Source organism: Convolutriloba macropyga, chromosome 15 (assembly GCF_964194025.1).
Source record: "Convolutriloba macropyga chromosome 15, txConMacr16.3, whole genome shotgun sequence".
In the NCBI taxonomy this organism is placed as follows: domain Eukaryota; kingdom Metazoa; phylum Xenacoelomorpha; order Acoela; family Convolutidae; genus Convolutriloba; species Convolutriloba macropyga.
This window is the reverse complement of record NC_134482.1, coordinates 22,047,171-22,191,349: the sequence shown is the minus strand read 5'-3', so window position 1 is coordinate 22,191,349 and position 144,179 is coordinate 22,047,171.

The window sequence follows — 144,179 nt, the reverse complement described above, 5'->3', positions numbered from 1 at the left end:
AACTACTAACTACTAACTCCTAACTACTAACTTCTAACTAATAACTACTAACTTCTACCTACTAACTACTAACTACTAACTACTGACTATTAACTACTAACTACTAACTAATAACTACTAACTACTAACTACTAACTAATAACTACTAACTACTAACTTTTAACTAATAATTACTAACTACAAAGTACTAACTACTAATTACTAACTACTAACTACTAACTACTAACTACTAACTACTAACTACTAACTACTAACTGCTAACTACTAACTTCTAACCACTAACTACTAACTACTAACTACTAACTACTAACTGCTAACTACTAAATACAAACTACTAACTACTAGCTACTAACCACTAACCACTAACTACTGACTACTAACTACTATCTACTAACTACTAAGTAGTAACTTCTAACCACTAAATACTAACTACTAACTACTAACTACTAACTACTAACTACTAACTACTAACTACTAACTACTAACTAATAACTACTAACTACTAACCACTAACTACTCACTACTAACTATTAACTACTAACTACTAACTATTAACTACTAACTACTAACTACTAACTACAAAGTACTAACTACTAATTACTAACTACTAACTACTAACTACTAACTACTAACTTCTAACCACTAACTAGTAACTACTAACTACTAACTACTAACTACTAACTACTAACTAATGACTACTAACTACTAACTACTAACTACTAACTACTAACTATTAACTACTAACTACTAACTACAAAGTACTAACCACTAACTACTAATTACTAACTACTAATTACTAACTACTAACTACTAACTACTAACTACTAACTACTAACTACTAACTACTAACTACTAACTTTTAACCACTAACTAGTAACTACTAACTACTAACTACTAACTAATAACTACTAACTACTAACTAATGACTACTAACTACTAACTACTAACTACTAACCACTAACTATTAACTACTAACTACTAACTACTAACTACTAACTTCTAGCCGCTAACTACTTACTACTAACTACTAACTACTAACTACTAAATACTAACTGCTAACTACTAACTACTAACTACTAACTATTAACTACTAACTACTAACAAATAACTACTAACTACTAACTACTTACTACTAACTACTAACTATTAACTACTAACTACTAACTACTAACTACTAACCACTAACTACTAACTACTAACTTCTAGCCGCTAACTACTTACTACTAACTACTAACTACTAACTACTAAATACTAACTACTAACTAATAACTACTAACTACTAACTACTAACTACTAACTACTAACTAATAACTACTAACTACTAACTACTTACTACTAACTACTAACTACTAACTTCTAGCCGCTAACTACTTACTACTAACTACTAACTACTAACTACTAACTACTAACTACTAACCACTAACTACTAACTACTAACTACTAACTACTAACTACTAACTTCTAGCCGCTAACTACTTACTACTAACTACTTACTAGTAACTACTAACTACTAACTACTAACTACTAACTATTAACTACGAACTACTAATTACTAACTACTAACTACTAACTACTAACTACTAACTACTAACTACTAACTACTAACTACTAACTACTAACTATTAACTACTAATACTAACTTCAAAGTACTAACTACTGTTTACTAACTACTAAATACTAACTACTAACTACTAACTACTAACTTCTAACCACTAACTACTAACAACTAACTACCAACTACTAACTACTAACCAATAACTACTAACTACTAACAACTAACTACTAACTACTAACCACTAACTACTAACTACTAACGACTAACTACAAATTACTAACTACTAACTACTAACTACTAACTACTAACTACTAACTACTAACTAATGACTACTAACTACTAACTACTAACTACTAACCACTAACTATTAACTACTAACTACTAACTACTAACTACTAACTACTAACTACTAACTAATAACTACTAACTACTAACTACTTACTACTAACTACTAACTACTAACTTCTAGCCGCTAACTACTTACTACTAACTACTAACTACTAACTACTAACTACTAACTACTAACCACTAACTACTAACTACTAACTATTAACTACTAATACTAACTTCAAAGTACTAACTACTGTTTACTAACTACTAAATACTAACTACTAACTACTAACTACTAACTTCTAACCACTAACTACTAACAACTAACTACCAACTACTAACTACTAACCAATAACTACTAACTACTAACAACTAACTACTAACTACTAACCACTAACTACTAACTACTAACGACTAACTACAAATTACTAACTACTAACTACTAACTACTAACTACTAACTACTAACTACCAACTAATGGCTACTAACTACTAACTACTAACTACTAACCACTAACTATTAACTACTAACTACTAACTACTAACTACTAACTAATAACTACTAACTACTAACTACTTACTACTAACTACTAACTACTAACTTCTAGCCGCTAACTACTTACTACTAACTACTAACTACTAACTACTAACTACTAACTACTAACCACTAACTACTAACTACTAACTACTAACTTCTAGCCGCTAACTACTTACTACTAACTACTTACTAGTAACTACTAACTACTAACTACTAACTACTAACTATTAACTACGAACTACTAATTACTAACTACTAACTACTAACTACTAACTTCTAGCCGCTAACTACTTACTACTAACTACTAACTACTAACTACTAACTACTAACTACTAACCACTAACTACTAACTACTAACTACTAACTTCTAGCCGCTAACTACTTACTACTAACTACTTAATAGTAACTACTAACTACTAACTACTAACTACTAACTAATAACTACTAACTACTAACTAATGACTACTAACTACTAACTACTAACTACTAACCATTAACTATTAACTACTAACTACTAACTACTAACTACTAACTTCTAGCCGCTAACTACTTACTACTAACTACTAACTACTAACTACTAAATACTAACTACTAACTACTAACTACTAACTATTAACTACTAACTACTAACAAATAACTACTAACTACTAACTACTTACTACTAACTACTAACTATTAACTACTAACTGCTAACTACTAACTACTAACCACTAACTACTAACTACTAACTTCTAGCCGCTAACTACTTACTACTAACTACTAACTACTAACTACTAAATACTAACTACTAACTAATAACTACTAACTACTAACTACTAACTACTAACTACTAACTAATAACTACTAACTACTAACTACTTACTACTAACTACTAACTACTAACTTCTAGCCGCTAACTACTTACTACTAACTACTAGCTACTAACTACTAACTACTAACTACTAACTACTAACCACTAACTACTAACTACTAACTACTAACTACTAACTACTAACTTCTAGCCGCTAACTACTTACTACTAACTACTTACTAGTAACTACTAACTACTAACTACTAACTACTAACTATTAACTACGAACTACTAATTACTAACTACTAACTACTAACTACTAACTACTAACTACTAACTACTAACTACTAACTACTAACTATTAACTACTAATACTAACTTCAAAGTACTAACTACTGTTTACTAACTACTAAATACTAACTACTAACTACTAACTACTAACTTCTAACCACTAACTACAAACAACTAACTACCAACTACTAACTACTAACCAATAACTACTAACTACTAACAACTAACTACTAACTACTAACCACTAACTACTAACTACTAACGGCTAACTACAAATTACTAACTACTAACTACTAACTACTAACTACTAACTACTAACTACTAACTAATGACTACTAACTACTAACTACTAACTACTAACCACTAACTATTAACTACTAACTACTAACTACTAACTACTTACTACTAACTACTAACTAATAACTACTAACTACTAACTACTTACTACTAACTACTAACTACTAACTTCTAGCCGCTAACTACTTACTACTAACTACTAACTACTAACTACTAACTACTAACTACTAACCACTAACTACTAACTACTAACTATTAACTACTAATACTAACTTCAAAGTACTAACTACTGTTTACTAACTACTAAATACTAACTACTAACTACTAACTACTAACTTCTAACCACTAACTACTAACAACTAACTACCAACTACTAACTACTAACCAATAACTACTAACTACTAACAACTAACTACTAACTACTAACCACTAACTACTAACTACTAACGACTAACTACAAATTACTAACTACTAACTACTAACTACTAACTACTAACTACTAACTAATGACTACTAACTACTAACTACTAACTACTAACCACTAACTATTAACTACTAACTACTAACTACTAACTACTAACTACTAACTACTAACTAATAACTACTAACTACTAACTACTTACTACTAACTACTAACTACTAACTTCTAGCCGCTAACTACTTACTACTAACTACTAACTACTAACTACTAACTACTAACTACTAACCACTAACTACTAACTACTAACTACTAACTTCTAGCCGCTAACTACTTACTACTAACTACTTACTAGTAACTACTAACTACTAACTAGTAACTACTAACTATTAACTACGAACTACTAATTACTAACTACTAACTACTAACTACTAACTTCTAGCCGCTAACTACTTACTACTAACTACTAACTACTAACTACTAACTACTAACTACTAACCACTAACTACTAACTACTAACTACTAACTACTAACTTCTAGCCGCTAACTACTTACTACTAACTACTTACTAGTAACTACTAACTACTAACTACTAACTACTAACTATTAACTACGAACTACTAATTACTAACTACTAACTACTAACTACTAACTACTAACTACTAACTACTAACTACTAACTATTAACTACTAATACTAACTTCAAAGTACTAACTACTGTTTACTAACTACTAAATACTAACTACTAACTACTAACTTCTAACCACTAACTACTAACAACTAACTACCAACTACTAACTACTAACCAATAACTACTAACTACTAACCACTAACTACTAACTACTAACTACTAACTTCTAGCCGCTAACTACTTACTACTAACTACTTACTAGTAACTACTAACTACTAACTACTAACTACTAACTATTAACTACGAACTACTAATTACTAACTACTAACTACTAACTACTAACTTCTAGCCGCTAACTACTTACTACTAACTACTAACTACTAACTACTAACTACTAACTACTAACTACTAACCACTAACTACTAACTACTAACTACTAACTTCTAGCCGCTAACTACTTACTACTAACTACTTACTAGTAACTACTAACTACTAACTACTAACTACTAACTACTAACTACTAACTTCTAGCCGCTAACTACTTACTACTAACTACTTACTAGTAACTACTAACTACTAACTACTAACTACTAACTATTAACTACGAACTACTAATTACTAACTACTAACTACTAACTACTAACTACTTACTACTAACTACGAACTACTAATTACTAACTACTAACTACTAACTACTAACTACTAACTACTAACTACTAACTACTAACTACTAACTACTAACTACTAACTACTAACTATTAACTACTAATACTAATTTCAAAGTACTAACTACTGTTTACTAACTACTAAATACTAACTACTAACTACTAACTTCTAACCACTAACTACTAACAACTAACTACCAACTACTAACTACTAACCAATAACTACTAACTACTAACAACTAACTACTAACTACTAACCACTAACTACTAACTACTAACGACTAACTACAAATTACTAACTACTAACTACTAACTACTAACTACTAACTACTAACTACTAACTAATGACTACTAACTACTAACTACTAACTACTAACCACTAACTATTAACTACTAACTACTAACTACTAACTACTAACTTCTAGCCGCTAACTACTTACTACTAACTACTAACTACTAAATACTAACTACTAACTACTAACTACTAACTACTAACTATTAACTACTAACTACTAACTAATAACTACTAACTACTAACTACTTACTACTAACTACTAACTACTAACTACTAACAACTAAATACTAACTACTAACTATTAACTACTAACTACTAACTACTAACTACTAACTACTAACTACTAACTACTAACTACTAACTACTAACTACTAACTACTAACTACTAACTACTAACTATTAACTATTAACTACTAACTAATAACTACTAACTACTAACTACTAACTACTAACTACTAACTAGTAACTACTAACTACTAACTACTAACTACTAACTACTAACTTCTAGCCGCTAACTACTTACTACTAAGTACTAGCTACTAACTACTAACTACTAACTACTAACCACTAACTACTAACTACTAACTACTAACTTCTAGCCGCTAACTACTTACTACTAACTACTAACTACTAACTACTAACTACTAACTACTAACTACTAACTACTAACTACTAACTACTAACTACTAACTACTAACTATTAACTACTAATACTAACTTCAAAAAACTAACTACTATATACTAACTACTAAATACTAACTACTAACTACTATCTACTAACTTCTAACCACTAACTACTAACAACTAACTACCAACTAATAACTACTAACCAATAACTACTAACTACTAACAACTAACTACTAACTACTAACCACTAACTACTAACTACTAACGACTAACTACTAATTACTAACTACTAACTACTAACTCCTAACTACTAACTTCTAACTAATAACTACTAACTTCTACCTACTAACTACTAACTGCTAACTGCTAACTATTAACTACTAACTACTAATTAATAACTACTAACTACTAACTACTAACTAATAAATACTAACTACTAACTTTTAACTAACAACTACTAACTTCTACCTACTAACTACTAACTACTAACTACTAACTATTAACTACTAACTACTAATTAATAACTACTAACTACCAACTACTAACTACTAACCAATAACTACTAACTACTAACAACTAACTACTAACTACTAACCACTAACTACTAACTACTAACGACTAACTACTAATTACTAACTACTAACTACTAACTCCTAACTACAAACTTCTAACTAATAACTACTAACTTCTACCTACTAACTACTAACTACTAACTACTAACTATTAACTACTAACTACTAATTAATAACTACTAACTACTAACTACTAACTACTAACTACTAACTACTAACTACTAACTACTAACTACTAACTACTAACCACTAACTACTAACTACTAACTGCTAACTACTAACTTCTAACCACTGACTACTAACTACTAACTACTAACTACTAACTACTAACTGCTAACTACTAAATACAAACTACTAACTACTAGCTACTAACCACTAACCACTAACTACTAACTACTAACTACTAACTACTAAGTAGTAACTTCTAACCACTAAATACTAACTACTAACTACTAACTGCTAACTACTAACTACTAACTATAAACTACTAACTACTAACTACTAACTACTAACTACTAACTACTAACTACTAACTACTAACTACTAACTACTAACTACTAACTACTAACTACTAACTACTAACTACTAACTACTAACTACTAACCACTAACTACTCACTACTAACTATTAACTACTAACTACTAACTACTAACTACTAACTACTAACTAATAACTACTAACTACTAACTACTAACTACTAACTACTAACTACTAACTAATGACTACTAACTACTAACTACTAACTACTAACTATTAACTACTAACTACTAACTACAAAGTACTAACTACTTATTACTAACTACTAACTACTAACTACTAACTACTAACTACTAACTACTAACTACTAACTTCTAACCACTAACTAGTAACTACTAACTACTAACTACTAACTACTAACTACTAACTAATGACTACTAACTACTAACTACTAGCTACCAACTACTAACTATTAACTACTAACTACTAACTACAAAGTACTAACCACTAACTACTAACTACTAACTACTAATTACTAACTACTAACTACTAACTACTAACTAATGACTACTAACTACTAACTACTAACTACTAACTACTAACTATTAACTACTAACTACTAACTACAAAGTACTAACCACTAACTACTAACTACTAACTACTAATTACTAACTACTAACTTCTAACCACTAACTAGTAACTACTAACTACTAACTACTAACTACTAACTAATGACTACTAACTACTAACTACTAACTACTAACTATTAACTACTAACTACTAACTACAAAGTACTAACTACTATTTACTAACTACTAACTACTAACTGCTAACTACTAACTACAAACTACTAACTACTAGCTACTAACCACTAACCACTAACTACTAACTACTAACTACTAACTGCTAACTACTAACTACTAACTACTAACTGCTAACTACTAACTTCTAACCACTAACTACTAACTACTAACTACTAACTGCTAACTACTAAATACAAACTACTAACTACTAGCTACTAACCACTAACCACTAACTACTAACTACTAACTACTAACTACTAAGTAGTAACTTCTAACCACTAAATACTAACTACTAACTATTGACTACTAACTACTAACTACTAACTACTAACTACTAACTACTAACTACTAACTACTAACTACTCACTACTAACTATTAACTACTAACTACTAACTACTAACTAATGACTACTAACTACTAACTACTAACTACTAACTACTAACTATTAACTACTAACTACTAACTACAAAGTACTAACTACTAATTACTAACTACTAACTACTAACTACTATCTACTAACTACTAAATACGAACTAATGACTACTAACTACTAACTTCTAACCACTAACTAGTAACTACTAACTACTAACTACTAACTACTAACTACTAACTACTAACTACTAACCACTAACTACTCACTACTAACTATTAACTACTAACTACTAACTACTAACTAATGACTACTAACTACTAACTACTAACTACTAACTACTAACTATTAACTACTAACTACTAACTACAAAGTACTAACTACTAATTACTAACTACTAACTACTAACTACTATCTACTAACTACTAAATACGAACTAATGACTACTAACTACTAACTTCTAACCACTAACTAGTAACTACTAACTACTAACTACTAACTACTAACTACAAATTACTAACTACTAACTACTAACTACGAACTAATGACTACTAACTACTAACTACTAACTACTAACTACTAACTATTAACTACTAACTACTAACTACAAAGTACTAACCACTAACTACTAACTACTAACTACAAATTACTAACTACTAACTACTAACTACTAACTAATGACTACTAACTACTAACTACTAACTACTAACTACTAACTATTAACTACTAACTACTAACTACAAAGTACTAACCACTAACTACTAACTACTAACTACTAATTACTAACTACTAACTTCTAACCACTAACTACTAACTACTAACTACTAACTACTAACTACTAACTAATGACTACTAACTACTAACTACTAACTACTAACTACTAACTATTAACTACTAACTACTAACTACAAAGTACTAGCTACTAATTACTAACTACTAACTACTAACTACTAACTACTAACTACTAACTACTAACTACTAACTTCTAACTACTAACTACTAACTGCTAACTACTAACTACAAACTACTAACTACTAGCTACTAACCACTAAACACTAACTACTAACTATTAACTACTAACTACTAACTACTAATTACTAACTACTAACTTCTAACCACTAACTAGTAACTACTAACTACTAACTACTAACTACTAACTACTAACTACTAACTAATGACTACTGACTACTAACTACTAACTACTAACTACTAACTATTAACTACTAACTACTAACTACAAAGTACTAACTACTAACTACTAAATACTAACTACTAACTACTAACTACTAACCACTAACTACTAACTACTAACTATTAACTACTAACTCCTAACTACTAACTACTAACTATTAACTATTAACTACTAACTACAAAGTACTATCTACTAATTACTAACTACTAACTACTAACTTCTAACCACTAACTAGTAACTACTAACTACTAACTACTAACTACTAACTACTAACTAATGACTACTAACTACTATTTACTAACTACTAACTACTAACTACTAAGTACTAACTTATAACCACTAAATACTAACTATTAACTACTAACTACAAAGTACTATCTACTAATTACTAACTACTAACTACTAACTTCTAACCGCTAACTAGTAACTACTAACTACTAACTACTAACTACTAACTACTAACTAATGACTACTAACTACTAACTACTAACTACTAACTACTAACTACTAACTACTAACTACTAACTACTAACTATTAACTATTAACTACTAACTACAAAGTACTATCTACTAATTACTAACTACTAACTACTAACTTCTAACCACTAACTAGTAACTACTAACTACTAACTACTAACTACTAACTACTAACTAATGACTACTAACTACTATTTACTAACTACTAACTACTAACTACTAAGTACTAACTTATAACCACTAAATACTAACTACTAACTACTAACTACTAACTACTAACTACTAACTACTAACTATTAACTACTAACTACTAACTACTAACTAAAAAGTACTAACTACTAACTACTAACTACTAACTACTAACTACTAACTACTAAGTAGTAACTTCTAACCACTAAATACTAACTACTAACTACTGACTACTAACTACTAACTACTAACTACTAACTACTAACTACTAACTACTAACTACTAACTACTAACCACTAACTACTCACTACTAACTATTAACTACTAACTACTAACTACTAACTAATGACTACTAACTACTAACTACTAACTACTAACTACTAACTACTAACTATTAACTACTAACTACTAACTACAAAGTACTAACTACTAATTACTAACTACTAACTACTAACTACTAACTACTAACTACTAACTTCTAACCACTAACTAGTAACTACTAACTACTAACTACTAACTACTAACTACGAACTAATGACTACTAACTACTAACTACTAACTACTAACTACTAACTATTAACTACTAACTACTAACTACAAAGTACTAACCACTAACTACTAACTACTAACTACTAATTACTAACTACTAACTACTAACAACTAACTAATGACTACTAACTACTAACTACTAACTATTAACTACTAACTACTAACTACAAAGTACTAACCACTAACTACTAACTACTAATTACTAACTACTAACTTCTAACCACTAACTAGTAACTACTAACTACTAACTACTAACTACTAACTACTAACTACTAACTACTAACTACTAACTACTAACTAATGACTACTAATTACTAACTACTAAATACTAACTACTAACTATTAACTACTGACTACTAACTACAAAGTACTGACTACTAATTACTAACTACTAACTACTAACTACTAACTACTAACTGCTAACTACTAACTACAAACTACTAACTACTAGCTACTAACCACTAAACACTAACTACTATCTATTAACTACTAACTACCAACTACTAATTACTAACTACTAACTTCTAACCACTAACTAGTAACTACTAACTACTAACTACTAACTACTAACTAATGACTAATAACTACTAACTACTAACTACTAACTACTAACTATTAACTACTAACTACTAACTACAAAGTACTAACTACTAACTACTAACTACTAACTACTAACTACTAACTACTAACCACTAACTACTAACTACTAACTATTAACTACTAACTACTAACTAATGACTACTAACTACTAACTACTAACTACTAACTACTAACTACTAACTACTAACTACTAACTATTAACTATTAACTATTAACTAATAACTACAAAGTACTATCTACTAATTACTAACTACTAACTACTAACTTCTAACCACTAACTAGTAACTACTAACTACTAACTACTAACTACTAACTACTAACTACTAACTACTAACTGCTAACTACTAACTAATGACTATTAACTACTAACTACTAACTACTAACTACTAACTACTAACTACTAACTACAAACTACTAACTACTAGCTACTAACCACTAACCACTAACTACTAACTACTAACTACTAACTACTAACTACTAACTACTAACTACTAACTACTAACTACTAACTACTAACTACTAACTACTAACTACTAACTACTAACTACTAACTACTAACTACTAACTACTAACTACTAACTACTATCTACTAACTACTAACTACTAACTACTAACCACTAACTAATAACTACTAACTACTAACTATTAACTATTAACTACTAACTACTAACTAATGACTACTAACTACTAACTACTAACTACTAACTACTAACTATTAACTACTAACTACTAATTACAAAGTACTAACTACTAATTACTAACTACTAACTACTAACTACTAACTTCTAACCACTAACTAGTAACTACTAACTACTAACTACTAACTACTAACTACTAACTACTAAGTAGTAACTTCTAACCACTAAATACTAACTACTAACTACTGACTACTAACTACTAACTACTAACTACTAACTACTAACTACTAACTACTAACTACTAACCACTAACTACTCACTACTAACTATTAACTACTAACTACTAACTACTAACTAATGACTACTAACTACTAACTACTAACTACTAACTACTAGCTACTAACTATTAACTACTAACTACGAACTAATGACTACTAACTACTAACTACTAACTACTAACTACTAACTTTTAACTACTAACTACTAACTACAAAGTACTAACCACTAACTACTAACTACTAACTACTAACTACTAACAACTAACTAATGACTACTAACTACTAACTACTAACTACTAACTATTAACTACTAACTACTAACTACAAAGTACTAACCACTAACTACTAACTACTAATTACTAACTACTAACTTCTAACCACTAACTAGTAACTACTAACTACTAACTACTAACTAGTAACTACTAACTACTAACTACTAACTACTAACTACTAACTACTAAGTAGTAACTTCTAACCACTAAATACTAACTACTAACTACTGACTACTAACTACTAACTACTAACTACTAACTACTAACTACTAACTACTAACCACTAACTACTCACTACTAACTATTAACTACTAACTACTAACTACTAACTAATGACTACTAACTACTAACTACTAACTACTAACTACTAACTACTAACTATTAACTACTAACTACAAAGTACTAACCACTAACTACTAACTACTAATTACTAACTACTAACTTCTAACCACTAACTAGTAACTACTAACTACTAACTACTAACTAGTAACTACTAACTACTAACTACTAACTACTAACTACTAACTACTAAGTAGTAACTTCTAACCACTAAATACTAACTACTAACTACTGACTACTAACTACTAACTACTAACTACTAACTACTAACTACTAACTACTAACCACTAACTACTCACTACTAACTATTAACTACTAACTACTAACTACTAACTAATGACTACTAACTACTAACTACTAACTACTAACTACTAACTACTAACTATTAACTACTAACTACGAACTAATGACTACTAACTACTAACTACTAACTACTAACTACTAACTATTAACTACTAACTACTAACTACAAAGTACTAACCACTAACTACTAACTACTAACTACTAATTACTAACTACTAACTACTAACAACTAACTAATGACTACTAACTACTAACTACTAACTACTAACTATTAACTACTAACTACTAACTACAAAGTACTAACCACTAACTACTAACTACTAATTACTAACTACTAACTTCTAACCACTAACTAGTAACTACTAACTACTAACTACTAACTACTAACTACTAACTACTAACTACTAACTACTAACTACTAACTAATGACTACTAATTACTAACTACTAAATACTAACTACTAACTATTAACTACTGACTACTAACTACAAAGTACTGACTACTAATTACTAACTACTAACTACTAACTACTAACTACTAACTACTAACTGCTAACTACTAACTACAAACTACTAACTACTAGCTACTAACCACAAAACACTAACTACTATCTATTAACTACTAACTACCAACTACTGATTACTAACTACTAACTTCTAACCACTAACTAGTAACTACTAACTACTAACTACTAACTACTAACTACTAACTAATGACTACTAACTACTAACTACTAACTACTAACTACTAACTATTAACTACTAACTACTAACTACAAAGTACTAACTACTAACTACTAACTACTAACTACTAACTACTAACTACTAACTACTAACCACTAACTACTAACTACTAACTATTAACTACTAACTACTAACTAATGACTACTAACTACTAACTACTAACTACTAACTACTAACTACTAACTACTAACTACTAACTACTAACTATTAACTATTAACTATTAACTAATAACTACAAAGTACTATCTACTAATTACTAACTACTAACTACTAACTTCTAACCACTAACTAGTAACTACTAACTACTAACTACTAACTACTAACTACTAACTACTAACTACTAACTGCTAACTACTAACTAATGACTATTAACTACTAACTACTAACTACTAACTACTAACTACTAACTACAAACTACTAACTACTAGCTACTAACCACTAACCACTAACTACTAACTACTAACTACTAACTACTAAGTACTAACTTATAACCACTAAATACTAACTACTAACTACTAACTACTAACTACTAACTACTAACTACTAACTACTAACTACTAACTACTAACTACTAACTACTAACTACTAACTACTAACTACTAACTACTAACTACTAACTACTAACTACTAACTACTAACTACTAACCACTAACTACTAACTACTAACTACTAACTATTAACTATTAACTACTAACTACTAACTAATGACTACTAACTACTAACTACTAACTACTAACTACTAACTACTAACTATTAACTACTAACTACTAATTACAAAGTACTAACTACTAATTACTAACTACTAACTACTAACTACTAACTTCTAACCACTAACTAGTAACTACTAACTACTAACTACTAACTACTAACTACTAACTACTAAGTAGTAACTTCTAACCACTAAATACTAACTACTAACTACTGACTACTAACTACTAACTACTAACTACTAACTACTAACTACTAACTACTAACTACTAACTACTAACCACTAACTACTCACTACTAACTATTAACTACTAACTACTAACTACTAACTAATGACTACTAACTACTAACTACTAACTACTAACTACTAACTACTAACTATTAACTACTAACTACCAGCTACAAAGTACTAAGTACTAATTACTAACTACTAACTACTAACTACTAACTACTAACTTCTAACCACTAACTAGTAACTACTAACTACTAACTACTAACTACTAACTACTAACTACGAACTAATGACTACTAACTACTAACTACTAACTACTAACTACTAACTATTAACTACTAACTACTAACTACAAAGTACTAACCACTAACTACTAACTACTAACTACTAATTACTAACTACTAACTACTAACTACTAACTACTAACTAATGACTACTAACTACTAACTACTAACTACTAACTACTAACTATTAACTACTAACTACTAATTACAAAGTACTAACCACTAACTACTAACTACTAACTACTAACTACTAACTACTAACTACTAACTATTAACTACTAACTACTAACTACAAAGTACTAACCACTAACTACTAACTACTAACTACTAATTACTAACTACTAACTACTAACTACTAACTACTAACTAATGACTACTAACTACTAACTACTAACTACTAACTACTAACTACTAACTATTAACTACTAACTACTAACTACAAAGTACTAACCACTAACTACTAACTACTAACTACTAATTACTAACTACTAACTTCTAACCACTAACTAGTAACTACTAACTACTAACTCCTAACTACTAACTACTAACTACTAACTAATGACTACTAACTACTAACTACTAACTACTAACTACTAACTATTAACTACTGACTACTAACTACAAAGTACTGACTACTAATTACTAACTACTAACTACTAACTACTAACTGCTAACTACTAACTACAAACTACTAACTACTAGCTACTAACCACTAAACACTAACTACTAACTATTAACTACTAACTACTAACTACTAATTACTAACTACTAACTTCTAACCACTAACTAGTCACTACTAACTACTAACTTCTAACTACTAACTACTAACTACTAATTAATGACTACTAACTACTAACTACTAACTACTAACTACTAACTATTAACTACTAACTACTAACTACAAAGTACTAACTACTAACTACTAACTACTAACTACTAACTACTAACTACTAACTACTAACCACTAACTACTAACTACTAACTATTAACTATTAACTACTAACTACTAACTAATGACTACTAACTACTAACTACTAACTACTAACTACTAACTACTAACTACTAACTATTAACTATTAACTATTAACTAATAACTACAAAGTACTATCTACTAATTACTAACTACTAACTACAAACTACTAACAACAAACTACTAACTACTAGCTACTAACCACTAAACACTAACTACTAACTATTAACTACTAACTACTAACTACTAATTACTAACTACTAACTTCTAACCACTAACTAGTCACTACTAACTACTAACTACTAACTACTAACTACTAACTAATGACTACTAACTACTAACTACTAACTACAAACTACTAACTACTAGCTACTAACCACTAACCACTAACTACTAACTACTATCTACTAACTACTAAGTACTAACTTATAACCACTAAATACTAACTACTAACTACTAACTACTAACTACTAACTACTAACTACTAACTACTAACTACTAACTACTAAATACTAACTACTAACTACTAACTACTAACTACTAACTACTAACTACTAACTACTAACTACTAACTACTAACCACTAACTACTAACTACTAACTACTAACTATTAACTATTAACTACTAACTACTAACTAATGACTACTAACTACTAACTACTAACTACTAACTACTAACTACTAACTATTAACTACTAACTACTAACTACAAAGTACTAACTACTAATTACTAACTACCAACTACTAACTACTAACTACTAACTACTAACTTCTAACCACTAACTAGTAACTACTAACTACTAACTACTAACTACTAACTATTAACTACTAACTACTAACTACAAAGTACTAACCACTAACTACTAACTACTAACTGCTAACTACTAACTACTAACCAGTAACTACTAACTACTAACTACGAACTATTAACTACTAACTACAAAGTACTAACTACTAATTACTAACTACTATCTACTAACTACTAACTACTAACTACTAACTTCTAACCACTAACTAGTAACTACTAACTACTAACTACTAACTACTAACTACTAACTACTAACTAATGACTACTAACTACTAACTACTAACTACTAACTACTCACTACTAACCATTAACTACTAACTACTAACTACTAACTATTAACTACTAACTACTAACTACAAAGTACTAACCACTAACTACTAACTACTAACTACTAATTACTAACTACTAACTACTAACAACTAACTAATGACTACTAACTACTAACTACTAACTACTAACTATTAACTACTAACTACTAACTACAAAGTACTAACCACTAACTACTAACTACTAATTACTAACTACTAACTTCTAACCACTAACTAGTAACTACTAACTACTAACTACTAACTACTAACTACTAACTACTAACTACTAACTACTAACTAATGACTACTAATTACTAACTACTAAATACTAACTACTAACTATTAACTACTGACTACTAACTACAAAGTACTGACTACTAATTACTAACTACTAACTACTAACTACTAACTACTAACTGCTAACTACTAACTACAAACTACTAACTACTAGCTACTAACCACTAAACACTAACTACTATCTATTAACTACTAACTACCAACTACTAATTACTAACTACTAACTTCTAACCACTAACTAGTAACTACTAACTACTAACTACTAACTACTAACTACTAACTAATGACTACTAACTACTAACTACTAACTACTAACTACTAACTATTAACTACTAACTACTAACTACAAAGTACTAACTACTAACTACTAACTACTAACTACTAACTACTAACTACTAACCACTAACTACTAACTACTAACTATTAACTACTAACTACTAACTAATGACTACTAACTACTAACTACTAACTACTAACTACTAACTACTAACTACTAACTACTAACTATTAACTATTAACTATTAACTAATAACTACAAAGTACTATCTACTAATTACTAACTACTAACTACTAACTTCTAACCACTAACTAGTAACTACTAACTACTAACTACTAACTACTAACTACTAACTACTAACTACTAACTGCTAACTACTAACTAATGACTATTAACTACTAACTACTAACTACTAACTACTAACTACTAACTACAAACTACTAACTACTAGCTACTAACCACTAACCACTAACTACTAACTACTAACTACTAACTACTAAGTACTAACTTATAACCACTAAATACTAACTACTAACTACTAACTACTAACTACTAACTACTAACTACTAACTACTAACTACTAACTACTAACTACTAACTACTAACTACTAACTACTAACTACTAACTACTAACTACTAACTACTAACTACTAACTACTAACTACTAACCACTAACTACTAACTACTAACTACTAACTATTAACTATTAACTACTAACTACTAACTAATGACTACTAACTACTAACTACTAACTACTAACTACTAACTACTAACTATTAACTACTAACTACTAATTACAAAGTACTAACTACTAATTACTAACTACTAACTACTAACTACTAACTTCTAACCACTAACTAGTAACTACTAACTACTAACTACTAACTACTAACTACTAAGTAGTAACTTCTAACCACTAAATACTAACTACTAACTACTGACTACTAACTACTAACTACTAACTACTAACTACTAACTACTAACTACTAACTACTAACTACTAACCACTAACTACTCACTACTAACTATTAACTACTAACTACTAACTACTAACTAATGACTACTAACTACTAACTACTAACTACTAACTACTAACTACTAACTATTAACTACTAACTACCAGCTACAAAGTACTAAGTACTAATTACTAACTACTAACTACTAACTACTAACTACTAACTTCTAACCACTAACTAGTAACTACTAACTACTAACTACTAACTACTAACTACTAACTACGAACTAATGACTACTAACTACTAACTACTAACTACTAACTACTAACTATTAACTACTAACTACTAACTACAAAGTACTAACCACTAACTACTAACTACTAACTACTAATTACTAACTACTAACTACTAACTACTAACTACTAACTAATGACTACTAACTACTAACTACCAACTACTAACTACTAACTATTAACTACTAACTACTAACTACAAAGTACTAACCACTAACTACTAACTACTAACTACTAACTACTAACTACTAACTACTAACTATTAACTACTAACTACTAACTACAAAGTACTAACCACTAACTACTAACTACTAACTACTAATTACTAACTACTAACTACTAACTACTAACTACTAACTAATGACTACTAACTACTAACTACTAACTACTAACTACTAACTACTAACTATTAACTACTAACTACTAACTACAAAGTACTAACCACTAACTACTAACTACTAACTACTAATTACTAACTACTAACTTCTAACCACTAACTAGTAACTACTAACTACTAACTCCTAACTACTAACTACTAACTACTAACTAATGACTACTAACTACTAACTACTAACTACTAACTATTAACTACTGACTACTAACTACAAAGTACTGACTACTAATTACTAACTACTAACTACTAACTACTAACTACTAACTGCTAACTACTAACTACAAACTACTAACTACTAGCTACTAACCACTAAACACTAACTACTAACTATTAACTACTAACTACTAACTACTAATTACTAAGTACTAACTTCTAACCACTAACTAGTCACTACTAACTACTAACTTCTATCTACTAACTACTAACTACTAATTAATGACTACTAACTACTAACTACTAACTACTAACTATTAACTACTAACTACTAACTACAAAGTACTAACTACTAACTACTAACTACTAACTACTAACTACTAACTACTAACTACTAACTACTAACCACTAACTACTAACTACTAACTATTAACTATTAACTACTAACTACTAACTAATGACTACTAACTACTAACTACTAACTACTAACTACTAACTACTAACTACTAACTACTAACTATTAACTATTAACTATTAACTAATAACTACAAAGTACTATCTACTAATTACTAACTACTAACTACAAACTACTAACAACAAACTACTAACTACTAGCTACTAACCACTAAACACTAACTACTAACTATTAACTACTAACTACTAACTACTAATTACTAACTACTAACTTCTAACCACTAACTAGTCACTACTAACTACTAACTACTAACTACTAACTACTAACTAATGACTACTAACTACTAACTACTAACTACAAACTACTAACTACTAGCTACTAACCACTAACCACTAACTACTAACTACTATCTACTAACTACTAAGTACTAACTTATAACCACTAAATACTAACTACTAACTACTAACTACTAACTACTAACTACTAACTACTAACTACTAACTACTAAATACTAACTACTAACTACTAACTACTAACTACTAACTACTAACTACTAACTACTAACTACTAACTACTAACCACTAACTACTAACTACTAACTACTAACTATTAACTATTAACTACTAACTACTAACTAATGACTACTAACTACTAACTACTAACTACTAACTACTAACTACTAACTATTAACTACTAACTACTAACTACAAAGCACTAACTACTAATTACTAACTACCAACTACTAACTACTAACTACTAACTACTAACTTCTAACCACTAACTAGTAACTACTAACTACTAACTACTAACTACTAACTAATGACTATTAACTACTAACTACTAACTACTAACTACTAACTATTAACTACTAACTACTAACTACAAAGTACTAACCACTAACTACTAACTACTAACTGCTAACTACTAACTACTAACCAGTAACTACTAAATACTAACTACGAACTATTAACTACTAACTACAAAGTACTAACTACTAATTACTAACTACTATCTACTAACTACTAACTACTAACTACTAACTTCTAACCACTAACTAGTAACTACTAACTACTAACTACTAACTACTAACTACTAACTAATGACTACTAACTACTAACTACTAACTACTAACTGCAAACTACTAACTAGTAGCTACTAACCACTAACCACTAACTACTAACTACAAACTACTAACTACTAACTACTAAGTACTAACTTCTAACCACTAAATACTAACTACTAACTACTAACTACTAACTACTAACTACTAACTACTAACTACTAACTACTAACTACTAACCAGTAACTACTAACTACTAACTACTAACTATTAACTACTAACTACAAAGTACTAACTACTAATTACTAACTACTATCTACTAACTACTAACTACTAACTACTAACTTCTAACCACTAACTAGTAACTACTAACTACTAACTACTAACTACTAACTACTAACTAATGACTATTAACTACTAACTACTAACTACTAACTACTAACTATTAACTACTAACTACTAACTACAAAGTACTAACCACTAACAACTAACTACTAACTGCTAACTACTAACTACTAACCAGTAACTACTAACTACTAACTACTAACTATTAACTACTAACTACAAAGTACTAACTACTAATTACTAACTACTATCTACTAACTACTAACTACTAACTACTAACTTCTAACCACTAACTAGTAACTACTAACTACAAACTACTAACTACTAACTACTAACTAATGACTACTAACTACTAACTACTAACTACTAACTACTAACTGCAAACTACTAACTAGTAGCTACTAACCACTAACCACTAACTACTAACTACAAACTACTAACTACTAACTACTAAGTACTAACTTCTAACCACTAAATACTAACTACTAACTACTAACTACTAACTACTAACTACTAACTACTAACTACTAACTACTAACCACTAACCACTAACTACTAACTACTAACTACTAACTATTACCTACTAACTACTAACTACTAACTAATGATTACTAACTACTAACTACTAACTACTAACTACAAAGTACTAACCACTAACTACTAACTACTAACTACTAACTATTACCTACTAACTACTAACTACTAACTAATGACTACTAACTACTAACTACTAACTACTAACTACTAACTATTAACTACTAACTACTAACTACAAAGTACTAACTACTAATTACTAACTACTAACTACTAACTAGTAACTACTAACTACTAACTACTAACTACTAACTACTAACTACTAACTACTAACTACTAACTAATGACTACTAACTACTAACTACTAACAACCAACTACTAACTATTAACTACTAACTACTAACTACAAAGTACTAACCACTAACTACTAACTACTAACTACTAACTATTACCTACTAACTACTAACTACTAACTAATGACTACTAACTACTAACTACTAACTACTAACTACTAACTACTAACTACTAACTACTAACTACTAACTTCTAACCTTAACTAGTAACTACTAACTACTAACTACTAACTACTAACTACTAACTGCAAACTACTAACTAGTAGCTACTAACCACTAACCACTAACTACTAACTACTAACTGCTAACTACTAACTACTAACCAGTAACTACTAACTACTAACTACTAACTATTAACTACTAACTACTAACTACAAAGTACTAACCACTAACAACTAACTACTAACTGCTAACTACTAACTACTAACCAGTAACTACTAACTACTAACTACTAACTATTAACTACTAACTACAAAGTACTAACTACTAATTACTAACTACTATCTACTAACTACTAACTACTAACTACTAACTTCTAACCACTAACTAGTAACTACTAACTACTAACTACTAACTACTAACTACTAACTACTAACTGCAAACTACTAACTAGTAGCTACTAACCACTAACCACTAACTACTAACTACTAACTGCTAACTACTAACTACTAACCAGTAACTACTAACTACTAACTACTAACTATTAACTACTAACTACAAAGTACTAACTACTAATTACTAACTACTATCTACTAACTACTAACTACTAACTACTAACTTCTAACCACTAACTAGTAACTACTAACTACTAACTACTAACTACTAACTACTAACTACTAACTAATGACTACTAACTACTAACTACTAACTACTAACTACTAACTGCAAACTACTAACAAGTAGCTACTAACCACTAACCACTAACTACTAACTACAAACTACTAACTACTAACTACTAAGTACTAACTTCTAACCACTAAATACTAACTACTAACTACTAACTACTAACTACTAACTACTAACTACTAACTACTAACTACTAACTACTATCCACTAACCACTAACTACTAACTACTAACTATTACCTACTAACTACTAACTACTAACTAATGACTACTAACTACTAACTACTAACTACTAACTACAAAGTACTAACCACTAACTACTAACTACTAACTACTAACTATTACCTACTAACTACTAACTACTAACTAATGACTACTAACTACTAACTACTAACTACTAACTACTAACTATTAACTACTAACTACTAACTACAAAGTACTAACTACTAATTACTAACTACTAACTACTAACTAGTAACTACTATCTACTAACTACTAACTACTAACTACTAACTACTAACTACTAACTACTAACTACTAACTAATGACTACTAACTACTAACTACTAACAACCAACTACTAACTACTAACTACAAAGTACTAACCACTAACTACTAACTACTAACTACTAACTATTACCTACTAACTACTAACTACTAACTACTAACTAATGACTACTAACTACTAACTACTAACTACTAACTAATGACTACTAACTACTAACTACTAACTACTAACTACTAACTACTAACTGCAAACTACTAACTAGTAGCTACTAACCACTAACCACTAACTACTAACTACAAACTACTAACTACTAACTACTAAGTACTAACTTCTAACCACTAAATACTAACTACTAACTACTAACTACTAACTACTAACTACTAACTACTAACTACTAACTACTAACTACTAACTACTAACTACTAACCAGTAACTACTAACTACTAACTACTAACTATTAACTACTATCTACAAAGTACTAACTACTAATTACTAACTACTAACTACTAACTACTAACTACTAACTACTAACTAATGACTATTAACTACTAACTACTAACTACTAACTACTAACTATTATCTACTAACTACTAACTACAAAGTACTAACCACTAACAACTAACTACTAACTGCTAACTACTAACTACTAACCAGTAACTACTAACTACTAACTACTAACTATTAACTACTAACTACAAAGTACTAACTACTAATTACTAACTACTATCTACTAACTACTAACTACTAACTACTAACTTCTAACCACTAACTAGTAACTACTAACTACTAACTACTAACCACTAACTACTAACTACTAACTGCAAACTACTAACTAGTAGCTACTAACCACTAACCACTAACTACTAACTACTAACTGCTAACTACTAACTACTAACCAGTAACTACTAACTACTAACTACTAACTATTAACTACTAACTACAAAGTACTAACTACTAATTACTAACTACTATCTACTAACTACTAACTACTAACTTCTAACCACTAACTAGTAACTACTAACTACTAACTACTAACTACTAACTACTAACTAATGACTACTAACTACTAACTACTAACTACTAACTACTAACTGCAAACTACTAACTAGTAGCTACTAACCACTAACCACTAACTACTAACTACAAACTACTAACTACTAACTACTAAGTACTAACTTCTAACCACTAAATACTAACTACTAACTACTAACTACTAACTACTAACTACTAACCACTAACCACTAACTACTAACTACTAACTACTAACTATTACCTACTAACTACTAACTACTAACTAATGACTACTAACTACTAACTACTAACTACTAACTACAAAGTACTAACCACTAACTACTAACTACTAACTACTAACTATTACCTACTAACTACTAACTACTAACTAATGACTACTAACTACTAACTACTAACTACTAACTACTAACTACTAACTACTAACTACTAACTACAAAGTACTAACTACTAATTACTAACTACTAACTACTAACTAGTAACTACTAACTACTAACTACTAACTACTAACTACTAACTACTAACTACTAACTACTAACTAATGACTACTAAGTACTAACTACTAACAACCAACTACTAACTATTAACTACTAACTACTAACTACAAAGTACTAACCACTAACTACTAACTACTAACTACTAACTATTACCTACTAACTACTAACTACTAACTAATGACTACTAACTACTAACTACTAACTACTAACTAGTAACTACTAACTACTAACTAGTAACTACTAACTACTAACTACTAACTACTAACTAATGACTACTAACTACTAACTATTAACAACCAACTACTAACTATTAACTACTAACTACTAACTACAAAGTACTAACCACTAACTACTAACTACTAACTACTAACTATTACCTACTAACTACTAACTACTAACTAATGACTACTAACTACTAACTACTAACTACTAACTACTAACTATTAACTACTAACTACTAACTACAAAGTACTAACTACTAATTACTAACTACTAACTACTAACTAGTAACTACTAACTACTAACTACTAACTACTAACTACTAACTAATGACTACTAACTACTAACTACTAACAACTAACTACTAACTATTAACTTCTAACTACTAACTACAAAGTACTAACCACTAACTACTAACTACTAACTACTAATTACTAACTACTAACTACTAACCACTAACTATTAACTACTAACGACTAACCACTAATTACTAACTACTAACTACTAACTACTAACTACCAGCTACTAACTACTAACTGCTAACTACTAACTACTAAGTACCAACTATTAACTACTAACTACTTATTACTAACAAATAAATACTAACTACTAAGTAATAACTACTAACTACAAACTACTAACTACTAGCTACTAACCACTAACCACTACCCACTAATTACTAACTACTAACTAATAACTACTAACTACTAACTACTAATTACTAACTACTAACTACTAACCACTAACTATTAACTGCTAACGACTAACTACTAATTACTAACTACTAACTACCAACTACTAACTTCTAACTACTAACTTCTAACTAATAACTACTAACTTCTAACTACTAACTACTAACTACTAACTACCAGCTACTAACTACTAACTGCTAACTACTAGCTACTAAGTACTAACTTCTAACTAATAACTACTAACTTCTAACTACTAACTACTAACTACTAACTACCAGCTACTAACTACTAACTACTAACTACTAACTACTAACTAATGACTACTAACTACTAACTACTAACAACTAACTACTAACTATTAACTACTAACTACTAACTACAAAGTACTAACCACTAACTACTAACTACTTACTACTAATTACTAACTACTAATTACTAACCACTAACTATTAACTACTAACGACTAACCACTCATTACTAACTACTAACTACTAACTACTAACTTCTAACTACTAACTTCTAACTAATAACTACTAACTTCTAACTACTAACTACTAACTACTAACTACCAGCTACTAACTACTAACTGCTAACTACTAACTACTAAGTACCAACTATTAACTACTAACTACTGATTACTAACAAATAAATACTAACTACTAAGTAATAACTACTAACTACAAACTACTAACTACTAACTACTAACCACTAACCACTACCCACTAATTACTAACTACTAACTAATAACTACTAACTACTAACTACTAATTACTAACTACTAACTACTAACCACTAACTATTAACTACTAACGACTAACTACTAATTACTAACTACTAACTACTAACTACTAACTTCTAACTACTAACTACTAACTACTAACTACCAGCTACTAACTACTAACTGCTAACTACTAACTACTAAGTACCAACTATTAACTACTAACTACTTATTACTAACAAATAAATACTAACTACTAAGTAATAACTACTAACTACAAACTACTAACTACTAACTACTAACCACTAACCACTACCCACTAATTACTAATTACTAACTAATAACTACTAACTACTAACTACTAACTACTAACCACTAACCACTACCCACTAATTACTAACTACTAATTACTAACTACTAACTACTAACTACTAACTACTAACTACAAAGTATTAACTACTAATTACTAACTACTAAAAGCCAACTACTAACTAATAACTACTAAATACTAACTAGTAACTTCTAACCACTAACTACTAACTACTAACTACTAACTACAAACTGCTTACTACTAACTAAAAACTACTAACTACAAACTACTAACTACTAACCACTAACCACTAATATCTAACTACTAACTGCTAACTATTAACTACTTACTACTAACTACTAACTATTAACCACTAACTACTAACTACAATGTACTAACTACTAATTACCAACTACTAACTACGAAATACTAACTACTAACTACTAACTACTAACTACTAACTACTAACTACTAACTACTAACTACTAACTACTAACTACTAACTACTAACTACTAACTACTAACTACTAACTACTAACTGCTAACCACTAACTATTAACTACTAACGACTAACTACTAATTACTAACTACTAACTACTAACTACTAACTTCTAACTACTAACTTCTAACTAATAACTACTAACTTCTAACTACTAACTACTAACTACTAACTACCAGCTACTAACTACTAACTGCTAACTACTAACTACTAAGTACTAACTATTAACTACTAACTACTTATTACTAACAAATAAATACTAACTACTAAGTGATAACTACTAACTACAAACTACTAACTACTAACTACTAACCACTAACCACTACCCACTAATTACTAACTACTAATTACTAACTACTAACTACTAACTACTAACTACTAACTACGAAGTACTAACTACTAATTACTAACTACTAAATGCCAACTACTAACTAATAACTACTAAATACTAACTAGTAACTTCTAACCACTAACTACTAACTACTAACTACTAACTACTAACTGCTTACTACTAACTAAAAACTACTAACTACAAACTACTAACTACTAACCACTAACCACTAACATCTAACTACTAACTGCTAACTATTAACTACTAAGTACTAACTACTAACTATTAACCACTAACTACTAACTACAATGTACTAACTAGTAATTCCCAACTACTAACTACGAAATACTAACTACTAACTACTAACTACTAACTACTAACTACTAACTACTAACTACTAACTACTAACTACTAACTACTAACTACTAACTACTAACTACTAACTACTAACTACTAACTACTAACTACTAACTACTAACTACTAACTACTAACTACTAACTACTAACTACTAACTACAAACTACTAACGACTAACTACTGACTTCTAACTACTAACTACTCACTTTTAACTACTAAATACTAACTACTAACGACTAACTACTAACTACTAACTACTAACGACTAACCGCTAACTACTAACTGCTAACTACTAACAACTAACAACTAACTACTAACTACTAACCACTAACTACTAACTACTAACGACTAACTACTAATTACTAACTACTAACTACTAACCACTAACTACTAACTATTAACTACTAACTATTAACTACTAACTACTAACTAATAACTACTAATAACTAACTATTAACTACTAACTACTAACTACAAAGTACTAACTACTAATTACTAACTACTAACTACTAACTACTAACTAGTAACTACTAACTACTAACTACTAACTACTAACTACTAACTACTAACTACTAACTACTAACCTTTAACTACTAACTACTAACTTTTAACGACTAACTACTAACTACTAACTACTAACTACTAACAACTAACAACTAACTACTAACTATTAATTACTAACTATTAACTACTAACTACTTATTAATAACAAATAAATACTAACTACTAACTAATAACTACTAACTACAAACTACTAACGACTAACTACTAATTACTAACTACTAACTACTAACTCCTAACTACTAACTTCTAAATAATAACTACTAACTTCTAACTACTAACTACTAACTACCAGCTACTAACTACTAACCGCTAACTACTAACTACTAACAATTAACTACTAACTACTTATTACTAACAAATAAATACTAACTACTAACTAATAACTACTAACTACTAACTACTAACTACTAACTTTTAACTAATAACTAATAACTACTAACGACTAACTACTAACTACTAACTACTAACTACTAACTACTAACTACTAACTACTAACTACTAACTACTAACTACTAACTACTAACAACTAACAACTGACTACTAACTACCAACCACTAACTACTAACTACTAACGACTAACTACTAACTACTAACTACTAATTACTAACTAATAACGACTAACCACTAACTACTAACTGCTAACTACTAACAACTAACAACTAACTACTAACTACTAACCACTAACTACTAACTACTAACGACTAACTACTAATTACTAACTACTAACTACTAACCACTAACTACTAACTATTAACTACTAACAATTAACTACTAACTACTAACTAATAACCACTAATAACTAACTATTAACTACTAACTACTAACTACAAAGTACTAACTACTAAATACTAACTACTAACTACTAACGACTAACTACTAACTACCAACTACTAACGACTAACCACTAACTACTAACTGCTAACTACTAACAACTAACAACTAACTACTAACTACTAACCACTAACTACTAACTACTAACGACTAACTACTAATTACTAACTACTAACTACTAACCACTAACTACTAACTATTAACTACTAACTATTAACTACTAACTACTAACTAATAACTACTAATAACTAACTATTAACTACTAACTACTAACTACAAAGTACTAACTACTAATTACTAACTACTAACTACTAACTACTAACTACTAACTACTAACTACTAACTTTTTAACTACTAACTACTTACTTCTAACGACTAACTACTAACTACTAACTACTAACTACTAACTACTAACTACTAACTATTAACTACTAACTACCTATTACTAACAAATAAATACTAACTACTAACTACAAACTACTAACGACTAACTACTAATTACTAACTACCAACTACTAACTCCTAACTACTGACTTCTAAATAATAACTACTAACTTCTAACTACTAACTACTAACCACTAACTACCAGCTACTAACTACTAACCGCTTACTACTAAATACTAACTATTAACTACTAACTACTTATTACTAACAAATAAATACTAACTACTAACAACTAACTACTAACTACTAACTACTAACTACTAACTTTTAATTAATATCTAATAACTACTAACGACTAACTACTAACTACTAACTACTAACTACTAACTACTAACTACCAACAACTAACAACTGACTACTAACTACTAACCACTAACTACTATCTAGTAACGACTAACTACTAACTACTAACTACTAACTACTAACTCCTAACTACTAACTACTAACTACTAACAACTAAATACTAACTACTAACTACTAACTACTAACTACTAACTACCAACTACTAACTACTAACTACTAACTACTAACTACTAACAACTAACAACTAACTACTAACTATTAACTACTAACTACTAACTACTTACTACTAATTACTAACTACTGACTACTAACTCCTAACTACTAACTCCTAACTACTAACTTCTAACTAATAACTAGTAACTTCTAACTACTAACTACTAAATACTAACTACCAGCTACTAACTACTAACCGCTAACTACTAACTACTAACTACTAACTATTAACTACTAACTACTTATTACTAACAAATAAATACTAACTACTTACTAATAACTACCAATTACAAACTACTAACTACTAACTACTAACCACTAAAACTAACTACTAACTACTAACTACTAATTACTAACTACAAAGTACTAACTACTAATTACCAACTACTAACTGCTAACTATTAACTACTAACTACTAACTACTAACTACTAACTACTAACTACTAACTACTAACTCTTAACTACTAACTACTAACTTTTAACTACTAACTACTAACTACTAACGACTAACTACAAACTACTAACTACTAACTACTAACAACTAACAACTAACTACTAATTACTAACTACTAACTACTAACTCCTAACTACTAACTTCTAACTAATAACTACTAACTACTAACTTCTAACTAATAACTACTACCTTCTAACTACTAACTACTAAATACTAACTACCAGCTACTAACTACTAACCGCTAACTACTAACTACTAACTACTAACTATTAACTATTAACTACTTATTACTAACAAATAAATACTAACTACCTACTAATAAATACTAATTACAAACTAGTAACTACTAACTACTAACCACTAACCACTAACTACTAACTACTAACAACTAACTACTAACTACTAACCACTAACTACTAACTACTAACGACTAACTACTAATTACTAACTACTAACTACTAACTCCTAACTACTAACTTCTAACTAATAACCACTAAATTCTAACTACTAACTACTAACTACTAACTACCAGCTACTGACTACTAACTATTAACAACTAAATACTAACTACTAACCACTAACTACTAACTACTAACGACTAACTACTAATTACTAACTACTAACTACTAACTCCTAATTACTAACTTCTAACTAATAACTACTAACTTCTAACTACTAACTACTAACTACTAACTACCAGCTACTAACTACTAACCGCTAACTACTAACTACTAACTATTAACTACTAACTACTTATTAATAACAAATAAATACTAACTACTAACTAATAACTACTAACTACAAACTACTAACTACCGACTACTAACCACTAACCACTAACTACTAACTATTAACTACTAATTACTAACTACAAAGTACTAACTACTAATTACTAACTACTAACTGCTAACTATTAACTGCTAACTACTAACTACTAACTACTAACTACTAACTACTAACTACTAACTACTAATTACTAACTACTAACTACTAACTACTAACTACTAAATACTAACTACTAACTACAAACGACTAACTACTAACTACTAACTACTAACTACTAACGACTAACTACTAACTACTAACCACTAACTATTAACAACTAACAACTAACTACTAACTACTAACGACTAACTACTAATTACTAAGTACTAACTACTAACTACTAACTACTAACTACTAACTACTAACTACTAACTACTAACTACTAACTACTAACTACTAACTACTAACTACTAACTACTAACGACTAACTACTAACTACTAACCACTATATATTAACAACTAACAACTAACTACTAACTACTAACGACTAACTACTAATTACTAAGTACTAACTACTAACTACTAACTACTAACTACTAACTACTAACTACTAACTACTAACTACTAACTACTAACTACTAACCACTAACTACTAACTACTAACTACTAACTACTAACTACTAACTACTAACTACTAACTACTAACTACTAACTACTAACTATTAACTACTAATTACTAACTACAAAGTACTAACTACTAATTACTAACTACTAACTGCTAACTATTAACTGCTAACTACTAACTACTAACTACTAACGACTAACTACTAACTACTAACCACTAACTATTAACAACTAACAACTAACTACTAACTACTAACGACTAACTACTAATTACTAAGTACTAACTACTAACTACTAACTACTAACTACTAACTACTAACTACTAACTACTAACTACTAACTACTAACTACTAACTACTAACTACTAACTACTAACGACTAACTACTAACTACTAACCACTATATATTAACAACTAACAACTAACTACTAACTACTAACGACTAACTACTAATTACTAAGTACTAACTACTAACTACTAACTACTAACTACTAACTACTAACTACTAACTACTAACTACTAACTACTAACTACTAACTACTAACTACTAACCACTAACTACTAACTACTAACTACTAACTACTAACTACTAACTACTAACTACTAACTACTAACTACTAACTACTAACTACTAACTATTAACTACTAATTACTAACTACAAAGTACTAACTACTAATTACTAACTATTAACTGCTAACTATTAACTGCTAACTACTAACTACTAACTACTAACTACTAACTACTAACTACTAATTACTAACTACTAACTACTAACTACTAACTACTAAATACTAACTACTAACTACAAACGACTAACTACTAACTACTAACTACTAACTACTAACGACTAACTACTAACTACTAACCACTAACTATTAACAACTAACAACTAACTACTAACTACTAACGACTAACTACTAATTACTAAGTACTAACTACTAACTACTAACTACTAACTACTAACTACTAACTACTAACTACTAACTACTAACTACTAACTACTAACTACTAACTACTAACTACTAACTACTAACTACTAACGACTAACTACTAACTACTAACCACTAACTATTAACAACTAACAACTAACAACTAACTACTAACGACTAACTACTAATTACTAAGTACTAACTACTAACTACTAACTACTAACTACTAACTACTAACTACTAACTACTAACTACTAACTAACTACTAACTACTAACTACTAACCACTAACTACTAACTACTAACTACTAACTACTAACTACTAACTACTAACTACTAACTACTAACTACAAATTACTAACTACTAACTACTAACTACTAACTACTAACTACTAACTACTAACTACTAACTACTAACTACTAACCACTAACTACTAACTACTAACTACTAACTACTAACTACTAACTACTAACTACTAACTACTAACTACTAACTTTTAACTACTAACTACTAACTACTAACGACTAACTACTAACTACTAACTACTAACTACTAACAACTAACAACTAACTACTAACTACTAACTACTAACAACTAACTACTAACTACTAACTACTAACTACTAACTACTAACTACTAACTACTAACTACTAACTACTAACTACTAACTACTAACTACTAACTACTAACTACTAACTACTAACTACTAACCACTAACTACTAACTACTAACCAATAACTACTAACTACTAACTACTAACTACTAACTACTAACTACTAACTACTAACTAATAACTACTAACTACTAACTTTTAACTACTAACTACTAACTACTAACGACTAACTACTAACTACTAACTACTAACTACTAACAACTAACAACTAACTACTAACTACTAACTACTAACAACTAACTACTAACTACTAACTACTAACTACTAACTAATAACTACTAACTACTAACTACTAACTACTAACTACTAACTACTAACTACTAACTACTAACTACTAACTACTAACTACTAACTACTAACTACTAACTACTAACCACTAACTACTAACTACTAACTACTAACTACTAACTATTTACTACTAACTACTAACTACTAACTACTAACTACTAACTACTAACTCCTAACTACTAACTTCTAACTAATAACTACTAACTACTAACTTCTAACTAATAACTACTAACTTCTAACTACTAACTACTAAATACTAACTACCAGCTACTAACTACTAACCGCTAACTACTAACTACTAACTATTAACTACTAACTTCTTATTACTAAAAAATAAATACTAACTACCTACTAATAAATACTAATTACAAACTACTAACTACTAACTACTAACCACTAACCACTAACTACTAACTACTAACAACTAACTATTAACTACTAACCACTAACTACTAACTACTAACGACTAACTACTAATTACTAACTACTAACTACTAACTCCTAACTACTAACTTCTAACTAATAACCACTAAATTCTAACTACTAACTACTAACTACTAACTACCAGCTAATAACTACTAACTATTAACAACTAACTACTAACTACCAACCACTAACTACTAACTACTAACGACTAACTACTAATTACTAACTACTAACTACTAACTCCTAATTACTAACTTCTAACTATTAACTACTAACTTCTAACTACTAACTACTAACTAATAACTACCAGCTACTAACTACTAACCGCTAACTACTAACTACCAACTACTAACTATTAACTACTAAATACTTATTAATAACAAATAAATACTAACTACTAACTAATAACTACTAACTACAAACTACTAACTACCGACTACTAACCACTAACCACTAACTACTAACTATTAACTACTAATTACTAACTACAAAGTACTAACTACTAATTACTAACTACTAACTGCTAACTATTAACTACTAACTACTAACTACTAACTACTAACTTCTAACTAATAACTACTAACTACTAACTTCTAACTAATAACTACTAACTTCTAACTACTAACTACTAAATACTAACTACCAGCTACTAACTACTAACCGCTAACTACTAACTACTAACTACTAACTATTAACTACTAACTACTTATTACTAAAAAATAAATACTAACTACCTACTAATAAATACTAATTACAAACTACTAACTACTAACTACTAACCACTAACCACTAACTACTAACTACTAACAACTAACTACTAACTACTAACCACTAACTACTAACTACTAACGACTAACTACTAATTACTAACTACTAACTACTAACTCCTAACTACTAACTTCTAACTAATAACCACTAAATTCTAACTACTAACTACTAACTACTAACTACCAGCTACTAACTACTAACTATTAACAACTAACTACTAACTACCAACCACTAACTACTAACTACTAACGACTAACTACTAATTACTAACTACTAACTACTAACTCCTAATTACTAACTTCTAACTAATAACTACTAACTTCTAACTACTAACTACTAACTACTAACTACTAACCGCTAACTACTAACTACCAACTACTAACTATTAACTACTAACTACTTATTAATAACAAATAAATACTAACTACTAACTAATAACTACTAACTACAAACTACTAACTACCGACTACTAACCACTAACCACTAACTACTAACTATTAACTACTAATTACTAACTACAAAGTACTAACTACTAATTACTAACTACTAACTGCTAACTATTAACTACTAACTACTAACTACTAACTACTAACTACTAATTACTAACTACTAACTACTAACTACTAAATACTAACTACTAACTACAAACGACTAACTACTAACTACTAACTACTAACTACTAACGACTAACTACTAACTACTAACCACTAACTATTAACAACTAACAACTAACTACTAACTACTAACGACTAACTACTAATTACTAAGTACTAACTACTAACTACTAACTACTAACTACTAACTACTAACTACTAACTACTAACTACTAACTACTAACTACTAACTACTAACTACTAACTACTAACTACTAACTACTAACTACTAACTACTAATTACTAACTAATAACTACTAACTACTAACTACTAACGACTAACTACTAACTACTAACCACTAACTATTAACAACTAACAACTAACTACTAACTACTAACGACTAACTACTAATTACTAAGTAATAACTACTAACTACTAACTACTAACTACTAACTACTAACTACTAACTACTAACTACTAACTACTAACTACTAACTACTAACTTCTAACTACTAACTACTAACTACTAACTACTAACTACTAACTACTAACTACTAACTACTAGCTACTAACTACTAACTACTAACTACTAACTACTAACTACTAACTAATAACTACTAACTACTAACTACTAACTACTAACTACTAACTACTAACTACTAACTACTAACTACTAACTACTAACTACTAACTACTAACTACTAACTACTAACCACTAACTACTAACTACTAACTACTAACTACTAACTACTAACTACTAACTACTAACTACTAACTTTTAACTACTAACTACTAACTACTAACGACTAACTACTAACTACTAACTACTAACTACTAACAACTAACAACTAACTACTAACTACTAACTACTAACAACTAACTACTAACTACTAACTACTAACTACTAACTACTAACTACTAACTACTAACTACTAACTACTAACTACTAACTACTAACTACTAACTACTAACTACTAACTACTAACTACTAACTACTAACTACTAACTACTAACTACTAACTACTAAATACTAACTACTAACTACAAACGACTAACTACTAACTACTAACTACTAACTACTAACGACTAACTACTAACTACTAACCACTAACTGTTAACAACTAACAACTAACTACTAACTACTAACGACTAACTACTAATTACTAAGTACTAACTACTAACTACTAACTACTAACTACGAACTACTAACTACTAACTACTAACTACTAACTACTAACTACTAACTACTAACTACTAACTACTAACTACTAACTACTAACTACTAACTACTAACTACTAATTACTAACTAATAACTACTAACTACTAACTACTAACGACTAACTACTAACTACTAACCACTAACTATTAACAACTAACAACTAACTACTAACTACTAACGACTAACTACTAATTACTAAGTAATAACTACTAACTACTAACTACTAACTACTAACTACTAACTACTAACTACTAACTACTAACTTCTAACTACTAACTACTAACTACTAACTACTAACTACTAACTACTAACTACTAACTACTAGCTACTAACTACTAACTACTAACTACTAACTACTAACTACTAACTACTAACTAATAACTACTAACTACTAACTACTAACTACTAACTACTAACTACTAACTACTAACTACTAACTACTAACTACTAACTACTAACTACTAACTACTAACTACTAACCACTAACTACTAACTACTAACTACTAACTACTAACTACTAACTACTAACTACTAACTACTAACTACTAACTTTTAACTACTAACTACTAACTACTAACGACTAACTACTAACTACTAACTACTAACTACTAACAACTAACAACTAACTACTAACTACTAACTACTAACAACTAACTACTAACTACTAACTACTAACTACTAACTACTAACTACTAACTACTAACTACTAACTACTAACTACTAACTACTAACTACTAACTACTAACTACTAACCACTAACTACTAACTACTAACTACTAACTACTAACTACTAACTACTAACTACTAACTACTAACTACTAACTACTAACTACTAACTACTAACTACTAACTACTAACTACTAACTACTAACTACTAACTACTAACTACTAACTTTTAACTACTAACTACTAACTACTAACGACTAACTACTAACTACTAACTACTAACTACTAACAACTAACAAATAACTACTAACTACTAACTACTAACTATTAACTACTAACTACTTATTACTAACTAATAATAACTAACTACTAACTAATAACTACTAACTACAAACTACTAACGACTAACTACTAATTACTAACTACTAACTACTAACAACTAACAACTAACTACTAACTACTAACTACTAACTATTAACTACTAACTACTTCTTACTAACTAATAAATACTAACTACTAACTACTAACTACTAACTACTAACTACTAACTACTAACTTCTAACTACTAACTACTAACTACTAACTACTAACTACTAACTACTAACTACTAACTACTAGCTACTAACTACTAACTACTAACTACTAACTACTAACTACTAACTACTAACTAATAACTACTAACTACTAACTACTAACTACTAACTACTAACTACTAACTACTAACTACTAACTACTAACTACTAACTACTAACTACTAACTACTAACTACTAACTACTAACCACTAACTACTAACTACTAACTACTAACTACTAACTACTAACTACTAACTACTAACTACTAACTACTAACTTTTAACTACTAACTACTAACTACTAACGACTAACTACTAACTACTAACTACTAACTACTAACAACTAACAACTAACTACTAACTACTAACTACTAACAACTAACTACTAACTACTAACTACTAACTACTAACTACTAACTACTAACTACTAACTACTAACTACTAACTACTAACTACTAACTACTAACTACTAACTACTAACCACTAACTACTAACTACTAACTACTAACTACTAACTACTAACTACTAACTACTAACTACTAACTACTAACTACTAACTACTAACTACTAACTACTAACTACTAACTACTAACTACTAACTACTAACTACTAACTTTTAACTACTAACTACTAACTACTAACGACTAACTACTAACTACTAACTACTAACTACTAACAACTAACAAATAACTACTAACTACTAACTACTAACTATTAACTACTAACTACTTATTACTAACTAATAATAACTAACTACTAACTAATAACTACTAACTACAAACTACTAACGACTAACTACTAATTACTAACTACTAACTACTAACAACTAACAACTAACTACTAACTACTAACTACTAACTATTAACTACTAACTACTTCTTACTAACTAATAAATACTAACTACTAACTAATAACTACTAACTACAAACTACTAACGACTAACTACTAATTACTAACTACTAACTACTAACTCCTAACTACTAACTTCTAAATAATAACTACTAACTTCTAACTACTAACTTTAACTAATAACTAATAACTACTAACGACTAACTACTAACTACTAACTACCACCTACTAACTACTAACCGCTAACTACTAACTACTAACTATTAACTACTAACTACTTATTACTAACAAATAAATACTAACTACTAACTAATAACTACTAACTACTAACTACTGACTACTAACTTTTAACTAATAACTAATAACTACTAACGACTAACTACTAACTACTAACTACTAACTACTAACTACTAACTACTAACTACTAACAACTAACAACTGAATACTAACTACTAACCACTAACTACTAACTACTAACGACTAACTACTAACTACTAACTACTAACTACTAACTACTAACTTTTAACTACTAACTGCTAACTACTAACGACTAACTACTAACTACTAACTACTAACTACTAACAACTAACAACTAACTACTAACTACTAACTATTAACTACTAACTACTTATTACTAACTAATAAATACTAACTACTAACTAATAACTACTAACTACAAACAACTAACGACTAACTACTAATTACTAACTACTAACTACTAACAACTAACAACTAACTACTAACTACTAACTACTAACTATTAACTACTAACTACTTATTACTAACTAATAAATACTAACTACTAACTAATAACTACTAACTACAAACTACTAACGACTAACTACTAATTACTAACTACTAACTACTAACTCCTAACTACTAACTTCTATCTAATAACCACTAAATTCTAACTACTAACTACTAACTACTAACTACCAGCTACTAACTACTAACTATTAACAACTAACTACTAACTACCAACCACTAACTACTAACTACTAACGACTAACTACTAATTACTAACTACTAACTACTAACTCCTAATTACTAACTTCTAACTAATAACTACTAACTTCTAACTACTAACTACTAACTACTAACTACTAACTACTAACCGCTAACTACTAACTACCAACTACTAACTATTAACTACTAACTACTTATTAATAACAAATAAATACTAACTACTAACTAATAACTACTAACTACAAACTACTAACTACCGACTACTAACCACTAACCACTAACTACTAACTATTAACTACTAATTACTAACTACAAAGTACTAACTACTAATTACTAACTACTAACTGCTAACTATTAACTACTAACTACTAACTACTAACTACTAACTACTAACTACTAACTACTAACTACTAATTACTAACTACTAACTACTAACTACTAAATACTAACTACTAACTACAAACGACTAACTACTAACTACTAACTACTAACTACTAACGACTAACTACTAACTACTAACCACTAACTATTAACAACTAACAACTAACTACTAACTACTAACGACTAACTGCTAATTACTAAGTACTAACTACTAACTACTAACTACTAACTACTAACTACTAACTACTAACTACTAACTACTAACTACTAACTACTAACTACTAATTACTAACTAATAACTACTAACTACTAACTACTAACGACTAACTACTAACTACTAACCACTAACTATTAACAACTAACAACTAACTACTAACTACTAACGACTAACTACTAATTACTAAGTACTAACTACTAACTACTAACTACTAACTACTAACTACTAACTACTAACTACTAACTACTAACTACTAACTACTAACTTCTAACTACTAACTACTAACTACTAACTACTAACTACTAACTACTAACTACTAACTACTAACTACTAACTACTAACTACTAACTACTAACTACTAACTACTAACTACTAACTACTAACTACTAACTAATAACTACTAACTACTAACTACTAACTACTAACTACTAACTACTAAACTACTAACTACTAACTACTAACTACTAACTACTAACTACTAACCACTAACTACTAACTACTAACTACTAACTAATAACTACTAACTACTAACTACTAACTACTAACTTTTAACTACTAACTACTAACTACTAACGACTAACTACTAACTACTAACTACTAACTACTAACAACTAACAACTAACTACTAACTACTAACTACTAACAACTAACTACTAACTACTAACTACTAACTACTAACTACTAACTACTAACTACTAACTACTAACTACTAACTACTAACTACTAACTACTAACTACTAACTACTAACCACTAACTACTAACTACTAACTACTAACTACTAACTACTAACTACTAACTACTAACTACTAACTACTAACTACTAACTACTAACTACTAACTACTAACTACTAACTACTAACTACTAACTTTTAACTACTAACTACTAACTACTAACGACTAACTACTAACTACTAACTACTAACAACTAACAAATAACTACTAACTACTAACTACTAACTATTAACTACTAAATACTTATTACTAACTAATAATAACTAACTACTAACTAATAACTACTAACTACAAACTACTAACGACTAACTACTAATTACTAACTACTAACTACTAACAACTAACAACTAACTACTAACTACTAACTACTAACTACTAACTACTAACTACTTATTACTAACTAATAAATACTAACTACTAACTAATAACTACTAACTACAAACTACTAACGACTAACTACTAATTACTAACTACTAACTACTAACTACTAACTACTAACTACTAACTACTAACTACTAACTACTAACTACTAACTACTAACTACTAACTACTAACTAATAACTACTAACTACTAACTACTAACTACTAACTACTAACTACTAACTACTAACTACTAACTACTAACTACTAACTACTAACTACTAACTACTAACCACTAACTACTAACTACTAACTACTAACTACTAACTACTAACTACTAACTACTAACTACTAACTTTTAACTACTAACTACTAACTACTAACGACTAACTACTAACTACTAACTACTAACTACTAACAACTAACAACTAACTACTAACTACTAACTACTAACAACTAACTACTAACTACTAACTACTAACTACTAACTACTAACTACTAACTACTAACTACTAACTACTAACTACTAACTACTAACTACTAACTACTAACCACTAACTACTAACTACTAACTACTAACTACTAACTACTAACTACTAACTACTAACTACTAACTACTAACTACTAACTACTAACTACTAACTACTAACTACTAACTACTAACTACTAACTTTTAACTACTAACTACTAACTACTAACGACTAACTACTAACTACTAACTACTAACAACTAACAAATAACTACTAACTACTAACTACTAACTATTAACTACTAAATACTTATTACTAACTAATAATAACTAACTACTAACTAATAACTACTAACTACAAACTACTAACGACTAACTACTAATTACTAACTACTAACTACTAACAACTAACAACTAACTACTAACTACTAACTACTAACTACTAACTACTAACTACTTATTACTAACTAATAAATACTAACTACTAACTAATAACTACTAACTACAAACTACTAACGACTAACTACTAATTACTAACTACTAACTACTAACTCCTAACTACTAACTTCTAAATAATAACTACTAACTTCTAACTACTAACTTTTAACTAATAACTAATAACTACTAACGACTAACTACTAACTACTAACTACCACCTACTAACTACTAACCGCTAACTACTAACTACTAACTATTAGCTACTAACTACTTATTACTAACAAATAAATACTAACTACTAACTAATAACTACTAACTACTAACTACTGACCACTAACTTTTAACTAATAACTAATAACTACTAACGACTAACTACTAACTACTAACTACTAACTACTAACTACTAACTACTAACTACTAACAACTAACAACTGAATACTAACTACTAACCACTAACTACTAACTACTAACGACTAACTACTAACTACTAACTACTAACTACTAACTACTAACTTTTAACTACTAACTGCTAACTACTAACGACTAACTACTAACTACTAACTACTAACTACTAACAACTAACAACTAACTACTAACTACTAACTATTAACTACTAACTACTTATTACTAACTAATAAATACTAACTACGAACTAATAACTACTAACTACAAACAACTAACGACTAACTACTAATTACTAACTACTAACTACTAACAACTAACAACTAACAACTAACTACTAACTACTAACTATTAACTACTAACTACTTATTACTAACTAATAAATACTAACTACTAACTAATAACTACTAACTACAAACTACTAACGACTAACTACTAATTACAAACTACTAACTACTAACTCCTAACTACTAACTTCTAAATAATAACTACTAACTTCTAACTACTAACTTTTAACTAATAACTAATAACTACTAACGACTAACTACTAACTACTAACTACCAGCTACTAACTACTAACCGCCAACTACTAACTACTAACTATTAACTACTAACTACTTATTACTAACAAATAAATACTAACTACTAACTAATAACTACTAACTACTAACTACTGACTACTAACTTTTAACTAATAACTAATAACTACTAACGACTAACTACTAACTACTAACTACTAACTACTAACTACTAACTACTAACAACTAACAACTGACTACTAACTACTAACCACTAACTACTAACTAATAACGACTAACTACTAACTACTAACTTTTAACTAATAACTAATAACTACTAACGACTAACTACTAACTACTTACTACTAACTACTAACTACTAACTACTAACTACTAACTACTAACTTTTAACTAATAACTAATAACTACTAACGACTAACTACTAACTACTAACTACCTACTACTAACTACTAATTACTAACTACTAACTACTAACTACTAACTACTAACTACTAACTACTAACTACTAACTACTAACTACTAACTACTAACTACTAACTACTAACTACTAACTACTAACTACTAACTACTAACTACTAACTACTAACTACTAACTACTAACTACTAACTACTAACTACTAACTACTAACTTTTAACTACTAACTACTAACTAATAACGACTAACTACTAACTTATAACTACTAACTACTAACTACTAATTACTAACTACTGACTACTAACTCCTAACTTCTAACTTTTAACTAATAACTACTAACTTCTAACTACTAACTACTAAATACTAACTACTAACTACTAACTACTAACTACTAACTACTAACTACTAACTACTAACTACTAACTACTAACTACTAACTACTAACTACTAACTACTAACTACCAACTAGTAACTACTAACTACTAACTACTAACTACTAACTACTAACTACTAAATACTAACTACTAACTTTTAACTACTAACTACTAACTACTAACGACTAACTACTAACTTATAACTACTAACTACTAACTACTAATTACTAACTACAGACTACTAACTCCTCACTTCTAACTTTTAACTAATAACGACTGACTACTAACTAGTAACTTTTAACTAATAACTAATAACTACTAACGACTAACTACTAACTACTAACTACTAACTACTAACTACTAACTACTAACTACTAACTACTAACTACTAACTACTAACTACTAACTTTTAACTAATAACTAATAACTACTAACGACTAACTATTAACTACTAACTACTAACTACTAACTACTAACTACTAACTACTAACTACTAACTACTAACTACTAACTACTAACTAATAACTACTAACTACTAACTACTTACTACTAACTACTAACTACTAACTACTAACTACTAACTACTAACTTTTAACTACTAACTACTAACTACTAACGACTAACTACTAACTTATAACTACTAACTAATAACTACTAACGACTAACTACTAACTACTAACTACTAACTACTAACTACTAACTACTAACTACTAACTACTAACTACTAACTACTAACTACTAACTACTAACTACTAACTACTAACTACTAACTACTAACTACTAACTACTAACTACTAACTACTAACTACTAACTACTAACTACTAACTACTAACTACTAACTACTAACTACTAACTACTAACTACTAACTACTAACTACTAACTACTAACTACTAACTACTAACTACTAACTACTAACTACTAACTACTAACTACTAACTACTAACTACTAACTTTTAACTACTAACTACTAACTACTAAAGACTAACTTCTAACTTTTAACTAATAACTACTAACTTCTAACTACTAACTTCTAAATACTAACTACCAGCTACTAACTACTAACCGCTAACTACTAACTACTAACTACTAACTATTAACTACTAACTACTTATTACTAACAAATAAATAGTAACTACTTACTAATAACTACTAATTACAAACTACTAACTACTAACTACTAACCACTAACCACTAACTACTAACTATTAACTACTAATTACTAACTACAAAGTACTAACTACTAACTACTAACTACTAACTTTTAACTACTAACTACTAACTACTAACGACTAACTACTAACTACTAACTACTAACTACTAACAACTAACAACTAACTACTAACTACTAACCACTAACTACTAACTACTAACGACTAACTACTAATTACTAACTACTAACTACTAACTACCAGCTACTAACTACTAACCGCTAACTACTAACTGCTAACTCCTAACTTCTAACTTTTAACTAATAACTACTAACTTCTAACTACTAACTACTAACTACTAACTACTAACTACTAACTACTAACTTTTAACTATTAGCTACTAACTACTTATTACTAACAAATAAATAGTAACTACTTACTAATAACTACTAATTACAAACTACTAAATACTAACTACTAACCACTAACCACTAACTACTAACTATTAACTACTAATTACTAACTACAAAGTACTAACTACTAACTACTAACTACCAGCTACTAACTACTAACCGCTAACTACTAACTACTAACTACTAACTATTAACTAATAACTACTAACGACTAACTACTAACTACTAACTACTAACTACTAACTACTAACTACTAACTACTAACTTTTAACTAATAACTAATAACTACTAACGACTAACTACTAACTACTAACTACTAACTACTAACTACAAACTACTAACTACTAACTACTAACTACTAACTACTAACTACTAACTACTAACTACTAATTACTAACTACTAACTTTTAACTACTAACTACTAACTACTAACGACTAACTACTAACTTATAACTACTAACTACTAACTACTAATTACTAACTACTGACTACTAACTCCTAACTTCTAACTTTTAACTAATAACTACTAACTTCTAACTACTAACTACTAAATACTAACTACTAACTACTAACTACTAACTACTAACTACTAACTACTAACTACTAACTACTAACTACTAACTACTATCTACTAACTACTAACTACTAACTACTAACTATTAACTACTAACTACTAACTACTAACTACTAACTTTTAACTACTAACTACTAACTACTAACGACTAACTACTAACTTATAACTACTAACTACTAACTACTAATTACTAACTACAGACTACTAACTCCTAACTTCTAAATTTTAACTAATAACGACTAACTACTAACTACTAATTTTTAACTAATAACTAATAACTACTAACGACTAATTACTAACTACTAACTACTAACTACTAACTACTGACTACTAACTACTAACTACTAACTTTTAACTAACAACTAATAACTACTAACGACTAACTACTAACTACTAACTACTAACTACTAACTACTAACTACTAACTACTAACTACTAACTACTAACTACTAACTACTAACTACTAACTACTAACTACTAACTACTAACTACTAACTACTAACTACTTACTACTAACTACTAACTACTAACTACTAACTACTAACTACTAACTTTTAACTATTAACTACTAACTACTAATGACTAACTACTAACTTATAACTACTAACTAATAACTACAAACGACTAACTACTAACTACTAACTACTAACTACTAACTACTAACTACTAACTACTAACTACTAACTACTAACTACTAACTACTAACTACTAACTACTAACTACTAACTACTAACTACTAACTACTAACTACTAACTACTAACTACTAACTACTAACTACTAACTACTAACTACTAACTACTAACTACTAACTACTAACTACTAACTACTAACTACTAACTACTAACTACTAACTACTAACTACTAACTACTAACTTTTAACTACTAACTGCTAACTACTAAAGACTAACTTCTAACTTTTAACTAATAACTACTAAATTCTAACTACTAACTACTAAATACTAACTACCAGCTACTAACTACTAACCGCTAACTGAAAACTACTAACTACTAACTATTAACTACTAACTACTTATTACTAACAAATAAATAGTAACTACTTAATAATAACTACTAATTACAAACTACTAACTACTAACTACTAACCACTAACCACTAACTACTAACTATTAACTACTAATTACTAACTACAAAGTACTAACTACTAACTACTAACTACTAACTTTTAACTACTAACTACTAACTACTAACGACTAACTACTAACTACTAACTACTAACTACTAACTACTAACTACTAACTACTAACAACTAACTACTAACTACTAACCACTAACTACTAACTACTAACGACAAACTACTAATTACTAACTACTAACTACTAACTACCAGCTACTAACTACTAACCGCTAACTACTAACTGCTAACTATTAATTACTAACTACTTATTACTAACAAATAAATACTAACTACTAACTAATAACTACTAACCACAAACTACTAACTACTGACTACTAACCACTAACCACTAACTACTAACTACTAACTACTAACTACTAACTACTAACTACTAACTACTAACTACTAACTACTAACTTTTAACTACTAACTGCTAACTACTAAAGACTAACTTTTAACTTTTAACTAATAACTACTAACTTCTAACTACTAACTACTAAATACTAACTCTCAGCTACTAATTACTAACCGCTAACTAAAAACTACTAACTACTAACTATTAACTACTAACTACTTATTACTAACAAATAAATAGTAACTACTTACTAATAACTACTAATTACAAACTACTAACTACTAACTACTAACCACTAACCACTAACTACTAACTGTTAACTACTAATTACTAACTACAAAGTACTAACTACTAACTACTAACTACTAACTTTTAACTACTAACTACTAACTACTAACGACTAACTACTAACTACTAACTACTAACTACTAACTACTAACTACTAACAACTAACTACTAACTACTAACCACTAACTACTAACTACTAACGACTAACTACTAATTACTAACTACTAACTACTAACTACCAGCTACTAACTACTAACCGCTAACTACTAACTGCTAACTATTAATTACTAACTACTTATTACTAACAAATAAATACTAACTACTAACTAATAACTACTAACCACAAACTACTAACTACTGACTACTAACCACTAACCACTAACTACTAACTATTAACTACTAATTACTAACTACAAAGTACTAACTACTAAATACTAACTACTAACTGCTAACTATTAACTACTAACTACTAACTACTAACTACTAACTACTAACTACTAACTACTAACTACTAACTACTAACTACTAATTACTAACTACTAACTACTATTTAGTAACTACTAAATACTAACTACTAACTACAAACCACTAACTACTAACAACTAACAACTAACTACTAACTACTAACCACTAACTACTGACTACTAACGATTAACTACTAATTACTAACTACTAACTACTAACTCCTAACTACTAACTTCTCACTAAAAACTACTAACTTCTAACTACCAACTACTAAATACTAACCACCAGCTACTAACTACTAACCGCTAACTACTAACTACTAACTATTAACTACTAACTACTTTTTACTAACAAATAAATACTAACTACTAACTAAAAACTACTAACTACAAACCACTAGCTACTGACTACTAACCGCTAACCACTAACTACTGACTATTAACTACTAATTACTAACTACAAAGTACTAACTACTAAATACTAACTACTAACTGCTAACTATTAACCACTAAAAACTAACTACTAACTACTAACTACTACCTACTAACTACTAACAACTAACTACTAACTACTAACCACTAACTACTAACTACTAACGACTAACTACAAATTATTAACTACTAACTACTAACTCCTAACTAATAATTTCTAACTAAAAACTACTTACTTCTAACTACTAACTACTAACTACTAACTTTTAACTACTAACTACTAACTACTAACGACTAACTACTAACTACTAACTACTAACTACTAACTACTAACAACTAACTACTAACTACTAACCACTAACTACTAACTACTAACGACTAACTACTAATTACTAACTACTAACTACTAACTACCAGCTACTAACTACTAACCGCTAACTACTAACTGCTAACTATTAATTACTAACTACTTATTACTAACAAATAAATACTAACTACTAACTAATAACTACTAACCACAAACTACTAACTACTGACTACTAACCACTAACCACTAACTACTAACTATTAACTACTAATTACTAACTACAAAGTACTAACTACTAATTACTAACTACTAACTGCTAACTATTAACTACTAACTACTAACTACTAACTACTAACTACTAACTACTAACTACTAACTACTAACTACTAACTACTAACTACTAACTACTAATTACTAACTACTAACTACTATTTAGTAACTACTAAATACTAACTACTAACTACAAACCACTAACTACTAACAACTAACAACTAACTACTAACTACTAACCACTAACTACTGACTACTAACGATTAACTACTAATTACTAACTACTAACTACTAACTCCTAACTACTAACTTCTCACTAAAAACTACTAACTTCTAACTACCAACTACTAAATACTAAACACCAGCTACTAACTACTAACCGCTAACTACTAACTACTAACGACTAACTACTAATTACTAACTACTAACTACTAACTACCAGCTACTAACTACTAACCGCTAACTACTAACTGCTAACTATTAATTACTAACTACTTATTACTAACAAATAAATACTAACTACTAACTAATAACTACTAACCACAAACTACTAACTACTGACTACTAACCACTAACCACTAACTACTAACTATTAACTACTAATTACTAACTACAAAGTACTAACTACTAATTACTAACTACTAACTGCTAACTATTAACTACTAACTACTAACTACTAACTACTAACTACTAACTACTAACTACTAACTACTAACTACTAACTACTAACTACTAACTACTAATTACTAACTACTAACTACTATTTAGTAACTACTAAATACTAACTACTAACTACAAACCACTAACTACTAACAACTAACAACTAACTACTAACTACTAACCACTAACTACTGACTACTAACGATTAACTACTAATTACTAACTACTAACTACTAACTCCTAACTACTAACTTCTCACTAAAAACTACTAACTTCTAACTACCAACTACTAAATACTAAACACCAGCTACTAACTACTAACCGCTAACTACTAACTACTAACTATTAACTACTAACTACTTATTACTAACAAATAAATACTAACTACTAACTAAAAACTACTAACTACAAACCACTAGCTACTGACTACTAACCGCTAACCACTAACTACTGACTATTAACTACTAATTACTAACTACAAAGTACTAACTACTAAATACTAACTACTAACTGCTAACTATTAACCACTAAATACTAACTACTAACTACTACCTACTAACTACTAACAACTAACTACTAACTACTAACCACTAACTACTAACTACTAACGACTAACTACAAATTATTAACTACTAACTACTAACTCCTAACTAATAATTTCTAACTAAAAACTACTAACTTCTAACTACTAACTACTAACTACTAACTACCAGCTACTAAATACTAACTGCTAACTACTAACTACTATGTACTAACTATTAACTGCTAACTAGTTAATACTAACAGAAAAAAACTAACTACTAACTACTAACTCCTAACTACTAATTTCTATCTAAAAACTACTACTTTTTAACTACTAACTACTAACTACTAACTACCAGCTACGAACTACTAACTGCTAACTACTAACTACTATGTACTAACTATTAACTGCTAGCTAGTTATTACTAACAGAAAAATAGTAACCACTAACTACTAACTACTAACTATTAACTACTAACTACTAACTACAAACAACTAACTACTATTAACTAACTACTAACTACTAACTACTAACAACTAACTAATAACTACAAAGTACTAACTACTAATTACTAACTACTAACTACTAACTACTAACTACTAACTACTAACTACTAAATACTAACTACTAACTAGTAACTTCTAACCACTAACTACTAACTACTAACTACTAACTACTAACTGCTAACTACTAACTAAAAACTACTAACTACAAACTACTAACTACTAACCACTAACCACTAACTGCTAACTATTAACTACTAACCATTAACTACTAACTACTAACTACTAAGTACTAACTACTTAATACTATTTGCTAACTAATAACTATTAGCTACTAACTACTAACTACTAATTACTAACTACTAACTACTAACTACTTACTACTAAAAACTAACTACTAACTAATAACTACTGACTACTAACTGCTATCTACTAACTAATAACTACTAACTACTAACTACTAACTACTAACTACTAACGACTAACTACTAAATACTAACCACTAACCACTAACAACTAAAAACTAACTACTAACTACTAACCACTAACTACTAACTACTAACGACTAACTACTAATTACTAACCACTAACTACTAACTCCTAACTACTAACTTCTAACTAATAACTTCTAACTTCTGACTACTAACTGCTAACTACTAACTACCAGCTAATAACTACTAACCGCTAACTACTATCTACTAAGTACTAACTACTAACTACTAACTACTTATTACTAACAAATAAATACTAACTACTAACTAATAACTACTAACTACTAACTACTAACCACTAACCACTAACTAATAACTACTAACTACGAACTACTAACTACTTACTACAAAATACTAACTACTAATTACTAACTACTAACTGCTAACTATTAACTAATAACTACTAACTACTAACTTCTAAACACTAACTACTAACAACTAACTACAAACTACTAACTACTAACAACTAACTATTAACTACTAACTACTAACTACTAACTACAAACGACTAATTACTAACTACTAACCACTAACTACTAACAACTAACAACTAACTACTAACCACTAACTCCTAACTACTAACTACTAACTGCTAACTACTAACTAAAAACTACTAACTACAAACTACTAACTACTAACCACTAACCACTAACTGCTAACTATTAACTACTAAATATTAACTACTAACTACTAACTACTAAGTACTAACTACTTAATACTATTTGCTAACTACTAACTATTAGCTACTAACTACTAACTACTAATTACTAACTACTAACTACTAACTAGTAACTACTAAATACTAACTACTAAGTTCTAACTACTAACTACTAACTACTAACTACTGACTACTAACTACAAAGCACTAATTACTAATTACTAACTACTAACTTCTAACTACTAACTAATAACTAGTAACTTCTAACCACTAACTACTAACTACTAACGACTAACTGCTAACTACTAACTAAAAACTACTAACTACAAACTACTAACTACTAACCACTAACCACTAACTGCTAACTATTAACTACTAACCATTAACTACTAACTACTAACTACTAAGTACTAACTACTTAATACTATTTGCTAACTACTAACTATTAGCTACTGACTACTAACTACTAATTACTAACTACTAACTAATAAATAGTAACTACTAACTAGTAACTACTAACTACTAACTACTAACTACTAACTACTAACTACTAACTAATAACCACTAACTACTAACTGCTAACTACTAACTACTAACAAATAACTACTAACTACTAACTACTAACTACTAACTACTAACTACTAACTACTAACTACTAACTACTAACTACTAACTACTAACTACTAACGAATAACTACTAAATACTAACCACTAACTGCTAACAACTAAAAACCAACTACTAACTACTAACCACTAACTACTAACTACTAACGACTAACTACTAATTACTAACTACTAACTACTAACTAGTAACTACTAAATACTAACTACTAAGTTCTAACTACTAACTACTAACTACTAACTACTGACTACTAACTACAAAGCACTAATTACTAATTACTAACTACTAACTTCTAACTACTAACTACTAACTAGTAACTTCTAACCACTAACTACTAACTACTAACTATTAACTACTAACTGCTAACTACTAACTAAAAACTACTAACTACAAACTACTAACTACTAACCACTAACCACTAACTGCTAACTATTAACTACTAACCATTAACTACTAACTACTAACTACTAAGTACTAACTACTTAATACTATTTGCTAACTACTAACTATTAGCTACTGACTACTAACTACTAATTACTAACTACTAACTAATAAATACTAACTACTAACTAGTAACTACTAACTACTAACTACTAACTACTAACTACTAACTACTAACTACTAACTAATAACCACTAACTACTAACTGCTAACTACTAACTACTAACAAATAACTACTAACTACTAACTACTAACTACTAACTACTAACTACTAACTACTAACTACTAACTACTAACTACTAACTACTAACGAATAACTACTAAATACTAACCACTAACTGCTAACAACTAAAAACCAACTACTAACTACTAACCACTAACTACTAACTACTAACGACTAACTACTAATTACTAACTACTAACTACTAACTCCTAACTACTAACTTCTAACTAATAACTTCTAACTTCTAACTACTAACTGCTAACTACTAACTACCAGCTAATAACTACTAACCGCTAACTACTATCTACTCAGTACTAACTACTAACTACTAACTACTTATTACTAACAAATAAATACTAACTACTAACTAATAACTACTAACTACTAACTACTAACTACTAACCACTAACTACTAACTACTAACTACTAACTACTTAATACTAACTAGTAACTACTAAATACTAACTACTAAGTTCTAACTACTAACTACTAACTACTAACTACTGACTACTAACTACAAAGCACTAATTACTAATTACTAACTACTAACTTCTAACTACTAACTACTAACTAGTAACTTCTAACCACTAACTACTAACTACTAACTATTAACTACTAACTGCTAACTACTAACTAAAAACTACTAACTACAAACTACTAACTACTAACCACTAACCACTAACTGCTAACTATTAACTACTAACCATTAACTACTAACTACTAACTACTAAGTACTAACTACTTAATACTATTTGCTAACTACTAACTATTAGCTACTGACTACTAACTACTAATTACTAACTACTAACTAATAAATACTAACTACTAACTAGTAACTACTAACTACTAACTACTAACTACTAACTACTAACTACTAACTACTAACTAATAACCACTAACTACTAACTGCTAACTACTAACTACTAACAAATAACTACTAACTACTAACTACTAACTACTAACTACTAACTACTAACTACTAACTACTAACTACTAACTACTAACTACTAACGAATAACTACTAAATACTAACCACTAACTGCTAACAACTAAAAACCAACTACTAACTACTAACCACTAACTACTAACTACTAACGACTAACTACTAATTACTAACTACTAACTACTAACTCCTAACTACTAACTTCTAACTAATAACTTCTAACTTCTAACTACTAACTGCTAACTACTAACTACCAGCTAATAACTACTAACCGCTAACTACTATCTACTCAGTACTAACTACTAACTACTAACTACTTATTACTAACAAATAAATACTAACTACTAACTAATAACTACTAACTACTAACTACTAACTACTAACCACTAACTACTAACTACTAACTACTAACTACTAACTACTAACTACTAACTACTAACTACTAACTACTAACTACTAACTGCTAACTACTAACTACTTACTACAAATTACTAACTACTAATTACTAATTACTAACTGCTAACTATTAACTACTAACTACTAGCTACTAACTTCTAAACAGTAACTACTAACTACTAACTACAAACTACTAACTACTAACAACTAACTAATAACTACTAACTACTAACTACAAACGACTAATTACTAACTACTAACCACTAACTACTAACCACTAACTACTAACTACTAACTACTAACTACTAACTACTAACTACTAACTACTTACTACAAATTACTAACTACTAATTACTAACTACTAACTGCTAACTATTAACTACTAACAACTAACAACTAACTACTAACCACTAACTCCTAACTACTAACTTCTAACTAATTACCACTAACTTCTAACTACTAACTACTAAATACTAACTAAGAGCTACTACCTACTGAATGCTAACTGCTAACTACTAAGTACTAACTATTAACTACTAACTACTTATTACTAGGAAATAATTACTAACTACTAACTACTAACGACTAATTACTAATTACTAACTACAAACTACTAATTCTTAACTACTAACTACTAACTACTAACTACTAACTACTAGCTACTAACTACTAACTGCTAATTCCTAACTACTAAGTTCTAACTACTAACAACTTACTGCTAACTACTAACTAATAACCACAAACTACAAACTACAAACTACTCACTACTAATTACTAACCACTAACTACTGACTACTAAATACTAACTTCTAACTACTAACTACGAACCTCAAAGTACTAACTACTAATTACTAACTATTAACTACTAACTACCAACCACTAACTACTAACTACTAACTTCTAACCACTAACTACTAACTACTAACTACTAACTGCTAACTACTAACTACTAACTACTAACTACTAACTACTAAATACAAACTACTAACTACTAACTACTAACAAATAACTACTAGCGACTAACTACTAACTACTAACAACTAACTACTAACAACTAATAACTAACTACTAACTACTAACGACTACCTACTATTTACTATATACTAACTACTAACTCCTAACTACTAACTTCTAAATAAAAACTACTAACTTCTAACTACTAACTACTAACTACTAACTACCAGCTACTAACTACTAACTGCTAACTACTAATTACTATGTACTAACTATTAACTACTAACTACTTATTACTAACAAATAAATACTAACTTTTAACTAATAACTACTGACTACAAACTACTAACTAATAACTACTAACTACTAACGACTAACTACTAACTACTAACTACTAACCACTAACTACTAACAACTAACAACGAATTACTAACTACTAACCACTAACTCCTAACTACTAACGACTACCTACTAATTACTATATACTAACTACTAACTCCTAACTACTAACTTCTAAATAATAACTACTAACTTCTAACTACTAACTACTAACTACTAACTCCCAGCTACTAACTACTACCTGCTAACTCCTAACTACTACGTACTAACTATTAACTACTAACTGCTTATTACTAAAAATAATTACTAACTACTAACTACTAACTACTAACTACTAACTACTAGCTACTAACTACTAACTACTAACTACTAATTCCGAACTACTAAGTACTAACTACTAACTACTTACTGCTAACTACTAACTAATAACCACAAACTACAAACTACAAACTACTAAATACTAATTACTAACCACTAACTACTGACTACTAACTACTAACTTCTAACTACTAACTACGAACTTTAAAGTACTAACTACTAATTACTAACTATTAACTACAAACTACCAACTACTAACCACTAATTACTAACTTCTAACCACTAACTACTAACTACTAACTACTAACTACTTACTGCTAACTACTAAATACAAACTACTAACTACTAACTACTAACAAATAACTACTAGCGACTAACTACTAACTACTAACAACTAACTACTAACAACTAATAACTAACTACTAACTACTAACGACTACCTACTATTTACTATATACTAACTACTAACTCCTAACTACTAACTTCTAAATAAAAACTACTAACTTCTAACTACTAACTACTAACTACTAACTACCAGCTACTAACTACTAACTGCTAACTACTAATTACTATGTACTAACTATTAACTACTAACTACTTATTACTAACAAATAAATACTAACTTTTAACTAATAACTACTGACTACAAACTACTAACTAATAACTACTAACTACTAACGACTAACTACTAACTACTAACTACTAACCACTAACTACTAACAACTAACAACGAATTACTAACTACTAACCACTAACTCCTAACTACTAACGACTACCTACTAATTACTATATACTAACTACTAACTCCTAACTACTAACTTCTAAATAATAACTACTAACTTCTAACTACTAACTACTAACTACTAACTCCCAGCTACTAACTACTACCTGCTAACTCCTAACTACTACGTACTAACTATTAACTACTAACTGCTTATTACTAAAAATAATTACTAACTACTAACTACTAACTACTAACTACTAACTACTAGCTACTAACTACTAACTACTAACTACTAATTCCGAACTACTAAGTACTAACTACTAACTACTTGCTGCTAACTACTAACTAATAACCACAAACTACAAACTACAAACTACTTAATACTAATTACTAACCACTAACTACTGACTACTAACTACTAACTTCTAACTACTAACTACGAACTTTAAGGTACTAACTACTAATTACTAACTATTAACTACAAACTACCAACTACTAACCACTAATTACTAACTTCTAACCACTAACTACTAACTACTAACTACTAACTACTTACTGCTAACTACTAATTACTAACTACTAACTACTAACTACTTAATACAAACTACTAACTACTAACTACTAACTAAAAACTACTAGCGACTAACTACTAACTACTAACAACTAACTACTAACAACTAACAACTAACTACTAACTACTAACCACTAACTACTAACTACTAACGACTACCTACTAATTACTATATACTAACTACTAACTCCTAACTACTAGCTTCTAAATAAAAACTACTAACTTCTAACTACTAACTAATAACTACTAACTACCAGCTACTAACTACTAACTGCTAACTACTAACTACTATATACTAACTATTAACTACTAACTACTTATTACTAACAAATAAATACTAACTTTTAACTAATAACTACTGAATACAAACTACTAACTACTAACTACTAACTACTAACTACTAATGATTAACTACTAACTACTAACCACTAACTACTAACAACTATCAACTAACAACTAACTACTAACCACTAACTCCTAAATACTAACGACTACCTACTAATTACTATATACTAACTACTAACTCCTAACTACTAACTTCTAAATAATAACTACTAACCTCTAACTACTAACTACTAACTACTAACTGCTAACTACTAACTACTTTGTACTAACTATTAACTACTAACTGCTTATTACTAACAAGTAAATACTAAATTTTAACTAATAACTACTAACTACAAATTACTAACCACTAACTACTGACTACTAACTACTAACTTCTAACTACTAACTACGAACTACAAAGTACTAACTACTAATTACTAACTTTTAACTACTAACTACCAACTACTAACTACTAACTACTAACTTCTAGCCACTAACTACCAACTACTAACTACGAACTACAAAGTACTATTTACTAATTACTAACTATTAACTACTAACTACAAACTACTAACTACTAACTGCTAACTACTAACTTCTAGCCACTAACTACTAACTACTAACCACTAACTACTAACTGCTAGTTACTAACTACTAACTACTAACTACTAACTACTAAATACTAACTACTAACTACTAACTACTAACTAAGAACTACTAGCGACTAACTACTAAATACTAACAACTAACTACCAACAACTAACATCTAACTACTAACTACTAACCACTAACTACTTACTACTAACTACTACCACCTAATTACTGTATAAAAACTACTAACTCCTAACTACTAACTTCTAAATAATAACTACTAAATTCTAACTACTAACAACTAACTACCGGCTACTAACTACTATCTGCTAACTACTAACTACTATGTACTCACTATTAAATACTAACTACTTATTACTAACAAAAAAATACTAACTTTTTAACTAATAACTACTGACTACAAACTGCAAACACATAACTTCTAAACACTAACTACTAACTACTAACTACAAACTACTAACTAGTAACTACAAACTAATAACTACTAACTACTAACCACTAACTACTAACTAGTAACGACTAACTACTAATTACTAACTACTAACTACTAACTACAAAGCACTAACTACTAATTACTATCTACTAACTGCTAACTATTAACTACTAAATACTAACTTCTAAACACTAACTACTAACTACTAACTACTAACTTCTAAATAATAACTACTAACTACTAACTACTAACAACTAACCACTAACTACTAACTACTAACTACTAACTACAAAGCACTAACTACTAATTACTAACTACTAACTGCTAACTATTAACTACTAAATACTAACTTCTAAACACTAACTACTAACTACTAACTACAAACTACTAACTAGTAACTACTAACTAATAACTACTAACTACTAACCACTAACTACTAACTAGTAACGACTAACTACTAAGTACTTACTGCTAACTACTAATTAATAACAACAAACTACAAACTACAAACTACTAACTACTAATTACTAACCACTAACTACTGACTACTAACTACTAACTTCTAACTACTAACCACTAACTACTAACTACCAGCTACTAACTACCAACTGCTAACTACTAAGTACTCTGTACTAACTATTAACTACTAATTACTTATTACGAACAAATAAATACTAACTTTTAACTAATAACTACTGACTACAAACTACTAACTAACTACTAAACTGCTAACTACTAACTACAAAGTACTAACTACTAATTACTAACTACTAACTGCTAACTATTAACTACTAACTACTAACTTCTACTCGCTAAAAACTAACTACTAACTACTAACTACTTACTACCAGCTACTAACTACCAGCTACTAACTACTAACTGCTAACTACTAACTACTATGTACTCACTATTAACTACCATCTACTTATTACTAACAAATAAATAATAACTTTTAACTAGTAACTACTGACTACAAACTGCTAACTACTAACTATTAACCACTAACCACTAACTACTAACTACTAACTACTAACTACAAAGTACTAACTAATAATTACTAACTACTAACTGCTAACTATTAACTACTAACTACTAACTTCTAGACACTAACAACTAACTACTAACTACTAACTACTAACTGCTAACTACTAACTACTAACTACCAGCTACTAACTACTAACTGCTAACTACTAACTACTATGTACTCACTATTAACTACTAACTACTTATTACTAACAAATAAATACTAACTTTTAACTAATAACTGCTGACTACAAACTGCTAACTACTAACTACTAACCACTAACCACTAACTACTAACTACTAACTACTAACTACTAACTACAAAGTACTAACTAATAATTACTAACTACTAACTGCTAACTATTAAATACTAACTACTACCTTCTAAACACTAACTACTAATTACTAACTACAAACTACTAACTAGTAACTACAAACTAATAACTACTAACTACTAACCACTAACTACTAACTACTAACTACTAACTACAAAGAACTAACTACTAATTACTAACTACTAACTGCTAACTATTTACTACCAACTACTAACTTCTAAACACTAACTACTAACTACTAACTACAAACTACTAACTAGTAACTACTAACTAATAACTAGTAACGACTAACTATTAAGTACTAACTACTAAATACTTACTGCTAACTACTAATTAATAACCAAAAACTACAAACTACAAACTACTAACTACTAATTACTAACCACTAACTACTGACTACTAACTACTAACTTCTAACTACTAACTACTAACTACTAACTACCAGCTACTAACTACTAACTGCTAACTACTAACTACTATGTACTAATTATTAACTACTAACTACTTATTAATAACAAATAAACACTAACTTTTAACTAATAACTACTGACTACAAATTTTTAGCTACTAACTACTAACCACTAACCACTAACTACTAACTACTAACTACTAAATACAAAGTACTAACTACTAATTATTAACTACTAACTGCTAACTATTAACTAATAACTGCTAACTACTAACTACTAAGTACCAACTATTAACTACTTACTACTTATTACTAAGAATTAATTACTAACTACTAACTACCAACTACTAACTACCAACTACTAACCACTAACGACTAATTACTAATTACTAACCACAAACTACTAATTCTTAACTACTAACTGCTAACTATTAATTACCAGCTACTAACTACTAACAACTGATTGCTATCTACTAAGTACTACCTACTAACTACTAACTGCTAACTTCTAACTAATAACTACTAACTACTAACTGCTAATTACGAACTACAAAGTACTAACTACTGATTACTAACTACTAACTACCAACTAATAATTACTAACTACTAACTTCTAACCACTAACTACTAACTACTAACTACTAATTACTAACTACTAACTACTAACTACTATCTACTAACTACTAACTACTAACTACTAACTACTAACTACTAACTAGTAACTAATAACTACTAACTACTAACTACTAACTACTAACTAGTAACTACTAACTACTAACTACTAACGACCAACTACTAACTACTAACCACAAACTACTAACAACTAAAAACTAACTACTAACTACTAACCACTAACTACTAACTACTAACGACTAACTACTAATTACTAAGTACTAACTACTAACTACTAGCTACTAACTTCTAACCATTAACTACTAACTACTAACTACTAACTACTAACTACTAACTACTAACTACTAACTACTAACTACTAACGACTAACTACTAACTACTAACCACTAACTACTAACAACTAACAGCTAACCACTAACTACTGAACACTAACTACTAACTACTAACGACTAACTACTGATTACTAACTACTAACTACTAACTACTAACTACTAACTGCTAACTACTAACTACTAACTACTCACTACTAACGACTAACTACTAACCACTATTTACTAACTACTTACTACTAACTACTAACTACTAACTGCTAACTACTAACTACTAACTACTAACTAGTAACTACTAACTACTAACTACTAACGACCAACTACTAACTACTAACCACAAACTACTAACAACTAAAAACTAACTAGTAACTACTAACCACTAACTACTAACTACTAACGACTAACTACTAATTACTAAGTACTAACTACTAACTACTAGCTACTAACTTCTAACCACTAACTACTAACTACTAACTACTAACTACTAACTACTTACTACTAACTACTAACGACTAACTACTAACTACTAACCCTTAACTACTAACAACTAACAGCTAACCACTAACTACTAAACACTAACTACTAACTACTAATGACTAACTACTGATTACTAACTACTAACTACTAACTACTAACTACTAACTACTAACTACTAACTACTAACTACTAACTACTAACCACTAACTACTAACTACTAACTACTAAGTACTAACGACTGACTACTAACTACTAACCACTATCTACTAACAACTAACAACTAACTACTAACTACTAACCACTAACTGCTAACTACTAACGACTAACCACTAATTACTAAGTACTAACTACTAACTACCAACTACTAATTTCTAACCACTAACTACTAACTACTAACTACTAACTACTAACAACTAACTACTAATGGCTAACTACTAATTACTAACGACTAACTACTAACTACTAACCACTAACTACTAACTACTAACTACTATCCACTAACTACTAACTACTAACTACTATCCACTAACTACTAACTACTAACTACTAACTACTAACTACTAACTACTAACTACTAACTACTAACTACTAACTACTAACTACTAACTACTAACTACTAACTACTAACTACTAACTAATAACTACTAACTACTAACGACTAACTACTAACTACTAACCACTAACTACTAACGACTAACTACTAACTACTAACCACTAACTACTTTCAACTAACAACTAACTACTAACTACTAACCACTAACTACTAACTACTAACGACTAACTACTAATTACTAAGTACTAACTACTAAATACCAACTACTAATTTCTAACCACTAACTACTAACTACTAACTACTAACTACTAACTACTAACTACTAATGACTAACTACTAATTACTAACGACTAACTACTAACTACTAACTACTAACTACTAACTACTAACTACTATCTACTAACTACTAACTACTAACTACTAACTACTAACTACTAACTACTAACCACTAACTACTAACTACTAACTACTAACTACTAACTACTAACTACTAACTAATAACTACTAACTACTAACGACTAACTACTAACTACTAACCTCTAACTACCAACTACTAACATTTAACAAATAACTACTAACTAATAACCACTAACTACTAACTACTAACGACTAACTACTAATTACTAAGTACTAACTACTAACTACCAACTACTAACTTCTAACCACTAACTACTAACTACTAACTGCTAATGACTAACTACTAACTACTAACGACTAACTACTAACTACTAACTACTAACGACTAACTACTAACTACTAACTACTAACCACTAACTGCTAACAACTAACAACTAACTACTAACTACTAATTACTAAGTACTAACTACTAACTACTAACTACTAACTACTACATACTAACTACTAACTACTAACTACTAACTACTAACTACTAACTACTAACTACTAACGACTAACTACTAACTACTAACCACTAACTACTAACTACTAAATACTAACTACTAACGACTAACTACTAACTATTAACCACTAACTACTAACAACTAACAACTAACTACTAACTACTAACCAGTAACTACTAACTACTAACGACTAACTACTAATTACTAAGTACTAACTACTAACTACTAACTACTAACTACTAACAGCTAACCACTAACTACTAACTACTAACTACTAACTACTAACTACTAACCACTAACTACTAACTAGTAACTACTAACGACTAACTACTAACTACTATCGACTAACTACTAACTACTAACCACTAACTGCTAACAACTAACAACTAACAACTAACTACTAACTACTAACCACTAACTATTATCTACTAATGACTAACTACTAATTACTAAGTACTAACTACTAACTACTAACTACTAACTACTAACTACTAACTACTAAATACTAACTACTAACGACTAACTACTAACTACTAACCACTAACTATTAACAACTAACAACTAACTACTAACTACTAACCAGTAACTACTAACTACTAACGACTAACTACTAATTACTAAGTACTAACTACTAACTACTAACTACTAACTACTAACTGCTAACCACTAACTACTAACTACTAACTACTAACTACTAACTACTAACTACTAACTACTAACTACTAACTACTAACCACTAACTACTAAATACTAACTACTAACTACTAACGACTAACTACTAACCACTAACCACTAACAACTAACAATTAACAACTAACTACTAACTACTAACCACTAATAACTAACTACTAACGACTAACTACTAATTACTAAGTACTAACTACTAACTACCAGCTACTAACTTCTAACCACTAACTACTAACTACTAACTACTAACCACTAACCACTAACAACTAACAATTAACAACTAACTACTAACTACTAACCACTAATAACTAACTACTAACGACTAACTACTAATTACTAACTACTAACTACTAACTACCAGCTACTAACTTCTAACCACTAACTACTAACTACTAACTACTAACTACTAACTACTAACTACTAACTACTAACTACTAACTACTAACTACTAACTACTAACTACTAACTACTAACTACTAACTACTAACTACTAACTACTAACGACTAACTACTAACTACTAACCACTAACTACTAACTACTAACGACTTACAATTAATTACTAACTATTAACTTTTAACTACTAACTACTAACTACTCACTACTAACGACTAACTAATAACTGCTAACTACTAACTTCTAACCACTAACTACTAACTACTAACTACTAACTACTAACTACTAACTACTAACTACTAACTACTAACTACTAACTACTAACAACTAACTACTAACTACTAACTACTAACTACTAACTACTAACTACTAGCTACTAACTACTAACGACCAACTACTAACTACTAACCACCAACTACTAACAACTAAAAACTAACTACTAACTACTAACCACTAACTACTAACTACTAACGACTAACTACTAATTACGAAGTACTAACTACTAACTACTTACTACTAACCACTAACTACTAACTACTAATGACTAACTACTAATTACTAAGTACTAACTACTAACTACTAACTACTAACTACTAACTACTAACTACTAACTACTAACTACTAACTACTAACTACTAACTACTAACTACTAACTACTAACTACTAAATACTAACTACTAACGACTAACTACTAACTACTAACCACTAACTACTAACAACAAACAACTAACTACTAACTACTAACCAGTAACTACTAACTACTAATGACTAACTACTAATTACTAAGTACTAACTACTAACTACTAACTACTAACTACTAACTACTAACTACTAACTACTAACTACTAACTACTAACTACTAACTACTAACTACTAACTACTAACTACTAAATACTAACTACTAACGACTAACTACTAACTACTAACCACTAACTACTAACAACAAACAACTAACCACTAACTACTAACTACTAACTACTAACCACTAACCACTAACAACTAACAATTAACAACTAACTACTAACTACTAACCACTAATAACTAACTACTAACGACTAACTACTAATTACTAACTACTAACTACTAACTACCAGCTACTAACTTCTAACCACTAACTACTAACTACTAACTACTAACTACTAACTACTAACTACTAACTACTAACTACTAACTACTAACTACTAACTACTAACTACTAACTACTAACTACTAACTACTAACTACTAACTACTAACGACTAACTACTAACTACTAACCACTAACTACTAACTACTAACGACTTACAATTAATTACTAACTATTAACTTTTAACTACTAACTACTAACTACTCACTACTAACGACTAACTAATAACTGCTAACTACTAACTTCTAACCACTAACTACTAACTACTAACTACTAACTACTAACTACTAACTACTAACTACTAACTACTAACTACTAACTACTAACAACTAACTACTAACTACTAACTACTAACTACTAACTACTAACTACTAGCTACTAACTACTAACGACCAACTACTAACTACTAACCACCAACTACTAACAACTAAAAACTAACTACTAACTACTAACCACTAACTACTAACTACTAACGACTAACTACTAATTACGAAGTACTAACTACTAACTACTTACTACTAACCACTAACTACTAACTACTAATGACTAACTACTAATTACTAAGTACTAACTACTAACTACTAACTACTAACTACTAACTACTAACTACTAACTACTAACTACTAACTACTAACTACTAACTACTAACTACTAACTACTAACTACTAAATACTAACTACTAACGACTAACTACTAACTACTAACCACTAACTACTAACAACAAACAACTAACTACTAACTACTAACCAGTAACTACTAACTACTAACGACTAACTACTAATTACTAAGTACTAACTACTAACTACTAACTACTAACTGCTAACCACTAACTACTAACTACTAACTACTAACTACTAACTACTAACCACTAACTACTAACTAGTAACTACTAACGACTAACTACTAACTACTAACGACTAACTACTAACTACTAACCACTAACTGCTAACAACTAACAACTAACAACTAACTACTAACTACTAACCACTAACTACTATCTACTAATGACTAACTACTAATTACTAAGTACTAACTACTAACTACTAACTACTAACTACTAACCACTAACTACTAACTACTAAATACTAACAACTAACGACTAACTACTAACTACTAACCACTAACTACTAACTACTAACAACTAACAACAAACTATTAACTACTAACCAGTAACTACTAACTACTAACGACTAACTACTAACTACTAAGTACTAACTACTAACTACTAACTACTAACTACTAACTGCTAACCACTAACTACTAAGTACTAACTACTAACTACTAACTACTAACTACTAACTACTAACCACTAACTACTAAATACAAACTACTAACTACTAACGACTAACTACTAACCACTAACCACTAACAACTAACAATTAACAACTAACTACTAACTACTAACCACTAACTACTAACTACTAACGACTAACTTCTAATTACTAAGTACTAACTACTAACTACCAGCTACTAACTTCTAACCACTAACTACTAACTACTAACTACTAACTACTAACTACTAACTACTAACTACTAACTACTAACTACTAACTACTAACTACTAACTACTAACTACTAACGACTAACTACTAACTACTAACCACTAACTACTAACTACTAACGACTTACAATTTATTACTAACTATTAACTTTTAACTACTAACTACTAACTAATCACTACTAACGACTAACTAACAACTGCTAACTACTAACTTCTAAACACTAACTACTAACTACTAACTACTAACTACTAACTACTAACCACTAACTACTAACTACTAACTACTAACTACTAACTACTAACTACTAACTACTAACTACTAACTAATAACTACTAACTACTTACTACTAACAACTAACTACTAACTACTAACTACTAACTACTAACTACTAACTACTAACTACTAACTACTAACTACTAACTACTAACGACCAACTACTAACTACTAACAACCAACTACTAACAACTAAAAACTAACTACTAACTACTAACCACTAACTACTAACTACTAACGACTAACTACTAATTACGAAGTACTAACTACTAACTACTAACTACTAACTTCTAACCACCAACTACTAACTACTAACTACTAACTACTAACTACTAACTACTAACTACTAACTACTAACTACTAACTACTAACTACTAACTACTAACTACTAACTACTAACTACTAACTACTAACTACTAACTACTAACTACTAACTACTAACTACTAACTACTAACTACTAACTACTAACTACTAACTGCTAACTACTAACTACTAACTACTAACTACTAACTACTAACTACTAACTACTAACTACTAACTACTAACTACTAACTACTAACTACTAACTACTAACTACTAACTACTAACTACTAACTACTAACTACTAACTACTAACTACTAACAGCTAACCACTAACTACTAACCACTAACTACTAACTACTAACGACTAACTACTAATTACTAACTACTAACTACTAACTACTAACTACTCACTACTAACGACTAACTGCTAACTACTAACCGCTGTTTACTGACTACTTACTACTAACTACTAACCACTAACTACTAACTACTAACGACTAACTACTAATTACGAAGTACTAACTACTAACTACTAACTACTAACTACTAACTACTAACTACTAACTACTAACTACTAACCACTAACTACTAAATACAAACTACTAACTACTAACGACTAACTACTAACCGCTAACCACTAACAACTAACAATTAACAACTAACTACTAACTACTAACCACTAACTACTAACTACTAACTACTAACTACTAACTACTAACTACCAGCTACTAACTTCTAACCACTAACTACTAACTACTAACTACTAACTACTAACTACTAACTACTAACTACTAACTACTAACTACTAACTACTAACTACTAACTACTAACTACTAACTACTAACTACTAACTACTAACGACTAACTACTAACTACTAACCACTAACTACTAACTACTAACGACTTACAATTTATTACTAACTATTAACTTTTAACTACTAACTACTAACTACTCACTACTAACGACTAACTAATAACTGCTAACTACTAACTTCTAACCACTAACTACTAACTACTAACTACTAACTACTAACTACTAACTACTAACCACTAACTACTAACTACTAACTACTAACTACTAACTACTAACTACTAACTACTAACTACTAACTACTAACTACTAACTACTAACTACTAACTACTAACGACTAACTACTAACTACTAACCACTAACTACTAACTACTAACGACTTACAATTTATTACTAACTATTAACTTTTAACTACTAACTACTAACTACTCACTACTAACGGCTAACTAATAACTGCTAAATACTAACTTCTAACCACTAACTACTAACTACTAACTACTAACTACTAACTACTAACTACTAACCACTAACTACTAACTACTAACTACTAACTACTAACTACTAACTACTAACTACTAACTACTAACTTCTAACCACCAACCACTAACTACTAACTACTAACTACTAACTACTAACTACTAACTACTAACTACTAACTACTAACTACTAACTACTAACTACTAACTACTAACTACTAACTACTAACTACTAACTACTAACTACTAACTACTAAATACTAACTACTAACGACTAACTACTAACTACTAACCACTAACTACTAACAACAAACAACTAACTACTAACTACTAACCAGTAACTACTAACTACTAACGACTAACAACTAATTACTAAGTACTAACTACTAACTACTCACTACTAACGACTAACTGCTAACTACTAACCGCTGTTTACTGACTACTTACTACTAACTACTAACCACTAACTACTAACTACTAACGACTAACTACTAATTACGAAGTACTAACTACTAACTACTAACTACTAACTACTAACTACTAACTACTAACTACTAACCACTAACTACTAAATACAAACTACTAACTACTAACGACTAACTACTAACCGCTAACCACTAACAACTAACAATTAACAACTAACTACTAACTACTAACCACTAACTACTAACTACTAACGACTAACTTCTAATTACTAAGTACTAACTACTAACTACCAGCTACTAACTTCTAACCACTAACTACTAACTACTAACTACTAACTACTAACTACTAACTACTAACTACTAACTACTAACTACTAACTACTAACTACTAACTACTAACTACTAACTACTAACTACTAACTACTAACGACTAACTACTAACTACTAACCACTAACTACTAACTACTAACGACTTACAATTTATTACTAACTATTAACTTTTAACTACTAACTACTAACTACTCACTACTAACGACTAACTAATAACTGCTAACTACTAACTTCTAACCACTAACTACTAACTACTAACTACTAACTACTAACTACTAACTACTAACCACTAACTACTAACTACTAACTACTAACTACTAACTACTAACTACTAACTACTAACTACTAACTACTAACTACTAACTACTAACTACTAACTACTAACTACTAACGACTAACTACTAACTACTAACCACTAACTACTAACTACTAACGACTTATAATTTATTACTAACTATTAACTTTTAACTACTAACTACTAACTACTCACTACTAACGGCTAACTAATAACTGCTAACTACTAACTTCTAACCACTAACTACTAACTACTAACTACTAACTACTAACTACTAACTACTAACCACTAACTACTAACTACTAACTACTAACTACTAACTACTAACTACTAACTACTAACTACTAACTTCTAACCACCAACTACTAACTACTAACTACTAACTACTAACTACTAACTACTAACTACTAACTACTAACTACTAACTACTAACTACTAACTACTAACTACTAACTACTAACTACTAACTACTAACTACTAACTACTAACTGGTAACTACTAACTACTAACTACTAACTACTAACTACTAACTACTAACTACTAACTACTAACTACTAACTACTAACTACTAACTACTAACTACTAACTACTAACTACTAACTACTAACTACTAACTACTAACTACTAACTACTAACTACTAACTACTAACAGCTAACCACTAACTACTAACCACTAACTACTAACTACTAACGACTAACTACTAATTACTAACTACTAACTACTAACTACTAACTACTAACTACTCACTACTAACGACTAACTGCTAACTACTAACCACTATTTACTGACTACTTAATACTAACTACTAACCACTAACTACTAACTACTAACGACTAACTACTAATTACGAAGTACTAACTACTAACTACTAACTACTAACTTCTAACCACCAACTACTAACTACTAACTACTAACTACTAACTACTAACTACTAACGACCAACTACTAACTACTAACCACCAACTACTAACAATTAAAAACTAACTACTAACTACTAACCACTAACTACTAACTACTAACGACTAACTACTAATTACGAAGTACTAACTACTAACTACTAACTACTAACTACTAACTACTAACTACTAACTACTAACTACTAACTACTAACTACTAACTACTAACTACTAACTACTAACTACTAACTACTAACTACTAACTACTAACTACTAACTACTAACTACTAACTACTAACTACTAACTGCTAACTACTAACTACTAACTACTAACTACTAACTACTAACTACTAACTACTAACTACTAACTACTAACTACTAACTACTAACTATTAACTACTAACTACTAACAGCTAACCACTAACTACTAACCACTAACTACTAACTACTAACGACTAACTACTAATTACTAACTACTAACTACTAACTACTAACTACTCACTACTAACGACTAACTGCTAACTACTAACCGCTATTTACTGACTACTTACTACTAACTACTAACCACTAACTACTAACTACTAACGACTAACTACTAATTACGAAGTACTAACTACTAACTACTAACTACTAACTTCTAACCACCAACTACTAACTACTAACTACTAACTACTAACTACTAACTACTAACGACCAACTACTAACTACTAACCACCAACTACTAACAATTAAAAACTAACTACTAACTACTAACCACTAACTACTAACTACTAACGACTAACTACTAATTACGAAGTACTAACTACTAACTACTAACTACTAACTACTAACTACTAACTACTAACTACTAACTACTAACTACTAACTACTAACTACTAACTACTAACTACTAACTACTAACTGCTAACTGCTAACTACTAGCTACTAACTACTAACTACTAACTACTAACTACTAACTACTAACTACTAACTACTAGTTACTAACTACTAACTACTAACTACTAACTACTAACTACTAACTACTAACTACTAACTACTAACTGCTAACTACTAACTACTAACTACTAACTACTAACTACTAACTACTAACTACTAACTACTAACTACTAACTACTAACTACTAACTACTAACTACTAACTACTAACTGCTAACTACTAACTACTAACTACTAACTACTAACTACTAACTACTAACTACTAACTACTAACTACTAACTACTAACTACTAACTACTAACTACTAACTACTAACTACTAACTACTAACTACTAACTACTAACTACTAACTACTAACTACTAACTACTAACAGCTAACTACTAACTACTAACTACTAACTGCTAACTACTAACTACTAACTACTAACTACTAACTACTAACTACTAACTACTAACTACTAACTACTAACTACTAACTACTAACTACTAACTACTAACTACTAACTGCTAACTACTAACTACTAACTACTAACTACTAACTACTAACTACTAACTACTAACTACTAACTACTAACTACTAACTACTAACTACTAACTACTAACTACTAACAGCTAACCACTAACTACTAACCACTAACTACTAACTACTAACGACTAACTACTAATTACTAACTACTAACTACTAACTACTCACTACTAACGACTAACTGCTAACTACTAACCGCTATTTACTGACTACTTACTACTAACTACTAACCACTAACTACTAACTACCAACGACTAACTACTAATTACGAAGTACTAACTACTAACTACTAACTACTAACTTCTAACCACCAACTACTAACTACTAACTACTAACTACTAACTACTAACGACCAACTACTAACTACTAACCACCAACTACTAACAATTAAAAACTAACTACTAACTACTAACCACTAACTACTAACTACTAACGACTAACTACTAATTACGAAGTACTAACTACTAACTACTAACTACTAACTACTAACTACTAACTACTAACTACTAACTACTAACTACTAACTACTAACTACTAACTACTAACTACTAACTACTAACTGCTAACTACTAACTACTAAATACTAACTACTAACTACTAACTACTAACTACTAACTACTAACTACTAACTACTAACTACTAACTACTAGTTACTAACTACTAACTACTAACTACTAACTACTAACTACTAACTACTAACTACTAACTACTAACTGCTAACTACTAACTACTAACTACTAACTACTAACTACTAACTACTAACTACTAACTACTAACTACTAACTACTAACTACTAACTACTAACTACTAACTACTAACTACTAACTACTAACTGCTAACTACTAACTACTAACTACTAACTACTAACTACTAACTACTAACTACTGACTACTAACTACTAACTACTAACTACTAACTACTAACTACTAACTACTAACTACTAACTACTAAATACTAACTACTAACAGCTAACTACTAACTACTAACTACTAACTACTAACTACTAACTACTAACTACTAACTACTAACTACTAACTACTAACTACTAACTACTAACTGCTAACTACTAACTACTAACTACTAACTACTAACTACTAACTACTAACTACTAACTACTAACTACTAACTACTAACTACTAACTACTAACTACTAACTACTTACTACTAACTACTAACTATTAACTACTAACTACTAACTGCTAACTACTAACTACTAACTACTTACTACTAACTACTAACTACTAACTACTAACTACTAACTACTAACTACTAACTACTAACTACTAACTACTAACTACTAACTACTAACTACTAACTACTAACTGCTAACTACTAACTACTAACTACTAACTACTAACTACTAACTACTAACTACTAACTACTAACTACTAACTACTAACTACTAACTACTAACTACTAACTACTAACTACTAACTACTAACTACTAACTGCTAACTCCTAACTACTAACTACTAACTACTAACTACTAACTACTAACTACTAACTACTAACTACTAACTACTAACTACTAACTACTAACTACTAACAGCTAACCATTAACTACTAACCACTAACTACTAACTACTAACGACTAACTACTAATTACTAACTACTAACTACTAACTACTAACTACTAACTACTAACTACTAACTACTAACTACTAACTACTAACTACTAACTACTAACTACTAACTACTTACTACTAACTACTAACTATTAACTACTAACTACTAACTGCTAACTACTAACTACTAACTACTTACTACTAACTACTAACTACTAACTACTAACTACTAACTACTAACTACTAACTACTAACTACTAACTACTAACTACTAACTACTAACTACTAACTACTAACTACTAACTACTAACTACTAACTACTAACTACTAACTGCTAACTCCTAACTACTAACTACTAACTACTAACTACTAACTACTAACTACTAACTACTAACTACTAACTACTAACTACTAACTACTAACTACTAACAGCTAACCATTAACTACTAACCACTAACTACTAACTACTAACTACTAACTACTAACTACTAACTACTAACTACTAACTACTAACTACTAACTACTAACTACTAACTACTTACTACTAACTACTAACTATTAACTACTAACTACTAACTGCTAACTACTAACTACTAACTACTTACTACTAACTACTAACTACTAACTACTAACTACTAACTACTAACTACTAACTACTAACTACTAACTACTAACTACTAACTACTAACTACTAACTACTAACTGCTAACTACTAACTACTAACTACTAACTACTAACTACTAACTACTAACTACTAACTACTAACTACTAACTACTAACTACTAACTACTAACTACTAACTACTAACTACTAACTACTAACTACTAACTGCTAACTCCTAACTACTAACTACTAACTACTAACTACTAACTACTAACTACTAACTACTAACTACTAACTACTAACTACTAACTACTAACTACTAACAGCTAACCATTAACTACTAACCACTAACTACTAACTACTAACGACTAACTACTAATTACTAACTACTAACTACTAACTACTAACTACTAACTACTCACTACTAACGACTAACTGCTAACTACTAACCGCTATTTACTGACTACTTACTACTAACTACTAACCACTAACTACTAACTACTAACGACTAACTACTAATTACGAAGTACTAACTACTAACTACTAACTACTAACTTCTAACCACCAACTACTAACTACTAACTACTAACTACTAACTACTAACGACCAACTACTAACTACTAACCACCAACTACTAACAATTAAAAACTAACTACTAACTACTAACCACTAACTACTAACTACTAACGACTAACTACTAATTACGAAGTACTAACTACTAACTTCTAACTACTAACTTCTAACCACCAACTACTAGCTACTAACTACTAACTACTAACTACTAACTACTAACTACTAACTACTAACTACTAACTACTAACTACTAACTACTAACTACTAACTACTAACTACTAACTACTAACTACTAACTACTAACTACTAACTACTAACTACTAACTACTAACTACTAACTACTAACTACTAACTACTAACTACTAACTACTAACTACTAACGACCAACTACTAACTACTAACCACCAACTACTAACAATTAAAAACTAACTACTAACTACTAACCACTAACTACTAACTACTAACGACTAACTACTAATTACGAAGTACTAACTACTAACTACTAACTACTAACTTCTAACCACCAACTACTAACTACTAACTACTAACTACTAACTACTAACGACCAACTACTAACTACTAACCACCAACTACTAACAATTAAAAACTAACTACTAACTACTAACCACTAACTACTAACTACTAACGACTAACAACTAATTACGAAGTACTAACTACTAACTACTAACTACTAACTTCTAACCACCAACTACTAGCTACTAACTACTAACTACTATCTACTAACTACTAACTACTGACTACTAACTACTAACTACTAACTACTAACTACTAACTACTAACTACTAACTACTATCTACTAACTACTAACTACTAACTACTAACTACTAACTACTAACTACTAACTACTAACTACTAACTACTAACTGCTAACTACTAACTACTAACTACTAACTACTAACTACTAACTACTAACTACTAACTACTAACTACTAACTACTAACTACTAACTACTAACTACTAACTACTAACTACTAACTACTTACTACTAACTACTAACTATTAACTACTAACTACTAACTGCTAACTACTAACTACTAACTACTAACTACTAACTACTAACTACTAACTACTAACTACTAACTACTAACTACTAACTACTAACTACTAACTACTAACTACTAACTACTAACTACTAACTACTAACTACTAACTACTAACTACTAACTACTAACTACTAACTACTAACTACTAACTACTAACTGCTAACTACTAACTACTAACTACTAACTACTAACTACTAACTACTAACTACTAACTATTAACTACTAACTACTAACTGCTAACTCCTAACTACTAACTACTAACTACTAACTACTAACTACTAACTACTAACTACTAACTACTAACTACTAACTACTAACTACTAACTACTAACTACTAACTACTAACAGCTAACCATTAACTACTAACCACTAACTACTAACTACTAACGACTAACTACTAATTACTAACTACTAACTACTAACTACTAACTACTAACTACTCACTACTAACGACTAACTGCTAATTACGAAGTACTAACTACTAAATACTAACTACTAACTTCTAACCACCAACTACTAACTACTAACTACTAACTACTAACTACTAACGACCAACTACTAACTACTAACCACCAACTACTAACAATTAAAAACTAACTACTAACTACTAACCACTAACTACTAACTACTAACGACTAACTACTAATTACGAAGTACTAACTACTAACTACTAACTTCTAACCACCAACTACTAGCTACTAACTACTAACTACTAACTACTAACTACTAACGACCAACTACTAACTACTAACCACCAACTACTAACAATTAAAAACTAACTACTAACTACTAACCACTAACTACTAACTACTAACGACTAACTACTAATTACGAAGTACTAACTACTAACTACTAACTTCTAACCACCAACTACTAGCTACTAACTACTAACTACTAACTACTAACCGCTATTTACTGACTACTTACTACTAACTACTAACCACTAACTACTAACTACTAACGACTAACTACTAATTACGAAGTACTAACTACTAAATACTAACTACTAACTTCTAACCACCAACTACTAACTACTAACTACTAACTACTAACTACTAACGACCAACTACTAACTACTAACCACCAACTACTAACAATTAAAAACTAACTACTAACTACTAACCACTAACTACTAACTACTAACGACTAACTACTAATTACGAAGTACTAACTACTAACTACTAACTTCTAACCAACAACTACTAGCTACTAACTACTAACTACTAACTACTAACTACTAACTACTAACTACTAACTACTAACTACTAACTACTAACTACTAACTACTAACTACTAACTACTAACTACTAACGACCAACTACTAACTACTAACCACCAACTACTAACAATTAAAAACTAACTACTAACTACTAACCACTAACTACTAACTACTAACGACTAACTACTAATTACGAAGTACTAACTACTAACTACTAACTTCTAACCACCAACTACTAGCTACTAACTACTAACTACTAACTACTAACTACTAACGACCAACTACTAACTACTAACCACCAACTACTAACAATTAAAAACTAACTACTAACTACTAACCACTAACTACTAACTACTAACGACTAACTACTAATTACGAAGTACTAACTACTAACTACTAACTTCTAACCACCAACTACTAGCTACTAACTACTAACTACTAACTACTAACCGCTATTTACTGACTACTTACTACTAACTACTAACCACTAACTACTAACTACTAACGACTAACTACTAATTACGAAGTACTAACTACTAAATACTAACTACTAACTTCTAACCACCAACTACTAACTACTAACTACTAACTACTAACTACTAACGACCAACTACTAACTACTAACCACCAACTACTAACAATTAAAAACTAACTACTAACTACTAACCACTAACTACTAACTACTAACGACTAACTACTAATTACGAAGTACTAACTACTAACTACTAACTTCTAACCAACAACTACTAGCTACTAACTACTAACTACTAACTACTAACTACTAACTACTAACTACTAACTACTAACTACTAACTACTAACTACTAACTACTAACTACTAACTACTAACTACTAACGACCAACTACTAACTACTAACCACCAACTACTAACAATTAAAAACTAACTACTAACTACTAACCACTAACTACTAACTACTAACGACTAACTACTAATTACGAAGTACTAACTACTAACTACTAACTACTAACTACTAACTTCTAACCACCAACTACTAACTACTAACTACTAACTACTAACGACCAACTACTAACTACTAACCAACAACTACTAACAATTAAAAACTAACTACTAACTACTAACCACTAACTACTAACTACTAACGACTAACTACTAATTACGAAGTACTAACTACTAACTACTAACTACTAACTTCTAACCACCAACTACTAGCTACTAACTACTAACTACTAACTACTAACTACTAACTACTAACTACTAACTACTAACTACTAACTACTAACTACTAACTACTAACTACTAACTACTAACTACTAACTACTAACTACTAACTACTAACTACTAACTACTAACTACTAACTACTAACTACTAACTACTAACTGCTAACTACTAACTACTAACTACTAACTACTAACTACTAACTACTAACTACTAACTACTAACTACTAACTACTAACTACTAACTACTAACTACTAACTACTAACTACTAACTACTAACTACTAACTACTAACTACTAACTACTAACTACTTACTACTAACTACTAACTATTAACTACTAACTACTAACTGCTAACTACTAACTACTAACTACTAACTAATAACTACTAACTACTAACTACTAACTACTAACTACTAACTACTAACTACTAACTACTAACTACTAACTACTAACTACTAACTACTAACTACTAACTACTAACTACTAACTACTAACTACTAACTGCTAACTACTAACTACTAACTACTAACTACTAACTACTAACTACTAACTACTAACTACTAACTACTAACTACTAACTACTAACTACTAACTGCTAACTCCTAACTACTAACTACTAACTACTAACTACTAACTACTAACTACTAACTACTAACTACTAACTACTAACTACTAACTACTAACTACTAACAGCTAACCATTAACTACTAGCCACTAACTACTAACTACTAATGACTAACTACTAATTACTAACTACTAACTACTAACTACTAACTACTAACTACTCACTACTAACGACTAACTGCTAACTACTAACCGCTATTTACTGACTACTTACTACTAACTACTAACCACTAACTACTAACTACTAACGACTAACTACTAATTACGAAGTACTAACTACTAACTACTAACTTCTAACCACCAACTACTAACTACTAACTACTAACTACTAACTACTAACGACCAACTACTAACTACTAACCACCAACTACTAACAATTAAAAACTAACTACTAACTACTAACCACTAACTACTAACTACTAACGACTAACTACTAATTACGAAGTACTAACTACTAACTACTAACTACTAACTTCTAACCACCAACTACTAGCTACTAACTACTAACTACTAACTACTAACTACTAACTACTAACTACTAACTACTAACTACTAACTACTAACTACTAACTACTAACTACTAACTACTAACTACTAACTACTAACTACTAACTACTAACTACTAACTACTAACTACTAACTACTAACTACTAACTACTAACTACTAACTACTAACGACCAACTACTAACTACTAACCACCAACTACTAAAAACTAAAAACTAACTACTAACTACTAACCGCTAACTACTAACTACTAACGACTAACTACTAATTACGAAGTACTAACTACTAACTACTAACTACTAACTACTCACTACTAACGACTAACTGCTAACTACTAACCGCTATTTACTGACTACTTACTACTAACTACTAACTACTAACTACTAACGACCAACTACTAACTACTAACCACCAACTACTAAAAACTAAAAACTAACTACTAACTACTAACCGCTAACTACTAACTACTAACGACTAACTACTAATTACGAAGTACTAACTACTAACTACTAACTACTAACTACTAACTACTAACTACTAACTACTAACTACTAACTACTAACTACTAACTACTAACTACTAACAGCTAACTACTAACTACTAACTACTAACTACTAACTACTAACTACTAACTACTAACTACTAACTACTAACTACTAACTACTAACTACAAACTACTAACTACTAACTACTAACTACTAACTACTAACTACTAACTACTAACTACTAACTACTAACCGCTAACTACTAACTACTAACGACTAACTACTAATTACGAAGTACTAACTACTAACTACTAACTACTAACTACTAACTACTAACTACTAACTACTAACTACTAACTACTAACTACTAACTACTAACTACTAACTACTAACTACTAACTACTAACTACTAACTACTAACTACTAACGACCAACTACTAACTACTAACCACCAACTACTAAAAACTAAAAACTAACTACTAACTACTAACCGCTAACTACTAACTACTAACGACTAACTACTAATTACGAAGTACTAACTACTAACTACTAACTACTAACTACTAACTACTAACTACTAACTACTAACTACTAACTACTAACTACTAACTACTAACTACTAACTACTAACTACTAACTACTAACAGCTAACTACTAACTACTAACTACTAACTACTAACTACTAACTACTAACTACTAACTACTAACTACTAACTACTAACTACTAACTACTAACTACTAACTACTAACTACTAACTACTAACTACTAACTACTAACTACTAACTGCTAACTACTAACTACTAACTACTAACTACTAACTACTAACTACTAACTACTAACTACTAACTACTAACTACTAACTACTAACTACTAACTACTAACTACTAACTACTAACTACTAACTACTAACTACTTACTACTAACTACTAACTATTAACTACTAACTACTAACTGCTAACTACTAACTACTAACTACTAACTACTAACTACTAACTACTAACTACTAACTACTAACTACTAACTACTAACTACTAACTACTAACTACTAACTACTAACTACTAACTACTAACTACTAACTACTAACTACTAACTACTAACTTCTAACTACTAACTACTAACTACTAACTACTAACTACTAACTACTAACTACTAACTACTAACTACTAACTACTAACTACTAACTGCTAACTCCTAACTACTAACTACTAACTACTAACTACTAACTACTAACTACTAACTACTAACTACTAACTACTAACTACTAACTACTAACTACTAACTACTAACTACTAACAGCTAACCATTAACTACTAACCACTAACTACTAACTACTAACTACTAACGACTAACTACTAATTACTAACTACTAACTACTAACTACTAACTACTAACTACTAACTACTAACTACTAACTACTAACTACTAACTACTAACTACTAACTGCTAACTCCTAACTACTAACTACTAACTACTAACTACTAACTACTAACTACTAACTACTAACTACTAACTACTAACTACTAACTACTAACTACTAACTACTAACTACTAACTACTAACAGCTAACCATTAACTACTAACCACTAACTACTAACTACTAACTACTAACGACTAACTACTAATTACTAACTACTAACTACTAACTACTAACTACTAACTACTAACTACTAACTACTAACTACTAACTACTAACTACTAACTACTAACTGCTAACTCCTAACTACTAACTACTAACTACTAACTACTAACTACTAACTACTAACTACTAACTACTAACTACTAACTACTAACTACTAACTACTAACTACTAACTACTAACAGCTAACCATTAACTACTAACCACTAACTACTAACTACTAACTACTAACGACTAACTACTAACTACTCACTACTAACGACTAACTGCTAACTACTAACCGCTATTTACTGACTACTTACTACTAACTACTAACCACTAACTACTAACTACTAACGACTAACTACTAATTACGAAGTACTAACTACTAACTACTAACTACTAACTTCTAACCACCAACTACTAACTACTAACTACTAACTACTAACTACTAACGACCAACTACTAACTACTAACCACCAACTACTAACAATTAAAAACTAACTACTAACTACTAACCACTAACTACTAACTACTAACGACTAACTACTAATTACGAAGTACTAACTACTAACTACTAACTACTAACTTCTAACCACCAACTACTAGCTACTAACTACTAACTACTAACTACTAACTACTAACTACTAACTACTAACTACTAACTACTAAATACTAACTACTAACTACTAACTACTAACTACTAACTACTAACTACTAACTACTAACTACTAACTACTAACTACTAACTACTAACTACTAACTACTAACTACTAACTACTAACTACTAACTACTAACTACTAACGACCAACTACTAACTACTAACCACCAACTACTAAAAACTAAAAACTAACTACTAACTACTAACCGCTAACTACCAACTACTAACGACTAACTACTAATTACGAAGTACTAACTACTAACTACTAACTACCAACTACTCACAACTAACGACTAATTGCTAACTACTAACCGCTATTTACTGACTACTAACGAATAACTACTAATTACGAAGTACTAACTACTAACTACTAACTACTAACTTCTAACCACCAACTACTAGCTACTAACTACTAACTACTAACTACTAACTACTAACTACTAACTACTAACTACTAACTACTAACTACTAACTACTAACTACTAACTACTAACTACTAACTACTAACTACTAACTACTAACTACTAACTACTAACTACTAACTACTAGCTACTAACTACTAAATACTAACTACTTACTACTAACTACTAACCACTAACTACTAACTACTAACGACTAACTACTAATTACGAAGTACTAACTACTAACTACTAACTACTAACTTCTAACCACCAACTACTAACTACTAACTACTAACTACTAACTACTAACGACCAACTACTAACTACTAACCACCAACTACTAACAATTAAAAACTAACTACTAACTACTAACCACTAACTACTAACTACTAACGACTAACTACTAATTACGAAGTACTAACTACTAACTACTAACTACTAACTTCTAACCACCAACTACTAGCTACTAACTACTAACTACTAACTACTAACTACTAACTACTAACTACTAACTACTAACTACTAAATACTAACTACTAACTACTAACTACTAACTACTAACTACTAACTACTAACTACTAACTACTAACTACTAACTACTAACTACTAACTACTAACTACTAACTACTAACTACTAACTACTAACTACTAACTACTAACGACCAACTACTAACTACTAACCACCAACTACTAAAAACTAAAAACTAACTACTAACTACTAACCGCTAACTACCAACTACTAACGACTAACTACTAATTACGAAGTACTAACTACTAACTACTAACTACCAACTACTCACAACTAACGACTAATTGCTAACTACTAACCGCTATTTACTGACTACTAACGACTAACTACTAATTACGAAGTACTAACTACTAACTACTAACTACTAACTTCTAACCACCAACTACTAGCTACTAACTACTAACTACTAACTACTAACTACTAACTACTAACTACTAACTACTAACTACTAACTACTAACTACTAACTACTAACTACTAACTACTAACTACTAACTACTAACTACTAACTACTAACTACTAACTACTAACTACTAGCTACTAACTACTAACTACTAACTACTAACTACTAACTACTAACTACTAACTACTAACGACCAACTACTAACTACTAACCACCAACTACTAAAAACTAAAAACTAACTACTAACTACTAACCGCTAACTACTAACTACTAACGACTAACTACTAATTACGAAGTACTAACTACTAACTACTAACTACTAACTACTAACTACTAACTACTAACTACTAACTACTAACTACTAACTACTAACTACTAACTACTAACAGCTAACTACTAACTACTAACTACTAACTACTAACTACTAACTACTAACTACTAACTACTAACTACTAACTACTAACTACTAACTACTAACTACTAACTACTAACTACTAACTACTAACCGCTAACTACTAACTATTAACGACTAACTACTAATTACGAAGTACTAACTACTAACTACTAACTACTAACTACTAACTACTAACTACTAACTACTAACTACTAACTACTAACTACTAACTACTAACTACTAACTACTAACTACTAACTACTAACTACTAACGACCAACTACTAACTACTAACCACCAACTACTAAAAACTAAAAACTAACTACTAACTACTAACCGCTAACTACTAACTACTAACGACTAACTACTAATTACGAAGTACTAACTACTAACTACTAACTACTAACTACTAACTACTAACTACTAACTACTAACTACTAACTACTAACTACTAACTACTAACTACTAACTACTAACTACTAACTACTAACAGCTAACTACTAACTACTAACTACTAACTACTAACTACTAACTACTAACTACTAACTACTAACTACTAACTACTAACTACTAACTACTAACTACTAACTACTAACTACTAACTACTAACTACTAACTACTAACTACTAACTACTAACTACTAACTACTAACTACTAACTGCTAACTACTAACTACTAACTACTAACTACTAACTACTAACTACTAACTACTAACTACTAACTACTAACTGCTAACTACTAACTACCAACTACTAACTACTAACTACTTACTACTAACTACTAACTATTAACTACTAACTACTAACTGCTAGCTACTAACTACTAACTACTAACTACTAACTACTAACTACTAACTACTAACTACTAACTACTAACTACTAACTACTAACTACTAACTACTAACTACTAACTACTAACTACTAACTACTAACTACTAACTGCTAACTACTAACTACTAACTACTAACTACTAACTACTAACTACTAACTACTAACTACTAACTACTAACTACTAACTACTAACTACTAACTACTAACTACTAACTGCTAACTCCTAACTACTAACTACTAACTACTAACTACTAACTACTAACTACTAACTACTAACTACTAACTACTAACTACTAACTACTAACTACTAACAGCTAACCATTAACTACTAACCACTAACTACTAACTACTAACGACTAACTACTAATTACTAACTACTAACTACTAACTACTAACTACTAACCACTCACTACTAACGACTAACTGCTAACTACTAACCGCTATTTACTGACTACTTACTACTAACTACTAACCACTAACTACTAACTACTAACTACTAACTACTAACTACTAACTACTAACTACTAACTACTAACTACTAACTACTAACTACTAACTACTAACTACTAACTGCTAACTACTAACTACTAACTACTAACTACTAACTACTAACTACTAACTACTAACTACTAACTACTAACTGCTAACTACTAACTACTAACTACTAACTACTAACTACTAACTACTAACTACTAACAGCTAACCATTAACTACTAACCACTAACTACTAACTACTAACGACTAACTACTAATTACTAACTACTAACTACTAACTACTAACTACTAACTACTAACTACTAACTACTAACTACTAACTACTAACTACTAACTACTAACTACTAACTACTAACTACTAACTACTAACTACTAACTACTAACTACTAACTACTAACTACTAACTACTAACTGCTAACTACTAACTACTAACTACTAACTACTAACTACTAACTACTAACTACTAACTACTAACTACTAACTGCTAACTACTAACTACCAACTACTAACTACTAACTACTTACTACTAACTACTAACTATTAACTACTAACTACTAACTGCTAGCTACTAACTACTAACTACTAACTACTAACAACTAACTACTAACTACTAACTACTAACTACTAACTACTAACTACTAACTACTAACTACTAACTACTAACTACTAACTACTAACTACTAACTACTAACTGCTAACTACTAACTACTAACTACTAACTACTAACTACTAACTACTAACTACTAACTACTAACTACTAACTACTAACTACTAACTACTAACTACTAACTACTAACTGCTAACTCCTAACTACTAACTACTAACTACTAACTACTAACTACTAACTACTAACTACTAACTACTAACTACTAACTACTAACTACTAACTACTAACAGCTAACCATTAACTACTAACCACTAACTACTAACTACTAACGACTAACTACTAATTACTAACTACTAACTACTAACTACTAACTACTAACCACTCACTACTAACGACTAACTGCTAACTACTAACCGCTATTTACTGACTACTTACTACTAACTACTAACCACTAACTACTAACTACTAACGACTAACTACTAATTACGAAGTACTAACTACTAACTACTAACTACTAACTTCTAACCACCAACTACTAACTACTAACTACTAACTACTAACTATTAACGACCAACTACTAACTACTAACCACCAACTACTAACAATTAAAAACTAACTACTAACTACTAACCACTAACTACTAACTACTAACGACTAACTAAAATTACGAAGTACTAACTACTAACTACTAACTACTAACTTCTAACCACCAACTACTAGCTACTAACTACTAACTACTAACTACTAACTACTAACTACTAACTACTAACTACTAACTACTAACTACTAACTACTAACTACTAACTACTAACTACTAACTACTAACTACTAACTACTAACTACTAACTACTAACTACTAACTACTAACTAATAACTACTAACTACTAACTACTAACTACTAACTACTAACGACCAACTACTAACTACTAACCACCAACTACTAAAAACTAAAAACTAACTACTAACTACTAACCGCTAACTACTAACTACTAACGACTAACTACTAATTACGAAGTACTAACTACTAACTACTAACTACCAACTACTCACAACTAACGACTAACTGCTAACTACTAACCGCTATTTACTGACTACTTACTACTAACTACTAACTGATAACTACCAATTACTAACCACTAACTACTAACTACTAACTACTAACTACTAACTACTAATTACTCACTACTAACTACTAACTACCAACTACTAACTACTAACTTCAAACCACTAACTACTAACTACTAACTACTATCTACTAACTACTAACTACTAACTACTAACTACTAATTACTAACTACTAACTACTAATTACTCACTACTAACTACTAACGACTAACTACTAACTACTAACCACTAACTACTAACAACTAACAAATAACTACTAACTGATAACCACTAACTACTAACGACTAACTACTAATTACGAAGTACTGACTACTAACTACTAACTTCTAACCACTAACTACTAACTACTAACTACTATCTACTAACTACTAACTACTAACCGCTAACTTCTAACTACTAACTACTAACTACTAACCACTAACTACTAACTACTAACTACTAACTACTAACTACTAACTACTAACAAATAACTACTGACTACTAACAACTAACTACTAACTACTAACTACTAACTACTAACTACTAACTACTAACTACTAACTACTAACTACTAAAGACCAACTACTAACTACTAACCACCAACTACTAACAACTAAAAACTAACTACTAACTACTAACCACTAACTACTAACTACTAACGACTAACTACTAACTGCGAAGTACTAACTACTAACTACTAACTACTAACTTCTAACCACCAACTACTAACTACTAACTACTAACTACTAACTACTAACTACTAACTACTAACTACTAACTACTAACTACTAACGACCAAGTACTAACTACTAACCACCAACTACTAACTACTAACTACTAACTACCAACTTCTAACCACAAACTACTAACTACTAACTACTAACTACTAACTACTAACTACTAACTACTAACTACTAACTACTAACTACTAACTACTAACTACTAACTACTAACTACTAACTACTAACTACTAACTACTAACTACTAACTACTAACTACTAACTACTAACTACTAACAGCTAACCACTAACTACTAACCACTAACTACTAACTACTAACGACTAACTACTAATTACTAACTACTAACTACTAACTACTAACTACTAACTACTCACTACTAACGACTAACTGCTAACTACTAACCGATATTTACTGACTACTTACTACTAACTACTAACTGCTAATTACTAATTACTAACCACTAACTACTAACTACTAACTACTAACTACTAATTACTCACTGCTAACTACTAACTACCAACTACTAACTACTAACTACTAACTTCAAACCACTAACTACTAACTACTAACTACTATCTACTAACTACTAACTACTAACTACTAACTAGTAATTACTAATTACTAACTACTAACTACTAACTACAAACTACTAACTACTAACGACTAACTACTAACTACTAACCACTAACTACTAACAACTAACAACTAACTACTAACTACTAACCACTAACTACTAACGACTAACTACTAATTACGAAGTACTAACTACTAACTACTAACTTCTAACCACTAACTACTAACTACTAACTACTATCTACTAACTACTAACTACTAACCGCTAACTTCTAAATACTAACTACTAACTACTAACTACTAGCCACTAACTACTAACTACTAACTACTAACTACTAACTACTAACTACTAACTACTAACAACTAACTACTAACTACTAACTACTAACTACTAACTACTAACTACTAACTACTAATTACTAACTACTAACTACTAACTACTAACTACTAACTACTAACTACTAACTACTAACTACTAACGACCAACTACTAACTACTAACCACCAACTACTAACAACTAAAAACTAACTACTAACTACTAACCACTAACTACTAACTACTAACGACTAACTACTAATTACGAAGTACTAACTACTAACTACTAACTACTAACTTCTAACCACCAACTACTAACTACTAACTACTAACTACTAACTACTAACTACTAACTACTAACTACTTACTACTAACTACTAACTACTAACTACTAACTACTAACTACTAACTACTAACTACTAACTACTAACTACTAACTACTAACTACTAACTACTAACTACTAACTACTAACTACTAACGACCAACTACTAACTACTAACCACCAAACACTAACAACTAAAAACTAACTACTAACTACTAACCACTAACTACTAACTACTAACGACTAACTACTAATTACGAAGTACTAACTACTAACTACTAACTATTAACTTCTAACCACCAACTACTAACTACTAACTACTAACTACTAACTACTAACTACTAACTGCTAACTACTAACTACTAACTACTAACTACTAACTACTAACAGCTAACCACTAACTACTAACCACTAACTACTATCTACTAACGACTAACTACTAATTACGAAGTACTAACTACTAACTATTAACTTCTAACCACCAACTACTAACTACTAACTACTAACTACTAACAGCTAACCACTAACTACTAACTACTAACTACTAACTACTTACTACTAACTACTAACTACTAACTACTAACTACTAACTACTAACTACTAACTACTAACTACTAACTACTAACTACTAACTATTAACTTCTAACCACCAACTACTAACTACTAACTACTAACTACTAACTACTAACTACTAACTGCTAACTACTAACTACTAACTACTAACTACTAACTACTAACAGCTAACCACTAACTACTAACCACTAACTACTATCTACTAACGACTAACTACTAATTACTAACTACTAACTACTAACTACTAACCACTAACTACTCACTACTAACGACTAACTGCTAACTACTAACCTCTATATACCGACTACTTACTACTAACTACTAACCACTAACTACTAACTACTAACGACTAACTACTAATTACGAAGTACTAATTGCTAACTACTAACTACTAACTTCTAACCACTAACTACTAACTACTAACTACTATCTACTAACTACTAACTACTAACCGCTAACTTCTAAATACTAACTACTAACTACTAACTACTAGCCACTAACTACTAACTACTAACTACTAACTACTAACTACTAACTACTAACTACTAACAACTAACTACTAACTACTAACTACTAACTACTAACTACTAACTACTAACTACTAACTACTAACTACTAACTACTAACTACTAACTACTAACTACTAACTACTAACTACTAACGACCAACTACTAACTACTAACCACCAACTACTAACAACTAAAAACTAACTACTAACTACTAACCACTAACTACTAACTACTAACGACTAACTACTAATTACGAAGTACTAACTACTAACTACTAACTACTAACTTCTAACCACCAACTACTAACTACTAACTACTAACTACTAACTACTAACTACTAACTACTAACTACTAACTACTAACTACTTACTACTAACTACTAACTACTAACTACTAACTACTAACTACTAACTACTAACTACTAACTACTAACTACTAACTACTAACTACTAACTACTAACTACTAACTACTAACTACTAACTACTAACGACCAACTACTAACTACTAACCACCAACTACTAACAACTAAAAACTAACTACTAACTACTAACCACTAACTACTAACTACTAACGACTAACTACTAATTACGAAGTACTAACTACTAACTACTAACTATTAACTTCTAACCACCAACTACTAACTACTAACTACTAACTACTAACTACTAACTACTAACTGCTAACTACTAACTACTAACTACTAACTACTAACTACTAACAGCTAACCACTAACTACTAACCACTAACTACTATCTACTAACGACTAACTACTAATTACTAACTACTAACTACTAACTACTAACCACTAACTACTCACTACTAACGACTAACTGCTAACTACTAACCTCTATATACTGACTACTTACTACTAACTACTAACCACTAACTACTAACTACTAACGACTCACTACTAATTACGAAGTACTAACTGCTAACTACTAACTACTAACTTCTAACCACCAACTACTAACTACTAACTACTAACTACTAACTACTAACTACTAACTTTTAACTACTAACTACTAACTACTAACTACTAACTACTAACTACTAACTACTAACTACTAACTACTAAATACTAACTACTAACGACCAACTACTAACTTCTAACCACCAACTACTAACTACTAACTACTAACTACTAACTACTAACTACTAACTAATAACTACTAACTACTAACTACTAACTACTAACTACTAACAACTAACTACTAACTACCAACTACTAACACCTAACCACTAACTACTAACCACTAACTACTAACTACTAACGACTAACTACTAATTACTAACTACTAACTACTAACTACTAACTACTAACTACTAACTACTCACTACTAACGACTAACTGCTAACTACTAACCGCTATTTACTGACTACTTACTACTAACTACTAACTGCTAACTACCAATTACTAACCACTAACTACTAACTACTAACTGCTAACTACTAACTACTAATTACTCACTACTAATTACTAACTACCAACTACTAACTACTAACTTCAAACCACTAGCTACTAACTACTAACTACTATCTACTAACTACTAACTACTAACTACTTAGAACTAACTACTAACTACTAACTACTAAATACTCACCACTAACTACTAACGACTAACTACTAACTACTAACCACTAACTACTAACAAATAACAACTAACTACTAACTATTAACCACTAACTACTAACGACTAACTACTAATAACGAAGTACTAACTACTAACTACTAACTTCTAACCACTAACTACTAACTACTAACTACTATCTACTAACTACTAACTACTAACCGCTAACTTCTAACTACTAACTACTAACTACTAACCACTAACTACTAACTACTATCTGCTAACTACTAACTACTAACTAATAACTACTAACTACTAACTACTAACTACTAACTACTAACTACTAACTACTAACAACTAACTACTAACTACTAACTACTAACTACTAACTACTAACTACTAACTACTAACTACTAACGACCAACTACTAACTACTAACCACCAACTACTAACAACTAAAAACTAACTACCAACTACTAACCACTAACTACTAACTACTAACGACTAACTACTAATTACGAAGTACTAACTACTAACTACTAACTACTAAATACTAACTACTAACTATTATCTACTAACTACTAACTACTAACTACTAACTACTAACTACTAACTACTAACGACCAACTACTAACCACTAACCACCAACTACTAACTACTAACTACTAACTACTAACTGCTAACTACTAACTACTAACTACTAACTACTAACTACTAACTACTAACAGCTAACCACTAACTACTAACCACTAACTACTATCTACTAACGACTAACTACTAATTACTAACTACTAACTACTAACTACTAACCACTAACTACTCACTACTAACGACTAACTGCTAACTACTAACCTCTATATACTGACTACTTACTACTAACTACTAACCACTAACTACTAACTACTAACGACTAACTACTAATTACGAAGTACTAACTGCTAACTACTAACTACTAACTTCTAACCACCAACTACTAACTACTAACTACTAACTACTAACTACTAACTACTAACTTTTAACTACTAACTACTAACTACTAACTACTAACTACTAACTACTAACTACTAACTACTAACTACTAAATACTAACTACTAACGACCAACTACTAACTTCTAACCACCAACTACTAACTACTAACTACTAACTACTAACTACTAACTACTAACTAATAACTACTAACTACTAACTACTAACTACTAACTACTAACAACTAACTACTAACTACCAACTACTAACACCTAACCACTAACTACTAACCACTAACTACTAACTACTAACGACTAACTACTAATTACTAACTACTAACTACTAACTACTAACTACTAACTACTAACTACTCACTACTAACGACTAACTGCTAACTACTAACCGCTATTTACTGACTACTTACTACTAACTACTAACTGCTAACTACCAATTACTAACCACTAACTACTAACTACTAACTGCTAACTACTAACTACTAATTACTCACTACTAATTACTAACTACCAACTACTAACTACTAACTTCAAACTACTAGCTACTAACTACTAACTACTATCTACTAACTACTAACTACTAACTACTTAGTACTAACTACTAACTACTAACTACTAAATACTCACCACTAACTACTAACGACTAACTACTAACTACTAACCACTAACTACTAACAAATAACAACTAACTACTAACTATTAACCACTAACTACTAACGACTAACTACTAATAACGAAGTACTAACTACTAACTACTAACTTCTAACCACTAACTACTAACTACTAACTACTATCTACTAACTACTAACTACTAACCGCTAACTTCTAACTACTAACTACTAACTACTAACCACTAACTACTAACTACTATCTGCTAACTACTAACTACTAACTAATAACTACTAACTACCAACTACTAACTACTAACTACTAACTACTAACTACTAACAACTAACTACTAACTACTAACTACTAACTACTAACTACTAACTACTAACTACTAACTACTAACGACCAACTACTAACTACTAACCACCAACTACTAACAACTAAAAACTAACTACCAACTACTAACCACTAACTACTAACTACTAACGACTAACTACTAATTACGAAGTACTAACTACTAACTACTAACTACTAAATACTAACTACTAACTATTATCTACTAACTACTAACTACTAACTACTAACTACTAACTACTAACTACTAACTACTAACTACTAACTACTAACTATTAACTACTAACTACTAACTACTAACTACTAACTACTAACTACTAACTACTAACTACTAACTACTAACTACTAACTACTAACTACTAACAGCTAACCACTAACTACTAACCACTAACTACTAACTACTAACGACTAACTACTAATTACTAACTACTAACTACTAACTACTAACTACTAACTACTAACTACTAACTACTAACTACTAACTACTAACTACTAACTACTAACGACCAACTACTAACTTCTAACCACCAACTACTAACTACTAACTACTAACTACTAACTACTAACTACTAACTAATAACTACTAACTACTAACTACTAACTACTAACTACTAACTACTAACTACTAACTACCAACTACTAACACCTAACCACTAACTACTAACCACTAACTACTAACCACTAACGACTAACTACTAATTACTAACTACTAACTACTAACTACTAACTACTAACTACTAACTACTCACTACTAACGACTAACTGCTAACTACTAACCGCTATTTACTGACTACTTACTACTAACTACTAACTGCTAACTACCAATTACTAACCACTAACTACTAACTACTAACTGCTAACTACTAACTACTAATTACTCACTACTAATTACAAACTACCAACTACTAACTACTAACTTCAAACCACTAGCTACTAACTACCAACTACTATCTACTAACTACTAACTACTAACTACTTAGTACTAACTACTAACTACTAACTACTAAATACTCACTACTAACTACTAACGACTAACTACTAACTACTAACCACTAACTACTAACAAATAACAACTAACTACTAACTATTAACCACTAACTACTAACGACTAACTACTAATAACGAAGTACTAACTACTAACTACTAACTTCTAACCACTAACTACTAACTACTAACTACTATCTACTAACTACTAACTACTAACCGCTAACTTCTAACTACTAACTACTAACTACTAACCACTAACTACTAACTACTATCTGCTAACTACTAACTACTAACTAATAACTACTAACTACTAACTACTAACTACTAACTACTAACTACTAACAACTAACTACTAACTACTAACTACTAACTACTAACTACTAACTACTAACTACTAACTACTAACGACCAACTACTAACTACTAACCACCAACTACTAACAACTAAAAACTAACTACCAACTACTAACCACTAACTACTAACTACTAACGACTAACTACTAATTACGAAGTACTAACTACTAACTACTAACTACTAAATACTAACTACTAACTATTATCTACTAACTACTAACTACTAACTACTAACTACTAACTACTAACTACTAACGACCAACTACTAACCACTAACCACCAACTACTAACTACTAACTACTAACTTCTAACCACCAACTACTAACTACTAACTACTAACTACTAACTACTAATTACTAAATACTAACTACTAACTACTAACTACTAACTACTAACTACTAACTACTAACTACTAACTACTAACTACTAACTACTAACAGCTAACCACTAACTACTAACCACTAACTACTAACTACTAACGACTAACTACTAATTACTAACTACTAACTACTAACTACTAACTACTAACTACTAACTACTAACTACTAACTACTAACTACTAACTACTAACTACTAACTACTAACGACCAACTACTAACTTCTAACCACCAACTACTAACTACTAACTACTAACTACTAACTACTAACTACTAACTAATAACTACTAACTACTAACTACTAACTACTAACTACTAACTACTAACTACTAACTACCAACTACTAACACCTAACCGCTAACTACTAACCACTAACTACTAACTACTAACGACTAACTACTAATTACTAACTACTAACTACTAACTACTAACTACTAACTACTAACTACTCACTACTAACGACTAACTGCTAACTACTAACCGCTATTTACTGACTACTTACTACTAACTACTAACTGCTAACTACCAATTACTAACCACTAACTACTAACTACTAACTGCTAACTACTAACTACTAATTACTCACTACTAATTACTAACTACCAACTACTAACTACTAACTTCAAACCACTAGCTACTAACTACCAACTACTATCTACTAACTACTAACTACTAACTACTTAGTACTAACTACTAACTACTAACTACTAAATACTCACTACTAACTACTAACGACTAACTACTAACTACTAACCACTAACTACTAACAAATAACAACTAACTACTAACTATTAACCACTAACTACTAACGACTAACTACTAATAACGAAGTACTAACTACTAACTACTAACTTCTAACCACTAACTACTAACTACTAACTACTATCTACTAACTACTAACTACTAACCGCTAACTTCTAACTACTAACTACTAACTACTAACCACTAACTACTAACTACTATCTGCTAACTACTAACTACTAACTATTAACTACTAACTACTAACTACTAACTACTAACTACTAACAACTAACTACTAACTACTAACTACTAACTACTAACTACTAACTACTAACTACTAACGACCAACTACTAACTACTAACCACCAACTACTAACAACTAAAAACTAACTACCAACTACTAACCACTAACTACTAACTACTAACGACTAACTACTAATTACGAAGTACTAACTACTAACTACTAACTACTAACTACTAACTACTAACTATTATCTACTAACTACTAACTACTAACTACTAACTACTAACTACTAACGACCAACTACTAACCACTAACCACCAACTACTAACTACTAACTACTAACTTCTAACCACCAACTACTAACTACTAACTACTAACTACTAACTACTAACGACTAACTACTAACTACTAACTACTAACTACTAACTACTAACTACTAACTACTAACTACTAACTACTAACTACTAACTACTAACTACTAACAGCTAACCACTAACTACTAACCACTAACTACTAACTACTAACGACTAACTACTAATTACTAACTACTAACTACTAACTACTAACTACTAACTACTCACTACTAACGACTAACTGCTAACTACTAACCGCTATTTACTGACTACTTACTACTAACTACTAACTGCTAACTACCAATTACTAACCACTAACTACTAACTACTAACTGCTAACTACTAACTACTAATTACTCACTACTAATTACTAACTACCAACTACTAACTACTAACTACTAACTTCAAACCATTAACTACTAACTACTAACTACTATCTACTAACTACTAACTACTAACTACTAACTACTAATTACTAACTACTAACTACTAACTACTAACTACTCACTACTAACTACTAACGACTAACTACTAACTACTAACCACTAACTACTAACTACTAACTACTAACTACCAATTACTAACTACTAACTACTAACTACTAACGACCAACTACTAACTACTAACCACCAACTACTAACTACTAACTACTAACTACTAACTACTAACTACTAACTACTAACTACTAACTACTAACTACTAACTACTAACTACTAACTACTAACTACTAACAACTAACTACTAACTACTAACTACTAACTACTAACTACTAATTACTAACTACTAACTACTAACTACTAACGACCAACTACTAACTACTAACCACCAACTACTAACAACTAAAAACTAACTACTAACTACTAACCACTAACTACTAACTACTAACGACTAACTACTAATTACGAAGTACTAACTACTAACTACTAACTACTAACTACTCACTACTAACTACTCACTACTAACGACTAACTGCTAACTACTAACCACTATTTACTGACTACTTACTACTAACTACTAACTGATAACTACCAATTACTAACCACTAACTACTAACTACTAACTACTAACTACTAACTATTAACTGCTAATTACTCAATACTAACTACTAACTACCAACTACTAACTACTAACTACTAACTTCAAACCACTAACTACTAACTACTAATTACTAACTACTAACTACTAACTACTCACTACTAACTACTAACGACTAACTACTAACTACTAACCACTAACTACTAACAACTAACAACTAACTACTAACTACTAACCACTAACTACTAACGACTAACTACTAATTACGAAGTACTAACTACTAACTACTAACTTCTAACCACTAACTACTAACAACTAACTACTATCTACTAACTACTAACTACTAACCGCTAACTTCTAACTACTAACTACTAACTACTAACTACTAACTACTAACTACTAACTACTAACTACTAACTACTAACTACTAACTACTAACTACTAACTACTAACTACTAACTACTAACTACTAACAACTAACTACTAACTACTAACTACTAACTACTAACTACTAATTACTAACTACTAACTACTAACTACTAACGAACAACTACTAACTACTAACCAACAACTACTAACAACTAAAAACTAACTACTAACTACTAACCACTAACTGCTAACTACTAACGACTAACTACTAATTACGAAGTACTAACTACTAACTACTAACTACTAACTACTCACTACTAACGACTAACTGCTAACTACTAACCACTATTTACTGACTACTTACTACTAACTACTAACTGATAACTACCAATTACTAACCACTAACTACTAACTACTAACTACTAACTACTAACTACTAACTACTAATTACTCAATACTAACTACTAACTACCAACTACTAACTACTAACTACTAACTTCAAACCACTAACTACTAACTACTAATTACTAACTACTAACTACTAACTACTAACGACTAACTACTAACTACTAACCACTAACTACTAACAACTAATAACTAACTACTAACTAATAACCACTAACTACTAACGACTAACTACTAATTACGAAGTACTAACTACTAACTTCTAACCACTAACTACTAACAACTAACTACTATCTACTAACTACTAACTACTAACCGCTAACTTCTAACTACTAACTACTAACTACTAACTACTAACTAATAACTACTAACTACTAACGACTAGCTACTAACTACTAACCACTAACTACTAACAACTAATAACTAACTACTAACTACTAACCACTAACTGCTAACTACTAACGACTAACTACTAATTACTAAGTATTAACTACTAACTACCAACTACTAACTTTTAACCACTAACTACTAACTACTACCTACTAACTACTAACTACTAATGACTAACTACTAACTACTAACGACTAACTACTAACTACTAACCACTAACTTCTAACAACTAACAACTAATTACTAACTACTAACTACTAACTACTAATGACTAACTACTAACTACTAGCCACTAACTACTAACTACTAACCACTAACTACTAACAACTAACTTCTAACGACTAACTACTAACTACTAACGACTAACTACTAACTACTAACCGCTATTTACTGACTACTTACTACTAACTACTAACTACTAACTGCTAACTACCAACTACTAACCACTAACTACTAACTAATAACTACTAACTACTAACTACTAAATAATCACTACTAACTACTAACTACCAACTACTAACTACTAACTACTAACTTCAAACCACTAACTACTAACTACTAACTACTAACTACTAACTACTAACTACTAACTACTAACTACTAACTACTAACCACTAACTACTAATTACTAACTACTAACTACTAACTACTAACTACTAATGACTAACTACTAACTACTAACCACAAAATACTAACAACTAACAACTAACTACTAACTACTAACCACTAACTACTAACGACTAACTACTAATTACGAAGTACTAACTACTAACTACTAACTTCTAACCACTAACTACTAACTACTAACTACTATCTACTAACTACTAACTACTAACCGCTAACTTCTAACTACTAACTACTAACTACTAACTACTAACTAATAACTACTAACTACTAACGACTAACTACTAACTACTAACTACTAACTACTAATGACTAACTACTAACTACTAACCACAAAATACTAACAACTAACAACTAACTACTAACTACTAACCACTAACTACTAACGACTAACTACTAATTACGAAGTACTAACTACTAACTACTAACTTCTAACCACTAACTACTAACTACTAACTACTATCTACTAACTACTAACTACTAACCGCTAACTTCTAACTACTAACTACTAACTACTAACTACTAACTAATAACCACTAACTACTAACGACTAACTACTAATTACGAAGTACTAACTACTAACTACTAACTTCTAACCACTAACTACTAACTACTAACTACTATCTACTAACTACTAACTACTAACCGCTAACTTCTAACTACTAACTACTAACTACTAACTACTAACTAATAACTACTAACTACTAATGACTAACTACTAACTACTAACCACAAAATACTAACAACTAACAACTAACTACTAACTAATAACCACTAACTACTAACGACTAACTACTAATTACGAAGTACTAACTACTAACTTCTAACCACTAACTACTAACAACTAACTACTATCTACTAACTACTAACTACTAACCGCTAACTTCTAACTACTAACTACTAACTACTAACTACTAACTAATAACTACTAACTACTAACGACTAGCTACTAACTACTAACCACTAACTACTAACAACTAATAACTAACTACTAACTACTAACCACTAACTGCTAACTACTAACGACTAACTACTAATTACTAAGTATTAACTACTAACTACCAACTACTAACTTTTAACCACTAACTACTAACTACTACCTACTAACTACTAACTACTAATGACTAACTACTAACTACTAACGACTAACTACTAACTACTAACCACTAACTTCTAACAACTAACAACTAATTACTAACTACTAACTACTAACTACTAATGACTAACTACTAACTACTAGCCACTAACTACTAACTACTAACCACTAACTACTAACAACTAACTTCTAACGACTAACTACTAACTACTAACCGCTATTTACTGACTACTTACTACTAACTACTAACTACTAACTGCTAACTACCAACTACTAACCACTAACTACTAACTAATAACTACTAACTACTAACTACTAAATAATCACTACTAACTACTAACTACCAACTACTAACTACTAACTACTAACTTCAAACCACTAACTACTAACTACTAACTACTAACTACTAACTACTAACTACTAACTACTAACTACTAACTACTAACCACTAACTACTAATTACTAACTACTAACTACTAACTACTAACTACTAATGACTAACTACTAACTACTAACCATAAAATACTAACAACTAACAACTAACTACTAACTACTAACCACTAACTACTAACGACTAACTACTAATTACGAAGTACTAACTACTAACTACTAACTTCTAACCACTAACTACTAACTACTATCTACTAACTACTAACTACTAACCGCTAACTTCTAACTACTAACTACTAACTACTAACTACTAACTAATAACTACTAACTACTAACGACTAACTACTAACTACTAACCACTAACTACTAACAACTAATAACTAACTACTAACTACTAACCACTAACTACTAACTACTAACGACTAACTACTAATTACTAAGTATTAACTACTAACTACCAACTACTAACTTTTAACCACTAACTACTAACTACTACCTACTAACTACTAACTACTAATGACTAACTACTGACTACTAACGACTAACTACTAACTACTAACCACTAACTTCTAACAACTAACAACTAACTACTAACTACTAACTACTAACTACTAACTACTAACTACTAACGACCAACTACTAACTACTAACCACCAACTACTAACAATTAAAAACTAACTACTAACTACTAACCACTAACTACTAACTACTAACGACTAACTACTAATTACGAAGTACTAACTACTAACTACTAACTTCTAACCACCAACTACTAGCTACTAACTACTAACTACTAACTACTAACCGCTATTTACTGACTACTTACTACTAACTACTAACCACTAACTACTAACTACTAACGACTAACTACTAATTACGAAGTACTAACTACTAAATACTAACTACTAACTTCTAACCACCAACTACTAACTACTACCTACTAACTACTAACTACTAATGACTAACTACTAACTACTAACGACTAACTACTAACTACTAACCACTAACTTCTAACAACTAACAACTAATTACTAACTACTAACTACTAACTACTAATGACTAACTACTAACTACTAGCCACTAACTACTAACTACTAACCACTAACTACTAACAACTAACTTCTAACGACTAACTACTAACTACTAACGACTAACTACTAACTACTAACCGCTATTTACTGACTACTTACTACTAACTACTAACTACTAACTGCTAACTACCAACTACTAACCACTAACTACTAACTAATAACTACTAACTACTAACTACTAAATAATCACTACTAACTACTAACTACCAACTACTAACTACTAACTACTAACTTCAAACCACTAACTACTAACTACTAACTACTAACTACTAACTACTAACTACTAACTACTAACTACTAACCACTAACTACTAATTACTAACTACTAACTACTAACTACTAACTACTAATGACTAACTACTAACTACTAACCACAAAATACTAACAACTAACAACTAACTACTAACTACTAACCACTAACTACTAACCGCTAACTTCTAACTACTAACTACTAACTACTAACTACTAACTAATAACTTCTAACTACTAACTACTAACTACTAACTACTAACTAATAACTACTAACTACTAACGACTAGCTACTAACTACTAACCACTAACTACTAACAACTAATAACTAACTACTAACTACTAACCACTAACTGCTAACTACTAACGACTAACTACTAATTACTAAGTATTAACTACTAACTACCAACTACTAACTTTTAACCACTAACTACTAACTACTACCTACTAACTACTAACTACTAATGACTAACTACTAACTACTAACGACTAACTACTAACTACTAACCACTAACTTCTAACAACTAACAACTAATTACTAACTACTAACTACTAACTACTAATGACTAACTACTAACTACTAGCCACTAACTACTAACTACTAACCACTAACTACTAACAACTAACTTCTAACGACTAACTACTAACTACTAACGACTAACTACTAACTACTAACCGCTATTTACTGACTACTTACTACTAACTACTAACTACTAACTGCTAACTACCAACTACTAACCACTAACTACTAACTAATAACTACTAACTACTAACTACTAAATAATCACTACTAACTACTAACTACCAACTACTAACTACTAACTACTAACTTCAAACCACTAACTACTAACTACTAACTACTAACTACTAACTACTAACTACTAACTACTAACTACTAACTACTAACCACTAACTACTAATTACTAACTACTAACTACTAACTACTAACTACTAATGACTAACTACTAACTACTAACCACAAAATACTAACAACTAACAACTAACTACTAACTACTAACCACTAACTACTAACGACTAACTACTAATTACGAAGTACTAACTACTAACTACTAACTTCTAACCACTAACTACTAACTACTAACTACTATCTACTAACTACTAACTACTAACCGCTAACTTCTAACTACTAACTACTAACTACTAACTACTAACTAATAACTACTAACTACTAACGACTAACTACTAACTACTAACCACTAACTACTAACAACTAATAACTAACTACTAACTACTAACCACTAACTACTAACTACTAACGACTAACTACTAATTACTAAGTATTAACTACTAACTACCAACTACTAACTTTTAACCACTAACTACTAACTACTACCTACTAACTACTAACTACTAATGACTAACTACTGACTACTAACGACTAACTACTAACTACTAACCACTAACTTCTAACAACTAACAACTAACTACTAACTACTAACTACTAACTACTAACTACTAACTACTAACGACCAACTACTAACTACTAACCACCAACTACTAACAATTAAAAACTAACTACTAACTACTAACCACTAACTACTAACTACTAACGACTAACTACTAATTACGAAGTACTAACTACTAACTACTAACTTCTAACCACCAACTACTAGCTACTAACTACTAACTACTAACTACTAACCGCTATTTACTGACTACTTACTACTAACTACTAACCACTAACTACTAACTACTAACGACTAACTACTAATTACGAAGTACTAACTACTAAATACTAACTACTAACTTCTAACCACCAACTACTAACTACTACCTACTAACTACTAACTACTAATGACTAACTACTAACTACTAACGACTAACTACTAACTACTAACCACTAACTTCTAACAACTAACAACTAATTACTAACTACTAACTACTAACTACTAATGACTAACTACTAACTACTAGCCACTAACTACTAACTACTAACCACTAACTACTAACAACTAACTTCTAACGACTAACTACTAACTACTAACGACTAACTACTAACTACTAACCGCTATTTACTGACTACTTACTACTAACTACTAACTACTAACTGCTAACTACCAACTACTAACCACTAACTACTAACTAATAACTACTAACTACTAACTACTAAATAATCACTACTAACTACTAACTACCAACTACTAACTACTAACTACTAACTTCAAACCACTAACTACTAACTACTAACTACTAACTACTAACTACTAACTACTAACTACTAACTACTAACCACTAACTACTAATTACTAACTACTAACTACTAACTACTAACTACTAATGACTAACTACTAACTACTAACCACAAAATACTAACAACTAACAACTAACTACTAACTACTAACCACTAACTACTAACGACTAACTACTAATTACGAAGTACTAACTACTAACTACTAACTTCTAACCACTAACTACTAACTACTAACTACTATCTACTAACTACTAACTACTAACCGCTAACTTCTAACTACTAACTACTAACTACTAACTACTAACTAATAACTAATAACTACTAACGACTAACTACTAACTACTAACCACTAACTACTAACAACTAATAACTAACTACTAACTACTAACCACTAACTACTAACTACTAACGACTAACTACTAATTACTAAGTATTAACTACTAACTACCAACTACTAACTTTTAACCACTAACTACTAACTACTACCTACTAACTACTAACTACTAATGACTAACTACTGACTACTAACGACTAACTACTAACTACTAACCACTAACTTCTAACAACTAACAACTAACTACTAACTACTAACTACTAACTACTAATGACTAACTACTAACTACTAACCACTAACTACTAACTACTAACCACTAACTACTAACAAATAGCAACTAGTTACTAACTACTAAATACTAACTACTAACTACTAACGACTAACTACTAACTACTAACCACTATTTACTGACTAATTACTACTAACTACTGACTACTAACTGCTAACTACCAACTACTAACCACAAACTACTAACTACTAACTACTAATTACTCACTACTAACTACTAACTACCAACTACTAACTACTAACTACTAACTTCAAACCACTAACTACTAACTACTAACTACTAACTACTAAACACTAATTACTAACTACTAACTACTAACTACTAACTACTAACTACTAACTACTAACTACTAACGACTAACTACTAACTACTAACCACAAACTACTAACAACTAACAACTAACTACTAACTACTAACTAGTAACGACTAACTACAAATTACTAACTACTAACTACTAACCCCTAACTACTAACTTCTAAATAATAACTACTAACTACTAACTACTAACAACTAACCACTAACTACTGACTACTAACTACTAACTACAAAGTACTAACTACTAATTACTAACTACTAACTGCTAACTATTAACTACTAACTACTAACTTCTAAACACTAACTACTAACTACTAACTACAAACTACTAACTACTAACTACTAACCGCTAACTTCTAACTACTAACTACTAACTACTAACTAATAACTAATAACTACTAACTACTAACGACTAACCACTAACTACTAACTACTAACTACTAACTACAAAGTACTAACTACTAATTACTAACTACTAACTGCTAACTATTAACTACTAACTACTAACTTCTAAACACTAACTACTAACTACTAACTAAAAACTGCTAACTACTAACTACTAGCCGCTAACTTCTAACTACTAACTACTAACTACTAACTATTAACAACTAACAACTAACCACTAACTACTAACGACTAACTACTAATTACGAAGTACTAACTACTAACTACTAACTTCTAACCACTAACTACTAACTACTAACTACAATCTACTAACTACTAACTACTAACCGCTAACTTCTAACTACTAACTACTAACTACTAACTACTAAATAATAACTACTAACTACTAACGACTAACTACTAACTACTAACCACTAACTACTAACTACTAACGACTAACTACTAATTACTAAGTATTAACTACTAACTACCAACTACTAACTTTTAACCACTAACTACTAACTACTACCTACTAACTACTAACTACTAATGACTAACTACTAACTACTAACGACTAACTACTAACTATTAACCACTAACTTCTAACAACTAACAACTAACTACTAACTACTAACTACTAATGACTAACTACTAACTACTAACCACTAACTACTAACTACTAACCACTAACTACTAACAACTAACAACTAATTACTAACTACTAACTACTAACTACTAACGACTAACTACTAACTACTAACCACTAACTATTAACAACTAACAACCAACTACTAACTACTAACTACTAACTACTAACTACTAACTACTATCTACTAACTACTAACTACCAACTACTAAATACTAACGACTAACTACTAACTACTACCCACTAACTACAAACAACTAACAACTAACTACTAACTACTAACCACTAACTACTAACTACTAACGACTAACTACTAATTACTAAGTACTAACTACTAACTACCAACTACTTACTTCTAACCACTAACTACTAACTACTAACTACTCACTACTAACTACTAACTACTAATTACTAACTACTAACTAATAACTACTAACTACTAACTACTAACTACTAACTACTAACTACTAACGACTAACTACTAACTACTAACCACTAACTACTAACAACTAACTACTCACTAGTAACTACTAACTACTAATGACTAACTACTAACTACTAACGACTAACTACTAACTATTAACCACTAAATTCTAACAACTAACAACTAACTACTAACTACTAACTACTAATGACTAACTACTAACTACTAACCACTAACTACTAACTACTAACCACTAACTACTAACAACTAACAACTAATTACTAACTACTAACTACTAACTACTAACGACTAACTACTAACTACTAACCACTAACTATTAACAACTAACAACCAACTACTAACTACTAACTACTAACTACTAATTACTAACTACTATCTACTAACTACTAACTACCAACTACTAAATACTGACGACTAACTACTAACTACTACCCACTAACTACAAACAACTAACAACTAACTACTAACTACTAACCACTAACTACTAACTACTAACGACTAACTACTAATTACTAAGTACTAACTACTAACTACCAACTACTTACTTCTAACCACTAACTACTAACTACTAACTACTAACTACTCACTACTAACTACTAACTACTAATTACTAACTACTAACTACTAACTACTAACTACTAACTACTAACTACTAACTACTAACTACTAACTACTAACGACTAACTACTAACTACTAACCACTAACTACTAACAACTAACAACTAACTACTAACCACTAACCACTAACTACTAACTACTAACGACTAACTACTAATTACTAAGTACTAACTACTAACTACCAACTATTAACTTCTAACCACTAACTTCTAACTACTAACTACTAACTAATAACTACTAACTATTAACTACTATCTACTAACTACTAACTACTAACCACTAACTACTAACTACTAACTACTAACTACTAACTAATAACTACTAACTACTAACGACTAACTACTAATTACTAAGTACTAACTACTAACTACCAACTACTTACTTCTAACCACTAACTACTAACTACTAACTACTAACTACTCACTACTAACTACTAACTACTAATTACTAACTACTAACTACTAACTACTAACTACTAACTACTAACTACTAACTACTAACGACTAACTACTAATTACTAAGTACTAACTACTAACTACCAACTACTTACTTCTAACCACTAACTACTAACTACTAACTACTAACTACTCACTACTAACTACTAACTACTAATTACCAACTACTAACTACTAACTACTAACTACTAACTACTAACTACTAACTACTAACTACTAACTACTAACTACTAACGACTAACTACTAACTACTAACCACTAACTACTAACAACTAACAACTAACTACTAACCACTAACCACTAACTACTAACTACTAACGACTAACTACTAATTACTAAGTACTAACTACTAACTACCAACTACTAACTTCTAACCACTAACTTCTAACTACTAACTACTAACTATTAACTACTAACTACTAACTACTAACTAATAACTACTAACTATTAACTACTATCTACTACCCACTAACTACAAACAACTAACAACTAACTACTAACTACTAACCACTAACTACTAACTACTAACGACTAACTACTAATTACTAAGTACTAACTACTAACTACCAACTACTTACTTCTAACCACTAACTACTAACTACTAACTACTAACTACTCACTACTAACTACTAACTACTAATTACTAACTACTAACTACTAACTACTAACTACTAACTACTAACTACTAACTACTAACTACTAACTACTAACTACTAACTACTAACGACTAACTACTAACTACTAACCACTAACTACTAACAACTAACAACTAACTACTAACCACTAACCACTAACTACTAACTACTAACGACTAACTACTAATTACTAAGTACTAACTACTAACTACCAACTACTAACTTCTAACCACTAACTTCTAACTACTAACTACTAACTATTAACTACTAACTACTAACTACTAACTAATAACTACTAACTATTAACTACTATCTACTAACTACTAACTACTAACCACTAACTACTAACTACTAACTACTAACTACTAACTACTAACTAATAACTACTAACTACTAACGACTAACTACTAACTACTAACCACTAACTACTAACAACTAATAACTAACTACTAACTATTAACCACTAACTACTAAATACTAACGACTAACTACTAGTTACTAAGTATTAACTACTAACTACTAACTACTAATGACTAATTACTAACTACTAACCACTAACTACTAACTACTAACCAATAACTACTAACAACTAACAACTAACTACTAACTACTAACTACTAACTACTAACTACTAACTACTAACTACTAACTACTAATGACTAATTACTAACTACTAACCACTAACTACTAACTACTAACCAATAACTACTAACAACTAACAACTAACTACTAACTACTAACTACTAACTACTAACGACTAACTACTAACTACTAACCACTAACTATTAACAACTAACAACTATCTACTAACGACTAACTACTAATTACTAAGTACTAATTACTAACTACTAACTACTAACTACTAACTACTAACTACTAACTACTAACTACTAACTACTAACTACTAACTACTAACTACTAACTACTAACTACTAACTACTAACTACTAACTACTAACTACTAACTACTAACTACTAACTACTATTTACTAACTACTATCTACTAACAACTAACTACCAACTACTAACTACAAACGACTAATTACTAACTACTACCCACTAACTACTAACAACTAACAACTAAATACTAAATACTAACCACTAACTACTAACTACTAACGACTAACTACTAATTACTAAGTACTAACTACTAACTACCAACTACTAACTTCTAACCACTAACTACTAACTACTAACTACTAACTACTAACTACTAACTACTAACTACTAACTACTAACTACTAACTACTGACTACTAACTACTGACTACTAACTAATAACTACTAACTAAAAACTACTAACTACTAACTACTAACGACTAACTACTAACTACTAACCACTAACTACTAACAACTAACAATTAACTACTAACCACTAACCACTAACTACTAACTACTAACGACTAACTACTAATTACTAAGTACTAACTACTAACTACCAACTACCAACTTCTAATCACTAACTTCTAAATACTAACTACTAACTACTAACTACTACATACTAACTAATAACTACTAACTACTAACTACTAACTACTAACTACTAACTACTAACTACTAACTACTAACTACTAACTACTAACTACTAACTACTAACTACTAACTACTAACTAATAACTACTAACTACTAACTACTAACTACTAACTACTAACTACCAACTATTCACTACTAACAACTTACTGCTAACTAGTAACCACTATTTACTAACTACTTAATACTAACTACTAACTTCTAACCACTATCTACTAACTACTAACTAGTAAATACTAACTACTAACTACTAACTTCTAACCACTAACTACTAACTACTAATTACTAACTACTAACTACTTATTACTAACTACTAACTACTAACTACTAACTACTAACTACTAACTACTAACGACTAACTACTAACTACTAACCACTAACTACTAACAACTAACAACTAACTACTAACCACTAACTACTAACTACTAACTACTAACGACTAACTACTAATTGCTAAGTACTAACTACTAACTACTAACTACTAACTACTAACTTCTAATCACTAACTACTAACTACTAACTACTATCTACTAACTACTAACTGCTAACTTTTAACCACTAACTACTGACAACTAACTACTAACTACTAACCACTAACTACTAACTACAAACGACTAACTACAAATTACTAAGTACTAACTACTAACTACCAACTACTAACTTCTAGCCACTAACTACTAACTACTAACTACTAACTACTAACTACTAATGACTAATTACTAACCACTAACGACTAACTACTAACTACTAACCATTAACTACTAGCAACTAACAACTAACTACTAACTACTAACTACTAGCGACTAACTACTAATTACTAAGTACTAACTACAAACTCTTAACTACTAACTACTAACTACTAAGTACTAACTACTAACAACTAACTACTAACTACTAACGACTAACTACTAACTAATAACCACTAACTGCTAACAACTAACAACTAACTACTAACAACTAACCACTAACTACTAACTACTTACGACTAACTACTAATTACTAAGTACTAACTACAAACTCTTAACTACTAACTACTAACTACTAAGTACTAACTACTAACAACTAACTACTAACTACTAACGACTAACTACTAACTACTAACTACTAACCACTAACTACTAACAACCAACAACTAACTACTAACTACTAACCACTAACTACTTACTACTAACGACTAACTACTAATTACTAAGTACTAACTACTAACTACTAACTACTAACTACCAACTTCTAACCACTAACTACTAACTACTAACTACTAACTACTAACTACTAACTACTAACTAATGACTACTAACTACTAACTACTAACTACTAACTACTAACTTCTAAGCACTAACTACTAACTACTAACTACTAACTACTAATGACTAATTACTAACCACTAACGACTAACTACTAACTACTAACCACTAACTACTAGCAACTAACAACTAACTACTAATTACTAACTACTAACTACTAATTACTAACGACTAACTACTAACTAATAACAACTAACTGCTAACAACTAACAACTAAATACTAACTACTAACCACTAACTACTAACTACTAACGACTAACTACTAATTACTAAGTACTAACTACTAACTACTAACTACTAACTACTAACTACTAACTACTAACTACTAACTACTAACTACTAACTACTAACTACTAACTACTAACTAATAAGTACTAACTACTAACAACTAACTACTAACTACTAACTACTAACTACTAACTACTAACTACTAACTACTAACGACTAACTACTAACTACTAACCACTAACTACTAACAACCAACAACTAACTACTAACTACTAACCACTAACTACTTACTACTAACGACTAACTGCTAATTACTAAGTACTAACTACTAACTACTAACTACTAACTACCAACTTCTAACCACTAACTACTAACTACTAACTACTAACTACTAACTATTAACTACTAACTACTAACTACTAACCACTAAATACTAACTAATTACTACTAACTACTAACTACTAACGGTTAACTACTAACTACTAGCCACTAACTACTAACAACTAACAACTAACTACTAACTACTAACTACTAACTACTAACTACTAACTACTAACTACTAACTACTAACTACTAACTTCTAAGCACTAACTACTAACTACTAACTACTAACTACTAACTACTAATGACTAATTACTAACCACTAACGACTAATTACTAACTACTAACCACTAACTACTAGCAACTAACAACTAACTACTAATTACTAACTACTAACTACTAATTACTAACGACTAACTACTAACTAATAACCACTAACTGCTAACAACTAACAACTAAATACTAACTACTAACCATTAACTACTAACTACTAACGACTAACTACTAATTACTAAGTACTAACTACTAACTACTAACTACTAACTACTAACTACTAACTACTAACTAATAAGTACTAACTACTAACAACTAACTACTAACTACTAACTACCAACTACTAACTACTAGCTACTAACTACTAACTACTAACGACTAACTACTAACTACTAACCACTAACTACTAACAACCAACAACTAACTACTAACTACTAACCACTAACTACTTACTACTAACGACTAACTGCTAATTACTAAGTACTAACTACTAACTACTAACTTCTAACTACCAACTTCTAACCACTAACTACTAACTACTAACTACTAACTACTAACTATTAACTACTAACTACTAACTACTAACCACTAAATACTAACTAATAACTACTAACTACTAACTACTAACGGTTAACTACTAACTACTAGCCACTAACTACTAACAACTAACAACTAACTACTAATTACTAACCACTGACTACTAACTACTAACGACTAACTACTAATTACTAAGTACTAACTACTAACTACCAACTACTAACTTCTAACCACTAACTACTAACTACTAACTGATAACTACTAACTACTAACTACTAACTACTAACTACTAAGTACTAACTAATAACTACTAACTACTAACTACTAACTACTAACTACTAACTACTAACTACTAACTACTAACGACTAACTACAAATTACTAACCACTAACTACTAACTACTAACGACTAACAATTAATAAATAACTACTAACTATTAACTACTAACTACTAACTACTAACTACTCACTACTAGCGACTAACTACGAACTAGTAACCACTATTTACTAACTACTTAATATTAACTACTAACTTCTAACCAGTTACTACTAACTCCTAACTACTAATTACTAATTACTAACTCCTAACCACTAACTACTAACTACTAACCACTAAATATTAACTACTAACTACTAACTACTAACGATTAACTACTAACTACTAGCCACTAACTACTAACAACTAACAACTAACTACTAACTACTAACCACTAACTACTAACTACTGACGACTGACTACTAATTACTAAGTACTAACTACTAACTACCAACTACTAACTTCTAACCACTAACTACTAACTACTAACTGATATCTACTAACTACTAACTACTAACTATTAACTACTAACTACTAAGTACTAACTAATAACTACTAACTACTAACGACTAACTACAAACTACTAACCACTAACTACTAACTACTAACGACTAACAATTAATTACTAACTACTAACTATTGACTACTAACTACTAACTACTAACTACTCACTACTAACGACTAACTACGAACTAGTAACCACTATTTACTAACTACCTACTACTAACTACTAACTTCTAACCAGTAACTACTAACTACTAACTTCTAATTGATAACTACTAACTCCTAACCACTAACTACTAACTACTACCTACTAATTACTAACTACTAAATACTAACTACTAACTACTAACTACTAACTACTAACTGCTGACTACTAACTACTTACTACTAACTACTAACTACTAACTAATAATTACTAACTACTAACTACTAACTACCAACTACTAACTACTAACTACTAATTCTAACCACTAACTACTAACTACTAACTACAAATTTTTAACTACTAAGTACTAACTACCAACTACTAACTACTAACTACTAACTACTAACTACTAACTACTAACTACTAACTAATAAGTACTAACTACTAACAACTAACTACTAACTACTAACTACTAACTACTAACTACTAACTACTAACTACTAACGACTAACTACTAACTACTAACCACTAACTACTAACAACCAACAACTAACTACTAACTACTAACCACTAACTACTTACTACTAACGACTAACTGCTAATTACTAAGTACTAACTACTAACTACTAACTACTAACTACCAACTTCTAACCACTAACTACTAACTACTAACTACTAACTACTAACTATTAACTACTAACTACTAACTACTAACCACTAAATACTAACTAATTACTACTAACTACTAACTACTAACGGTTAACTACTAACTACTAGCCACTAACTACTAACAACTAACAACTAACTACTAACTACTAACTACTAACTACTAACTACTAACTACTAACTACTAACTACTAACTACTAACTACTAACTTCTAAGCACTAACTACTAACTACTAACTACTAACTACTAACTACTAATGACTAATTACTAACCACTAACGACTAATTACTAACTACTAACCACTAACTACTAGCAACTAACAACTAACTACTAATTACTAACTACTAACTACTAATTACTAACGACTAACTACTAACTAATAACCACTAACTGCTAACAACTAACAACTAAATACTAACTACTAACCATTAACTACTAACTACTAACGACTAACTACTAATTACTAAGTACTAACTACTAACTACTAACTACTAACTACTAACTACTAACTAATAAGTACTAACTACTAACAACTAACTACTAACTACTAACTACCAACTACTAACTACTAGCTACTAACTACTAACTACTAACGACTAACTACTAACTACTAACCACTAACTACTAACAACCAACAACTAACTACTAACTACTAACCACTAACTACTTACTACTAACGACTAACTGCTAATTACTAAGTACTAACTACTAACTACTAACTTCTAACTACCAACTTCTAACCACTAACTACTAACTACTAACTACTAACTACTAACTATTAACTACTAACTACTAACTACTAACCACTAAATACTAACTAATAACTACTAACTACTAACTACTAACGGTTAACTACTAACTACTAGCCACTAACTACTAACAACTAACAACTAACTACTAATTACTAACCACTAACTACTAACTACTAACGACTAACTACTAATTACTAAGTACTAACTACTAACTACCAACTACTAACTTCTAACCACTAACTACTAACTACTAACTGATAACTACTAACTACTAACTACTAACTACTAACTACTAAGTACTAACTAATAACTACTAACTACTAACTACTAACTACTAACTACTAACTACTAACTACTAACTACTAACTACTAACGACTAACTACAAATTACTAACCACTAACTACTAACTACTAACGACTAACAATTAATAAATAACTACTAACTATTAACTACTAACTACTAACTACTAACTACTCACTACTAGCGACTAACTACGAACTAGTAACCACTATTTACTAACTACTTAATATTCAATACTAACTTCTAACCAGTTACTACTAACTCCTAACTACTAATTACTAATTACTAACTCCTAACCACTAACTACTAACTACTAACCACTAAATATTAACTACTAACTACTAACTACTAACGATTAACTACTAACTACTAGCCACTAACTACTAACAACTAACAACTAACTACTAACTACTAACCACTAACTACTAACTACTGACGACTAACTACTAATTACTAAGTACTAACTACTAACTACCAACTACTAACTTCTAACCACTAACTACTAACTACTAACTGATATCTACTAACTACTAACTACTAACTATTAACTACTAACCACTAAGTACTAACTAATAACTACTAACTACTAACGACTAACTACAAACTACTAACCACTAACTACTAACTACTAACGACTAACAATTAATTACTAACTACTAACTATTGACTACTAACTACTAACTACTAACTACTCACTACTAACGACTAACTACGAACTAGTAACCACTATTTACTAACTACCTACTACTAACTACTAACTTCTAACCAGTAACTACTAACTACTAACTTCTAATTGATAACTACTAACTCCTAACCACTAACTACTAACTACTACCTACTAATTACTAACTACTAAATACTAACTACTAACTACTAACTACTAACTACTAACTGCTGACTACTAACTACTTACTACTAACTACTAACTACTAACTAATAATTACTAACTACTAACTACTAACTACTAACTACCAACTACTAACTACTAACTACTAATTCTAACCACTAACTACTAACTACTAACTACAAATTTTTAACTACTAAGTACTAACTACCAACTACTAACTACTAACTACTAACTTCTAACCACTAACTACTAACTACTAACTACTAACTACTAACTACTAACTACTAACTACTAACTACTAACTACTAAATACTAACTACAAACTACTAACTACTAACTACTAACTACATGATAAATACTAACTACTAACTACTATCTTTTAACTACTAGCTACTAACTACTAACTACTAACTACTAACTACTAACTACTAACTGCTACTACTAACTACTAACTACTAACTACTAGCTACTTATTACTAACTACTAACTACTAACTACTAACTACTAACTACTAACTACTAAATACTAACTACTAACTACTAACTACTAACTACTAACTGCTGACTACTAACTACTTACTACTAACTACTAACTACTAACTAATAATTACTAACTACTAACTACTAACTACTAACTACCAACTACTAACTACTAACTACTAATTCTAACCACTAACTACTAACTACTAACTACAAATTTTTAACTACTAAATACTAACTACCAACTACTAACTACTAACTACTAACTTCTAACCACTAACTACTAACTACTAACTACTAACTACTAACTACTAACTACTAACTACTAACTACTAAATACTAACTACAAACTACTAACTACTAACTACTAACTACATGATAAATACTAACTACTAACTACTATCTTTTAACTACTAGCTACTAACTACAAACTACTAACTACTAACTACTAACTACATGATAAATACAAACTACTAACTACTATCTTTTAACTACTAGCTACTAACTACTAACTACTAACTACTAACTACTAACTACTAACTGCTACTACTAACTACTAACTACTAACTACTAGCTACTTATTACTAACTACTAACTACTAACTACTAACTACTAACTACTAACTACTAAATACTAACTACTAACTACTAACTACTAACTACTAACTGCTGACTACTAACTACTTACTACTAACTACTAACTACTAACTAATAATTACTAACTACTAACTACTAACTACTAACTACTAACTACCAACTACTAACTACTAACTACTAATTCTAACCACTAACTACTAACTACTAACTACAAATTTTTAACTACTAAATACTAACTACCAACTACTAACTACTAACTACTAACTTCTAACCACTAACTACTAACTACTAACTACTAACTACTAACTACTAACTACTAACTACTAACTACTAACTACTAACTACTAAATACTAACTACAAACTACTAACTACTAACTACTAAGTACATGATAAATACTAACTACTAACTACTATCTTTTAACTACTAGCTACTAACTACTAACTACTAACTACTAACTACTAACTCCTAACTGCTACTACTAACTACTAACTACTAACTACTAGCTACTTATTACTAACTACTAACTACTAACTACTAACTACTAACTACTAATTACTAACTACTAACTACTAACTACCAACTAAAAACTACTAACTACTAATTTCTAACCACTATCTACTAACTACTAACTACTAACTACTAACTACTAACTACTATCTACTAACTACTAACTACTAACTACTAACTACTAACTACTAACTACTATTTACTAACTAATAACTACTAACTACTAACTATTAACTACTAACTACTAACTACTAATTACTAACTACTAACTACTAACTACTAACGACTAACTACTAATTACTAAGTACTAACTACTAAATACTAACTACCAACTACTAACTACTAACTACTAACTTCTAACCACTAACTACTAACTACTAACTACTAACTACTAACTACTAACTACTAACTACTAACTACTAACTACTAACTACTAATTACTAAATACTAACTACAAACTACTAACTACTAACTACTAACTACATACTAAATACTAACTACTAACTACTATCTTTTAACTACTAGCTACTAACCACTAACTACTAACTACTAACTACTAACTACTAACTGCTTCTACTAACTACTAACTACTAACTACTAGCTACTTATTACTAACTGCTAACTACTAACTACTAACTACTAACTACTAACTACTAATTACTAACTACTAACTACTAACTACCAACTAAAAACTACTAACTACTAATTTCTAACCACTATCTACTAACTACTAACTACTAACTACTAACTACTAACTACTATCTACTAACTACTAACTACTAACTACTAACTACTAACTACTAACTACTATTTACTAACTAATAACTACTAACTACTAACTATTAACTACTAACTACTAACTACTAATTACTAACTACTTTTTACTAACTACTAACGACTAACTACTAATTACTAAGTACTAACTACTAACTACTAACTACTAACTACTAACTACTAACTACTAACTACTAACTACTAACTTCTATCCTCTAACTACTAACTACTAACTACTAGCTACTAACTACTAACTACTAACTACTAACTACTAACTACTAACTGCTACTACTGACTACTAACTACTAACTACTAGCTACTAATTACTAACTACTAACTACTAACTACTAACTACTAACTACTAACTACTAACTACTAACTACTAACTACTAACTACTAATTACTAATTGATAACCACTAACTCCTAACCACTAACCACTAACTACTAACTACTAATTACTAACTACTAACTACTAACTACTAACTAATAATTACTAACTACTAACTACTAACTACTAACTACCAACTACTAACTACTAACTACCAACTTCTAACCACTAACTACTAACTACTAACTACTAACTACTAATTACTAAATACTAACTACAAACTACTAACTACTAACTACTAACTACATACTAAATACTAACTACTAACTACTATCTTTTAACTACTAGCTACTAACCACTAACTACTAACTACTAACTACTAACTACTAACTGCTTCTACTAACTACTAACTACTAACTACTAGCTACTTATTACTAACTACTAACTACTAACTACTAACTACTAACTACTAATTACTAACTACTAACTACTAACTACCAACTAAAAACTACTAACTACTAATTTCTAACCACTATCTACTAGATACTAACTACTAACTACTAACTACTAACTACTATCTACTAACTACTAACTACTAACTACTAACTACTAACTACTAACTACTAGCTATTATTTACTAACTAATAACTACTAACTACTAACTATTAACTACTAACTACTAACTACTAATTACTAACTACTAACTACTAACTACTAACGACTAACTACTAATTACTAAGTACTAACTACTAACTACTAACTACTAACTACTACCTACTATCTACCAACTACTAACTACTAACTACTAACTTCTAACTTCTAACTACTAACTACTAACTACTAACTACTAACTACTAACTACAAACTACTAACTACTAACTACTAACTACTAATTACTAATTGATAACCACTAACTCCTAACCACTAACTACTAACTACTAACTACTAATTACTAACTACTAACTACTAACTAATAATTACTAACTACTAACTACTAACTACTAACTACCAACTACTAACTACTAACTACTAACTTCTAACCACTAACTACTAACTACTAACTACTAACTACTAACTACTAATTACTAAATACTAACTACAAACTACTAACTACTAACTACTAACTACATACTAAATACTAACTACTAACTACTATCTTTTAACTACTAGCTACTAACCACTAACTACTAACTACTAACTACTAACTACTAACTGCTTCTACTAACTACTAACTACTAACTACTAGCTACTTATTACTAACTACTAACTACTAACTACTAACTACTAACTACTAATTACTAACTACTAACTACTAACTACCAACTAAAAACTACTAACTACTAATTTCTAACCACTATCTACTAGATACTAACTACTAACTACTAACTACTAACTACTTTCTACTAACTACTAACTACTAACTACTAACTACTAACTACTAACTACTAGCTATTATTTACTAACTAATAACTACTAACTACTAACTATTAACTACTAACTACTAACTACTAATTACTAACTACTAACTACTAACTACTAACGACTAACTACTAATTACTAAGTACTAACTACTAACTACTAACTACTAACTACTAACTACTAACTACTAACTACTAACTACTAACTACTAACTACTAACTACTAACTACTAACTTCTATCTTCTAACTACTAACTACTAACTACTAACTAATAACTACTAACTACTAACTACTAACTACTAATTACTAACTAAAAACTACTAACTACTAACTACTAACTACTAATTACTAACTACTAACTACTAACTACTAACTACTAACTACTAAATACTAACTACTAACAACTAACTACTAACTACTAACGACTAACTACTAATTACTAAGTACTAATTACTAACTACTAACCACTAACTACTAACTACTAACTACTAATTACTAACTACTAACTACTAGCTACTAACTACTAACTACTAACTACTAACTACTAACTACTAGCTGCTACTACTAACTACTAACTACTAACTACTAGCTACTTATTACTAACTAATAATTACTAACTACTAACTACTAACTACTAACTACCAACTACTAACTACTAACTACTAACTTCTAACCACTAACTACTAACTACTAACTACTAACTACTAACTACTAACTACTAAATACTAACTACAAACTACTAACTACTAACTACTAACTACATACTAAATACTAACTACTAACTACTATCTTTTAACTACTAGCTACTAACCACTAACTACTAACTACTAACTACTAACTACTAACTGCTTCTACTAACTACTAACTACTAACTACTAGCTACTTATTACTAACTACTAACTACTAACTACTAACTACTAACTACTAACTACTAATTACTAACTACTAACTACTAACTAGCAACTAAAAACTACTAACTACTAATTTCTAACCACTATCTACTAACTACTAACTACTAACTACTAACTACTAACTACAAACTACTATCTACTAACTACTAACTACTAACTACTAACTACTAACTACTAACTACTAACTACTAACTATTAACTACTAACTACTATTTACTAACTAATAACTACTAACTACTAACTATTAACTACTAACTACTAACTACTAATTACTAACTACTAACTACTAACTACTAACGACTAACTACTAATTACTAAGTACTAACTACTCACTACTAACTACTAACTACTAACTACTAACTACTAACTACTAACTACTAACTACCAACTACTAACTTCTATCCGCTAACTACTAACTACTAACTACTAACTAATAACTACTAACTACTAACTACTAACTACTAATTACTAACTAATAACTACTAACTACTAACTACTAATTACTAACTACTAACTACTAACTACTAATTACTAACTACTAAATACTAACTACTAACAACTAACTACTAACTACTAACGACTAACTACTAATTACTAAGTACTAATTACTAACTACTAACCACTAACTACTAACTACTAACTACTAATTACTAACTACTAACTACTAGCTACTAACTACTAACTACTAACTACTAATTACTAACTACTAACTACTAACTACTAACTACCAACTAAGAACTACTAACTACTAATTTCTAACCACTATCTACTAACTACTAACTACTAACTACTAACTACTAACTGCTACTACTAACTACTAACTACTAACTACTAGCTACTTATTACTAACTACTAACTACTAACTACTAACTACTAACTACTAACTACTAACTACTAATTACTAACTACTAACTGCTACTACTAACTACTAACTACTAACTACTAGCTACTTATTACTAACTACTAACTACTAACTACTAACTACTAACTACTAACTACTAACTACTAATTACTAACTACTAACTACTAACTACTAACTACCAACTAAGAACTACTAACTACTAATTTCTAACCACTATCTACTAACTACTAACTACTAACTACTAACTACTAACTACTAACTACTAACTACTTACTACTAACTACTAACAACTAACTAATAATTACTAACTACTAACTACTAACTACTAACTACCAACTACTAACTACTAACTACTAACTTCTAACCACTAACTACTAACTACTAACTACTAACTACTAACTACTAAATACTAACTACAAACTACTAACTACTAACTACTAACTACATACTAAATACTAACTACTAACTACTAACTACTAACTACTAACTACTAACTACTAACTACTAACTACTAACTAATAATTACTAACTACTAACTACTAACTACTAACTACCAACTACTAACTACTAACTACTAACTTCTAACCACTAACTACTAACTACTAACTACTAACTACTAACCACTAACTACTAACTACTAAATACTAACTACCAACTACTAACTACTAACTACTATCTTTTAACTACTAGCTACTAACTACTAACTACTAACTACTAACTACTAACTACTAACTACTAGCTACTAACTGCTACTACTAACTACTAACTACTAGCTACTTATTACTAACTACAAATTACTAACTATTAACTACTAATTACTAACTACTAACTACTAACTACTAACAACTAACTACTAACTACTGACTACTAACTACTAACTACTAACTACTAACTAATAATTACTAACTACTAACTACTAACTACTAACTACTAACTACTAACTACTAACTACTAACTTCTAACCACTAACTACTAACTACTAACTAATAATTACTAACTACTAAATACTAACTACTAACTACTAACTACTAACAACTAACTACTAACTACTGACTACTAACTACTTACTACTAACTACTAACTACTAACTAATAATTACTAACTACTAACTACTAACTACTAACTACCAACTACTAACTACTAACTACTAACTTCTAACCACTAACTACTAACTACTAACTACTAACTACTAACTACTAACTACTAACTACTAACTACTAACTACTAAATACTGACTACAAACTACTAACTACTAACTACTAACTACATACTAAATACTAACTACTAACTACTATCTTTTAACTACTAGCTACTAACTACTAACTACTAACTACTAACTACTAACTATTAACTACTAACTGCTACTACTAACTACTAACTACTAGCTACTAGCTACTTATTACTAACTACTAACTACTAACTACTAACTACTAATTACTAACTACTAACTACTAACTATCAACTAAAAACTACTAACTACTAATTTCTAACCACTATCTACTAACTACTAACTACTAACTACTAACTACTAACTACTAACTACTAACTACTATCTACTAACTACTAACTACTAACTACTAACTACTAACTACTAACTACTAACTACTATTTACTAACTAATAACTACTAACTACTAACTATTAACTACTAACTACTAACTACTAATTACTAACTACTAACTACTAACTACTAACGACTAACTACTAATTACTAAGTACTAACTACTAACTACTAACTACTAACTACTAACTACTAACTACTAACTACTAACTACTAACTTCTATCCTCTAACTACTAACTACTAACTACTAACTACTAACTAATAACTACTAACTACTAACTACTAACTACTAATTACTAACTAATAACTACTAACTACTAACTACTAACTACTAATTACTAACTACTAACTACTAAATACTAATTACTAACTACTAAATACTAACTACTAACAACTAACTACTAACTACTAACGACTAACTACTAATTTCTAAGTACTAATTACTAACTACTAACCACTAACTACTAACTACTAACTACTAATTACTAACTACTAACTACTAAATACTAACTACTAACAACTAACTACTAACTACTAACTACTAATTACTAACTACTAACTACTAAATACTAACAACTAACTACTAACTGCTAACCACTATTTACTAACTACTTACTACTAACAACTAACTACTAACTACTAACTACTAACAACTAACTACAAATTATTAACTACTAACTACTAACCACTAACTACTAACAACTAAATACTAACTACTAACTACCAACTACTAACTACTAACTACTAACTACTAACTACAAACTACTAACTACTAACTACTAAATACTAACTACTAACTACTAAATACTAACTACTAACTACTAACTACTAACTACTAACTACTAAATTCTAACTACTAACTACTAACTACTAACTACTAACTACTAACTACTAACTACTAACTACTAACTACTAACTACTAACTACTAACTACTAACTACTAACAACTAACTACTAATTACTAACTACTAACTAGTAATCACTAACCACTAACTGCTAACTACTAAGGACTAACAACTAATTACTAACTACTAACTACTAACTACTAACTACTAACTTCTATCCACTAACTACTAACTACTAACTCCTAACTACTAACTACTAACTAATAACTACTAACCGCTAACTACTAACTACTAACTACTAACGACTTACTACTAATTACTAACTACTAACTACTAACTACTAACTACTAACTACTAACGACTCACTACTAACAACTAACTACTAACTGCTTACCACTATTTACTAACTGCGAACTACTAACTACTAACTACTAACTACTAACTACTAACTACTAACTACTAACTACTAACTACTAACTACTAACTACTAACTACTAACTACTAACTACTAATTACTAACTACTAACTACTAAATACTAATTACTAACTACTAAATACTAACTACTAACAACTAACTACTAACTACTAACGACTAACTACTAATTTCTAAGTACTAATTACTAACTACTAACCACTAACTACTAACTACTAACTACTAATTACTAACTACTAACTACTAAATACTAACTACTAACAACTAACTACTAACTACTAACTACTAATTACTAACTACTAACTACTAAATACTAACAACTAACTACTAACTGCTAACCACTATTTACTAACTACTTACTACTAACAACTAACTACTAACTACTAACTACTAACAACTAACTACAAATTATTAACTACTAACTACTAACCACTAACTACTAACAACTAAATACTAACTACTAACTACCAACTACTAACTACTAACTACTAACTACTAACTACAAACTACTAACTACTAACTACTAAATACTAACTACTAACTACTAAATACTAACTACTAACTACTAACTACTAACTACTAACTACTAAATTCTAACTACTAACTACTAACTACTAACTACTAACTACTAACTACTAACTACTAACTACTAACTACTAACTACTAACTACTAACTACTAACTACTAACAACTAACTACTAATTACTAACTACTAACTAGTAATCACTAACCACTAACTGCTAACTACTAAGGACTAACAACTAATTACTAACTACTAACTACTAACTACTAACTACTAACTTCTATCCACTAACTACTAACTACTAACTCCTAACTACTAACTACTAACTAATAACTACTAACCGCTAACTACTAACTACTAACTACTAACGACTTACTACTAATTACTAACTACTAACTACTAACTACTAACTACTAACTACTAACGACTCACTACTAACAACTAACTACTAACTGCTTACCACTATTTACTAACTGCGAACTACTAACTACTAACTACTAACTACTAACTACTAACTACTAACTACTAACTACTAACTACTAACTACTAACTACTAACTACTAACTACTAACCACAAACTACTAACTACTAACTACTAACTACTGACTACTAACTACTAACTACTAACTACTAACTACTAACTACTAACTACCAACTACCAACTACTAAGTACTAACTACTAACTAATATCTACTAACTACTAACTACTAACTACTAACTTCTAACTACTAACTACTAACTACTGACGACTAACTACTAACTACAAACCACTAACTACTAACAACTAACAACTAACCACTAACTACTAACCACTAACTACTAACTAATAACTACTAACTACTAGTTACTAACTACTAACTACTAACTACTAACGACTAACTACTTACTACTAACCACTAACTACTAACAACTAACAACTAACCACTAACTACTAACCACTATTTACCTACTAACCACTATTTACTAACTACTAACTACTAACTACTAACTACTAACTACTAACTACTAACTGCTAACTACTATCTACTAACTACTAACTACTAACTACTAACTACTAACGACTATCTACTAGTTACTAACTACTAACTACTAACTACTAACTACTAACTACTAATTCCTAACTACTAACTACTAACTACTAACGACTAACTACTAATTACTAAGTACTACTTACTAACTACTAACTACTAACTACTAACTTCTATCCACTAACTACTAACTACTAACTACTAACTAATAACTACTAACTACTAACTACTAATTACTAACTACTAACTACTAACTACCAACTACTAACTACTAACTACTAACTACTAACTACTAACTACTAACTACTAATTACTAACTACTAACTACTAACCACTAACTACTAACTACTAACGACTAACTACTAATTACTAAGTACTAACTACTAACTACTAACTACTAACTACTAACTACTAACTACTAACTACTAAATACTAACTACTAACTACTAACTACTAACTACTAACTACTAACTACTAACTACTAACTACTAACTACTAACTACTAATTACTAACTACTAACTACTAACTACTAAATACTAACTACTAAATACTAACTACTAACTACTAACTACTAACTACTAACTACTAACTACTAACTACTAACTACTAATTACTAAGTACTAACTACTAACTACTAACTACTAACCACTAACTACTAACTACTAACGACTAACTACTAATTACTAAGTACTAACTACTAACTACTAACTACTAACTACTAACTACTAACTACTAACTACTAACTACTAACTACGAACTACTAACTACTAACTACTAATTACTAACTACTAACTACTAACTACTAACCACTAACTACTAACTACTAACGACTAACTACTAATTACTAAGTACTAACTACTAACTACTAACTACTAACTACTAACTACTAACTACTAACTACTAAATACTAACTACTAACTACTAACTACTAACTACTAACTACTAACTACTAACTACTAACTACTAACTACTAATTACTAACTACTAACTACTAACTACTAAATACTAACTACTAAATACTAACTACTAACTACTAACTACTAACTACTAACTACTAACTACTAACTACTAATTACTAAGTACTAACTACTAACTACTAACTACTAACCACTAACTACTAACTACTAACGACTAACTACTAATTACTAAGTACTAACTACTAACTACTAACTACTAACTACTAACTACTAACTACTAACTACTAACTACTAACTACGAACTACTAACTACTAACTACTAATTACTAACTACTAACTACTAACTACTAACCACTAACTACTAACTACTAACGACTAACTACTAATTACTAAGTACTAACTACTAACTACTAACTACTAACTACTAACTACTAACTACTAACTACTAACTACTAACTACTAACTACTAACTACTAACTACTAACTACTAACTACTAACTACTAACTACTAACTACTAACTACTAACTACTAATTACTAACTACTAACTACTAACTACTAAATACTAACTACTAAATACTAACTACTAACTACTAACTACTAACTACTAACTACTAACTACTAACTACTAATTACTAAGTACTAACTACTAACTACTAACTACTAACCACTAACTACTAACTACTAACCACTAACTACTAATTACTAAGTACTAACTACTAACTACTAACTACTAACTACTAACTACTAACTACTAACTACTAACTACTAACTACGAACTACTAACTACTACTAGCTACTAATTACTAACTACTAACTACTAACTACTAACCACTAACTACTAACTACTAACGACTAACTACTAATTACTAAGTACTAACTACTAACTACTAACTACTAACTACTAACTACTAACTACTAACTACTAACTACTAACTACTAACTACTAACTACTAACTACTAACTACTAACTACTAACTACTAACTACTAACTACTAACTACTAATTACTAACTACTAACTACTAACTACTAAATACTAACTACTAAATACTAACTACTAACTACTAACTACTAACTACTAACTACTAACTACTAACTACTATTTACTAAATACTAACTACTAACTACTAACTACTAACTACTAACTACTAACTACTAACTACTAACTACTAACTACTAACTACTATTTACTAAATACTAACTACTAACTACTAACTACTAACCACTAACTACTAACTAATAACTACTAACTACTAGTTACTAACTACTAACTACTAACTACTAACGACTAAGTACTTTCTACTAACCACTAACTACTAACAACTAACAACTAACCACTAACTACTAACCACTATTTACTAACTACTAACTACTAACTACTAACTGCTAACTACTAACTACTAACTACTAATTACTAACTACTAACTACTAACTACTAACCACTAACTACTAACTACTAACGACTAACTACTAATTACTAAGTACTAACTACTAACTACTAACTACTAACTACTAACTACTAACTACTAACTACTAATTACTAAGTACTAACTACTAACTACTAACTACTAACCACTAACTACTAACTACTAACGACTAACTACTAATTACTAAGTACTAACTACTAACTACTAACTACTAACTACTAACTACTAACTACTAACTACTAACTACTAACTACTAACTACGAACTACTAACTACTAACTACTAATTACTAACTACTAACTACTAACTACTAACCACTAACTACTAACTACTAACGACTAACTACTAATTACTAAGTACTAACTACTAACTACTAACTACTAACTACTAACTACTAACTACTAACTACTAACTACTAACTACTAACTACTAACTACTAACTACTAACTACTAACTACTAACTACTAACTACTAACTACTAACTACTAATTACTAACTACTAACTACTAACTACTAAATACTAACTACTAAATACTAACTACTAACTACTAACTACTAACTACTAACTACTAACTACTAACTACTAACTACTATTTACTAAATACTAACTACTAACTACTAACTACTAACCACTAACTACTAACTAATAACTACTAACTACTAGTTACTAACTACTAACTACTAACTACTAACGACTAAGTACTTTCTACTAACCACTAACTACTAACAACTAACAACTAACCACTAACTACTAACCACTATTTACTAACTACTAACTACTAACTACTAACTGCTAACTACTAACTACTAACTACTAACTACTAACTACTAACTACTATCTACTAACTACTAACTACTAACCACTAACGACTATCTACTAGTTACTAACTACTAACTACTAACTACTAACTACTAATTACTAACTACTAACTACTAACTACTAACGACTAACTACTAATTACTAAGTACTACTTACTAACTACTAACTACTAACTACTAACTTCTATCCACTCACTACTAACTAATAACTACTAACTACTAACTAATAACTACTAACTACTAACTACTAATTACTAACTACTAACTACTATCTACCAACTACTAACTACTAACTACTAACTACTAACTACTAACTACTAACTACTAACTACTAATTACTAACTACTAACTACTAACTACTAACCACTAACTACTAACTACTAACGACTAACTACTAATTACTAAGTACTAACTACTAACTACTAACTACTAACTACTAACTACTAACTACTAACTACTAACTACTAAATACTAACTACTAACTACTAACCTACTAACTACTAACTACTAACTACTAACTACTAACTACTAACTACTAACTACTAACTACTAATTACTAACTACTAACTACTAACTACTAAATACTAACTACTAAATACTAACTACTAACAACTAACTACTAACTACTAACTACTAACTACTAACTACTAACTACTGATTACTAACTACTAACTAATAACTACTAACTACTAGTTACTAACTACTAACTACTAACTACTAACGACTAAGTACTTTCTACTAACCACTAACTACTAACAACTAACAACTAACCACTAACTACTAACCACTATTTACTAACTACTAACTACTAACTACTAACTGCTAACTACTAACTACTAACTACTAACTACTAACTACTAACTACTATCTACTAACTACTAACTACTAACCACTAACGACTATCTACTAGTTACTAACTACTAACTACTAACTACTAACTACTAATTACTAACTACTAACTACTAACTACTAACGACTAACTACTAATTACTAAGTACTACTTACTAACTACTAACTACTAACTACTAACTTCTATCCACTCACTACTAACTAATAACTACTAACTACTAACTAATAACTACTAACTACTAACTACTAATTACTAACTACTAACTACTAACTACTATCTACCAACTACTAACTACTAACTACTAACTACTAACTACTAACTACTAACTACTAACTACTAATTACTAACTACTAACTACTAACTACTAACCACTAACTACTAACTACTAACGACTAACTACTAATTACTAAGTACTAACTACTAACTACTAACTACTAACTACTAACTACTAACTACTAACTACTAACTACTAAATACTAACTACTAACTACTAACTACTAACTACTAACTACTAACTACTAACTACTAACTACTAACTACTAACTACTAACTACTAACTACTAATTACTAACTACTAACTACTAACTACTAAATACTAACTACTAAATACTAACTACTAACAACTAACTACTAACTACTAACTACTAACTACTAACTACTAACTACTGATTACTAAGTACTAACTACTAACTACTAACTACTAACTACTAACTACTAACTACTAACTACTAACTACTAACTACTAACTACTAACTACTAAATACTAACTACTAACTACTAACTACTAACTACTAACTACTAACTACTAACTACTAACTACTAACTACTAACTACTAACTACTAACTACTATCTACTATCTACTAACTACTAACTACTAACTACTAACTACTAACGACTATCTACTAGTTACTAACTACTAACTACTAACTACTAACTACTAACTACTAATTACTAACTACTAACTACTAACTACTAACGACTAACTACTAATTACTAAGTACTACTTACTAACTACTAACTACTAACTTCTATCCACTAACTACTAACTACTAACTACTAACACTACTAACTAATAACTACTAACTACTAACTACTAATTACTAACTACTAACTACTAACTACTAACTACCAACTACTAACTACTAACTTTTAACTACTAACTACTAACTACTAACTACTAACTACTAATTACTAACTACTAACTACTAACTACTAACCACTAACTACTAACCTACTAACGACTAACTACTAATTACTAAGTACTAACTACTAACTACTAACTACTAACTACTAACTACTAACTCTAACTACTAAATACTAAATACTAACTACTAACTACTAACTACTAACTACTAACTACTAACTACTACTACTAACTACTAATTACTAACTACTAACTACTAACTACTAACTACTAAAACTACAACTAACTACTAACTGCAAACCACTTTATACTAACTACTTACTACTAACTAATAACTACTAACTACTAACTACAAATTATTAACTACTAACTACTAACCACTAACTACTAACAACTAATTACAACTACTAACTACTAACTACTAACTACAAACTACCTACTAACTACTAAATACTAACTACTAACTACTAACTACTAACTACTAAATACTAAATACTAACTACTAATTACTAAGTACTAACTACTAACTACTAACTACTAACTACTAACTACTAACTACTAACTACTAACTTCTATCCACTAACTACTAACTACTAACTCCTAACTACCAACTACTAACTACTAACTACTAACTACTAACTACTAACTACTAACTACTAACTGCTAACTACTAACTACTAAATACTAACTACTAACTACTAACTACTAACTTCTATCCACTAACTACTAACTACTAACTCCTAACTACCAACTACTAACGACTAACTACTAATTACTAAGTACTAACTACTAACTACTACTAACTACTAACTACTAACTACTAACTACTAAATACTAACTACTAACTACTAACTACTAACTACTAACTACTAACTACTAACTACTAACTACTAACTACTAATTACTAACTACTAACTACTAACTACTAACTACTAAATACTAACAACTAACTACTAACTGCAAACCACTTTTACAACTACTTACTACTAACTACTAACTACTAACTACTAACTACTAATTATTAACTACTAACTTCTAACCACTAACTACTAACAACTAATTACTAACTACTAACTACTATCTACCAACTACTAACTACTAACTACTAACTTTCAACACTAACTACTAACTACTAACTACTAACTACTAACTACAAACTACTAACTACTAACTACTAAAACTAACTACTAACTACTAACTACTAACTACTAAATACTAAATACTAACTACTAATTACTAAGTACTAACTACTAACTACTAACTACTAACTACTAACTACTAACTACTAACTACTAACTACTAACTTCTATCCACTAACTACTAACTACTAACTCCTAACTACCAACTACTAACTACTAACTACTAACTACTAACTACTAACTACTAACTACTAACTGCTAACTACTAACTACTAAATACTAACTACTAACTACTAACTACTAACTACTAACTACTAACTACTAACTACTAACTACTAACTACTAACTACTAACTACTAATACTAACTACTAACTACTATCTACTAAATACTAACAACTAACTACTAACTGCTAACCACTATTTACTAACTACTTACTACTAACTACTAACTACTAACTACTAACTACTAACTACTAACTACTATTATTAACTACTAACTACTAACCACTAACTACTAACAACTAATTACTAACCACTACCTACTATCTACCAACTACTAACTACTAACTACTAACTTCTAACTTCTAACTACTAACTACTAACTACTAACTACTAACTACTAACTACAAACTACTAACTACTAACTACTAAATACTAACTACTAACTACTAACTACTAACTACTAACTACTAACTACTAACTACTAATTACTTAACTACTCACTACTTACTACTAACTACTAACTACTAACTACTAACTACTAACTACTAACTACTAACTACTAACTACTAACTACTAACTACTAACTACTAACTACTAACTACTAATTACTAACTACTAACTACTAACTACTAACCACTAACTACTAACTACTAACGACTAACTACTAATTACTAAGTACTAACTACTAACTACTAACTACTAACTTCTAACCACTAACTACTAACTACTAACTACTAACTACAAACTACTAACTACTAACTACTAACTACTAATTACTAACTAATAACTACTAACTACTAACTACTAACTACTAACTACTAACGACTAACTACTAATTACTATGTACTAATTACTAACTACTAACCACTAACTACTAACTACTAATTACTAACTACTAACTACTAACTACTAACTACTAACTACTAACTAATAACTACTAACTACTAGTTACTAACTACTAACTACTAACTACTAACGACTAAGTACTTACTACTAACCACTAACTACTAACAACTAACAACTAACCACTAACTACTAACCACTATTTACTAACTACTAACTACTAACAACTAACTACTAACTACTAACTACTAACTACTAACTACTAACTACTATCTACTAACTACTAACTACTAACCACTAACGACTATCTACTAGTTACTAACTACTAACTACTAACTACTAACTACTAATTACTAACTACTAACTACTAACTACTAACGACTAACTACTAATTACTAAGTACTACTTACTAACTACTAACTACTAACTACTAACTTCTATCCACTAACTACTAACTAATAACTACTAACTACTAACTAATAACTACTAACTACTAACTACTAATTACTAACTACTAACTACTAACTACTAACTACCAACTACTAACTACTAACTACTAACTACTAACTACTAACTGCTAACTACTAACTACTAATTACTAACTACTAACTACTAACTACTAACCACTAACTACTAACTACTAACGACTAACTACTAATTACTAAGTACTAACTACTAACTACTAACTACTAACTCTACTAACTACTAACTACTAACTACTAAATACTAACTACTAACTACTAACTACTAACTACTAACTACTAACTACTAACTACTAAATACTAACTACTAACTACTAACTACTAACTACTAACTACTAATTACTAACTACTAACTACTAAATACTAACTACTAAATACTAACTACTAACTACTAACTACTAACTACTAACTAATAACTACTAACTACTAACTACTAACTACTAACTACTAACTACTAACTACTAATTACTAAGTACTAACTACTAACTACTAACTACTAACTACTAACTACTAACTACTAACTACTAACTACTAACTACTAACTACTAACTACTAACTACTAACTACTAACTACTAACTACTAACTACTATCTACTAACTACTAACTACTAACCACTAACGACTATCTACTAGTTACTAACTACTAACTACTAACTACTAACTACTAATTACTAACTACTAACTACTAACTACTAACGACTAACTACTAATTACTAAGTACTACTTACTAACTACTAACTACTAACTACTAACTTCTATCCACTAACTACTAACTAATAACTACTAACTACTAACTAATAACTACTAACTACTAACTACTAATTACTAACTACTAACTACTAACTACTAACTACCAACTACTAACTACTAACTACTAACTACTAACTACTAACTACTAATTACTAACTACTAACTACTAACTACTAACCACTAACTACTAACTACTAACGACTAACTACTAATTACTAAGTACTAACTACTAACTACTAACTACTAACTACTAACTACTAACTACTAACTACTAACTACTAAATACTAACTACTAACTACTAACTACTAACTACTAACTACTAACTACTAAATACTAACTACTAACTACTAACTACTAACTACTAACTACTAATTACTAACTACTAACTACTAACTACTAACGACTAAGTACTTACTACTAACCACTAACTACTAACAACTAACAACTAACCACTAACTACTAACCACTATTTACTAACTACTAACTACTAACAACTAACTACTAACTACTAACTACTAACTACTAACTACTAACTACTAACTACTATCTACTAACTACTAACTACTAACCACTAACGACTATCTACTAGTTACTAACTACTAACTACTAACTACTAACTACTAATTACTAACTACTAACTACTAACTACTAACGACTAACTACTAATTACTAAGTACTACTTACTAACTACTAACTACTAACTACTAACTTCTATCCACTAACTACTAACTAATAACTACTAACTACTAACTAATAACTACTAACTACTAACTACTAATTACTAACTACTAACTACTAACTACTAACTACCAACTACTAACTACTAACTACTAACTACTAACTACTAACTACTAACTACTAACTACTAATTACTAACTACTAACTACTAACTACTAACCACTAACTACTAACTACTAACGACTAACTACTAATTACTAAGTACTAACCTACTAACTACTAACTACTAACTACTAACTACTAACTACTAACTACTAACTACTAAATACTAACTACTAACTACTAACTACTAACTACTAACTACTAACTACTAACTACTAAATACTAACTACTAACTACTAACTACTAACTACTAACTACTAATTACTAACTACTAACTACTAAATACTAACTACTAAATACTAACTACTAACTACTAACTACTAACTACTAACTAATAACTACTAACTACTAACTACTAACTACTAACTACTAACTACTAACTACTAATTACTAAGTACTAACTACTAACTACTAACTACTAACTACTAACTACTAACTACTAACTACTAACTACTAACTACTAACTACTAACTACTAACTACTAACTACTAACTACTAACTACTAACTACTAATTACTAACTACTATCTACTAACTACTAACTACTAACCACTAACGACTATCTACTAGTTACTAACTACTAACTACTAACTACTAACTACTAATTACTAACTACTAACTACTAACTACTAACGACTAACTACTAATTACTAAGTACTACTTACTAACTACTAACTACTAACTACTAACTTCTATCCACTAACTACTAACTAATAACTACTAACTACTAACTAATAACTACTAACTACTAACTACTAATTACCAACTACTAACTACTAACTACTAACTACCAACTACTAACTACTAACTACTAACTACTAACACTAACTACTAACTACTAATTACTACTACTAACTACTAACTACTAACCACTAACTACTAACTACTAACGACTAACTACTAATTACTAAGTACTAACTACTAACTACTAACTACTAACTACTACTACTAACTACTAACTACTAACTACTAAATACTAACTACTAACTACTAACTACTAACTACTAACTACTAACTACTAACTACTAAATACTAACTACTAACTACTAACTACTAACTACTAACTACTAATTACTAACTACTAACTACTAACTACTAAATACTAACTACTAAATACTAACTACTAACTACTAACTACTAACTACTAACTACTAACTACTAACTACTAACTACTAACTACTAACTACTAACTACTAATTACTAAGTACTAACTACTAACTACTAACTACTAACTACTAACTACTAACTACTAACTACTAACTACTAACTACTAACTACTAACTACTAACTACTAACTACTAACTACTAACTACTAACTACTAACTACTAACTACTAACTACTAACTACTATCTACTATCTACTAACTACTAACTACTAACTACTAACTACTAACGACTATCTACTAGTTACTAACTACTAACTACTAACTACTAACTACTAATTACTAACTACTAAATACTAACTACTAACGACTAACTACTAATTACTAAGTACTACTTACTAACTACTAACTACTAACTACTAACTTCTATCCACTAACTACTAACTACTAACTACTAACTACTAACTAATAACTACTATCTACCTACTAATTACTAACTACTAACTACTAACTACTAACTACCAACTACTAACTACTAACTACTAACTACTAACTACTAACTACTAACTACTAACTACTAACTACTAACTACTAATTACTAACTACTAACTACTAACTACTAACCACTAACTACTAACTACTAACGACTAACTACTAATTACTAAGTACTAACTACTAACTACTAACTACTAACTACTAACTACTAACTACTAACTACTAACTACTAAATACTAACTACTAACTACTAACTACTAAATACTAACTACTAACTACTAACTACTAACTACTAACTACTAATTACTAACTACTAACTACTAACTACTAAATACTAACAACTAACTACTAACTGCAAACCACTATTTACTAACTACTTACTACTAACTACTAACTACTAACTACTAACTACTAATTATTAACTACTAACTACTAACCACTAACTACTAACAACTAATTATACTAACTACTAACTACTATCTACCAACTACTAACTACTAACTACTAACTTTCAACCACTAACTACTAACTACTAACTACTAACTACTAACTACAAACTACTAACTACTAACTACTAACTACTAACTACTAACTACTAACTACTAACTACTAACTACTAAATACTAAATACTAACTACTAATTACTAAGTACTAACTACTAACTACTAACTACTAACTTCTATCCACTACCTACTAACTACTAACTCCTAACTACCAACTACTAACTACTAACTACTAACTACTAACTACTAACTACTAACTACTAACTACTAACTACTAACTACTAAATACTAACTACTAACTACTAACTACTAACTACTAACTACTAACTACTAACTACTAACTACTAATTACTAACTACTAACTACTAACTACTAAATACTAACAACTAACTACTAACTGCTAACCACTATTTACTAACTACTTACTACTAACTACTAACTACTAACTACTAACTACTAACTACTAATTATTAACTACTAACTACTAACCACTAACTACTAACAACTAATTACTAACTACTAACTACTATCTACCAACTACTAACTACTAACTACTAACTACTAACTTCTAACTACTAACTACTAACTACTAACTACTAACTACAAACTACTAACTACTAACTACTAAATACTAACTACTAACTACTAACTACTAACTACTAACTACTAACTACTAACTACTAACTACTAACTACTAACTACTAACTACTAACTACTAACTACTAACTACTAACTACTAACTACTAAATACTAACTACTAACTACTAACTACTAACCACTAACTACTAACTACTAACGACTAACTACTAATTACTAAGTACTAACTACTAACTACTAACTACTAACTACTAACTGCTAACTTCTATCCACTAACTACTAACTACTAACTCCTAACTACCAACTACTAACTACTAACTACTAACTACTAACTTCTAACCACTAACTACTAACTACTAACTACTAACTACAAACTACTAACTACTAACTACTAACTACTAATTACTAACTAATAACTACTAACTACTAACTACTAACTACTAACTGCTAACTACTAACTACCAAATACTAACTACTAAATACTAACTACTAACAACTAACTACTAACTACTAACGACTAACTACTAATTACTATGTACTAATTACTAACTACTAACCACTAACTACTAACTACTAATTACTAACTACAAACTACTAACTGCTAACTACTAACTACTAACTACTAACTACTAACTACTAACTACTAACTGCTAACTACTAACTACTAAATACTAACTACTAACTACTAACTACTAACTACTAACTACTAACTACTAACTACTAACTACTAATTACTAACTACTAACTACTAACTACTAAATACTAACAACTAACTACTAACTGCTAACCACTATTTACTAACTACTTACTACTAACTACTAACTACTAACTACTAACTACTAACTACTAATTATTAACTACTAACTACTAACCACTAACTACTAACAACTAATTACTAACTACTAACTACTATCTACCAACTACTAACTACTAACTACTAACTACTAACTTCTAACTACTAACTACTAACTACTAACTACTAACTACAAACTACTAACTACTAACTACTAAATACTAACTACTAACTACTAACTACTAACTACTAACTACTAACTACTAACTACTAACTACTAACTACTAACTACTAACTACTAACTACTAACTACTAACTACTAACTACTAACTACTAACTACTAACTACTAACTACTAACTACTAAATACTAACTACTAACTACTAACTACTAACCACTAACTACTAACTACTAACGACTAACTACTAATTACTAAGTACTAACTACTAACTACTAACTACTAACTACTAACTGCTAACTTCTATCCACTAACTACTAACTACTAACTCCTAACTACCAACTACTAACTACTAACTACTAACTACTAACTTCTAACCACTAACTACTAACTACTAACTACTAACTACAAACTACTAACTACTAACTACTAACTACTAATTACTAACTAATAACTACTAACTACTAACTACTAACTACTAACTGCTAACTACTAACTACTAAATACTAACTACTAAATACTAACTACTAACAACTAACTACTAACTACTAACGACTAACTACTAATTACTATGTACTAATTACTAACTACTAACCACTAACTACTAACTACTAATTACTAACTACTAACTACTAACTACTAACTACTAAATACTAACAACTAACTACTAACTGCTAACCACTATTTACTAACTACTTACTACTAAATACTAACTACTAACGACTAACTACTAATTACTATGTACTAATTACTAACTACTAACCACTAACTACTAACTACAAATTATTAACTACTAACTACTAACCACTAACTACTAACAACTAAATACTAACTACTAACTACCAACTACTAACTACTAACTACTAACTTCTAACCACTAACTACTAACTACTAACTTTCAACCACTAACTACTAACTACTAACTACTAACTACTAACTACAAACTACTAACTACTAACTACTAAATACTAACTACAAACTACTAACTACTAACAACTAACTACAAATTATTAACTACTAACTACTAACTACTAACTACTAACTACTAAATACTAAATACTAACTACTAATTACTAACTACTAACTACTAAGTACTAACTACTAACTACTAACTACTAACTTCTATCCACTAACTACTAACTACGAACTCCTAACTACCAACTACTAACTACTAACTACTAACTACTAACTACTAACTACTAACTACTAACTACTAACTACTAACTACTAACTACTAAATACTAACTACTAACTACTAACTACTAACTACTAACTACTAACTACTAACTACTAACTACTAACTACTAACTACTAATTACTAACTACTAACTACTAAATACTAACAACTAACTACTAACTGCTAACCACTATTTACTAACTACTTACTACTAACTACTAACTACTAACTACTACCTACTAATTATTAACTACTAACTACTAACCACTAACTACTAACAACTAATTACTAACTACTAACTACTATCTACCAACTACTAACTACTAACTACTAACTTCTAACCACTAACTACTAACTACTAACTACTAACTACTAACTACAAACTACTAACTACTAACTACTAAATACTAACTACTAACTACTAACTACTAACTACTAACTACTAACTACTAACTACTAACTACTAACTACTAACTACTAACTACTAACTACTAACCACTAACTACAAACTACTAACTACTAACTACTAACTACTAACTACTAACTACTAACTACTAACTACTAACTACTAACTACTAACTACTAACTACTAACTACTAATTACTAACTGCAAACTACTAACTACTAACTACTAACTACTAATTACTAACTAATAACTACTAACTACTAAATACTAACTACTAACTACTAACTACTAACTACTAACTACTAACTACTAACTACTAACTACTAACTACTAACTTCTAACTACTAACTACTAACTACTAACTACTAACTACTAACTACTAACTACTAACTACTAAATACTAACTACTAACTACTAACTACTAACCACTAACTACTAACTACTAACGACTAACTACTAATTACTAAGTACTAACTACTAACTACTAACTACTAACTACTAACTGCTAACTTCTATCCACTAACTACTAACTACTAACTCCTAACTACCAACTACTAACTACTAACTACTAACTACTAACTTCTAACCACTAACTACTAACTACTAACTACTAACTACAAACTACTAACTACTAACTACTAACTACTAATTACTAACTACTAACTACTAAATACTAACTACTAACAACTAACTACTAACTACTAACGACTAACTACTAATTACTATGTACTAATTACTAACTACTAACCACTAACTACTAACTACTAATTACTAACTACTAACTACTAACTACTAACTACTAAATACTAACAACTAACTACTAACTGCTAACCACTATTTACTAACTACTTACTACTAACTACTAACTACTAACTACTAACAACTAACTACAAATTATTAACTACTAACTACTAACCACTAACTATTAACAACTAAATACTAACTACTAACTACCAACTACTAACTACTAACTACTAACTTCTAACCACTAACTACTAACTACTAACTTTCAACCACTAACTACTAACTACTAACTACTAACTACTAACTACAAACTACTAACTACTAACTACTAAATACTAACTACAAACTACTAACTACTAACAACTAACTACAAATTATTAACTACTAACTACTAACTACTAACTACTAAATACTAAATACTAACTACTAATTACTAACTACTAACTACTAACTACTAACTAC